Source organism: Hibiscus syriacus, unplaced genomic scaffold (genome assembly GCF_006381635.1).
Source record: "Hibiscus syriacus cultivar Baekdansim isolate YM2019G1 unplaced genomic scaffold, ASM638163v2 tig00110988_pilon, whole genome shotgun sequence".
Classification (NCBI taxonomy): Eukaryota; Viridiplantae; Streptophyta; class Magnoliopsida; order Malvales; family Malvaceae; genus Hibiscus; species Hibiscus syriacus.
The window spans coordinates 375,079-486,403 of NW_024062942.1; the positions used below are offsets into that span (position 1 = coordinate 375,079).

Genomic DNA, 111,325 nt, shown 5'->3' on the forward strand with positions numbered 1-111,325 from the left:
AGCGTTAGGTCCTACCGAAGAGAGTCGATTTTTCTCTGTTGCTTTCAATTTCAATTTTCATGATATCTGTTTGACTTACATGTAACCAAGTATACTACTTAATTGTTTGGGGAAAGTTGTTATTAGTTCGATAATAAGATACATTGAATCAGGCCAAAACTCTTGTTTTTATTCAAAGCCAGGTATTAACGAGTTAAACGGTTTTTGTTGAATACGAAATTATCCGTCCTCCCTTAGATTATGAATACGAAATTTTGTTGATTTGATTCATTTGGCCATTGTAATGGATTTGAGATGGTAACAAGTTTCTTTATGGAGCACTAAACAAAATAATATTTCTTACCTGTATAATCGGCTTATTTGTTAGAAGGAGCAGACGAATCCACTTTCCTCTTGTGGACCTCACCAGCACTTCAACCATGATTGTAAACGTGAAAGAATCGACAATGGTACAGCCGGCGGGGGAGACTCCACGGCGGAGCCTGTGGAACACCAACGTGGACTTGGTGGTACCCAGGTTCCACACCCCGAGCGTTTACTTCTACAGGCCGACGGGAGGGGCCAATTTCTTTGACCCGCAGGTGATGAAGGATGCACTGAGCAAGGCCCTGGTACCGTTTTACCCCATGGCGGGGCGGCTGAAGAGGGACGAGGATGGAAGGATCGAGATCGATTGCAACGCCGAAGGAGTGCTCTTTGTTGAGGCTGAAACTACCTCTGTTATCGACGATTTCGGTGATTTTGCACCCACCTTGGAGCTCAGGCAGCTCATCCCTACCGTTGGTTATTCCGGTGGCATCTCCACTTATCCACTCTTGGTTTTGCAGGTAATGATTTTTCACCTTATGTATCTTTTTTTGTTATTAATTAACTGAATATACGTAGCGTCACGTAAAGACGGTATCTTTTACGAAGATTAAGGAAAAGAATAATTTTATATACAAGATTAAGAGAATTAGGTAAATATGTATATCTTTAAAGATACTTTCTTTTCAGCTTTCTGAAATTAGATAAGTAAGATTTGATATATAAGCAATGTTAAAAATGAATAAAATAAAAATTTAATTATAAAATTGAAGTATGTAGTTAGGGATCGCAAACGAGTGGGGTGGGAGCGGATATTCTTTCTCCATCTTCATATCTACGTACTATTTTTGTATCTATCATCTACTCATCACCTACAACCAGGATGGGTGAAATTTTTAAATTCATGACACACTCACTATCCAATTGGATACCCACATTCCATCCCTTATTTGTTAGTACCCGTTTATATCCGTCCATATCCGCCTAACATCAACCTCACAAATTACATACCCAACAAAATATTTTAAAAAAAACACATTCATTACGAAGCATAATAAAATAAACCAAAGATTAATTAAATTTATGTCCTAACATTTGGTTAAATTATAAGTCATGTCCTATAAAATCTTAAGATTTATAGAATAGTCTCTGAAATTATATCTAAATTCATAATGTTCTAAAATTTATATGGTAGGTAATTAGTGGACGGGCGGATGCGGATCGGGTAAGGTCTTAAACCCTCATCTACCCACTACCCCGACGTGTATGACTTTTTACATTTCCACTACCCATTAAACTTATATCCATTCCCGTCCTAATTGAACGGATATGGTGTGAAATCCACGAAATTATATCCGTATTCCATCATGTACGTAGTTTTTTATATAAATATATTAGTTATTATTATTATTTTTAAGAATTGAATGTAACTGAAGAATTTTAATTATATTAAATTTAAAGGAATTTAAAAATAAAAGTAATTATTTAAATACTTCATTAATTATATAATTAATTTTAGATTAGAATATAAGATAAATTTTAAAATGTGTTCTTAGAATTTATATTTCAACTATAAATAAATTCATATATTCACAATCTATTAGAAACAAACCTATTAATCTATCTGAAAGAAAGCAGGAATTTGAGCCTCTTAAATGGATTTTTCAAATGGTGTGGTCACAACTCTCCAAAACTATTACTTCGGTTTGGTGATGCTTTTGTCGAGGTTTTTTTTTAAATAATTTATAGAAAGGATTAAAGTAAAAGGCAAATACCATAAGCAACGATTCTCCATTCCCGAATGAAATGATAAACAGTGTCAAATCAAGGGGGGAAATTGTAACCATTGAGTTGTTGCCTTTTCTTCTTAAATTCAATAAAGTAATGCATTTAATTAAAAAAAATTCTAAAATGGTAATTAAAAGAAATTTTTAGCCAGAATAGACATCTGCTGCATGGTGTTGCATTAAATTAAAAACAAAAAGAAAGGTTCTTATACCTGTCTGAACATATATGCCGGTATTGGCTGGATAAAAGTCATGTTAAGAGAAAGGAAAGCAGTCTATTGTGGAAGTTGTGAAACAGCAGCCTTCCATCCCACTCTATTGATGCATTTTGTAGTTTCAACATTTACAATTATTTGATTTGATTCACTACTCTACTCGAGTTGAGCCCTTTTATTTAAGATGTTTGCTGGCTGCCTTGCATAAGCCTCCAATGTCTATTTTGCTTCATCCTAATTCGGCGTCTGCTGGTTGCCTGCCTACCACCTAATCTATATTTAGTTAATATCCACCTACATAGATTGATTGTTATGCTTTGAACTTAAGCCATGACCTATGTCATACTTACAGATATTATCTTTGAAAGATCCTCTAAATTTTTAATCATTAATGATTACAGGTATATGTCATCCGTAGGGTCAAATCTATATTTGAAACATGGGTTTGGTTTTTGATTCTGTTCAGGTCACATATTTCAAATGTGGTGGAGCATCAATAGGTGTTGGCATGTAACACAATGCAGCAGATGGATTTTCTGGTCTCCACTTTATCAATACATGGTCTGATATGGCTCGTGGTCTCGACCTCACAATTCCGCCATTCATTGACCGGACCCTTCTCCGTGCTCGGGATCCTCCACAACCCGTGTTCCACCACATTGAGTATCAACCTCCTCCAGCATTGAACACTCCACCCCCGTCCACAGGTCCTGATAGCACGGCAGTCTCCATTTTCAAATTGACCTGGAAACAACTCAATGCACTCAAAGCCAAGTGCAAGGAAGATGGGAACAATGTCAGCTATAGCTCATATGAGATGTTGTCAGGGCACGTGTGGAGATCGGTCTGCAAGGCTCGTGGACTTACTGATGATCAAGGGACCAAATTGTACATTGCTACCGATGGAAGGTCTAGGTTGCGCCCCCACTTCCACCTGTTTACTTTGAAATGTGATCTTCACTGCTACCCCAATTGCAGAGGCTGGCGATCGGATGTCAAAGCCAACATGGTATGCTGCGAGCCGTATTCATGATGCATTGGTTCGGATGGACGATGACTATCTAAGGTCAGCCCTTGATTACCTAGAACTTCAGCCAGATTTATCAGCCCTAGTTCGAGGTGCGCATACTTTCAAGTGTCCAAACCTTGGGATTACTAGCTGGGTTAGGCTACCAATCCATGATGCAGATTTCGGTTGGGGCCGTCCCATATTTATGGGTCCTGGCGGGATTCCTTACGAGGGGTTATCTTTCGTATTACCAAGCCCCAACAATGACGGGAGCTTATCAGTTGCCATATCCCTGCAAACCGAACACATGAAAGTGTTCGAGAAGCTCTTTTATGGCATTTAAGCAAAAAAAAAACACCTACAGAAACTATATTCTGAACCTGGTCCATATCAGACTTGCCAAACTTTCCCTTTCCCATTTTTTTTCATACATGTTCATGTTTTACAGCCTCACATTTCACTTGAAATGTACCTCATATTCAAGCTTTACTGGTTTCAAGATATGTTTATGCATAGGGGGAAAAACTTTGGACACAAGTTGTATTACTGATTTTGGTTCAATATCGGTGTTGAATATTATTACAATGTTAGCTCACAAGAAAGAGAGGGAAAAAGGTCGAAAAAATATAGCATTTCCTATATGTTGGATCCTTGACTTACATCTGAACTTGTGGATTATTATTTGGTTCTGTAAATGCATGTCAAGTTAGTTAAATAGGACACAGGGTTTGGTTGTAAAGGTGCATTGCATACATGTCTTTTTTAGGTGTATCCTATTATATACATTTAGAGGACTGTATGTCCTAAAGCTTAGATACATGGGACATAATTGAAGGGAAGACATTGGTGACTCAAGAAATTATAGCCCATTTAGCCTACCATTTTTAGGGTTCTGCTCCTTAGACCCCCTCTTTCAAGAGGTAATTAACTAGGTACTTGATTTCTTTTTCCTTTTTCCCTGCATGAAATGATTCTTATTTGAGTGGCTTTGTTTAAATTACACAAACTGTAATTCTTTCTGCTTCTCAGTTTTGAAACAATGTCTGAAGTTCAAACTTCTCTGTTTTTCTTGTGTGGTTGTTTTCAAAGTCATCTTTTAAGTAAATCATCTTCCCAATTCTGAATATTTGTTCCGGGAAGGTGTAGATAATTATTCTAAAATTAAATTTAAAATAAAACTTGAGATTAAATTGTCAGTCTAATATAAACACGTTCGGCCTAACCGATGGAACAATCTGCAACAAAATACAGAGGATATGAACCGAGTCTGAGTTCTAATAACCATTTCTTTCTAAAATGACTTAAAATCTTTCATCAAAAAACTAAAAAAAAAAGACTTAAAATAAACATACTCAATCATCAAATTCAGCAGACTTTTGTATATATAAATCTATTAGAGGCTTGACGTATTCATTTACCTTCCCTTGGTAGGATTGGCCAATCTGTGCGAGTTATGAAGCAATGGCTGATTACGTGGTTGTGATAGTGGGATCTCTTGGTCTTGAACTAATGCATACTAGAGGAAAGCATCTCAAAGCAGAGTAAACGATATTCATTTTCCATTTTGATTTACCCTTTGCCGCTGGAGTTACGAAACTCTGCTTGGTTTAATTGGCTTGTCAGATTTTGCGGATTATATTTCTACCAAACTTGCTGGAAAATGTATACTAATTCATTCTACAGTTTATTGGTTAATATCAATTTGATCAAGTTACATGATAGTTAATACCAAAAGACATTGTGTAACATCCCAAACTATGGATTAGTGATTAAATTGTAAAATTTCAGAATTTGGTGATTTAAGTAGACTAGTTGAAAGGTTCAATGATATATTTGAAAGTATTTCCGGAAAGTTATTAGTAATTATAAAAGGAATTAAAGGGTAAAATGGCCATTTGACATTAAAGATATTTTTATCTCTTTTATAAGAGATAAAAACGTGGAAGATGAAAACATTTCATCATCTTCTTCATTTTTTCTTCCTTCTCGTGGAAGCTAAGCAAAGGTGAGTTCTGATTTCTTGATTATTTGTTGAATTAAAGGTTGGGTTTTGATCATTGGATGATAACTAAGCTTAAGGAAAGTTTAAGTTATCTTAAAATCAAAAGATAAAGGAGTTATGAAAGATTAAAGAAAATGAGTTTTTAAGTGAATCTTTGGAAAAAAGATAATAAGTTGAATTGGAAACTAAATTTGACTTGTCATCAACTTAATTAAGAGATATGAAGTGATAGAATTGGATTTAGAGCATCTTGAAAATTTGGTATGATTATTGATTTCCATATGAAAGATGAAATTTTGAGGTTAAAGATGAGATAAATTGATATAAATGAGTTTAAGCATGTGTATATGAGTTAAGGATATGAAAAGGGTTGAAATATGACACAATTAAATTATAAGAAGTAATTTACGTGCATAAATGGGAATTATGGGCAGGTGCATCGATGCACTATGAGTGTGTACCGATGCACTAAGACAAAATTTGAAGATGCATCGATGCATTAAGGGGTGCATCGATGCATGGATATTTCGAAGCTATTTTGTGTACCGATGCATCCATAGTGCATCGGTGCACTCCTAAAGGAAAAGCTGAAATTTGGTTCATTAAATTATCCTAAGTTATTAATACTGTTGAGTTAATCGATTTATGGAATCAGCCAAGAGAGAGGTGAATTGGCAATTAAAATTTTGGTGGAAGCTTTTGTAGAAAATTGAAAGTAATTGCACAACGATTTATAGTGGTTCGACTTTCTCAACAAAGTCTACGTCCACTACCTTAGCTATCCACACTAAGGATTTTCCAACAAATTCACTAATTTGTTCTTTCTTTTGAGGCCAAAGAGATAACCTTACAACTCTCTCAAGAATTATACCCCAATTCTTGAGAACACCCTTTCTCAAAGAGAAGATTACAAATTTCGTAAACTTACAAGAAAACCTCACAAGGTAAGATGTTTTCATAATTCTAGAACAAATAAAGAACACTCAAGAATAAATATAATTGAGCACAATAAGTGTTCTTGAAAGCAAAATGAATATTGAATGAAAAATAGGCTTGAAATGCTCAAACTTGAGGTTTGATGCTTTCTCTTTGATTCTCTCTTGATTCTAGTTGCTTGATATTTCTTGTTATTGATCAATGGCTTCTAAGCTTGTTTAAATACACAATGAATCACTTCTGAACGTTGGAGATTATTAATGAAGTTATTGGAGCCGTTTAAGTGTGAAAACAATTAATATTTCTTATTGGAGAGTGGGGGAATCGGTACCCCCTCATGGGGAATCGGTTCCCTAAGTGTAAAATTCAAATATTCGACCGTTGAATAGTGGGGGAATCGGTTCCCTCCGAGCATACTGGAATTTCTCGGAGCAAAACCATTCAGGGGGAATCGGTTCCCTCTGGACAAACTGTAATTTTTGGCTTTGAAACGGTTCGAAATACTTTGTAAAATTGTTTTGAAATTATTTTAAGATTAAAACTTAATTTTACACTTTAGTAAGGATTTAAAATGAACTTTGAAATACTTTGAGTAATATTTTGATATTCGATTTAATATATCGAATATTCTTAGAAAAATCATTTTCAAAATTAAAATTCTTTTAATTTAATTTGTTATATCGAAACATCAAAATGTTTTCAACAATCTCCCACTTTTTTATATAACAAAACATTTTAAGATTTTCTAATTTCAAAATGAATTTTGATTTTGAAAAATACTACTCCCCCTTACTTTAACACTTTCTCCCCTTTAAAAACACTTTAATATTTCTCCCCCTTTTTGTTAAATCAAAAAGACCTTTAAAAGATTTTAAACAAGTTTTTGAAAAACAATTAGCCAATTGATAACTAAATATAGCGTAAGCTGCTAAGATCATAATCAAGAGAAAGATTAGCCATTAGTTCCATAATTCAATATTCATAAACAATGTGAAATGGCAAAAAATTGGTCATAATGCAACTAATATGTAAATGATGCAAAAATAAACATTAAGCTCAAAATGAAAGTGAAAATCAAACCAAATATATAAGCATGTAAGTTCAAATATCCAATTATCCAACAAATTCAAACACCCAAAATAAAAACAATCCATGAACATCAAAATGTTTCACAATTAAAAGTTCTGAGTTCGGGACGATAAACTCATTGACCCATTGACCCTAAGACCAAGTTTGATAAACAAATTACTAAGGAGATAACCATAAACCAATGTTTCTATATTCGTGGAAGGAATAGTGTTTATGGAAACTCACTAAATATGATCTGTGGCAGATTAATTTTTTTTTTATGTTGGATACAATATATCCACCATATATATATGTTCCTAAAGGAGGAGTACCTACCTCCGGATGGTCTAAACTACCAAGAGATAAAATAATGAAGGAATCTATCACGATGAGTTCTTAGGGTACTCTCATTATCCTTAGACTTATATGGTGAATCCACAGTCTCGTTTTCATTAAACCTGAGTTATCTAGTCCAAAATGGGTAGCGATTGTGCCGGATTCAATAAAAATGAATTGTCCTAAAAGATAGGATCGAATTCTTATAGTTTCAGATCGACGCTCGTTTTGGACACATGCCACATTGGAATAGAAAAATGCAGACTAATTGATGATAAACCAAAGGTTTGAGTTTAAAGAGTTTATCAAACTTCTAGGATTTAAGAGTAGGAAGATATTGGAAGTCCATATCTTATATAGCTTGGATCGAAGGGATTTAAGAGTAGGATTTAAGAGTAGGATTTAAGAGTAGGAAGAGTTCATAATGGTCATATTTGGGTTATTTGGATTAGGTGGAGGAATAAGAGGTTGATTTTGACTTGAGCTACTAGACAATGTCCTAGGTCATTTAGAATTTGACATGGTTTAAGAATCAGAATAGAATATGTAACCTGCAAATTTAAACATATGTATGCAATATAATCAAACCCAAAACTCAAATGAGTCCTCAATATTTCAATGTTCTCTAAACCGAATCCTAAAGGGCAATGTTTTGAAAAACTATTTGGAAAATAATGTTTGAAAATCATAATACGTATAGTTTTTATGAAAACATAATTGAATCAAAAACATCAATTAAAACATCAATTTTCGATTTTTTTTTATTTCGAAATTTAAAAAAAAAGTTTTGAAAAATTGAGTGTTTTTGACGAAATTGGTTGTAAAATCATCATATAACCAATGCCCGATGTAATGTTAATCTTAGAACTAATCAAAATTAGTTCTAAGTTCAAAAATCAATGAAATAGAGGATTTTGAAATATTACCTTGAAAATTTGGATTTTATGAGAATGTGATGTTGTTTGCAAGGATTAGAAGTTGAAGAATGATCTAATTCCAACTTGTATTTGATGATTTTGGAAAAAATAGAGATTTAGAGAGAAAGAGAGGGATGAACAACGTTTAAAAAAGAAGAGAGGTTTTGAGAGAATGGGTTTTCTGGTCATGATATATCCAGAACCCGTGGGGGTATCGATTCCCTCAAGGAGGGAATCAATTTCCATTCAAAGGGGAATCGGTTCCCCTTCAAGGGGGGTATCGATTTCCTCTGTACTAAAATGCTAAAATCTGATTTTTAAACACTCAAAATGCTAAATTAATTTTCTCTAGTGGTATTGGCAACTCATATATTGAAAATTAATCATGTTCAATCCATCAAATTAATCTTTAAATTACATTTGAACATAAAGTTAATTTTCACCAATAATCATAAACTCCCCCTAACTAAAAGCAATGAATGCAATAAAAAATTACTATTATAAGCATTTTTCATTTATTCTTAAAAGTGCTAAATTTATTTTAAACACTAAGTGAAGATAGGTCAGTTAAACCTAATTCTCTCCTAAGTGTCCAAAAAACGTTCCTTGTCTAAAGGTTTTGTATAGATATCCGCTAATTGATGCAAAGTATCAACGAATTCTAGAACTATATCTTCCTTAGTGACATGGTCTCTAATGAAATGATTTCTTATTTCAATATGCTTAGTTCTAGAGTGTTGGATGGGATTTTTAGTGAGACAAATAGAATTAGTATTGTCACACTTGATAGGAATGGTACCTACTTCAATTCCATAATAAAAAAGTTGTTGTTTCATCCATAAAACTTGTGCACAACAACTAACAGCTGAAATGTATTCGACTTCAGTGGTAGATAATGCAACACAATTTTGTTTCTTTGAAAACCAAGAAATCATCATATTTCTAAGGAATTGGCAAGTACCGAAGGTGCTTTTCCTATCTAATTTGCATCCTCCATAATCCGCATCAGAAAAGGCATGCAAGATAAAGCTAGAGTCTCTAGGATACCAAAGTCCTAAACTAGGAGTGTCCTTAAGGTATCTAAAGATTCTCTTAAGTTAGTAAATGTGATTCCTTAGGGCATGATTGAAATCTAGCACATAAGCAAACACTAAACATAATGTTCGGTCTACTTGCAGTTAGATAAAGTAAAGATCCAATCATTGACCTATATAATTTAACATCTACACATTTACCTCCTTCATTTAAGTCAAGCTTTGTTGAAGAGCTCATTGGAGTGTCATGAGGCTTGTCATTTTCCAGTCCAAATTTCTTGAGCATATCTTTGACGTACTTAGCTTGATTGATGAAGATGTCATCTTTTCTTTGCTTGATTTGGAGTTCCAAGAAAAATGAGAGCTCCCCCATCATGCTCATTTCGAATTCTCTTTGCATTAACTTAAAAAATTCTTGGCAAAGAACATCATTAGTAGAACCAAATATTATATCATCAACATAAATTTGAACTACTAATAAATCTTTACCTTTATGTTTTAAAAACAATGTAGTGTCAACCTTCCCTTTTGAAAAACCTTTTTCAATTAAAAAGTTTGACAATATTTCATACCAAGCTCTAGGAGCTTGTTTTAAACCATAAAGTGCTTTTGTCAATTTAACAACATGATCTGGGAATTTTGAATCTTCAAAACCTGGAGGTTGTTCCACATACACTTCTTCTTTTATAAAACCATTTAAAAATGCACTTTTAACATCCATTTGATATAATTTAAATTCATGAAAACATGCAAATGCTAATAACATTCTAATTGCTTTCATCCTAGCTATGGGAGCGTATGTTTCATCATAGTCTATGCCCTCTTCTTGAGTATACCCTTGAGTAACAAGTCTAGCCTTGTTTCTCACTATATTACCACTCTCATCAAGCTTATTCCTAAATACCCATCTAGTACCTACAATAGATTTATTACTAGGCCTTTCAACTAATGTCCATACTTTACTTCTCTCAATTGATTTAACTCTTCTTGCATAGCCATAATCCAATGTTCTAATTTAATGCTTCTTTATATTCTTAGGCTCTATGCATGAGATAAATACATAATTACAAATATTTCTAAGAGAAGATCGAGTTGTTACCCCTTTGGATGGATCACCTATGATTTCACCATCCTTGACATAGTTGTACTCTCTTGGGTAAGATACTTCCCTTTCTTCAATGGTTGGATTCTCGAGAGGATCACGAGTTTCCTCATCTTTCGTTTCTTCCTTTGATGATGGTTCTCCAATGTCATGTCTAACGTCATTTGTATTTATAATACCTATATCATCATTCAAGCAAGAATCCTTCCTCGGAAGGAGATTATCATCGAAAATAACATGTATAGACTCTTCTACAACTAAAGTTCTTTTATTAAATACTCGATAAGCTTTAGAACTTAAGGAATAACCCAGAAAAATTCCTTCATCACTTTTAGCATCAAATTTGCCAAGATTGTCTTTACCGTTGTTTAAAACAAAACATTTACATCCAAAAAGATGAAAATAGCTAATGTTAGGCTTTTTATTTTTAAAAAGTTCATATGGAGTTTTCTTTAAAATAAGCCTAATCATTACTCGATTAATAACATAACAAGAGGTATTTGTGGCTTCCGCCCAAAAATATTTTGACAAATTATTTTCACAAAGCATGGTTCTAACCATTTCTTCTAAAGTTCGATTTTTCCTTCTCAACAACTCCATTTTGTTGAGGGGTTCTAGGTGCTGAAAAAAGTATGGCTAATACCATTAAAATTACAAAACTCAGTAAATCCAAGATTTTTAAATTCAATTCCATGATCACTCCTAACACTAGTTATAGAGTAACCTTTTTCGTTTTGGATTACTTTTGAAAACGTGATGAATTTTTCTAATGCTTCATCTTTAGTACTTAAGAATAGAACCCAAGTATATCTAGAATAGTCATCTACCAAGACAAATGCATATTGTTTTCCACCCAAGCTAGTAGTTCTAGATGGCCCAAGAAGATATAAATGGATCAATTGCAATAATCTACTAGTTGATACATCATTAATGGATTTAAAAGAAACTCGCTTTTGTTTTCCTTTAGCACAAGCATCACAGATTTTATCATTTTCAAATTTTAGTTTAGGCAGCCCTCGAACCAATTCTCATTGAACTAACCGTTGCAATACAATCATGCTAGCATGTCCTAGTCTACTATGCCATAACCAACTATCATGCTCATCCTTAGCAACTAAGGCACAAATTAGTCATATCAGTAGAATCTAAATGCACCATGTATATGTTTCCTATTCTATGACCAACAAGCATAATCCGATTAGATGCAATGTCAATGACTTTACAACCATTAATTTCAAACATGATATTGAATCCCTTATCGCATAATTGACTAATACTCAATAGATTATGCTTTAATCCATTCACATATAACACATTTTTAATTTGTATGGAAGAGGTATTACCTATAGTACCAAACCTTCAATGTGACCTTTGAATTATCACCAAAAGTCACTTCTCCTCCATTTTTGGCGTTAAGCTCTATGAACCAGCTTTTGTCTTCGGTCATGTGTCTCGAGCATCCACTATCAAGGTACCATGAATTTGGATTTGTTTCCCGTGCCTTGTAGCAATGCTCCTTTTTCCTACAAACATTGATTAATTTCTAATTTTTGGTACCCAAATTCTTTTGGGTCCATATTCATTAGTTTCTAAAATCCTTGTCCCCTTTGGTATCCATTTATGAAGGACATCCTTATTAGTAGTATCAATACCTTCAATGTGACCATTCAAGGTTTGTTGAGGACTTCTATGATTGTAGCTTTTAAAACTTTTCTTAACAAAGTTGGATTTTGAATTCTCACCTTTTTTAAAAAAAATTGTTCTAACCTTATTAAAAGAAGTTTTAAGATCATCAATCTTCTTTTGATGATCATCATGAAATTTTGAAAGTAAGTTATGCAAATCAGTATTTTTCTTTTCAAAATCATTAATTTTGATTTGCAATTCTTTGATCTTACTTTCAAGCTCATTGTTGGTCTTGGATATAAGACTATTTTCGTTTTTCAATTTTGAAATATCATTTTTGTATTTTGAAAATAGAGTCTTATAATCCGAAGCCAATCCATTATAATCCTCTAATAACCCATCATAAGATAATTCATCCAAATCTAATGAGTTAGAGGTTACCTTAGAATCTTCCCCGATAGCCATCAAGCACAAGTTTGCAACTTCTTGTTCCTCTTCATCGAAACCTTCTTCATCGCTCCATGTAGCTACATGAACCTTGTGCTTCTTTTTGGATTGACCATTTTTCTTCAATTGTGGGCAATCATATTTGACATGCCCCGGCTTTTTGCATTCATAGCAAATGATCGGGTCTTTCTCCTTCGATTCAGTTTTGAAGCCTTCATGACGTTTTAATTTTCTTCCTCGGTTGGACATCATCAACTTTCTGAATCGTTTGGCAAATAATGCCATTTCCTCATCGTCATCATCGTCATTCGAATCACTCTCATCTTTTGTGGATTTGAGAGCAACTCCAATGTTTTTCTTATTCTCCTTCTCCTTTGGTGTCTCGTCAATCTTATCGAGGTCCACTTCATCTTCAAGCATCATTTCATGAGTGATAAGGGAACCGATTAGTTCTTTAAGAGTTAAGGACGTTAGGTCCTTAAACTCGATGATTGCCGTCTTCTTTTATTGCCATAATTTTGGAAGGAAGTAGACTAACTTCCTCACAAGCTTTTCATTTGAAATGATCTCTCTGTATGATTTGAGACCATTGACAATCGTTGAAAATCTATCCGTCATAGCTTTGATATCTTCATTTGGTTTCATCCTGAAATTTTCATAGCTATGTATTAGAATACTAATTTTAGATTTCTTTACCTCATCTGTACCTTCATGAGTGACTTGAAGTTTGTCCAATATTTCTTTGGTGATTGTACAAGATGAAACTCTTACGTATTCATCTGGTCTAAGAGCACAAAATATGATATGGATGGCTTTGGAGTTGAGCTGGAACATTCTTGTCTCTCCTTCACTCCACAATCTTGGATGAGTGAGAGGCTTGATGTATCCTTCTTCTACGGCATTCCATGCTCCCATGTCACTTGCTTGAATGAAGTACATCATCCTATTTTTCCAAAAAGTATAGTTAGCCCCATTGAAGAAAGGAGGCTTGTTGACGGGCATCGAATCGAGACCGGAGTCGAAGTTTGAAGTAGAGGCCATTGATGACTTTGATTATCGATGTAACTCTTCCCGAATCGACTCAAGAGGCGATTAAACCTTCAAATGAGTTAGGCTCTGATGCCAATTGTTAAGTTAATCGATCGATGGAATCGGCCAAGAGGGGGCTGAATTGGCAATTAAAATTTTTGTGGAAGCTTTTGCAGAAAATTAAAAGTAATTGCACATCGATTTACAGTGGTTCGACTTTCTCAACAAAGTCTACGTCCACTACCTTAGCTATCCACACTAAGGATTTTCCAACAAATTCACTAATTTGTTCTTTCTTTTGAGGCCAAAGAGATAACCTTACAACTCCCTCAAGAATTATACCCCAATTCTTGAGAACACTCTTTCTCAAAGAGAATATTACAAATTTCGTAAACTTACAAGAAAACCTCACAAGGTAAGATGTTTGCACAATTCTAGAACAAAGAAAGAACACTAAAGAATAAATATAATTGAGCACAATAAGTGTTCTTGAAAGCAAAATGAATATTGAATGAAAAATAGGCTTGAAATGCTCAAACTTGAGGTTTGATGCTTTCTCTTTGATTCTCTCTTGATTCTAGTTGCTTGATATTTCTTGTTATTGATCAATGGCTTCTAAGCTTGTTTAAATACACCTTGAATCACTTCTGAACGTTGGGGATCATTAATGAAGTTATTGGAGCCGTTTAAGTGTGAAAACAATTAATATTTCTGCTTGGAGCGTGGGGGGAATCGGTACCCCCTCATGGGGAATCGGTTCCCTAAGTGTAAAATTCAAATATTCGACCGTTGAATAGTGGGGGGGAATCGGTTCCCTCCGAGCATACTGGAATTTCTCGGAGCAAAACCATTCAGGGGGGAATCTGTACCCCCTTGGGGGGGAATCAGTTCCCTCTGGACAAACTGTAATTTTTGGCTTTGAAACGGTTCGAAATACTTTGTAAAATTGTTTTGAAATTATTTTAAGATTAAAACTTAATTTTACACTGTAGTAAGGATTTAAAATGAACTTTGAAATACTTTGAGTAATATTTTGATATTCGATTTAACATATCGAATATTCTTAGAAAAATCATTTTCAAAATTAAAATTCTTTTAATTTAATTTGATATATCAAAACATCAAAATGTTTTCAACAAATACCAAGTTATAAGGTTTAGGCTTCTGAAAATCGTCTTGAAATTTATGTTTTGTAGATATCGAGCCTAAACGAGTTATGGAACAATCGAAGAGTTAGGAGTGAATCAAAGTAAGGCTAAGGTGAGTGCAATTTAATTGTACTTATACGATCGAAAAACATTGGCTTGCGATGAGCCAGTGACGGAGTTACTATGGTAAAAAGTGACTCCTAATTATATGATTGATATGATTCTCATGAGTGCATTTTAGTTTATATGATTATAAGGAATTGGAACTGTGATAAGTCTATTTTCAATAGTTATAGTATATGGAGTATTGATTATAAGGATGTGAATGACATGAAATGTATGTATACTTGATTATATGAATTGATATGTGCTATGTGATTGATGTGATATTCCATACGTGAAAATAAAATATGAACTATAGGAAAGGATTATATGATGTATTGATAGGTGAACAAAATATGACATGCATGTTTACTGAACATATGAGAAATAACATAAGTTATGTGGTACGATTTATATGATTATATGCACATGTGATATATGTTATATGATATGGATCTATGTGACTACGTGAGAAAGAATATATGTCTATGAAAAGACATAAGAACAATGTATACGCTATGTGACATGTGAATATGAAGCATCTGAAAATGTTCTACGTGTAAGTGAACTATGTGCCAATATGAATATGTAATAAATATGAAAGATAATGCCATATTATGTTTCATGAGATCTAGACGTATAGTTGGCATGCCAAGAGTCGAGGGGTCTACGCGGTCCTTCGGGACAAATTCTACGTGGTCCTTCGGGACGTATATGTATTCTTTGGAATATGTATGAGGTCTTTTGAGACACCTACTTGATCCTTGGTATATGTATATGATTCTTAAGGAATTTCTATGTGGTGCACTACGGTGCAATTCTACGTGGCACTTCGATGCATTTCTATGCGGTCCTTCGGGACAAATTCTACGTGGCACTACGGCGCAAATTTATACGAACTGTGGTGACAGCATAGTGCACAACCTCACAGTACTCACATACCTTAAGTTCTCAGAAATGTACATGGGCCTATAAAAGGCATCAAAAGTATTTACAAGATTCATATGTGATATTGTGTGTATTCTTAAGTGAAATGTATTTGTTATATGAGATTGGTAATTATTTATGCAATGGTGTGATCTAGAGTTACATTATATGTTGATATGGTATATAAAGAAATTAGTGATGATAAAATGAGAAATGATAAGCATGTAATAATGTTATGTTACATAATATGTGCATGTATGTATATATTACAGAAAAGAATATATGATTTGGTATGATAAGGTATTATCAATGTTCATGCATTATAGAAGTTACAATTAGCATATAATTATGTTTTATATGCCTCACTAAGTCAACGACTTAGCGCGTGATTGTTTCACGCGTAGGCTATGAGAAGAGGAAGATTGGAAAAAGTTATGCAAGACAGGTCAGTTCCTCCTTTCCAAAGATCAGATCAGAAAAGAAATGTATAGTATGTATTTTGTAATAAGGATAGTGGTTGGCATGTAAATAAATGATGAATTATGATATGTTCTAATTGGTTTGTAAAATCATATGAATGAGTTTTCTAATGTTTAAACGTATTTATGTAAATGTAAATGTACAGTAATGAACGGTTAAATTTTTATGAGTTTTATGTATGTCTTTCGAAAATCGTTGTAGCAGTGCATCGATGCATAAATTTGCTTCAAAATTTTGGTACATCGATGCACGGTAGCACTGTTCATTATTGTTCACGGTACTGTTCATACCGTATTTCATTGTTCATAATTACATTTTTAATCTCAAAATTTTATACCAAACACAATTGAACAATATATGATCGTATTTTCTTAATATAAGTTCAAATGTTCAGTTATTTTACAAGAATAAAGGTTTTGAAATATCAATGTGATATCTCGGACTCATATCCGGGTCGGATACAGGTTGGGGTGTTACACATTGTCTGGATGAAAGTCATGGAGAAATAAGAGTCTAAGCCTATTTGTATCGTTAATGCACCGACAGCCTTGCAATCTTTGATGGATGATGTGTTTTCATTGCAGGTAAGATAGCCTGTGGCAGGTTTTCTGATGACATCTTGATGTATGACTCTACCTAAGGGAATCAGAGTAAACGCTTGCAAACTGTTTTTCAAGTACTAGAAAACCTTACAAACCGGTTTAGCATGAACCCTGGAAACTATTGGGGAGCGGTGGAAAGCAGGTTGGGCCTTCAATTACTAGCCGTCATGTAAACTTCTCGTTTTTAAGGAAGTAAGAAAGTATGTCACGGACGATTGTCTAAAAAAATATGTAATGGACTCTTTTCATCATATCAATAATTAAATATCTCAAATTCTATGTATGAACATAATTGTTCGTTGCACAAAATGAACTACCTCAATGATCAAAGAGTTTTTAGAATATATATTAACACTTGTAATCACTCTATTTTAATAAAAAAATTGTTTGTTATATTTCTAGAATTTAAATAAATTAAATTATGGTAGCATAATATTTATATATTTTTAAATAAATTAAATTATAGTATAAGAATAATTTTAAGGAAACATTAAGGAAGAAAACATGCGTAGAATGGAGTTGAAGGTCTACTTGCTATATAATATAACTATTGGAGTTGCAGACAACAACAAATTAAAAAAAGGACCGGGGGTGGGGGGACTGCCTGTCCCATTTATGCTTTCACTCGTAGCTTTCCTCCACCATCAAGACGGAGTTCACTATTATGGAGACAGGCAGCTCCTCAACCTGCAACGCCACTTTCAATGGAACCACAATTGGGATACTCTTGCTTCAACTTGTGTCTCATAAATCAAGTAAGCTTTCTTTTCATTGTTGTTGTCAAACCAAATGAAGAACAAGACTCGTTTACATTACATTGCTGCCCAAACCGGCCTTCACCATTATTTCATTTTCCACTCTGGGGTGTATTCAGTATCTCTATGACTATCTTTGCTTTCTTTCTTTTTTCCTGCTAGGAATAGGGAAAGGATCCGTAACTGCTCTCATGGCTTCATGCCTTGTGGGAGACATCCATTATTGCCTTCTCTTTTTATTTACTCCAGAGTGGAAGACTATATGAACTTTACTTTTTGCTTATCTTGACTTTGCTTTTCATTAGACTATGCAATTATAATTGGCTTATAACTGCTTTTACTTTTCTTGTATAATATATATCACGTACTTTCAGTTTAGCTTAACTAATTGGCTTTACTGCTTTCGGTCAATGGATATAATTGCATAACATCGAATACATACATTCATAAACCTATACACACAGCACATATATAGTGAAGGAGACGTGTGAGAGCTTAAAAATTTCAAATTATCATATATTTTAATTTTTCTCATTGTATTTTTATTAATAATATATTTTTCATCTATAAAATTTTATAAATTCGTCACTGCTTAGATCTTAAAAAAATTCTGAGTTTGTTTCTACTTATATGTACCTTTTTCCCTCTGCATATCAACCATTTTTGTTAAATTGGCTTTGCTTCATTCTTTACATCGTTTATGCTTTGATCTTTGTTAATGCAAAATTATGTTTAAGGGTAGGCATTATTATATATAGTTTTACCCCTTTAATTTTGTATGTTTAGGGAAGGAGAAAGGTGCGACTATATTGGAAGTGAAGCACCGAGATCATTGTTATGGGGCAAGGGACAGAGACTGGAACAAGTTGCTTCAAAGACGCTTGATTTTGGATGAGCTAAGAGTTCAGTCATTGCAAGGCCGAATTAAAAACAAGGCTTCTGCCAAAGCACAAGATGTCTCTGATGCTTCTGGTGTCGGACTTGGGATGTTAAACTTCATTGTTACAGTTGAAATTGGTGGTCGAAAAATGACGGTAATTATCGATACCGGAAGTGATTTGACTTGGGTTCAATGCCAGCCCTGCAGATCATGTTATGACCAAAAAGAACCTCTTTTCAACCCTTCAGCATCTCCTTCCTACAGAGTAGTCTCATGTAATTCATCCGAGTGTCAGTCGCTTGCATTTGCAACTAGGAACACAGGAACCTGTGGGGAAAACCCACTGACCTGTAATTATGTAGTTAGCTATGGCGACGGGTCCTACACTAATGGTGATCTAGCTCATGATCACCTCAATCTAGGGAAGAGTCCAGTGGAAAAATCCGTATTTGGGTGTGGCCGGAACAATAAAGGTCTGTTCGGTGGAGCTTCTGGTCTGTTGGGACTGGGGAGGAGTACTATATCTCTGGTTTCTCAAACTTCTGCAATTTTTGGCTGGTTTTTCTCCTATTGTCTGCCATCAACAGAAACTGGGGCTTCTGGTTCATTAGTTTTGGGTGGCAATTCATCAGTTTACAATACTTCAAGCCCCTTTTCTTACACTAGAATGATCCCAAATCCAAAGCTATCAACTTTTTATTTCCTCAACCTTACTGGAGTCAGTGTTGGTGGAGTGACACTGAAAGATTCAAGCTTTGGAAAATCGCAATGCTTATTGATTCCGCGACCATTATCACAAGGCTTCCGCCAGCAATTTACAAGGTCTTGAAAGCAGAGTTTCAGAAACAGTTCTCCAGCTTCCCAACTGCACCGGCTTTCTCGATCTTGGATACCTGCTTTAACCTTAGTGCATACCAAGAAGTGGACGTTCCTACACTAAAATTGCATTTTGAGGGTAATGCATAGATGAATGTGGATACCACTGGGGTCTTTTACTTTGTAAAGACAGATGCATCTCAGGTGTGTTTGGCTTTTGCAAGCCTCTCATTCGAAGACAAAATCGGTATCATTGGAAATTATCAGCAAAGAAACCAAAGGGTTATATATGATACAAAAGAGTCAAAGTTGGGATTTGCGCAGGAAAGTTGCAGTTTCACATAAGTACAAACTGCAATGGTTGGCAGCTTTGGATATATATATAACTATCATCTTTTTTAAGCCAACTGATGTATTGGCAGTTAACAATATCTATACCCCACCATCTTTTTTTCTTAATTCAAATTATATACATATTGCTCAGGGAAAATTGAAGGTATAGAAATATCATAGCCGCTCAAGACTTCCAGAGTGTGCTCAGTAAATGGTACAAATTGGGGGGGGGGTTTGAGCTACTGCCTGAAATAACACTACTTCCACAGTAGATGCAAGAACTTAATTTCATGTAAAATTAAATATCATTGTACTATTTATTTATATGAAGAAATATTCCAAGTGTGTAAAATCAGTTATGTCTCTGATAAAGCATTGACTATGTAAATAATTTCATTGCTCTTTTAGCCTAAAAGCATATTGATACAACAAGCACGTCACGAAGCAGAGAATAAGAGAGAGAGAAAGAACCTGATGCATATCTTGGAACTGCCCCAGCGAAATTGATTGCCTTGTATGAAAATCTGTCTGAACGCTGAATTTTCATTGCTTCCTCAGTATTAAATGCTTCGGACAAAGAGGCATCTGAGAAAAGAAAGAAGTTCCTGATGATTTGAACCCTGAGTTATTGTCCTTGAGCATAGGTTTAGATTCTTCAGCAAATGATTCTAAGGCAACTATACCTCACGAAGCACAGTGATTAGGAACAAAAAAGAGTGTGTCCTTGCATATCTAAGACATTCTAAACGATAATTGCTACAACTTTCCAACTCGAAAATAGGATGTTTAGTTTTGGAATGGAGAGGTCCAACTAGATAATATGATAACCATATTCATTATTACTTGTTCTCCTGAAGTCTTAAATACCAGCCCAGGGTCTAGTCAGATGCTAAGACAAGGGTAGCCATTTCAATATTTTCTGGTTCAAGTACATCATTTACCCGTTTTCTCCTCAACGTCTCAGACGGAAGGATGGACAGGTTGGGATCACTTCTAGGTATCAAAAATAGGAACCCAATTGGGATAAGTCTTAACAGGCTCCGGATGATGATGGATATCCAAAGGTTGTCAAATTGTGTTCGTGTAACATTCAGCATATGGAGCACTAGGCCTCCTGACCAGGCTGATGAAAGTAGCCCTATATGATCGATTGACATGATTAGAGCGAAGAAAGTGCCTTCTATACCAGATGGGCAAAGCTTGGAGCTGAGTACAAGAAAAGGCATCCATTTAATACGCCCAATCATACGAGAGACAGCTTCATCAATCACCACGAAGAAATAATCTGACATACCAAGTTTCAAATTTATACGCAACACCAATACCAAATCGAGCAATCCAGATATACCATACAACAGCTGGGCCCAAAACAGTATATCACGAAAAGGATGATTTTTCAAAAAGTTCTGGTATAGAAGGACCCCAAAAAGAGAGCCCACAGCACCTACAGAGAATATGGATCCAACAATTTCCTGAAAAAAGCATACAACTAACAGATTTATCCTAGATAATAGGGGGGAAACAGTCAAAATGCTCATACCACACTCTTTAAGTTTTTCATGTTGACGATTTGAGGTTATTCCAGTGTTTAGACTACATGAATTAAATAAAAAAAGTTGAAAACATCACGAACACAATTGAGTGACTTAAAATGGAACAAAACGCAGGTAGAAAGGAGCAAATAAACACTAATAATCATTATATGTATGATCGTATCCATAAATGTGCCTAGAGAGGTGGCATAAGTAGATCCATCTCCATTAACTAGAATGAATTGGCCAACCAACCCAACCCAACCCAAATAACTTAAAAAGTGAGAAATTGACTACTTGAAATTGAAATAACCTAAAAGCAACCTGAAATCAAAATGACCAAACCAAGACCAATACCTAGTAGTATAGGTGGCAGCAAAGAATACCCTGACTTCACCCACAATGAAAGTGAATCATCTTTAAAAGTCGACTTGAAAATGATCTGAGCCTAAAATAACTTAAACTCCAGCTACCCAAAGGCCAAACAACTGAAATTAAGAGCAACACACAACCACTTGGAACTGGCTCACTGACCCAATTGTCAACCCCAAAGATACAATTTTATTACTGAATCGTATGTAATATAAAACATGGAACAGAACATTCTCCTTGTTGTGAGAAAGAAAAAAATGGTTCTACCTGTGAGAAAGATGGGCCGTCTTTTGCATCTGTGTACCAGTAGAACATCCCTTCATGGATATGCAAGCCTAGTGCAAGAGACAAGTACATGTATAAACATGGTCTCCAAACATCCCGGCATTTCAGAGTTGTCCACATAACCTTGCTAGCATCTAGAAACTTCTCCTTCACCTAATTTCAATTGAATATTTCAATATACACGGGGAAGAACCAAGAGATTAATGCAGAGCTTGCAAAGAAAGATTACTTACTCTTCCATAAGCAAAGTTGCGCACACTGGATTCTCTCAACAAGATTCCAACCAAAACAACAAGGCTAGCAGGGACAATAAGCAACCCAAATACACCCTGCAGGAAAAGTAACACCTTCAATTACTCGTGCAACAAAGATGGAACTTAGTGGCCAAATGATGGGAACACTGAATACCTGGTAAACCTTGAAATCATACAAGTGAAAGCATATCCTACGTCCTAATATGATTAATTGAAATCTATAACTCCAATGGTTACCAAAGAAAAATGCTTGTATCAAAATTTATATATTGTGTAAGATCTTCTATTATGGATATATTGTCAACGAACCTGTAATATTTACAAGAGATTCTGCATTCTTGTGTCAAAAGCGAGACACAAAAACAGAGAAAGACAGATTCTAAATTCTTATCAGGTGATGAAACTCTGGATTTCAACTAGGCTGTGAGATTGCATGCCTCAAATAAAGTAGCTGTCAAATCAGATTAAATAAGCCATGTTAAGGCAGATAGTTGTTGCTTTATACCTGTACAAAGTTTTGAAAATCAAAATTTTACCGATTTATTATTGGCTCCATCACAGACCATAACACCACTTAACATTATTCAGAATACCTTTCTACAATGCTCTGTTCTTGTCTGTTATATCAACTAGTATTAAATTTTATAAACGATTTTAGTAGTGTAACGATTAAGATAAATGGAATTTAATGGCAGGAAGAGCTTGGTTTCTTTTTACCAAAGAATTTAATTAAATCTACTTCTTAAATGCTAGGAATGAACCATAGTATTTACTACTTAGAACTAATAATTCAAATGAAATTGTTCAATCAAATGCCGAGTCGGTTTGAGTTGGCCATACTGAATTTCTAAAAATTATCAGATTGCAATCAATAGCTACTAAAATACTGGGAGGAAGTAAACCTTAGCTCCAGCTAGGTGAACAAAAAAGCCACTAAGCGAGAATCCTAACAATGCTCCGATAGAAGAGCTCAGCCCACACAAGCTCTGCATATCACCAGCAAGGGAAGGATGACTTATAGTATGCTGTGTGACACAGGCATCGATAGCCACATCTGCAATTGCAATACCAGCACTTCCTGCCACCAAAGATAACAAGGCGAATCCAAGATGCAGATTCTGGTGTAGTGACAGAATTAGCATGGAGATCACACCAAGAACCCCTGAAATAATTATAAGTAAATATGTCATAAAATTGCACTGAAGTCGTGAGCTGTCTATCTTCAGTCCTCTTCTTACTTATTACTATTCCTATCTTGTTTACATATCCAACTTTTCCTCTATCCCGTTTCTTTCCACCACTTTCCCTCCGGTCGAAGACAAGTCTAATTAAATTATAAACAAACCAGAGAACCAAAGGGAATTCTTTCCTCTCCGTTCTCACAATTAAAACATAGTAAAAATAAATTTCATTAATATCTGATATTTCTCGATTGCAATCATCTATAATATCATTTTTTTTTTTTGCCGAAAGCAATGAAGAAAGTAACAAAAGCACTCGAACAGACTTAAAAATCATTGACATCCTAAAAGTACTCTTTTTTTTTTTGGCAAATAGGGAAAAAAATCACCTATCAGAAGCTAAAATTCAGGTAAAATAACAAAATGACAATAATAAATAACCCAATACACACACAAAGTGGGTTGGGTAATTCATAATTTACCAGCAAAAACGAAATAAGGGCGTCTCCGGTAACCAAGAATGGGTACAACATCAGTAAGCAGGCCCCAAAGAGGCTTAACAATCCAAGGCAAATGGATTACCCCGATCAAGACCTGTGCTTTAGAGGGTTGCACCTTCTGCTCATCTTTCATGTAATACTGTGTGCTAACTCTACTCAATCCCACGCCAAAACCCTGACTGATTCCATACACTATTACCACTCCCAACACAAAGCTCCAATGCAACTCTTCACTCAACATTTTCAACCATTTTATCGGTTTTAACACCGTTTCCAGAAAACCCTTTTTGGGGTTATTCCTTCTCACATGGCTATCTGATGCATCCTGATGAAGTGGTTTTGTCTCTGTTGTTTCTTCTTGTTCTTCCATCATTGCTAAAAAATGATTTTTTTGAACTGGGTATTTGACTAGAGATAGTTCAAAACACGGAAATTTTGGGACCCTGGAGTTGGAGATATAGAATTAAAGGGAAGATCCAAAGAGACTCCCGATATTTAATGAGGAAATCGAACTTGAATTAGGGTTGCCCAGCTTTGAATGTTCCTTAACTTGAACAATACGGTAATGTGTGCTCTCAACGTTATTCCGACATAACATAATAATCTGTGTATTTTCTCCTTATAATTTATTTGAAATATTTGGGTAAAGTTTGACGCTTTTTTTGTGTTGCTGGCTAAATTTTCTAAAGTTTGGTTTTGTTACACGAGGTATATTTCAAACGATTAATTTGATCACGATCGAATAAAATTATTATTAATCAAAAAATTAATCGTTAATTGAATTTAATTTTTTTTAAATATTAACCGAATTGAATAAAGTTTAGTTAGTTAATCGAATTAATCGATTTTTTTAATAATTTTTTAATTAGATTAATTTGATTATAATATAGATGTTTTTATTTGGGTTAAAATTTAATTAGATATTTATAATTTAATGAATTTAGTATGGTTAAAAAATAATTTGATCTTAATTATTAATGGGTTTGAGCTTAAAATATGGATTTAATATATATAATACATTTAATATTTAATAATTTTGATTAATTCAATTAATTAACATATTTCGAGTCGAATTAATCGTTAATCGAATTTTAAAAAAATAATTATTTTTCGACCGAACTAATTCAGTGACTAACTAAATTAATCGAATTAGTTTGATTCGATAGATTAATTCGATTAAAATCGAATAGTGAATGCCCCTAAGATGATCATTGATCCTTTAATAAATATCATATTTTGTACACTAATGATGTAAATAAAGAAATATTTTAGTATAAACGTTTCATTCGATGAATGATTAAAAATAGAGTGATATATGATTCATATATAGATGTATTAATCTTATCTTCAATTATTAGGTTGTGATATTTAATTATTTTACTGAAAGATGAGATAAAATTATCAATAAAAATTTAATAACAAAAGAGTCTTAATTTTTACTCCTTTTTTAGTGTGTTTTTAATGTTATTATGTCACATTAATAAAACATTTATCACCAATTAAATATCTAACAAAAATTTATTTAAAAAATTAAAACTTTAATATTTATATTTCTAACCATTTCTCTGAAAAAAATTAAAAATTTTGATGAAATTAAAAAGAATTGCCAATTTTTAAGAGAGGGCAGGTAGTAAGATGGAGTTGTTCAATTTTTAGAAAATGTGAGAGACCAATATTTGATGGGGTTAGTTGAAAATTCAGGCATACGCCGCATGGTATGGCGCCTCGCTGTCAATAGAAAAGTGTTGACATCCAAAGCTAATGAGCATGAATCAACTTATTTCAATAGTTAAAAAAATCACCGTTATTCTTTAAAGCGATGGATTCGAACATTAGCAATTGTAGTAGGTTGATTGAGCGTTCATTGTCAAATGATTGAGAGTATTTAAAACAAATACTATTTTATAATCACTTTAGCTTAATAAAAAAATTTCTCTCAATACAATAAATAATTTATTTTGTGAAATAAAAAATTTGGATAATAAAAAAATAATATTATAAAATATAAATGAAAACAAATCGATGGCAATAAGTTGTAAAATAAACTATATTATCTGTAACATATTTAAATAAAATACTAGCTATATGTCTTTTATAAATCTAAAACAATTTAGGGATAAAATTTCAATTTATCCCTTTTTTTTAATATGTTTTTCATTCAACTGCCCCTCTGATTGTTGCAAATGAAAGGATGTTGCCATAAACTTAAGTCCACCTACCAACCTGAACAATATCACAAACACGACTTTCGAATACGAATACTTCTACATAGGAAAAAGTAAAGATTCGAAGCGATAACGATATCGATGAATATTTTTTGTTTGTTTGTTAATCTAAGAAATTATATGGGGAAAAAGGGAAAAAGAGTATCTCCCCCTCGGATTTAGGTTTCCTGAATAATTTCCTGTTAAAAATGGAAAAAGGAAGTTGAAGTTAGATAATCATTACTATGCATTTTTCCTTAGATTTGCACCTCTGTGTTAGTTGATGTGATGATGGAAGAAATGAAATATTGTTTCCATGTTCTAAAATAAGCTTAATTAGTTGCTTTGTAACACCCTAGACTTTGGAGTAATTTAAAATGTTTGAAAGTTTGGGTGCATGCTTGAAAACTTCTAAAATTTTGGAGACTATTAGGGCAATTTACTCGAAAATAATTTAGGACATTGAGATCCCAACTTTTCTTTTCATTCCTTATTTTCGTTCCCCACTTTTCTGAAAAACCTCCCAGTCGTTTCTTCTTTCTTTTACACCAATCCTATTGCTTTTTCAGTTTTGCTTCGATTCACCGTCGATTGTGTCTTCGTGACTCTCATTCTCGGTATCTCGTTGTTTGTCCCCTGTTCGTTCTTCATCCGATGGTTTCAGTGTGTCCAGCGTCGTCGGCGCTAGTTTTTTTTAAGGAAGAAAAGTTTCATGTTCCGTAAAAAACTTCATCTCTATTGATCCTTTTGGAAAAATGACGATTTTAAGAGACTCACGCAATCTAAAATAATCTTATGAATTTATTCATAATTTTTCAGCCACCGGAGGAGGCTCCACATGTCGTCATGCGTGAGTGGGACTGTTCCAGCGATTCAAGCCGGTCTTACATCCGCATCATCTGTACCACCCTAACATCCCCTCAAAAGTCCTCGGTCGAGAGGCTCCACCACTACAAAACTACTGACTTTTTGGGTTTCAATGACGATGATCCTATAGCCATTGACTAATGGCTTTGTGAAACCCTATGTACCTTGAGACTATTTTATCTTACCCTAAAAGGTTAGTTAGAGTGCATTACCGCCCTGAAGGGTGATGTGATAGACATGTAGGAAACTGTAGAGTTGACATTAGAGCTAAAACGACTGAGTTAGGAGTTTTTGTTGTCCGAGTTTAGAGCAAAGTACATCGATGTGACTCATACTTATGATTTGAGAAACTGATTTCTACATTTAACTCAGGGTGACTGCTCCGCGTTTAAGTACGAGAGTGAGTTCTTGCATTTGAGTTGTTATGATCCGAAGTTAGTGGCCACAAAAGAGCACCGTTGTAGGAGGTTCAGGAAGGGCCTCCATATAGATGTTCTTACTCATCTAACGTTCGATCCACCTAGAGTTTTCACTAAGTTGACACTTCAAGCCAAGGCTGTCAAGTGAGTCATGAGAAGGAGAGCCCTTTTTTCTAGTGACATTGAGGGACATAGTCGTATAGCCTCAAACACTACTAGATCATCTCAAACATCAGTGAAGATGACCATTGACTTCCGAGGGTTATGAAGATATTATTCTTCTCAGTCCTATAGATTGAGACAGGGATTCAAAGACCGCAAGAGACTGTTAGCTTCAGTTTCTTTGGTGAGCATTAGAGGATCAAGTAGGACTATACATCCCTGACTTATGGGCACTATGGTATGAGGCACCCGGGGGAGTGTGTTGAAAACATTTTGATATTTCAATATAACAAATTAAGATAAATGAATTTTAAGATTTTCCAAAAGATTTTCTAAATATATTCGATATAATTATTCGAATATTAAAATATTACTCCAAATCTTTCAAATGTCATTTTTAATCCTTACTCAAGTGTAAAATTAAGTTTTAAACTTAAAATAATTTCAAAATAATTTTACAAAATATTTCGAACCATTTCAAAGCCAAAAATTCCAGATTGCTCAGAGGGAACCGATTTCCCCCCCGAAAGGGGGTACCGATTCCCCCTAAATAGTTTGGCTCCGATTCCCCCCACGCTCCAAGCTATTTTTATTAATTGATTTCACACTAAAGCGGCTCTATTGACTCCACTAATCATCCCCAATGTTCAGAATCATTTGAAGGTGTATTTAAACAAGCATAGAAGCCATTGATCAAAAACAAGAAACAACAAGCAACTAGAATCAAGAGAGAATCAAAGAGAAAGTATCAAACCTCAAGTTTGAGTATTTCAAGCCTATTTCTCATTCAATATTCATTTTGCTTTCAAAAACACTACTTGTACTCAATTGTATTCATTTTTTAGTGTTATTTTCTTTGTTCTAGAATTGTGCAAACAATCTACCTTGTGAGGATTTCCTTGTAAGTTTGCAAATTTGTAATCTTCTCTTTGAGAAGTGTTCTCAAGAATTGGGGTATATTCTTGAGGGAGTTGTAAGGTTATCTCTTTGGCCTCAAAAGAAAGAACAAATTAGTGAATTTGTTGGAAAATCCTTAGTGTGGATAGCTAAGGTAGTGGACATAGACTTTGGTTGAGAAAGTCAAACCACTCTAAATCACTGTGCAATTTCTTTCAATTTTCTGCAAAAGCTTCCACTAAAATTTTAATTGCCAATTCACCCCCCTTTGGCCGATTCCATTGATCGATTAACTCAACAATTGGCATCAGAGCCTAACTCATTTGAAGGTATAATCGCCTCTTGAGCAGGGTTTCAAAAAACGGTCCGCGACCGTGATTTCGTCCGTGATATAGTGGTTTCACCGCTGTCCGAATTATCTACGACGACCATGATGACCGCAATAGCGCCCACGACGGCCGCAATCACGGTAAATCCGAAATAACCAAAAACGCGACCGTGACCGCGATTTGAAACCCTGCACTTAAGTCGATTCGAGAAGAGTTACATCGATTATCAAGTCATCAATGGCCTCCACTTCAAACTTCGACTCCGATCTCTATTCGATGCCCGTTAACAAGCCTCCATTCTTCAATTGTGCTAACTATACCTATTGGAAGAATAGGATGATGTATTTTATTCAAGCAAGTGACATGGGAGCATGGAATGTTGTAGAAGACAGATATATCAAGCCTCTCACTCATCCAAGATTGTGGAGCGAATGAGAGACGAAAATGTTCCAGCTCAACTCCAAAGCCATCCATATTATATTTTGTGCTCTTGGACCAGATGAATATGGAAGAGTTTCATCTTGTACAACCTCCAAAAAAATATGGAATAAACTACAAGTCACTTATGAAGGCACCGACGAGGTAAAAGAATCTAAAATTAGTCTTCTAACACATAGCTATAAAAATTTCAGGATGAAACCAAATGAAGATATCAAAGCTATGATGGATAGATTCTCAACGATTGTCAATGGTCTCAAATCATATGGAGAGATCATTTCAAACGAAAAGCTTGTGAGGAAGTTAGTTTACTCACTTCCAAAATCGTGGCAATCCAAGAAGAAGACAATCATCGAGGCTAAGAACCTGAAATCCTTAACTCTTGAAGAGCTAATCGGTTCTCTCCTCACTCATGAAATGATGCTTGAAGATGAGGTGGACCTCGATAAAATTGACGAGACACCAAAGGAGAAAGAGAAGAAGAAAAACATTGGAGTTGCTCTCAAATCCACAAAAAATGAGAGTGATTCGGATGAAGATGACGATGACGAGGAAATGGCATTGTTTGCCAAACGGTTAAGAAAAATGATGAGACCTTACCGAGGAAGAAAATTCAAACGAAATGAAGGTTTCAAAAAAGAACCAAAAGAGAAAGACCCGATCATTTGCTATGAATGCAAAAAGTCGGGTCATGTCAAATATGATTGCCCACAATTAAAGAGAAATGGTCAATCAAAGAATAAGCACAAGTCTCATGTGGCTACATGGAGCGATGAAGAAGGTTCCGATGAAGAGGAACAAGAAGTAGCAAACTTGTGCTTAATGGCATTTGGGGAAGATTCTAAGTTAACCTCTAACTCATCTGATTTTGATGATTTATCTTCTGATGAGATATTAGAGGAATATAATGGGTTGGCTTCGAATTATGAGAAATTGTTTTTAAAATATAAAAATGATATTTCAAAATTGAAAAAAGAAAATAAACTCATATCCAAAACCAACAATGATCTTGAAAGTAAAATCAAAGATTTGCAAATCAAACTAGAAGAGTTTGAAAAGAAAAATTCGGATTTGCAAAATTTACTTTCAAAAGTCAATGACGATCATCAAAAGAAAATTGATGATCTTAAAACTTCTTTTGATAAAGTTGGAACAAAACATTTTGAAAAAGGAGAAAATTCAAAATCCAACTTTGTTAGAAAAGGTTTTAAAAACTACAATCATAGAGGTCCCCAAATAACCTCTAATGGAAAAATCGTTATAAGTATATGTGTTCCTAAAGAGCTCATTACTACTAAAGCTAAGGATATCCTACACAAATGGATACCTAAGGGGACTAAGATTTTGGAAACTAATGAATATGGACCCAAAAGAATTTGGGTACCAAAAATTAGAAATTAATCTATGTTTGTAGGAAAAGGAGCATTGCTACAAGGCACGGGAAACAAATTCAAACTCATGGTACCTTGATAGTGGATGCTCAAGACACATGACCAGAGACAAAAGTTGGTTAATAGAGCTTAACGCCAAAAATGGAGGAGAAGTGACTTTTGGTGATAATTCAAAAGGTTACATCGAAGGTATAGGTACAATAGGTAATACCTCTTCCATACAAATTAGAAATGTTTTATATGTGAATGGATTAAAGCATAATCTTTTGAGCATTAGTCAATTTTGTGATAAAGGATTCAATGTCATATTTGAAACTAATGGTTGTAAAGTTATTGACATTGCATCTAATCGAATTATGCTTGTTGGTCATAGAATAGGAAACATATACATGGTGCATTTAGACTATATAGTTATGACTAATTTATGCCTAGTTGCTAAGGATGAGCATGATAGTTGGTTATGGCATAGGAGACTAGGACATGCTAGTATGAGTGTCTAGCAACGGTTAATTCAAGGAGATTTGGTTCGAGGGCTGCCTAAACTAAAATTTGATAATGATAAAATCTGTGATGCTTGTGCTAAAGGAAAACAAAAGCGAGTTTCATTTAAATCCATTAATGATGTATCAACTAGTAAAGTATTGCAATTGATCAATTTAGATCTTTTTGGGTCATCTAGAACTACTAGCTTGGGTGGAAAACAATATGCATTTGTCTTGGTAGATGATTATTCTAGATATACTTCTGTTCTATTCTTAAGTACTAAAGATGAAGCATTAGAAAAATTCATCACGTTTTCAAAAGTAATCCAAAACGAAAAAGGTTACTCTATAACTAGTGTTAGGAGTGATCGTGGAACTAAATTTGAAAATCTTGGATTTACTGAATTTTGTAATTCTAATGGTATTAGTCATAATTTTTCAGCACCTAGAACCCCTCAACAAAATGGAGTTGTTGAAAGGAAAAATCTAACTTTAGAAGAAATGGCTAGAACCATGCTTTGTGAAAACAATTTGCCAAAATATTTTGGGCAGAAGCCAAAAATACTACTTGTTATGTTATTAATTGAGTAATGATTAGACCTATTTTGAAGAAAACTCCATATGAACTTTTTAAAAATAAAAAGTCTAACATTAGCTATTTTCATCCTTTTGGATGTAAATGTTTTGTTTTAAACAACGGTAAAGACAATCTTGGCAAATTTGATGTTAAAAGTGATGAAGGAATTTTTCTGGGTTATTCCTTAAGTTCTAAAGCTTATCGAGTATTTAATAAAAGGACTTTAGTTGTAGAAGAGTCTATACATGTTGTTTTCGATGATAATCTCCTTTCGAGGAAGGATTCTTGCTTGAATGATGATGTAAGTATTATAAATACAAATGACGCTAGACATGACGTTGGAGAACCATCATCAAAGGAAGAAACGAAAGATGAGGAAACTCATGATCTTCTCGAGAATCCAACCATTGAAGAAAGGGAAGTATCTTACCCAAGAGAGTACAACTATGTCAAGGATGGTGAAATCATAGGTGATCCATTCAAAGGGGTAACAACTCGATCTTCTCTTAGAAATATTTGTAATTATGTTGCATTTATCTCATGCATAGAGCCTAAGAATATTAAAGAAGCATTAATTGATGAACATTGGATTATGGCTATGCAAGAAGAGTTAAATCAATTTGAGAGAAATAAAGTATGAACATTAATTGAAAGGCCTAATAATAAATCTACTGTAGGTACTAGATGGGTATTTATGAATAAGCTTGATGAGAATGGTAATATAGTGAGAAACAAGGCTAGACTTGTTGCTCAAGGGTATACTCAAGAAGAGGGCATAGACTATGATGAAACATACGCTCCCATAGCTAGGATGGAAGCAATTAGAATGTTATTAGCATTTGCATGTTTTCATGAATTTAAATTATATCAAATGGATGTTAAAAGTGCATTTTCAAATGGTTTTATTAAAGAAGAAGTGTATGTGGAACAACCTCCAGGTTTTGAAGATTCAAAATTTCCAGATCATGTTCTTAAATTGACAAAAGCACTTTATTGTTTAAAACAAGCTCCTAGAGCTTGGTATGAAAGATTGTCAAACTTTTTAATTGAAAAAGGTTTTTCAAAAGGGAAGGTTGACACTACATTGTTTTTAAAGCATAAAGGTAAAGATTTATTAGTAGTTCAAATTTATGTTGAGGATATAATATTTGGTTCTACTAATGATGTTCTTTGCCAAGAATTTTCTAAGCTAATGCAAAGCGAATTCGAGATGAGCATGATGGGGGAGCTCTCATTTTTCTTGGGACTCCAAATCAAGCAAAGAAAAGATGGCCTTCATCAATCAAGCTAAATACGTCAAAGATATGCTCAAAAAGTTTGGACTGGAAAATGGGAAACCTCATGACACTCCAATGATCTCTTCTACAAAGCTTAACTTGGATGAATGAGGTAAATGTGTGGATGTTAAATTATATAGGTCAATGATTGGTTCTTTGCTCTATCTAACTGCAAGTAGACCGGACATTATGTTCAGTTTTTGCTTATGTGTTATATTTCTATCATGCCCTAAGGAATCACATTTACTAGCTATTAAGAGAATCTTTAGATACCTTAAGGACACTCCTAGTTTAGGATTTTGGCATCCTAGAGACTCTAGCTTTAGCTTGCATGCATTTTCTGATGCAGATTATGGAGGATGCAAATTAGATAGGAAAAACACCTCCGGTACTTGCCAATTCCTTGGAAATATGTTGATTTATTGGTTTTCAAAGAAACAAAATTGTGTTGCATTATCTACCACTGAAGCCGAATACATTTCAACTGGTAGTTGTTGTGCACAAGTTTTATGGATGAAACACCAACTTTTTGATTATGAAATTGAAGTAGGTACCATTCCTATCAAGTGTGACAATACTAGTGCTATTTGTCTCACTAAAAATCCCATCCAACACTCTAGAACTAAGCACATTGAAATAAGACATCACTTCATTAGAGACCATGTCACTAAGGAAGATGTAGTTCTAGAATTTGTTGATACTTTGCATCAATTAGCGGATATTTTTACAAAGCCTTTTGACAAGGAAATATTTTGGACACTTATGAGAGAATTAGGTTTAACTAACCTATCTTCACTTAGTGCTTAAAATAATTTTAGCACTTTTAATAATAAATGAAAAATACTTATAATAGTAACTTTTTATTGTATTCATTGTTTTTAGTTATGGGGAGTTTATGATTCTTGGTGAAAATTAACTTTATGTTCAAATGTAATTTAAAGATTAATTTGATGGATTGAACATGATTAATTTTCAATATATGAGTTGCCAATACCATTAGAGAAAATTAATTTAGCATTTTGAGTGTTTAAAATCAGATTTTATCAGTTTTGGTGCAGAGGGAATCGATACCCCCTTGAAGGGGAACTGATTCCCTCTTTGAAGGGGAACCGATTTCCCCCTGTAGGGGAACCGATTTCCCCCTGTAGGGTAATTGATACCCCCCTGGGGTTCTGTTTTTAACACGGGCAGAATACCCATTAAACTCAAACCCTCTCTTCTTTTCTCTTCACGCCGTTCTCCTCTCTACTCTCTCTCTATCTCCATATTTCATCAAAACAACGTTTTTAATCGGAATTCTCTTCAAATATCATCTCCTAAACCTGTCGGAATCATCAAAATCGTGCAAAATTCATCTAATCTCACTTAAATCCAAAATTCTTCAAGGTATTTTTCTAAAACTTCTATTTCATCAATTTTTGATTTTAGAAGTAGTTTTAATTAGTTCTAGGTTGAACTTTAGATCGTACATTGATTGTTTAGTGATTAAAAACTAGATTTCACAACTAATTTCATCAAAAACACAAGAATTTTCCAAAATTCTTTCAAATTTTCGAAATAATTTTTTTTATATTTTTAAATTGTTGTGTTTTGATTTAATTATGAAAACTATATGTATATTGATTCTCAAAACCTTATTTTTCAATAGTTTTCGAAAACTTTACCCATTAGGATTGGTATAGAGAACCTTGAAATATTGAGGACTCAATTGAGTTTTGGGATTGATTATTTTGCATACATGTGTTTTAAAATTACAGGTTATTCTTTCCATTCTGATTATCTTAAATCATGTCTCATAAACGTTTTAGAGCTTCCTCTAGTTGTTGTAGCCAACCTCCAAACTCACATTCAAATCCTCCACCCATCCAACAAATTCCTAATCTTAATCTCGATGATCCAAACATGACCATTCTCAATTCTTATTTTAATGAACCCGGTCGAAAACAAAATCTCTACTTTAGGTTTTGTCAATACTTTGAGTCCTACAAAATCTGAGAAGAACGTATCATATCTCTTTAAGCCATGTTAGACATAAATTTTTGTCATCTTCCTACTATTCAAGAGTGGAAATTTGATAAACTCTTCGAGCTTGAACCAATTGTCTACCATTAACTTGTTTGTATCTTCTACTCTAATTCCGTTTGCATTAAAAACCGAGAGAAAACCTTAACCATAAGGATCCGATCATATCTTATATGACGATTCCTTCATCTTGACTCGGAATACATTGCCACCGCATTAGGATTAGATAATGACGGGTTAGATAATGAAAAACTAACGGTAGGATCTCAGTATAAACGAAGGGATAGTGCGAGTGTTTTATATCTTCACGACCGTTTTCTTCACCTTATGATCTCTTGGTGGTTTCGACCATCTGGAGGCCGTTGCTCTACTCTTTGAGCCTTAGATTTATTTTGGCTACATTGTGTCCAAAATAATCTCAAAATCAACCTTCCACAGATTATCTTTTCTGAACTTGTCGAAACCGTAAATCTTGTTCTCAATAAAAAATTATGTTCTTCTTTAGTTTACGGTTGTATTCTTAGTAATTTGTTTAAGAAGACTGGGCTTAGAGTTGGTCTTGATGCTTCTTTTCCCCTCAAAAACCAAATCAATCTATTCTCTTTAACTAAATTGGGATGGAAGATCAATGAAGAAACTGGTCTTTGGGTTCGTATCGGTGAACATCCTCCGAAAGAAGTCGACTCCGACGATGAACTGGAGTAGCACAAGGAACAAGTACAACAAGAAGATCAAGTGCCTCCATACTTCTGATCATTTATTGAGAACATTGATTTGAGGCTTGCATCCATCGATTCAAATCTGACCGCTACCACTGAAATGATAAATCGTCACTTCAATTCGTTGGACGAAAGGGTCGATGCACTTTCACGTGATGTGACCAATATTTGGACACATTTATCTCCTCCTGATGCACCAATGGACGATTAGGCCCTATTCTTGCTTAGCTTTATTTAGATCATAACTTCAAACTTATTATTTTCAACATTTTGAATGACTTTGGATTGTTTTACTTAGATTGTTGGATGTTTGAATTTGTTTGATGGATTATGGATGTTTGAACTTATATATATTTGGGTTGGTTAAATTTATTCATTATTGCATCATTTACATCATGTTAGATATATGACCAATTTTGCCATGTCACATTGTTTATGAATATTGATTATGAAACTAATGGCTAACGTTTCTCTTGATTGTGATCTTAGCAGCTTAAGCTATATATATTTATCATCAATTGGCTAAATGATTTCAAAACCTTGGTTAAAATCTTTTAAAAGTCTTTTTGATTTAACAAAAAGGGGGAGAAATGTTAAAGTGTTTTAAAGAGGAGAAGTGTTAGAGTAAGGGGGAGTAATTTCAATACTTGATTTCAAAATCTTAAAATTACTAAAATGTTTTGCTATATCAAAAAGGGGGAGATTGTTGAAAACATTTTGATATTTCGATATAACAAATTAAGATAAATGAATTTTAAGATTTTTCAAAAGATTTTCTAAGTATATTCGATATAATTATTCGAATATCAAAATATTACTCCAAATCTTTCAAATGTCATTTTTAATCCTTACTCAAGTGTAAAATTAAGTTTTAAACTTAAAATAATTTCAAAATAATTTAACAAAATATTTCAAACCATTTCAAAGCCAAAAATTCCAGATTGCTCAAAGGGAACTGATTCCCCCCTGAATGGTTTGGCTCCGAGAAAAAACAGAATGCTCGAAGGGAACCGATTCCCCCTATTCAACGGTCGAAATATTTGAATTTTACACTTAGAGAACCGATTCCCCATGAGGGGGTACCGATTCCTCCCACACTCCAATCTATTTTATTAATTGATTTCACACTAAAGCGGCTCTATTGACTCCACTAATCATCCCCAACGTTCAAAATCATTTGAAGGTGCATTTAAACAAGCTTAGAAGCCATTGATCAAAAACAAGAAACAACAAGCAACTAGAATCAAGAGAGAATCAAAGAGAAAGCATCAAACCTCAAGTTTGAGCATTTCAAGCCTATTTTTCATTCAATATTCATTTTGCTTTCAAGAACACTACTTGTACTCAATTGTATTTATTTTTTAGTGTTCTTTTCTTTGTTCTAGAATTGTGCAAACAATCTACCTTGTGAGGATTTCCTAGTAAGTTTGTAAATTTGTAATATTCTCTTTGAGAAAGAGTGTTCTCAAGAATTGGGGTATATTCTTGAGGGAGTTGTAAGGTTATCTCTTTGGCCTCAAAAGAAAGAACAAATTAGTGAATTTGTTTGAAAATCCTTAGTGTGGATAGCTAAGGTAGTGGACGTAGACTTTGGTTGAGAAAGTCGAACCACTCTAAATCAGTGTGAAATTTCTTTCAATTTTCTACAAAAGCTTCCACTAAAATTTTAATTGCCAATTCACCCCCTCTTGGTCGATTCCATCGATCGATTAACTCAACAGAGTGTCATAGAGTTTTCAGAGTATGTTATGGCTGTAGGTCCATTGATCACTTCATCATAGACTGCCTTGAGGTAGGGAGTATGACAACACCAGTTATGCAGAGAATAGCACAATCAACTTCGAGAGGTCGATGTTCCTTTTAGAAAGGAGGCAATTCGATTTTTTGACAGCAAAGTAGAGATACCACCAAATCTGCAACTGGTCATGAGACTAGACCTCCCGTCAGTACGTAGTCAAAGCTTGGGAGGGTTGTGAGGTTGTTGATGTCATCTCAGGTATCTTTATAGTTTTTGGTATGTCTATTATTGCTTTGGTAGACCTGGGGTCAATCCACTCCTATATTTGTTATGATATTATCCGAAAGAGTGGTATTCCAGCTAAGGAATTAGAAGTCAAGGTTCGAGTTTTGAGTCCTCTAACACTAGATGTGTTAGTAGACAAGGTCCAACATATGTATTTGGTAGAGATTCAAGAACAAGCATTCCCAGCCGACTTGATATAACTACCATTTTGGGAGTTTGATGTAATCCTTTGGATGGATTGGTTATCTGAGCATGATGCGAGCCTAAGGTGTAGGGCTAGACAACTTAAACTTTGTAAGTCAATTTTGATTATGAGTGAAAAGTTTAGTTAAACCTCGAGAATTATTTCCTTAGAGGCTAATAGGTTGTTAAGCATGGGTTGTGAGGCATTTTTAACTTACGTGGTCGACACTCATGTTCTAAGTCTAGTTTTAAAGGAGATTCGTGTAGTTAGGGACTTTTTCAATGTTTTTCCAAATGAATTATCGGGTTTTCCACACGATAGAGAACTATAGTTTGGCATTGAGGTTATGCTGGGTGTAGCTCTAGGTCCATTTCTCCCTACCGTATGGAACTTAAAGAGTTGAAGAAACTAAAGGCACAAATTCAAGAACTTCTAGAGTGGGGGTTCATCCGACCAAGCATCTCACCATGGGGAGCATCGGTGTTGTTCATAAGGAAGAAGGATGAGTCAATGAGGTTGTGCATTGACTATTGTCATAATAAACTAACTGTAAAGAATCGATATCCACTTCCGAGGATTGATGATTTGTTTGACCAACTTAAGGGAGCTAGGGTTTTCTCTAAGATCAATTTAAGGTTGGGGTATAATCAGTTGAAAGTTAAAGAGACCAACATAGCGAAGACCACGTTTAGAACCCGATACGGTCACTATGAGTTCCTAATGATGTCTTTTGGTCTCACCAATACTCCAACCACGTTCATAGACTTGATGAATAGGATCTTTCATCAGTAACTAGATCAATTCGTAGTGGTGTTCATCGATGACATCTTGGTGTACTCACGTTCTGAGGATGAACATGATCGTCACCTCCGTATTATGCTTCAAACTTTGAGGGAGCATCAACTATTCACCAAGTTCAGTAAGTGCGATTTTTGGTTATTAAAGGTTGTCATAATCGTTTTTAGGTTGAACAATTAAATATTGTTTTTAAAAACAGTTACGCCTTTTAATTTGAAAAATGGGTGATTTTGAATTAATTTGAATAGAGTCTCCATTAACCTTTGAGTTAGGTAGGTCGAATACCTAAAAATGTCTTTTTAAATAATTTTAAGAAAAATCGTTTTAAAAGACAAAAAATTGATATGTGTTTACCAAAGATTCAATTAAAACGAGTTCGGGAGTCGATTACGCATGGGAAATATTAACACCACCACAGCGCCCAAAATTGGTATTGTGTCGCTTACATGTTGTCGTATAGTGAAAATCCTGAATCAAATATAAAGTTAAAATATGATCCAATTATTGAACATTAATTTTCTTCGAATTAATTAATTTTAAAGGAGGAAATTCAAAAGACTGAAATAAAAACAAATAAATATTACGACCCTAAATACCAATAGCAAAAATAAATATTGAAATTTATAAAAACCAAAATAAAGAAAAAAACTTTAAAGATCAAAATAACAGGAATTGAAAGTTAAAGGACTAAAATGACATTTACTTAGGCTAAAACTTGAACCGTAAATTTCAAAAAGTAAATAAGAATTAATAGTTTCAATTAAAGTCAAATTACTTGTAAGTGCAATTCATTTACATGGATAAAAGATAACGTAAAATCAATAATGTGGGGTCATGTTGTAAAAGTTGAATATTAAAGAAAATGGAATGGTCACATGCAAGCAGAGTAACCCTTTTAAACCAAGTATCTACTCACGGATTAAACAGAGCACTACAAGTTAAAATTATCATCAATCATGCATGCTGCCCCAACAACAAGACCATAGTCAAACATTAACAAAATATTAAAACATATAAATGGTGACTTAAATTCAGAAGTTGAAAAATAAAAGCCCAAAACATAATATTACAATACTTAAATTATTGGCTAAAATGAAATAATTGAAAATATTGTAACCAAAATCAAATATTCACAATAATAACATATCATGTAATAATAGGACTAAAACATAATAACTGAAAAATAAAGTGCTCGAAACTAAATAAAATAAAACTCAATTTAATGATTGAAGCATAAAATTACAAAGGAAAATGGCTCAAAAGAGAATTTACCTACGCGCAAAATTATCGAACAGGTCCCCCACAAAACTACGTCGTTTTGTTGGGGATATTTAAGCCTACTAACCGAGGCCTCTCATCCATTTACCCTCATTTGTTCATTTTTCAAAAAACGAGCAAAAGAGAGAGAGTTTAAGCTCTCTCAAAGTTTCTTGATCGGAGAAGGGAAGGTTGCCCTACACTGACGGTGGCCACGGCAGAGCCGTTGTGGTCGGAGAGACAAACTCCCCTCAAATGACACGTCTCTCTTCCTACAACTCAAAACCCAAACCCGTTTCACCAAAACAAACCCCTATCACACTAGATCTAAGGTTTTTACCTTCGAAGACTGAAAAAAAAACGATCGTTGTGTTCCCGATCAGCTTTGGACTTTCACTGTAAGTCTCTCTTCCTCCTTTTGTTTTTTCTTTTTTTGGTATTTCTCTGCTCGAATATCGCCTCCTTTTTTTTCATTCGAGACTCCCTTTTAAAGGTGGTTGCATGTGGGTTTGAATATATGAAATAAAATCCAGATTTTTCAGGATTTAGATTATTTTATTCTTTTTTGACTTTAGGGATGATTCAGTAGATATTGAGTGATTTGGTTGCTGTCTATTGTTGATTTCGTGCAGATCGGCTTGACGATGCTTGATGATGTTGATCGGTGATGGCTCGGCTCGGTTGATGTCTCGGCTTGGCCATGGTAGCTCATCGGTGGCTCGACATTAGGTGGTTGTTGTTGCTTTAGTTTAGGGTTTCAAAAACCCTAATTTCATATGGGTCATCATATTAGGATAGTTCGGGCCCTTTATGAGTCGGATCCAGCTTGAACGGGGTATCGGGTTAAGCTTGTTAGGTTCCGCGTTTGATCTGTGTTTGTAATTTGGGTTGTGACAATGGCCTACACAAAATGTAATAATAATAATAATAATTATTAGTATTATAATTATAATTATAATATTTTTTAAACTTTGTCAAAAATGGGTGTTTACAAATGTGTCATTTTTGGGTCATGTAGTGTCTGTCGAGGGTATCCGAGTTGACCCTCAAAAGATCCGAGCCATGGTTAAGTGAGATCCACTGAGGAATGTGTCTGTGGTGCACAATTTTCTAGGACTTGTTGGTTACTACTGGTGTTTCGTGAAATGATTTTCTATGATTTTCATTTCGATGACAAAGCTACTGCAAAAAGGGGTACCGTTTGTATGGGATGATAAAAGTCAGTAGAGCTTCGAGAGATTAAAAGAGATTTTGACTCGAGCACTAATGTTGACTCAATCGAAGTCGAGTAAGGATTGCACCGTGTTTAGTGACACTTCGCTAAATGGGTTGGGTTGCATGTTGATGTAGGAAGGTAAAGTAGTGGTGTATGTGTCCTGATAATTTGATCCGCATGAACGCAACTACCCAACTCATGATCTATAGCTAGCAACCGCAATCTTTGTTTTGAAGATTTTAGGCACTATCTCTTCAGAGAGAAGTATTATATCTTCACTAGCCACAAGAGTCTGAAATATTTACTCATGTAAATGGAGTTAAACTTGAGACAACGATGTTGGGTGGAGTTTCTTAAGGATTATAACTACATGATCGACTATTACCCGAGTAAAACGAACGTAGTGACATATGCCTTGAGTCTAAATACAGTGTCTAATCTTTGATAATTGCTTGTACGTTTGAGTTTGACCGATGATAGTGGGTTGTTAGTTGACTAGCAAGTTGAACCCGAGTTGGTTAAGGAAGTGAGGGAAATTCAACGGACTGATGATCTCTTGTTAGCTAACATTGAACATACTCGTCGTGACAAAGGGCCTAGTTTTGAGCTAAAGAACAACGATGTGTTATTCATTCGATGATGCTTGTGTGTTCCATCGAGCAAGGAGTTACGATCTAAGATTCTTAGTAAGGTGCATTGTAGTATATTTTCAGTCCATCCTAGAGGAAGCAAGATGTACCAATCCATTCGTCAATTATATTGGTGACCAGGAATAAAAAGGAAATAACTGAGTTTGTGTCTATGTGCTTGGATTGTCAACATGTTAAAGCGAAACATCAAGTTCCACTTAGGTAGCTTCAGCCTATCCAAATTCCGCATTGGAAATGAGATGGAGTGACTTTGGATTTTGTGAGTGGGTTACCAATGACATGAAAGAAGCACGACACAATCTGGTTAGTGGTCAACCGATGAACCAAGTATGTTCATTTTTTATTCGTTCTCATGGTTTTTACCCTGGAGAGATTGGCTAGGCTATATATTCAGGAGATAGTGAGGCTGCATGGAGTACCAATATCTATTTTATGTGATCGAGATCCATATTTCACTTTGAGGTTTTAGAAAGCACTTCACGAGGCCTTTGGCACCCGGTTGTATTTCAATACCACTTTCTATCCACAGAAGAACAACCAGTCTGAGCGTGTGATTCAAATATTTGAAGACATGCTTAGATGTTACGTGATAGGCCTCGAGTGTAGTTGGTAGGATCACCTACCATTAGTCGAGTTTGCATACAACAACAACTACTAGTTGAGTATTCAGATGGCTCCCTACGAAGCCTTGTATGGAAAGAAATGTAGGACACATTTGTGTTGGACAAAGCTTATAGAAAGAAGAATAGTGGGTCTTGATCTAATCAGATAAGCTAAAGATAAAGTTCGATTGATTTAGAGTCGACTAAAGAAAGATTTTGACGACAAAGATCATATGCAAACTTGAAGCGCAAGGAATAGAGTTCAAAGTGGGCGACAAGGTTTTCTTAAATATGTCACCTTGGAAAATGTGCTTCAGTTTGGGCACAAAGGGAAGTTAACTCTATGCTTTATTGGACCCTATGAAATTCTTGGGAGGGTCGGACCTGTAGCTTACCGATTAGCATTGTCACCAGAAATGGTATAGTTACTTATGCCTTGCTTGATACTTGGGAAACATTGAGGACAACCTAGTTACTTGTGTATGACAATGGTATTGTTGAGTTAAGAATTATCCAGATATATCCAATCCAGTGTTTGTGCACTTTAAACTTCTAGTTAGATGTTGTGCTGACGCTAAGTGACTCGGGCACATCCCGAGTACTCTAGAGGAGTAGATTAGCTGAGCAGGGTATCGATGCTATGTGACTCGAACCTAGCTCAAGGTATATGGAGACGCTGATGCTTTATGATCCAGGTCTTGCCTAAGATTCTTAGTAAGTACATAGGGGTGTTAGTCTCGTGATGCCAACTGACCTCGGGCTACGCCACGATGCTTACTTGGTTGTTGTGTTAGCGTATGCAAATGTTCATATCTATATTTGTAACATGCTTATATGTTGGATGCATGTAGTGTAGTTTGGTTACTTTTGTAACACTGAGCTTGTGAGCTCAGCGTATGGAAATGTGTTTCCGTATGCAGGTTCTTATGTGTCAGTTGAGGAGTTCATCACCGGATTTAGGACTTTTAGACTCGATCTTTTATCAGACTAGAATATTGTAGAGGACATGTACTGTCATAGACCCTAAATATTTATTTATTTGAGTAAACTCTATTTTATACTAATGTATTTTGGAGACTGTTGTCGGGAGCTCCCCGTATGTACGTTTAGTACTCATACTATCATTTTGGGCATTTATATTGAGTTCGATTGTTGAAATGGTCAGATGTTTTTTAAAAAAATGATTAGCCACTTAGGTGGTTCCTTGTGACATTCTAATCATTCGGACTTCAGGTCAGATTCAATTAGGGTGCTACAACACTCACACTGAAATAGAATGTCGTTGGTAATGAGGTCTCCGTCGATCCCCTCAATACCACCAAGTGCTAATGTCTTTGTGCATCATGATAGCAGTCAACGGATGAATAAGAGGCATGTCATGAATTTGTATAAATCTGTAGTCACTTATATTAACAATTCTAGTTCAGCCGATGACAACAAGTATCTAAAATGTATTGACAAACCTCAACAAGCTAACAATTGTGATTTTGGCTTATATGTAACATGCTAATGACTACCGCAAGAACTATATGCTCATGGTATGAAAGTAGTGAAAGCAAAAATGATAAGGATTTCTGGTTTTTTGTTGTAAAGGAGTAGGTTACTCCATTGATGAATAGTGAGATGAGAAAAGAGATACCGATGATGAGCAAAGATTTAATGGACAAGAAATGAGAGTTTTTGAATCACAAGTTAAAATTGAAGGATGGGTTCAGATTGAATGAAGTGTGCAAGGAAATGAAGTTCTTCTATTTCATGAATCTTATATGATTTTTTGGTCTTTCTTTTAAAGTTTGAGACTTGATATGTTTTCTGGATAGCAACTTATGTTATAACCAAAATATAATAAATATGAAATCAAACGAATATTTAATTATGTCAAATTATTAAGAATAAAACCTACATGTATTAATAAATAGTAAAAATGCAGGGATTCTTCAATTACATGGTGCAACAAAACTTTGAATCAATCTAAGCGAAGCAAATACAAAATGTTTGGTATCCTGTTAATGGATACCTGAAATCCGTAACATAGTTGTATCCATCCACTCTTCCAAGCTCTAGTATTGTTTGCCTTCCATTGTCCTACAAAGCCAATTCCAGTATAAGCCTAGATAAAATTATTTTAATTTTTTGAGTTTATTTATTCATGTTTTTTTATATAATAAATAATTAAATATAAGGATGCTCGAATAAATTTGGACTGGCCTGACTTCAAAATCTCTTTGTCCGAGATCAGTTTTTCTGGGCCATACAGATAGCCCGACAGGTGTAGCTCCAAGGCTTTTTGTTTTGTCTGGCGATAAACACTAGAGCTGGGGATTCTTTCTCACCGTATTTCGTCTCCTCTGTGATTTTACATCTGGATAGAATTCACAAACTGATAAGGTCACCCCAAGAATTGAGTGGCTGGTGTCGCTTACCACTCAATAAACAAAAAACACGAATCAACCATGACTCCAACGCCCACCACCAAACTAACCCATCCTCATGGCCATACTCTCTAGCTCTTCTCTCCTTTGGACCCATTCTCTTTTCACCGCTACACGCTTTTCTAGACCAAACAAGCGGACCTCCATTCTCATGACTGTTCCTCCCACGGCTACTGCTGCAAAAGTGGCGCCGGCAGTTATTGTCGGCGGTGGAAGAGTGGGAAAGGCGTTGCAAGTTATGGGAAAGGGAGATGATTTGCTGGTGAAGAGAGTTGAACCTGTGCCGCTTGATTTTGATGGTCCCATCTTGGTTTGTACTAGGAATCATGATCTCGAGGCTGTGCTTGAGGCCACTCCTAAACCTCGTTGGAACGGTACCTTTACCTGATCATATTCTCTCTTTGCTCATTTTGTTTTATTAAACAAAAAGGGTTGATCTTTTATTATGCTTTTGGTTTAATTTGTCTATGGATATTTATAAAGAAAGCTCTTGTTTTTATTCCTTATAAAACATTTGAATGGTTCAATTGAGTATCATTACATAGCTGAATTACATTTTGATTCCTACTTTATTTGATGAATATGATGCATTATTCTGGGGAAAGTTTCTTTTATCATTTCCTCCCTAGTTTGTGCATCAATGCAATGTACTTCAGTCTACGGATTTATTTATTTATCTGCAACCTTGTTGATTCAATTCAAAATGATTTGATCATCCATTGGGTGTTGATGATGTAGCAGATTTGGTTTTTTTCCAGAATGGCATGCTGGAGCCATGGCTTCAAAGCAAAGGTCTTAGTGATGCAGACCAGGTGCTGGAATATTTTGCAGTTTCAAAGCTTGGAGAACCTCCTACGGATGGCAAGACTGACACAAATCCTGAAGGTCTAACTGCAGCTTATGGGAAATGGGCATCTGCCATAGCTACCAGATTGCTTGCTGGTGACCTCTCTTGCAAGGTACAACATACATTTTTACTATTGTCTTATGTTACTTGGACATGGAGTTCCTGGTGATTTAGATTGTTCATGGTGCCTTCATGTGATCATGTTTAATTAATCCCGGTGGATGGTTTTAATAATTAGTCGATTGAAGTGGTATAAATTTGTAGGTTTAGTGACCACATTGGATCTCTAAATTTTATCAGGTATTTTCTTCGGTTGTTTATTGAAACAAATATTGTTCTGATCAGGTTCTAGACAAAGAAGCATTTCAGAAGCAGATGCTGGAGAAACTCATTTGGATTTGCGCATTCATGCTTGTTGGAGCTCGTCATCCCGGGGCAACTGTAGGCGTTGTCGAGAAGGAATACCGCTCTGAGGTGCAGTTTCCTTATCAATAGTATATTACTTGGTCCATTAGTTTTGTTATGCACCTCTAAGTGGATCGTATGAACTGAAAATCCAAGTTTTCAGGTATCAAGCGTCATCACAGAGCTTGCATCAGCTGCTGCCGCAGAGAATGGTATAACATTTGAAGAAGCTATGGAGGACAGATTATGTGCTTATGCTCGAGCCGTTGCTCATTTCCCGACAGCGGTTAAAGAGGTAAAGGATTGCAGTTTATGGCATCGAAAATTCTTTGAAGATCATAATTTGTTTCTTTGATTCTTTCTTTCTAAGTCTGTTGTATTCATATTGATACAGTTCAAGTGGAGGAATGGATGGTTCTACAAAATCTCCGAGAAGGCAATTGCTGACGGAAAACCGGATCCATGCCCCCTACATACAGCATGGCTTAAAGAGCTAAAAGTTGTGTAGGATGATGAAATCGTAGACTTGTAAGCGTAATCGGCAGTCGGGTTTATGCTTGTTCGAGTGTGATGTAATCGGAACTTGTTTTGCTTGCCGTGAAAACTTTCATGCGTATTACATGCAAATCTATAGAACTTTCAACCAAAATTTTCTTCAAACGCTTCACTCAAACACCTTTTTAATGTAAAATATAGTAACATAAGTGATTAATTTTTTATTTTTTAAACTGAATCAAATTAAAAAAAATTGTTAATTCACTCAGGAAGGCATTAAAGTAAATTCCCATGTGGCAGCCCTAGCTTCTAATTTTGTGGGAGTAAAAAGCTATAGTGTCTTAATATTGTTAGCTCTCTTTTCAGTCCCGCCTCTATTTATTTGCAACTATCATTATTAACCTTCGTTATCGAATTTTAAAAATTATTATTGCTGTTCAAATTAAATATATTTTGTATAAAAAAATTATTATTATTTTTTAAGATTTGAGTTTGAAATAAATAATTCTACATTAAAAGGTTGAAAGTGATAAACAATACTGTATGGTTACCCAAATTAATAAAAAAAATTACTATTACCATTGCCAAAAAGAATAAAAAAAAAAACTGTAGCAATCATCAAATTCAAATAAATTATAGATACGTAAACCTACTTAAAATTTATATTTACCCAGCTTGAAAGAGGGAAAAAAGAAAGGATAATTAATTCTCCAATGCAATTTTTTTAATTTCAGACCTAATCCCAGAAAAATTAAATCCATTCGCTCCGTACTTTCGCTTTTCGATATTTTGTTTGTTTGTTTGTTGTTTTTCTCATCTGTCACTCGCGGTATTCAACGGTGGTGGTGAATTTCTCTTCGTACGTGCGATTCAGGCGGTGTTCTGTCCCCTTTTTGTTTTCCATCGACGTCATCATCCTCGCGATTCTGATTATTGCCATCGGAATTCTCGAATCTCCGATCGCATCTGTTCTTGCTTTTGCTTTCAATTTGCACTCCCCCTCAGGTTTTTTAGGGTTTGCATGTTCTACTTGATTGCTTTAGGAAACTAATATTCATTTTCATTTATTAACCTAGGGCCTGTTATTTCGTTGTGCTTAATTGTCTAATTAGTATCATTTTTATGTAGGAATTCCCGAATTGGGGATTTTCTTGCTTCATTGATCGATGTTTCCCTAATTTCCATTATTAGCGAATTTCAGTTGCAATGTTGTTAAACAGTATGATATTTTTTTTTAAATTGAGATTGAATCAGTGAAATTTGGGTGAACTTATTCTATTTTCTTTTATATTTACAGGCAGGGTACATAAGGTACTGATATACTGTAAAACTTTTGCAGGTGAAATGATAAATAGAGAAGGGGAAAACGAAGGAAGCATGAGTGGTGGTCACTGGTGCGATTTTACACTGAGATTGTGGAATAAGTTATGTGGTTTTTTCTAGTAGTGGTAGTTACTAAGACAAGGTGAAAACGAACAAGGAATATATATAGAAATGAATGTGCAGGCACATATGTCAGGACAGGTACCTAATCAAGGTGGATTACCCCAGCAAAATGGGAGTATGCTCCAGCCGTCCCAGATGCAGAATTTAGGGGTTGCTGGAGGTGCGAGTGCTGGTGGTGTTCTTGGCACTGGGGATCCTCATAATATGACGAATATGGATCCTGATCTCATGAGAACACGTGATTATATGCGGGGAGAAATGTAAGATCTTGTATAACAATAGTTCTGTTTTCTTTGTTATATTAACTGCTTGTATCTGCTAGCCGGTTCATTTTGGAGAAATTTCAAATAAATTATGCCTTAGGCTTTGAACTAGTGCTGTCTGAGTGCTGTTTAGTATCGATAATTATAATATACGCGTTTCATCGCTTTCCTTTTGCCCTTGTGCATGTACATGTTTGCGGTGTGCATTTGCTGCTGGATTCTCGGTTGCATGTTATTAGTATTCTTCTTTTATAGATGGTGGCTTTTTTTGGTTAGTTCTATACCAGTGTAAATTACACCCTTAGGTTGGGATATTTGTTTGAATTTGTTTTTCTACAGCTGCTACTAAATATGCATAAAAGTTGGCATACAAAAGATGTTTTCTTTGAAATTATTGTCTATTTGTTTGTGTAGGATTTAGATGCCATAATTTACCGAAACTCATAGGGAGGCTTCTCGTGTGAAGAAAGACTGAAAAGATATTTCCTTTGAAATAGTTGTCTATTTGTTTGTGTAGGATTTAGATGTCGTATTTTATTTAAACTCATAGGGAGGCTTCTCGTGTGAAGAAAGTATGAAAAGATCTTTTCTTTGAAATAGTTGTCTATTTGTTTATGTAGAATTTTTTGAGCTTGTAGATAATGTTTGATTTTTTCTGGGTTATACATTGATGTGTGCAACATTCATTAGTTGTTTCAACAAACTTAAGGTGTTACTGTCTAGCTCAACACGGAACCCTACTAGTTCGATTTGAAGTTGTATAGCTCTCTCACTCTCTCTATACACACTTGCACGCATGCAGACATGTAGGAATATGTACTCAAAGAAAATAACAGAGGTGAAAAGAAACCTTGTTTTTCAATTCTTCTTAAGGCTTCAGTTAGGTGGGAGAATATGTATGTTATGATCCCATCTTTTGTAATGTACATTGATCCATGTGAATAATTAAATCTTACGCAATGGTATATCATTTTCTTGTCATTAATATAACATAACCATTATTGATGTTTGGCTTCTATGTCTGATCAATCTATATATCAAGATAGGCATTTCCATTATATTCATTTGTAGTGTTCGTTTTGGTAAACTAATGCAAGTCATGATCTCTTGTTTGCCAGCATTAAGTTTTTAAAATCACGTCAACAACATCCCATTACTGAGGCATCAATGATCAAGTTTCAGGATTTTGCAAGACGTTTGGAAGAAGGTTTATTTAAGATTGCTCGTACAAAGGTTAATTTCCCCCTTCAAATTACTATGTTTTAAGTAAATCTGTTTCTTGACTGATGTTTTCAGCCATTCCACTTGTGTGTGTGATGAACTATTATTTGGTACACTGCTAGTGGGAAAAAAACCCTTCTACAAGGAGGGTTAGAATGATGAAACTTGTCATTTTAGGTATATTTAAAAATCTAAAAAGTAAACAAATGGGTCAATTGTCAATGTTCTACCTCTGCTTGTGGAATTTTTTATCTTTCGATTTTCAAAATTCCCTCAAAGATAAATCAGAAGTTGAATTCTTTGATGGCTAAATTTCTTTGGGGGATGGTCCTATGAAGAAACGGATTCATTGGGTAAATTGGAAAATGGTGTGTTAACCGCATGAGGAGGGTGGCTTGGGTGTTTTGGACTTGTCTTTGACCAATAGAGTGCTACTTGGGAAGTGGGTTTGGAAGTTTGCGAATGAGAAAGAGTCACAGTGGAAGAAGATGATCTGTTGCAAGCACATATTAGTAACTTATCTCTATCAATTAATAAGGCTGCAAATCCTCATGATTCATGGATATGGAGAGGAATTTGGAATAATTATGAGAAGAAGGATGATATCGGAAATTGTTTGAGGTCAAACTCAAGGATTCAAGTGGGGAATGGTAGATCAATTGAATTCTGGAATGATGTTTGGGTGAATAATTTTACTTTAAAAGAACAATTCCCTAGGATTTATGCCTTATCGATTAATAAAAGGGGATTAGTTGCGGACTTTGGCTGTCATGAAAACAATTGTTGGGTTTGGAATATCCGATTAAGGAGGAATTTATGCGACTGGGAATTGGAGCAATGGATTTCGCTAATGACTTTGATTGATAATATTGTTTTGATTGATTCAGTTGATGATTTTCTATCTTGGTCTGGGAGTGGAGATGGTTTGTTCTCAGTGAAGGCGTGCAGATCAGCACTTGCACATAGTTCTGGTGGGATTTTTCAGTGGAACAAATGGGTTTGGACGGGATTGGCTCCTCCGAAAGTAGAAACATTTTTATGGCAACTATCTCATCAAAAATTAGCTGTTCGAGTGGAGTTGCAGAAAAGATGTGTTATTATGGAAGATTTATTATGTCCTTTATGCAAAAAGGAGGAAGAAACAATTCAACATCTATTCATTCGATGTCCTGTTGCCTGGGAGTTATGGAATAGGTTCATCATGATATGGGATGCGTCTACTGTTTTGCCCAAAGATCCTATGTCTTTACTCTGTTACTGGTCTGTGTTAAAGGATTCTTCTTCTATTTGAAAATTTATCTCGGGTGTTGGTTTTGTGGTTATTATGGAAGGCTAGGAATTTAGTGGTTTTTGAAAACTGGAGTTTTGAGAGCTCTACACTGTTCTTCATATGTAGATTCAGGCTGACAAAATGGTTTTTAGCCAAATTTCCTAAGGCTAATATCCAGGTTGATTTATTAGTAGGGGACCCTCGGCTTGTAGATAGACTAGCAGTTATATCTCGCAAGAGGAAGAACGATCAGTGCTGGCTTCCACCTCCACCTGATTTTTATAAATTCAATGTGGATGGGGTGGTTAAAGGCGATGGCTTGCAGGGTGGTATTGGAGGTGTACTGAAAGATTCGAATAACTCTATCTTGATTTCTTTTTCTAAGGCTGTGGGATCAGGTCCTCCTTTGCTTGTTGAGTTGAAAGCTATTAAGGAAGGCATGGATTTGTTTCTTAATTCGGGTTGGGTGTTGACGGGTAGACTTATTCTAGAGAGATTGTAAAACAGCAGTGGATTGGATTTTGAGGCCTTTTGATGCCCCATCGTTTTGTTGTTCTTTGGTTGGGGAAATAGGGGATTTAATTTCGGCGACATTTTGGTTAGACTGGTCCATAGGGCTTGTAATTGGGAGGCTGATAAGTTAGCTAAGGAGGGGATTGGTTGAACGTTCTTTTAGTGTTTTTATGGTTAGGTTTAGTTTCGGGTGATGTTGTAATTAAAGTCTTATGTAATTATGTAATTTTGGGTTATTAATATATTGAGGTACTCTTTTCCTCCTTCCGCTAATTGCCTCTTCTTAAGAGGCAACTATGAGGGAGGTTTTTAATGAGACCTCCTATTCCTATAAAAAAAAATAATCCATATATATACATTTTTTATTTCTTGGTTTCTTCCATACTGTAGAAGCACATCAATTTGCATTCGTCTGTTCACATTTATTTCTACATTCTACAACTTTCTTAACCCCCACCCTTGAGTTTTAACACTTGAACTTTGTTTTCTAGGAGGACTATACAAATTTGAGTACTTTAGAGCAACGTTTACAGATTCTAATTAGGGGTAGTAGAAATGTGCACAGCCAAAGACTCAATTGCAGCAACACTTCGATCAACATCAGCGAACCCTGATGCAAGGTGATCTCATGAACCTTTTTTCTGTCTATTTCTTTTTGATTTAGTAACAATGAATCTGAAAATGCAATTTATTTTATTATTGAAACATATGTGTTTCTCAAAGAAAGCTAATATTATTTTTGGTGTGTGTCAGCTGATGGATATGGAATGAACAATACTGATTCTTTTGGGTCTGGAAACTCCTATGGCTCTACAACATCTGTTGGAACTATGACAAACTCTCAGAATTCAGATCCTGTTAATTTGCAGTCTATGTCCAGAACAAATTCTTCTCTGATAAGTAATCCATCGAATTTACATGGTGTTCAATTGGCTGCCCATATGAAGCCCCAGTCCATGGATCAGTTTGAAAATATGAATTTACAACCTCCAGTTTCTTCGAGAGACAATATCCTTCAAGCTAATCAGCTGCAACAGTTTCAGCAGCAGCCCCTTCAGTTCCAACAACAGTTTCAGCAACAGCAACCCCGCCATCAGCAAAATCTGCAGCGTCAAAATTTGCCGAGTAATAGTGGTTGTAGTCAGTCCCAGATGGCATCTGATACAAGTAGTCAAGTGAAGCATGAACCTGGAGTGGAACACCACGATGAGGTTCTACATCAACAAGCCCCTCAACAATATCAGCTACCTGAATTGCAGAGTCAATTCCAGGGGAACCATGCTGGAGAGATCTCTAGTCTGCAGAATATGCATTCATCGCTACCACAAAATTCTCAACAAATGCAACAGATGTTGCACCAACAGCAATTGGTTCCAGAATCTCAAAATGATTATAAACATTCAGTTGGTGCACCGTCAGAATCAGCTGTGCAGACCCAATGGCATCGTCACTCACAAGAGCAGGTTCAAATGCCAGTGAACATTTCATTTGAGCAGCATGTCCAAGAGGATTTCCAGCAGAGGATATTGAGGCAGGATGAAGCTCAATGTGACAATTTATCTGTGGATGCATCTACTATCAGTCCATTGGTTGTTCCTAAAAGCTCATCAGATCTTTCAAGTTCAAAGGGTGCTATCTCTAAATTTGGAAATGGGAGTCATGATAGGCAATTCCGAAATCAAGTGAGGTGGCTTTTGTTACTTCGCCATGCTCGTAGATGTAATGCCTCTGAGGGTAAGTGTGATGGCTATTGCTTTACTGTACGAAAGTTGTTGTCTCATATGGATATGTGTGCATCCTCTCCATGTTCATACCCTCGTTGTCATCACTCCAAGATACTGATTCGTCATCACAAGACTTGTAGATATCCAGCATGCCCTGTTTGTGTTCCTGTTAACAATTATGTACAGGCTCAGAAGGCACGTGCCTCTCTTAACTCTACTTACGCTTTGCCTTCTTCGGATGGTATATCTACTAAAACATATAATGCTGGAGACATTTCAAGTAGATTGACTACTACATCTGCAGCAATCGATACTTCTGTAGACATACAGCCTTCACTAAAACGCATGAAGAGAGAGCAATCTTCACAATCTGTTATTACTAAAAGTGAAGGTCCTTTAGTATCAAGTTCTGTTGCTGAAACTCACAGATCTCAGGATATCCATCGCCAAGATCACATACATGTTGACAGGCGAATGCTAGTTAAATCTGAGCCTATGGAAGTGAAGACTGAAGTCCCCAAGATTTCTGCTGAAGGTGGTCCTGTTATTACCGAGATGAATGTTGTTTTAGAAGACATTAGCAAGAAGAAGACTGACTGTGAGCCCACTACATGTGATGAATTTGGTGGTCTTCATAAGCAAGAAAATGCTAAGATTGAGAAGGAACCTGGCTCAGTTAAACTAGAAAATGTTAAACAGTCTTCCGAAGGTGCAGCTGAAATCAAGTCTGGGAAACCAAATATAAAGGGGGTGTCACTGACTGAACTTTTCACCCCCGAGCAAGTTCGGGAGCATATTAGAGGTCTCAGACAATGGGTTGGCCAGGTATACTATATTGTAATGATGTGATTTGTTTCAGACACTGATCATAGCGTTATTTAGATCATTGATAAGCTGTAGGAACTAGGAGGTGAACGCATATTTTAGCTTACTACTTGTTAGACCAGATTTGGACTTGGTGACTGAACATGGTATATTGATGATGGTCAATTTTCTTTAATTTCTTTTACAGAATAAGGCAAAGGCTGAAAAACATCAAGCAATGGAGCACTCAATGAGTGAAAACTCCTGTCAGTTATGTGCAGTTGAAAGACTCACTTTTGAACCACCGCCTATTTATTGTAGTCATTGTGGTGGTCGCATTAAGCGAAATGCAGCATATTACACAGTGGGTGCCACTGATACACGACATTTCTTTTGTATTCCTTGCCATAATGATGCACTTGGAGATAGCATTGTGGTTGATGGAACTGCCATTCCTAAGGCAAGGCTTGAGAAGAAGAAAAATGATGAAGAGACCGAAGAATGGGTATGTACATAGTAACAATCCAATACTTTTTGGTTATTATTACGTTTCAAGGTCATCCCTAGCAATCACTCTTATATTTTGTTTTCAATAAAATTTTGCAGTGGGTTCAATGTGACAAGTGTGAGGCTTGGCAACATCAAATTTGTGCTCTATTTAATGGTAGAAGGAATGATGGCGGGCAAGCTGAATATACGTGTCCCAACTGCTATATTGCTGAGGTTGAAAGAGGAGAGCGGGAGCCTTTACCACAGAGTGCTGTTCTGGGGGCCAAAGATTTGCCAAGAACAATCCTCAGCGACCACATAGAGCAGCGATTATTTAAGCGACTGAAACAGGAAAGAAAAGAGAGGGCAAAGGTTCAAGGAAAAAGTTACGATGAGGTGATTAATATTCTAACTGTTGAGTATGTGTTGTATATGCATGTAGTTGAAAGATGTTCCGTGTTGCTGAAATTCACATAAATACAAAAATGGGGAAAAAACTAGTACACAAGAAAGATGGCCATGATCAAACAAGTGCTTGATTGTAATTACATGCTGAAGAAACAAAAGCTGTAGAAGCGATATAAGTTGAATCATATTTTTTGTTGGTGATTGAGCTTTTGGCATGGAGTTTTTTTTGCATGATTAGGTGAATTTTGAAAACTGGGTATTGGATCTTTCCAGCTTTTGCCATATATAGCCAGTTATAGGTCAGATAGCCACAAAGTTTTTCATCTATAGGGGAGAATTTAAACTTACTGATTCCTTCAACATAGACCCATTAACTTTCTTCTATATATGGGATTTGTTATTGTTATTATTGTTGATTTAATTTCTGGTGTTTAAAAGTACATTCCGGTGACTTCTCATAGACTTTTAGTGCCCGAGGAAATAAGCTTATATCTTTTTTCAATGATTGTTTACAGGTTCCTGGTGCTGAGGCACTTGTAGTTAGAGTTGTTTCATCGGTTGACAAAAAGCTGGACGTAAAGCCACGATTTCTTGAAATCTTTCAAGAAGACAATTATCCACTAGAATTTCCATATAAATCAAAGGTATGCGAGATTTAGATTAACTAGTTATAGAACCTTTTTTTTTCATTTTTGGATAGATTGTGTAATGTGCTTGTATGCTGAAAATGGCTGTTCAGTTGTAATTATCAAATGCTTATGAGTTATGTTTTTCTCTTTTAGGTAGTTTTATTGTTTCAGAAGATAGAAGGGGTAGAAGTATGCTTGTTTGGCATGTATGTTCAAGAATTTGGGTCAGAATGTGCATTTCCAAATCAGCGCCGTGTTTATCTTTCATATCTAGACTCAGTCAAGTATTTCCGGCCTGAGGTTACTGGAAGCTTACTGATAATTGTTGTCACAATTTTCATTTTACACATTGTATCAATATCTATTTAGTGGAGATCATTGTCGAAAATATTGGATCCAAACCTTAATTTTTCAGATCGGATACCTTGAATATTGCAAGAAACGTGGTTTTACAAGTTGCTATATATGGGCCTGCCCTCCACTGAAGGGTGAAGATTATATCATATATTGTCATCCAGAAATTCAGAAAACACCAAAATCAGATAAACTGAGAGAATGGTGAGGCAAATTGTTGAGATATATTTTTTAAACAATTTGCATCACATGTTATATTTATTTTATGAATTCATTATTACTAATGCCCTGGTATGTGTGATGCTGTTTCAGGTATTTAGCAATGTTAAGGAAAGCTTCCAAGGAAAACATTGTAGTTGATCTTACTAATTTATATGATCATTTCTTTGTAATTGTGAGTGAACGTAAGGCAAAGGTAACAGCAGCTAGGCTTCCATATTTTGATGGTGATTACTGGCCTGGGGCTGCTGAAGATCTTATAAATCAACTTTGTCAAGAAGATGGCAGAAAGATGAATAAAAAAGGAACAATAAAAAAGACCATAACTAAAAGGGCTTTGAAAGCATCTGGTCAGTCTGACTTCTCTTCTAATGCATCAAAGGATCTGTTACTGATGCACAAAGTAATTTCTTTTCTTTCAAATGTTTCTGTTTTTCTTTATTTTTTTTATGTAAAGCACTAGGCCAGTAGATGTGGAAGTTACAATCTTGCTATCTTACTATTGACATTTTTCATATCATGACCCAAGAGATTCTAACTGGTTATGTTACTTTTCCCCTTAATTTTCTCCACTTCAGCTTGGTGAGACCATTTCTCCAATGAAGGAGGATTTTATCATGGTTCATTTGCAGCATTGTTGCACTCATTGCTGTGTTCTTATGGTAGCCGGAAACCGCTGGGTCTGCAATCAGTGCAAGAACTTTCAGATCTGTGATAGGTATGGCTGTTACTTTATTAGCTGTGTATTATAATCTTGTATGGTTGACTTGTCTGTCTGTGTGTTGACCGTAGAATTATATTTATATAATACTCTAGCAGGCAATGATTTTATCAGTTAGTTTTGATGAATAGTATATGCTTCTGTAGCACGAACAACTCATTTTTCAATCAGATTTATGTATGAGGAAGGAGTATGCTCTCTTTTATTAACATGGTTAAACGTCTCTGTTATAGTGTTTCTATTTTTTATTTTGCAAGTTTGAATCTATGCTAGGGTTCAATCTTTTCTGCATTCTAAAAATGTGTCATATCTGATTCTCAGTTATAAGCCCAACCCAGTTATATGCAGATCATATATTATTACTAATTCCATTTGTATGCTAGATAGATATATAGCTCTTGGCATTATTTAGACTCAGAATTTGGCTTTACATTCTAGATATAATCATGAATTACATTGCTCGGTTCATAAGCATTAGAAAGCATGTAAAGCTTTCAATTCTTGGTGCCATGGTGCCACTATTTTAGTGTTGAAAGAAGTCACTGTTGGTTGCTCATGTTGAAAGATGGGCTCTCTTGTTAAGTTATTACTAGGAATTTATTGTTGAATTAACCTCTGGTGGGGGCTGATGTTTTTGGCAGAAGAGTATTCATAACATTGACATGTAGATGGTATAAAATTTTCTACCTGGTAGGTAGTTTCTATTACCTGACTGTCTTTTTTCCCGGACGAGATGTTTTAGAGTGGGTTTGTTCTCCACATTTTGGGGAAAAGGAAAATGATCCTTGTGCTCTTAGAAACTGGTTATATTTCAAGTTTCAAGACTCTAGTCCCTAATATTAAAAGCCTAATCATAGTTACATAAATCGCTCAATAGCCCACGATCTACGTACTGAACGTTGCGATCCAAAATGCAGTACGAACGCGTTCGTATCGTTTCAAAATCGCGATCGTAGTTTTGCAGCAGGGATAAGAGGAGATGCAATCAGAAAAATAAAGGGATTGGGGGTTTGAGAGAGAAAATCAGAGGAGAAGAAGAGGGAGAGCGGAAACCATTCGGGGAAACCAGAAAAAAAACAGTGAGTTGAAGAGCCTTTACTTAGGTGTTGTCATCGTGGCCTCACCAGAGCTGGAAGAGCCCATCATCGTTGTAGTAGACATTGATTCTCTCGAGTTGAAGATCTTGGTCTCCTTGGTAACGACCGGTTGGATCTATACCGTGCTCGGCACAAACAACCTCCCAAAACTTGGCTCCGATTTGGTTGTCGCACTGGCCACCTTGAGTGTGAAAGATCTCACGCATCTTCGATTATGGAGAGAAGAAACCAGAAAGGATAAATGAAGGGATTTAGAGAAAGAGAGAGACGGTAAAATAAGAGATGTAAAATTGAAAATGGAAGTGGAAAGAGCCTGGTTTTTATATAAAATATATTTCATTTAGTTTTGGTCTAATTTTGAGTTTAGATCCTCTATTCTACTCAAATTTAGAGATTAATCCTTTTACTTTTTGAGATAAGAATGCTCAGTCCAGTTCCTAACTACAAACAAAATTGAGCAGTTCAGTTGATAAACCTCAAATCTAAATAAAATAAAATAAGGCAAACAAAACATGCATTTCTAAATTTCTTCTATAATTGATCTCTATCTAAGAAACTGGTACATCGTACCAATTTATATGGTACATCGTACCGGAGCGATCCGAAATAAGTCTACCCCCCTCGTACCGAATTTTAGGGACCTAGCGAATTGCGATCCCGTTCCACGTTCCCGTACCGGAGCGTACCACTATCCATGTGACTATGAGCCTAAGGATGCAATGCATATTTCTATTCTTATTTCAGTCTGCTTCTGTCTACCATGAGAAAATGTCCTAGATAAATGGATCTGATGTTTGCTTCTTTATCCCTTACAGGTGCTTTGAAACAGAGCAGAGGCGTGATGAAAGAGAGAGGCATCCCATCAACCAGAGGGAGAAACATGCTCTCTATCCAGTAAGTTTGTGAGATTATGATAGTAATTTACTTCCAGTATTCATGCCCAATGCTGCATCTGTATGCAAACTTTCTTTTCTTTCCTAATAGAATTTTGCGGAAAATTGTTTTGGTGCAGGTTGAAATTACTGATGTACCTACTGATACAAAGGATAAAGATGATATTCTTGAGAGTGAATTCTTTGATACTAGGCAAGCATTTTTGAGTCTTTGTCAAGGGAATCATTATCAGTATGATACCCTAAGGCGGGCTAAACATTCCTCAATGATGGTTCTTTACCATCTACACAATCCCACTGCCCCTGCATTTGTCACAACCTGTAACGTATGTCATCTGGACATTGAAACTGGTCAAGGCTGGCGCTGTGAAGTTTGTCCTGATTATGATGTGTGCAACTCCTGTTATCACAAAGATGGGGGCATTAATCATCCTCATAAGTTAACAAATCATCCATCCATGGCTGAACGCGATGCACAGAATAAGGAGGCCAGGCAACTACGGGTTCTTCAGGTAAGTTGTTAATAAATTTGTTGAACCCTTTTATAATAAAAATATGGACTCTCTGATTAGTTTTTTTTTTTTTTGAGAAATAACTCTTTGATCAGTTGAGTGTGGTTAATCGGGAAACCCCATCTAAACATATATGCATCTATCTTTCTCTTTCTTGCTGCTCAAAGTGTATATATTTAGATATATAAACATTAAATCAAAAACCACCAGTGGTGTTCATCTGAAAGTGGCTTTATAACATAGGAACGTGTGACTAAAGAACTGTCTAAGTGGATGTTTCAGAGATGCTATTGGCACTTTGTGCTTGACTATTTTTTTTTGATAGAAGATTAGGTCTCATTAAAAACCCCCCTTTTCAACCTCCATGTTATAAAAGTAACATGAAGGACAAGGAAAGGAGGAAAAGAGTGCCTAGAATTTATTAGATGAAACCATAGAACAACAAAGGCAGACCCTAAACATCTGCAAACACCACCAGAAATTACATAAAACTTAAACACAACAGCTAAACATAGGAAATAAAATTTTCTACTCCTCAATACAAGCAAGCAGAAACCATTACATCACCCTATCCCATCCTTAGCTAATTTGTCAGCTTCCCAATTTGCAGCCCTCAAAATATGCTTGATAATGATATCCTTCCCTACCATAAGAGAGACTATCTCCTTCACCAATACTTGAAACATAGGAGTGCATAAATCCGGATTCTTGATCCACTTTAGGGCAGTGCTTGAATGTGATTCAAGAATAAACCTCCGATTAGCAACAAAACTTAAATCTTCCAGAAGACATAACCCCCTCTTAATCGCCAATAATTCTGCCAAGATAGGAGGACCACCCCCAACTCTTTCTGAAAACCATTGAAGCAACACACCTTTACTGTCCCGAATCAAACCACCAATACCTCCCTTATCCCAACCCTTAACCATCGCTCCATCAACATTTAGCTTTAAGAACCCATCCGGAGGAGGAACCCAGCAAATTGGTTGAGTTGCCATTTCCTTGTCTACCCACCAAATCCGCAAGTTTTAAATCTCCCACAAGAGAGTCTAAAGGTATATTCACATCCTTGAACTTTGCAACAAACCAGGAAGCTATTCTAAAACGGACAATAAAGAACAGTCTCACCACATCCAGCTTAACTATTTGAAAAATAACCTCGTTTCTGCATTTCCACACTGACCACATCAACGCCCTTGGAATAAATTTCCATATCAAAGAATTCGGAAGTAAATCATCCCACAAATTGAAAAAGTCCATGATATTCTTTGGAATCACAAAGGACAAATTCCAAATATTCAATAATCTGGCCCACAGACCCCATACTACCTCGCAATGCAAAAAAAGATGCGAAATTGATTCCATTTCCCTACCACACAAAGAGCATAAAGGATCATCAATCCCTACCACACCTCGCTTCAGTAATTCCTCCACTGCCACTCTCTGGTGAGCAACTTGCCAGACAAATGTCTCCACCCGTGGAGGAGAAATCCCTGCCCAAATATGTCTCTCCCAGGTCTCCATCTTCTGCTGAATACCATCTTGATCAAGGAAAATGTTGATACAAGATTTAGCTGAAAAACAGCCCTCACCATTCCCTGACCAAATCCAACAGTCTTCCTCACATGGCGATATTGAGATATTGTTCAACATAGAAATCAAGTGCAACAGTTGTTCAACCTCCCAATCTGCCAAATTTCGCCTCATTTGAATGTCCCACACCCAACCAGCGCCATTATTCACCCTGAACTCCATCACCTTACCCGATTTATTCCTCGAAAGAACATAGAGTCTAGGAAACTGTATTTTCAAAGGTACTTCACCCAACCATACATCGTTCCAGAACTGCACATAATTCCCCTTCCCTGTCTTCAAACGCATATTCCTCCTAATGCAATCCCCAAAACCATCATCGGAAAAGAAATTTTTAACCACACCTCTCCAAATCCATGATGCACGGCCTGGCCACGAATTCCCCATCATTATGCATTTCGGATCCATCTCATAAACACCACATACCACCCTCTTCCACCAAGACTCTTTCTCTGATGCAAACTTCCAAACCCACTTCCCCAATAATGCTCTGTTCAAGAGTAATAAATTTGGGACCCCTAGACCCCCCAATCTTTTTGGTTTAGTAACCGAACTCCAATTTAACCAGTGGATATTTTTTTTATCCGCTGCACCCCCCACAAAAATGAAGCCATGATAGAATTTAGTTTCTTTAGCACAGAAACTGGAATCTTGAAAATGGAAAGAAAATACACAGGGAGCGAGCACAACACTGACTTAACCAACACCACCCTTCCTGCAAGCGACAGGGAATTAGACATCCAACCGCTCAACTTAGCATGAAATCTCTCCACTATTGGCTCCCACATGACAGCCGAATTTCTCTTATAGCCCAAGGGTAAACCTAGATACTCTGATGGGAAACTTCCTACCGAACAACCAATATCATTCGCCCAAGTAGCTAACACCCCATCCTCAACATTGATACCATAAATTCTGCCCTTAACTTGATTAATCTTCAACCCCACCAGTAACTCATATATTAATAACACTCTTCTAACATTCCTCAAATCACGAATAGAGCCTTTACTGAAAATTATAAGGTCATCCGCAAATTGCAAATGCGAAAGCTTAAATGCCCTATCATGAACACCTACATCGAAACCTGAAAACAGTCCTATGTCAACTGCTTTAGTAAGCAACAAATGTAGTAGCTCACCGGCCATATTGAACAGCAAAGGCGATAATGAACAACCCTGTCTCAATCCCCTCGCTGTGTGAAATTTCTCTGTAGCTGACCCGTTTACTAGAACCGAAATGGATGCTGAAGACATACATTGATACATCCATGACCTCCACTTGTCACCAAACCCCATTTTGCTCATAATTTTCATCAAAATATCCCAATCAACCGAATCATAGGCTCTCTTGAAATCCACTTTGAAGACTGCTCCCTTCAACCCTTTCTTCCTACAAAAGTTAATGCATTCATTTGCAATAAACGAGCAATCCAATATGTTCCTTCCCGGAATGAAAGCAAATTGAGACGGACTCATTATATCGTTAATGCACAAACTCAATCTTCTAGCTAAAACCTTTGATAAAATTTTATATAGCCCTCCGACTAGACTAATTGGCCTAAAATCTTGCAACCCCTCCGGATTGGCCTTCTTAGGAATGAGAGAAATAAAGGAATGATTTACCTCCGAGTCCCACTCCTTCCCCACATAGAACTCTTTAAAAAACAACATCACATCGTCCTTCATAATGGTCCAAAATTTCTTGAAGAAGCCTAAATTTAGACCGTCCAGTCCTGGAGCTTTATTACTATCCGAATGAACGATAACATCCCATACTTCCTCTTCCGAAAATGGCTTCTCCAATGCTAGACACTGCCCTTCCGATAGTCTATGAAAATCCAGATTTAAATCCTCAACCTTCAAAGTATTCCTTTGATTAAACAACCCCTTGAAGAACTTCACCACAGAAGCTTTGATAACACGGGGATCTACCGTGACTACATTGTCAACTTTAAGAGATTTGATACAATTTATTCTCCCTCTTACTGCCGCACTATGATGGAAAAAACTAGTGTTCTTATCTCCCTCCAATCTCCACTTTATTCTAGACTTTTGCATCCAAATCGATTCTTCTTTTTTTTGTAGCTCTCATAATTCTCTCTTTGCTTCGACAATAGATTGCATAGACACCATGGGAAGTCCTTTTTGCAAGTCCATTTCCATATCATGAATTCCTCTCTCCAACGTTCTGATTTTTCATGGCAGCTGAAGATAATCCCTCCTCGACCACCTCTTTGCCACATCCTTCACCCGATTAAGAACTTTGGATATGGACATCGGGTTCTCCCCTTTGCAGTATTTAAACAACTTTGTTTTCATCATCTCATTAAACCCCTCTTCCTCCAACACATAATTAAACAACCGAAACGGTTTCGGCCCCCAATTACGTTCCTTATTCTCCAACAAAATGATATTGTGATCAGAGACGGACCTTGGAAGCAAGGTTTGGCTTAATTTTGGAAAAGCCTAAAAATATGAATGATCAACCAAAAACCGATCCAACCTCTCAAAAGTTGGAACTTCCCTATTGTTACACCACGTAAAACGACCTCCAAATAACGGCAAATCAATCAAATTCGCCTGACTAACAAAATCTCTGAAGCTGTTCATAGATACCGGATTCACTGCTCCTCCATCTTTCTCTTCCTGAGTCAATACTGCATTGAAATCTCCTCCTAAACACACTGGGCAATCAAGCTGTTCCAGAAAGGATGATAACTCCCTAAAAAACTGCTCCTTGTCTACATCAACACTCGAACCATAGACATTTAAAACAACAAATTCCTGGATCTCCTTCCATTAACCCTTTTAATGCCACAAATCTGTTGTGGATGACTTCTTCCTTCAGCACAAAATCCTTTTGATTCCACAAAGTAATTAAACCACCAGCAGAACCCACAGCAGGAACTACTGCTGCACCAGTGAGTATTTTACCCCCCATTTTCCTTACTAACAAAGGACTTACAACTTCCAGTTTAGATTCTTGTAAAAATAAAATTGTAGGCTTTTTCTCCTCAACAAACCTCCTAATTGCTCGAGCTTTCACCCTTCTACCCAAACCCCTAACATTCCAACACATTATGAACCACTCTACCATCAAAGTCATACCATAACCGTAAATCCCTGTTCCTACTACCAACCATCAATCATCTCTCTCCTTTACCATAGGACCTACTTTAGTCAAGAAATCTATCTCCCCTCCTTTAAATTTAACCCCCAACAATTTAGAGACATTCCAACATTCCAAAGCTTATGTCCTCCCCTGGTTATTCTTATCTGAAACATAATCCGACCCCTTACCACTGCAACTTTTAATTTCCCACCTCCTAGCATACACATTCTTATAAAAACCTCTTTCAGCTTTACTAACTGAAGCACTCCTCCCAATAGGGCACCTCTGGGCCAATGAAACAGACCCATTCTGCATACCAGAATCATCTTGTATACCATTTGTAAAATCTGCAGACTTAACCCCATTTCGATTTGGTCTTGGACTTCTCTGCTCAGGCCCAAACACTTTTCTCCTCCCTATGCTGGAAAGCCCATCGTCTTTGACCACTTTATCTTGTCCCGAGGTAACATCTCCCAAGCTTTGCACCCTTTTCATTCTTGCAGGAAAAACCCTTGACACTTGCTGTTGACTATGAACCTCACCTAGTACTGTCCCCTCAGAACAAAAGTCATCTCCTAGGATATTATTGACTTCTACCTTTTCATTCAAATTACCATCGGTAAGCGTGACACCTCCATTTGTAGCTTTCCTAACCCATGCTTCAACACTGTTCTGAGTGTCTGTCAACATTTTGAAATTCAACTGCTCCTGCAGACCCTCCCGGTCATCCCCTTGATTCCCTTTCGAGAGGTCTCCTCCCATGGATCAATTGTTCCCTCCGCAGAACCCTCTTCATCCACTCCTTCTATCACAGGAAAGAAATCCTCACTGCCTTCCACTTTAATCTTAATAATAAAAGGCCTTCCATAAGTGTTAATGGTGACCTGGGACGGGATATCAAACGGGCTCTCAACCCTTAACAACATATGAGCAACCATGCAATCCAGTTTTTGAGTTGTATGCTCCTGGATCTTCACTAATTTACCTCATCTCGATGCCAAACTTGTAAAGAAAGAACCTGTCCAGCAATTTAACGGTACACCTATCATGGAAACTGCACAATAAGGTAATGGGACACACTTCTCTTCCATAACAGGCTCCAGCCTTTCAAACCAAAAGGACAAAGCCTCCCACTTGATTTCCACCGCTGCATCTTTCTCCTCCACTGACCGGAAGACTATCAAACAAGCATTTTTTGCATAGCCCCACCTTACCACCTTGACATTGATTCCCTCACTCCTTAAAGCCCTCTGAACAAACTCAACTTCAAAAATCGCTTTACAAATACCTGTTAAAAACGATCTCAACCATATTCTTTCCTCCATAGGAATAAAGACTTCCAAAGGCTTCTTCACCTCCCTCTTATCTCCAGATCTGATTACATGCTGACCCTCAACATTTCTTACTCCCACTACCGTCTCCTTATATGTTCTGCCATCACGAAACTTGTTCAACAGCTCCTTCCCAACATCAACATCTTGACATATTGGACTTTTCCTTTTGGCAACCTCCACACATGCATCTCCAGGCCCCGCTACACTATTGCACTTAAGGTTCCCTGGAAACCTGCTCTTCTGATATTTTGCAGTCGAAACCACTATTCTCCTCCCATCTACCATGACATTGTTCATCTTACTCATTGCATTAAGCAAATCCTCCTTGCTTGCAAAGTGCACAAAGGTAAACGTTTTATCTTTATAGTTAGGTCTCCTATTAACGAAAGGAATGAACACCTTAACCACCTTGCCATGAAGACTAAAACGATCCCATAAAACACTTCTATGCACTCTTCTACTAAGATTGTCTATGAATGCTACCCACAATCCTCCACCAGGCACTGTTCTACCTCTGCCAGGAGAACCATTGCCTCTCGGCTCCACACACTCTCTCTCACTAACTTTCTCACTCATGACTTTCTTGAACTTTTTGTGCTTGACTATTGAAATGCTTAATGTAAAGTATTTATTGTCGAGAATATCTAAATTAATTAGGATTGTTAACTAGATATTTTATTTTGTTAGTTATTAGATAGGATCAGTTTTAATTAGATAAAATCAGTTTTTATTCTATTAGTTATTAGATAGGATCAGTTTTAATTAGATAGAATCAATTTTATTCTGTTGCTAATTTTATGCATCTTTTTATGTAAAGTTGTTACATTGTAAACTCTATTTAAGTCGGCTATATTCGGCATAAATAAACACGATTTATTCGGAACAAGTTTTTCCGACTTTATGGTATCAAGAGCCAAAAATGGTCAGTTTCAAGCAAATATTCAAGTTCTAAGAACATATAATGGCCGAGAATATTTTAATGCAATCTTAGGTGATTTTTTGAAACAAAAAGAAATTATTCATCACAGTTCTTGCGTTGATACTCCCCAACAAAATGGAGTTGTTGAAAGAAAAAATAGGCATTTATTAGTGGTGGCTAGGGCTTTACTGTTTGCTATGAATGTTCCTAATCGTTTTTGGAATGAAGCACTCTTAACAGCGTCTTATTTGATAAATCGAATGCCTACAAGAATTCTTAATTATATCACTCCTTTGCAAGCTCTAAAGAATATGTTTCCTAAAAATAGATCTTTCACTGATTTAACACCTAAAATTTTTGGTTGCATTGCTTTTGTTCATATACACAGCCAAAATAGAGGAAAACTTGATCCCCGAGCACATAAATGCATATTTCTAGGTTTTTCACCAACACAAAAAGGGTATAAATGCTTTGATCCTAAATCTGGGAAGTATTATGTGAGTATGGATGTCACGGTTTTTGAAAAACCACCTTTTTTTTGGACAAACTCTCTTCCGGGGGAGAATGATTCTGAAATGAGTTTTTGGGAACAAACATCCTTGCCAAAAACGGTTGTAAATAGCTCAGTGGAACCAATTCATATTTCTGTAACTAATCCTAGGATTTCACAACTTATAAATTCACAATCTCGTGAGACTCAGGTAGAAACCAAATTGGAACCACCTACTGAACTTCGTGTTTATTCTAGAAGGATGACTCGACCAAGTAATGTTCCACCGGCCCCCAAGGTATGCCAACCATCGGACTCGACTATAGTCCAAGGTACGACTTCTCTTTCTTCTCCAAATTTAGAGCCTTCTACAAAATTCTTTGAACCCATAGCCTTGCGCAAAGGTGTCAGATCATGTACCACAAAACATCCAATATCCAATTTCGTGTCTTATCATAAACTCTCTCCAGATTTCAAAGCTTTTTCCACCAAGATTATGGATGATGAACTACCTAAGCCGATACGTGAAGCTCTAGAGGTTCCGAGATGGAGAGAGGCCGTTTTTGAGGAGTTAAAGGCCCTGAAGAAGAATGACACGTGGGATCTAACTCCTTTACCTGAGGGGAAATGATATGTAGGCAGCAAGTGGGTGTTCACCATTAAATACCATGCAGATGGCTCGGTTAAGAGATACAAAGCAAGACTCGTAGCACGAGGCTTCACTTAGACATACGGCCTTGACTACGAGGAAACCTTCGCTCCTGTAGCCAAACTAAACACCGTACGTATCTTACTCTCACTAGCCGCCAATCTGGATTGGACTCTCAGACAGTTTGATGTGAAGAATGCGTTCCTAAACGGTGAGCTAGAGGAAGAGGTGTTTATGGAAGTTCCTCCAGGCTTTGATGACTTGAAGAAGGATGGCAGGGTCTGCAAGCTAAAGAAATCCATTTATGGATTGAAACAATCTCCGAGAGCCTGGTTCGAGAGATTCACGAGAGCTGTGAAACAACATGGTTACACTCAGGCCCAGTCCGATCATACTATGTTCTACAAACACAATAATGATAAAATTGCTATTTTAATTGTGTATGTAGATGACATTGTTATGACAGGAGATGACACAGTAGAGTTGGAGTCGCTGAAGAACTTCTTATCCAACCAGTTTGAAGTCAAGGATCTAGGACAACTCAAATATTTCCTTGGAATGGAGGTGGCTAGATCCTCAAAAGGTATAATTATCTCGCAAAGGAAATATGTCCTCGATATCTTGAAAGAGACCGGATTACTCATATGTAAACCAGTGGCGACTCCTATTGATCCGAATAAAAAACTCGAAAAAGAAGATGGTGCTGAGCCTGTGGACAAGAATCGGTATCAGAAGTTGGTGGGGAAACTGATTTATTTGGCTCATACGAGACCAGATATTGCATTTGCTGTGAGTTTGGTTAGTCAGTTTATGCATTGTCCCTCAGAAAAACACTCCAAGGTTGTTTACCGGATTCTTCATTACTTGAAAGGGAGTCCGGGTAAAGGAATCATGTTTTCGAAGAATGGAAGTCGAAGAGTGGAGATCTTCACTGATGCTGATTGGGGTGGAAGTTCTACAGACAGAAGATCTACCACCGGATATTGCTCCTTTGTCTGGGGCAACTTAGTTACTTGGAGGAGCAAGAAACAACCAGTTGTCTCTAGAAGCAGTGCGGAGGGCGAGTTCAGAGCCATGACGCAAGGAGTATGTGAGCTGTTATGGCTTAGGAGAATCTTGGAGGAGCTGAAGGTTGAAGGAGATAAACCGATGAAGTTGTATTGCGACAACAAATCGGCAATCAGTATTGCTCAGAATCCTGTACAGCATGACAAGACTAAACATGTCGAAATAGATCGATATTTCATCAAGGAGAGGCTGGATAATGGCGATATCTGCATACCGTTTGTTCCATCATCAGAGCAGCTCGTCGATGTTCTCACCAAGGGACTGTTTACTACGATGTTCGAAGGATTTTTGTCCAAGCTGGGAATGATCGATATCTATTATCCAACTTGAGGGGGGGGGGGTGTCGAGAATATCTAAATTAATTAGGATTGTTAACTAGATATTTTATACTGTTAGTTATTAGATAGGATCAGTTTTAATTAGATAGAATCAGTTTTTATTCTGTTAGTTATTAGATAGGATCAGTTTTAATTAGATAGAATTAGTTTTATTCTGTTGCTAATTTTATGCATCTTTTTATGTAAAGTTGTTACATTGTAAACTCTATTTAAGTCAGCCGTATTCGGCAGAAATAAACACGATTTATTCGGAACAAGTTTTTCCGACTTTATTTATGTTTGCCAAATATATTATTTTCCTCCTGATTTAGCAACTAGATGCTTGGAAAAATGAGTTTATGACCATAACGTGGCATATTTTAGATGCATTCTTCTAACAGGTTTGGTTCTTGAAATTTGCAGCTGAGGAAAATGCTTGATCTTTTGGTGCATGCATCACAATGTCGTTCTGCACATTGCCAATACCCAAACTGTCGGAAAGTGAAGGGGCTTTTTCGCCGTGGAATACAATGTAAAAGACGTGCCTCTGGTGGTTGTGTACTTTGTAAGAAAATGTGGTATCTACTGCAACTTCATGCTCGAGCATGCAAAGAATCTGAATGCAATGTACCACGTTGCAGGTATCATGTGCCTCTTGCCCTCCTGAGCTGCCACATGTTATTCTTCTTTCTCTGTTTGTGCTAATTGATTTAATCTAAAACTAACATTTTATTTTTTTAAAAATATTAATGCAGAGATCTTAAGGAACATTTGAGAAGGCTTCAACAGCAGTCTGATTCACGGCGAAGAGCTGCTGTGATGGAGATGATGAGACAGAGAGCTGCAGAGGTTGCTGGTAATTCTGGGTAGAATCAAATTGTAAATATAAATTTGGAGGTTTTGATGGAAAATGCTCCCTCCAAGAGGCATGTAGAAAATAGCTTTTGTGCTGCTCCACTGGTTCACTTGGCGCAGATGGGGAAAACCAGTGGATTTGTTGTAGGTCAGAAGGGTATAGGCATACAAATTGATTATTGATGGCTTGGTAGGGCACAATTTTTTCATTCATAGAACCCGTGATCTCCTAAAATGAAGGTTTATAAGATCCGATCAGCCTGCAACAGTTGCCTTGGAGGAATGTTGGAGTATAGATGTGTGCCATTGCCCTGATTAGGTTATTGTTTTTGTGTTTTTGTGTATTCATTGTTATCCCTTTGGTGGCTAATCTGTAGAAATTTATTCTTACATAGGAATGTCGGAGTGAGGGAGCTTAGTTTCAATTTTATTTTTTTGGTATTGTCTAAGTTTTCCCCTTGGAACGTTGACACCCCTTTTTTGTAGAACGGCTTCTTCATGTTTGAAGATGGAAAAATAAGGAGAACCGCATCAGTTCTGTGAAATTATGTTTATATTAGTTCAATATCTGTACCGAATTATTAATGCTGTTGGCTTTCCTAAGAGATTTTAAAAACTTTGTTCAATGTGATGGAGAGAGACCAACAATTTACAGGTATGATCAATCTGGATAAACGAGTTGAAATATTTTTGTTTCAGCCCAAATTAACTTGTGATCCATCTCGTTTCACATAATTTGAAGCTTCTCCTATCCACGGATAGAAATGAGAGGAAGCAAGTGGCTCAACGTGGCGCGCTTATTGGTTCTAACATATTTATTGTTATGTGGTTTTCATATATTCCCTTGGTTTTCTTGGATTTACTCCTTAGATTTTGATCGCTCAAGCCTCGACCACACACTGCTCTTTTTCGTTCATTTTCGATTATAGGAAATTAAGAGAAATATCATCTTTTCATAATTATCCACTCCGCAATAATACATAAAATTTATCGAATATAAGAATTCAAAGCTTTTTTTTTTTTTTTTTTTTGAAGTAAAATTCAGCAATGAGCGCTGCAACTGCGATGAATCCTTCAACCAGTTTCGGCAACAGTCTTAACGGCTGGATCAAATGGCAATCTCCACCTTGTCAACGTACCACCTTCTTTATCCCTCGCGCTGCTGCCTCTCCCGACAATGGAAAAGGCAACAAAAGGAAAACCAAAGCTAAAAAGTCTTCTTCTCCAACTCCCGTTACTACAACAACCGAGTCTGTGTCAGAAGAGCAACAGACACCGCAGCAGCAGCAGCAAGTTTCATTGAGTTTGGACGACGTGAACCCGGTGGGGTTGGGACGTAAATCCAGACAGATATTTGACGATGTTTGGAGGAAGTTTTCTGGGTTGGGGCAGATATCAAGGACAAGTCGTGCAGATGAAAGGGAAGCTTTGGATGCTTTGCTTATTAGAGAAGGACCCATGTGTGAGTTTGCAATTCCTGGTGCTCAAAACACTACTGTCCTTGTTGTTGGTGCCACCAGCCGCATTGGACGCATTGTTGTCCGCAAGCTCATGCTCAGAGGATACACTGTCAAGGTTCCTTTGCTTTTACCACTTTCTTCGCTTTCCTTCCTTTAATCTTTTCCTTCCTTTAATCTCTCTTTTCTACATGTTCTATTTTCGTTTTCGAATACTAGTTTTCCAAGTAAAATGTATCAATTTCAGACTGCTAACTGACGTTTGTTTCTCTATTTGACCGTTTTGGGTAGTGCAAAAGCATTTTCAATGCCTAAAAGAGGTCGAAAACTATAATGTGATAGATTATGTATTCGGGTTTCTTTAAGTTTTGTAACTTTATTTTGATTACTGTGTTTTGTTTACTTCCGTGATTGAAGGCTTTGGTGAGGAAGGCAGACCAAGAGGTGTTGGACATGCTTCCTAGGTCAGTTGAGATAGTGATTGGGGATGTGGGTGACCCTTCCTCCCTTCAAGCTGCAGTGGAAGGTTGCAGCAAGATTATCTACTGTGCCACTGCTCGGTCCACTATCACTGGCGATCTCTTTAGAGTTGACCATCAAGGGGTTTCAAACCTTACCAAAGCACTTCAGGTTTTCTTCCCCACTTTTCTTGTCCTTCTTTAATATTAGATGCATATTTGAGTGCAAGGGATTCTTCTAAGGCTTTTTGTTTGCGAGTTTTTGGATGTTCCATTCCTTATAATGCTCAAAACTGATCATCACTGCTCTAGAGGCAGTAAATTGCCCTTTTTTATTTTCATTAAATTTTAATTCTCTGCTGGTCCAACATTGAATTTCACGAGTGAACTTGTTGTAACATTATCTGTATATACGCATTACCATGTTTTATGCTAGCATTCTGTTAAAATTTGCAATTCTGGTGGATTATTTCATGGACAATCTATGTTTATTCCTAAAATATAGCTTTGGTGAACTGGCATCTAACATTATCTGCAGGACCACAATAATAAACTGGCGCAACTTAGGGCGGGGAAAAGCAGCAAAAGCAAGCTTCTGATTGCAAAGTTCAAATCTGAAGATTCATTGGATGGATGGGAAGTACGTCAAGGAACTTACTTCCAGGATGTAATTGCTTCAAAGTATGATGGTGGAATGGATGCTAAATTTGAGTTCACTGAGACTGGACAAGCTGTTTTCTCAGGTCAACTTCAGTTTCATATCAGTATGCCTAGCTTGAAGCAATTAATATTAACACCCTTCATGTGTGGCTATTACCTTTGACAAATACTGATTATTCTATCTTTAATTCTTTTTATTATTATTATTACTATTCTCAACTGTAGGCTATGTTTTCACCAGAGGTGGATATGTTGAGCTCTCCAAAATGCTTTCGCTTCCTTTAGGTAGCACTCTTGATAGGTATATGATACTTCCATTATCTATATACCTTCTTTCTTAGCAGAAGCTGGATGTTATTTGATATGTTATTGACAGATACATAGACTCCACCTTAAAGTGCATCTTAGTGAATTCTTTGGTGTGCAGGTATGAAGGTCTTGTCTTCTCTCTTGGTGGTAACGGAAGAACATATGTTGTAATTCTTGAAGCCGGTCCTTCTGCAGATACAACTCAAAGCAAATTATATTTTACCCGAATAAATACAAAAGTTGGATTTTGTCGGGTAATGATCTCCTATCCTTAGAAAGCTATGGGCTTTCTATTATTACCATTGTATGCACCACTTCTTCTAATTCTTATGAATTTTGGCGAGGCTTGTCCATTAAATCATGTATTTTCCTCTTTACTTTGATTGACAGGTCAGAGTGCCATTTTCATCTTTCCGTCCTGTGAAACCAGATGATCCACCATTGGATCCATTCCTTGTACATACATTAACCATCCGATTTGAGCCACGAAGACAGGTTTGTGTATTTTGAAACTTTCACCAACTCACCTAGTTTATAAACTTGTTGAAGTATCAGGAATCCTTGCCTGCATTTATTCTTAAAGGTTTTTGGTATAACTCTTTGAATGGTAAATGGATTTGTGTTTTTTTTAAGATCGGTTTTCAAGGTTGTATTTTGTTACTATTATCAAGTGCGTTGATAGTTCATAATTGGCATATTAAATTCCACAACCTGCCTAAGGAAATGTTGTTAATTGAGGTCTTGTTGTGTGCATTCTCATTTTTTCCCTTCTGTTTTTGGCTGAGCACAAGGGTTAAAACTGTAAAAGTTATTAACTAATAGTAATAATGCTTTGGTGATTTGAGTGCTAGCTTGGTATTATGTTGTGTAAATGATTTTTGAACCAAGGAGACATGGCATCTTAATCATCTATCTAGTCTCACTGCTTTTGGTTACTTCTTGAAAAATTATATGGTTATCCATTGTGGAGTCAAATGAACTTTTTCAGCAGTGCTGTTTGATATAAATACAAATCTATCAAAAAAGGATTTCTTTTCCTATGTTCGTATGATTTCCCACTACTATGGAGTAAAGTTGGTGCATACTGAATGCTGCCTTTCCTGGGACAGTTATTTTCACTACTGCGAAGCTTACTTGTTCATTTCTTATATTGAAACTTGTGGATGGTGATTAAGAGATTTCATCTGTTTGCACAGAAGAGTTTATCACATATATGAGCCATTGATGTAGGCATTTGAGTTTCTAATACACTTGAATGATGGTTTCTGCTTGTGTATCACCATGTGAATGAGCTACTAGTATTTAGATATCGTAGACTTGCATGTCTGAACTTTGGTCACAAATGCACTCAAAAGGTGATACTCTGAAATCTGTCTTATTCACGTTACAGTTGTATGCAGAAATTTTGCTTTCTCCTACAAGGGGAAAACTCGGTATGTTTTTGGTACATTATCGTTGTTAACTATTCTTGTTTAGCATTTGTAATACATTTTTTCTAATGATACCTTCTATAGTCTATTCTGAATTTCTTTTTCTCAGGTTTTATGATCTCTAGGAAAAGTAATACATTTTTAATGACTCATGCCGTCACTTTCTTTTTGTTGATGAGATCTTATAAGTTTTTTGTTTCCTGTATTTTCTACCACTCTTCTAAAATGGGAGCTAGCAATTGTTTCCATTTATTCTGTAAACATCTCCTAATTGAGCAAGATGTGGTGTGATCAAGTCCATAAGTTGATTAACAATAAAAGGTCTAAACATCTCTTAATTGAATGGGTGGTGGCTTTCGTCTTTGTGTGTGCTGTGTTTTTCTTTGTAATGTTGATAATGCAGTTTTTCTATTGTACGAAAGATTCCTGTACAGGGTTCTGTCAGGGGACCTTATGTTTCCTTGTCATCATTTGCTGCAATAAAATTCTAACATCAGCACTGCCACTGAAATTAGAATTCATACTGTTGTGACACTGATTTCTGAGGATTTACCAACTTCCTGTTCCTCTTGATCAAATAATCACTATTCTCCTTTTAAAGCTTCTGAATTCTTATTGTATTGATTCTTGCTGCAGAGGCCTGTTGAAGGATCAGCAGGAATGAAGCAAGACCCCCGGAGTTTCAAGCTTATATTAGAATATATAAAAGCTTTGCCTGTAAGTGTTTTGCATATATATTCGTTCTTTGTTGACAGAAGGACCTTCAGTGATACTTTATATTTTATACTATCACTTTATGTTATACTTTATGCTATAACATAAATTTAACCTGATTGGTCATGCAATATTTTGAAGATCAGTCGTTTTCCCCAATTCTAAATAAATTAAACCTGATATTCTGCAGACGGGACAGGAAACAGATTTTATTTTAGTCTCATGCACAGGATTGGGAGTTGAGCCAAACCGAAGAGAGCAAGTTTTGAAAGCCAAGAGGGTCAGTCTTATCTTCTGCTTCTGTTTCTATTAATGTGGGAATGGTTCCTTCTCTGGTATCCTTTCTTACTTGCATTATGTTGTCATGATTGAGTAATCTTCAGGCTGGTGAGGATTCATTGAGAAGATCAGGTCTTGGGTACACAATAATTCGCCCTGGTCCCCTAATGGTAATTATGTTTTATCATTCTTGGCAACCTGTTGATAATTTATACGTACCTGGTGTAAACCCAAGTTTTATTTTTGCTGACTTTGTTTTTGCTGGGGGCGTTGAAGGTGGTCTTCATCGTGGCTAACCCTTTACATATGTGATTATAAACTCTCTTGAATCATTGAACCTGCTTATATACTGTTAAAGCTCGGTGTTCCAATGTATGTGTGATTCTTGAAAAGAAAAAGGATAAGGCAGTAAAAACGTTGCAATGAAACAGAATCTCCCTAATGTGTTTCGTGGCATTTCCAATTGCATCTGCCTAATTTGGAACATTTTTAAAATCAGTGTTTTCCATTGGTTTATGCCAGCTAAAGTGGTCCAATCTCTTCATTATGGTTAAAGGGCTGTATGTTAGCTTTACAAAAGAGACGCTGTGATCCTCTTCCTGTATGTTACAATGGAAAATAGGAGTTTACCAAATGTTTTCAAACTTTTCTTCATATCCAACCTTGACTTATGGCCAAAATATGTTCTGAATAAAAGATTCATTCTTACAGGAAGAACCCGGCGGCCAACGTGCTCTTATATTCGATCAAGGAAACAGGATTTCTCAGGTGAGAATGAACCACAATCATAGACTGCAATAAGGGACTACTGAGTTTGCATCTCGTCTTACAACTCTCTTCATTCAATCAGGGAATTAGTTGTGCTGATGTGGCTGATATCTGCGTGAAAGCATTGCATGATTCAACAGCAAGAAATAAGAGCTTTGATGTGGGTAACATTGTAACACAAAATTTTATTTCAAGTACGGCAACAGTAACAGAAACTTGATTGATTGTGTGCAGGTCTGTCATGAATATGTTCCTGAGCAAGGGAGGGAACTTTATGAGCTGGTGAGGACAAAACTAAACCTTAATAACTTTTAATTGATTGTTAACCGAGAATGAGTTGAACTGAAGTAGCATACGCATTGTCTTTCTACAGGTCGCTCATCTGCCCGACAAAGCAAACAATTATTTAACTCCGGCATTGTCTGTATTGGAAAAGAACACATGATTATAGTGCAACTATAACATGTCATCATCACCCTCTGAGAAACATCATCCAGTTGGAACTGCATAAACGGGAAGATGGAAGTCTCATGATTTAATATCTATGGATGTCTGCAACAAAGCATTAATGTTCTCTTCTGCCCGTACGATGTTTGTCCTATAGGTTATGCATAGTTTTTCTTTCCTGTAAATCCATATGTCGTCTGATATAGAAAATGTGCATGTATGTATGGTGGATAGCATATAGAAAACGTCGATTTTTTGAATCTATGGTTCCCTGTGATGTAAAACATCAAGAATGTCGCATAATCCAAACTGAACAGCGTTGACATGTTTTTGTGAATGACATGTGCATTTAAGAGCCAGTGAATTCATTCAGATGTTATGTTTAGAACATGATAAGTGAATTACAATGACAAGATCTCATTAATCCAAATTGATAGAGGAAATAAGGGCTGAACAAGGAAATAAATTTTTTTTTGAAAAATCGATCCGAACAACACTTTGTGGTCCAATTTGATCTGAGTTTTTTTATTTTGTTGTTTGGTTTCCGTTCGGTTTAGATATTTAATTTTACAATTTGGTCCGTTTTTGGTTTTTCATATAAAACTTGTTTGTTTCAAATCAAACTGAATTAGAAAATAAAAAATAATTATTCAAATCAAATCCATTTTTATTTTTTTTATAAAACAAACTTAAATAAATAAATTCTTAAAACTAATAATATTTTTTTATGAATTTAAACTTGTGTGTTTGCGCTCGATATAAACTTTAAGTTTTTTTTAGATATTGAATTTGAAAAATGGAGAATAGTTATAAAATTGAACCAAAAGTTATAATTTTTATGCCATTTGATTTCGATTTCACTTTCGGAGAAACCGTATAGTATGGTTCGGTTAATCTTTTATTATAAAATCGAACCAAATACACCCGTGGAGGAAATTGGCAATGGAAATGATGAAGGAATATATTTGTTTATTTTAATTTTTTCAGGTGCTACTGAATGAACAAGATGCTTGAAGAATGATGATGCTGTTGTTTTGCTCATGCTCACGTGCGATTCATGTGACTTGGTGCAAATTTTAAACTGTAATGGATGGATGGATTCTGAGGTAACCTCGATCTTGTTATGGTGATTACAGGCCAGCCACAAAAATGAAAAGGTCAACACGTGGATAACAAAGTGACACCAGCAAGGACCACCAACAACACGGAAAGTATAGCTCAAGAGATAAGGTAAATGGGACATCTCTTTGTTTTCTTTAACCCTGCTAAAATGAAAAAACATAGTAATTGATAAGCAAGAAAAGAGCTACACATTATAAACCATAATGATAATTTATGGCCCTGCGGCAGGTTTTTGTGTCAAAACTTCTTCGTACTGTGTCAGCAGCAACATTTCCAGCAAAAGTAGGAGCAACCTCACCAGATTCCGCCGCCGATGCATTCTTGCAGGTAGCTTCCTCGCGGCTGCCGCTGTTTTAGTCCCTGCAGCTGGGCCTGCTGAGGGACTGCTGATGGTTCTCCTGGAGATCGTCCTTTTAACATAAGAGGGTACTTGAATTCTTTCCAATGATCCATCGCATTTTGCTTAAACTGCTTGTAGTCTGGAATCTGGATTAAAATTATTACTTTTGAGAGAATTTGATTGTCTGTTTCCTTCTCTGCAGACCTTCAGTGGTTTTTAAGGAAGGGTTTCGGAGTCGAAATTACTGGTACAATTTCTTTTTTTCTCATATTGGAATTGCATATATACTATCATCAGAATCAGCATTCAGTTTATTCAATAAACTATACCAGTTATAAGAATGAATGAATAGTTTGAAAATCAATGCCGATGAAAGCTTAGCAGGCGAATTGACTATACTCAACAACTGTTGGCAGAGTATAATTGCATCATAGTTCAAATTGACCTTTGGTTGTTCATTTTCTAAAAGCTCTGGTCCAATGAATTCACTCTACTTACGAAGACTAATTTTTTCATGTGTAGCTTGGTGGAGTGTTCAGATATTTGTAATTTGATTGGCGATGGAGAAGATGGAACTTGAATTGTAAATGACTCTCTTACAGCAACCTGAAAGGATTTTCCATTCATTCATTCCTTCTTGATTCCATTTTATGTTAATTGCCATTGCTGACTAAAATAATCATCGGTCAGAGGGTAATAGTCAAATCTATAACACGGAACTGAATCTACATTCATGTACTGATACATGCTAGAAAACTTGAAATTGATTGAATATAAGAGGATGGTTTTGAAATTGGTTAATGCTCACTCTGCGTTATTGTATCAACAATCTGCAATTAATCAAAGACAGTTTGACACCGTTTCGAGCTTCGAGAAGCCGGCCTATAAGAGGATGGGAAGGGTGAAGGCTCGCTTTTTTTTTCATCAAACTTTGCCTAGCCGCTATCTTTGGACCATTATTAGCTTATGCAAGAAGTGCTCATTGATTTCCAAATGATTGAAATGGTAGAGGGAAGCCTTTGCCAATTGTGTTGGAGCCTTGCTTCTCCAGTTGATATGAGCTTTACTTGCCTGAACATGATAATATCTCATAGCACAATCAAATTCTACATCTGAATCCTTAAAATGCGATAACTCGACTGGTATTCCATTTTAGCCTCCATCATCATTACCTAATATGCAAAGCAAAAGAAAGAACATTCCACGACAGCAATTGTTAAAGAAACTATAGAATCTTCATCTTTCTTTACATCAAGTGATTTTCCATTATTATTCAACTAGAGATTTGACTGCATACGCTCTCTAAACTTTATTTTCCCCGAAGCAAAATGTAGACAAAAAAAAAGTATGTTGGGAGTTTCCTATATAATCTTCAAAGCCTGGATAATGGTTTGATTAAAGCAAACAGAGAAGATGCAGGCGAAACAAATGAGGACTTCCCGCTGAGTTGATGATCATCATGCCTTGGCTCTTCTCCTTCTTCTCTTTCGCGTTCTTCATTAGCCGCCTTCTCGACATCATCCACCATCTGCTCAAGTTACTGAATATAAGCAGAGGCTAAAACTAACCAATCTCAAAGGAAGAGAAAAGAAATAATCTTATATGCATCAGAAAGGACTGAGAACGATATTAGCGTTACCTTGGTAGTAAATGCAGGAGAAAGAGAAGGAAGAATATGGAGAAGACAGTCTTGATACGGAGCAAAGCATCCTTGGTAAGACCATGAGCAGCAACCGTGACATCCCTCACCACGCTCTCCGATATTAGCGTTACCTTGGTAGTAAATGCAGGAGAAAGAGAAGGAAGAATATGGAGAAGACAGTCTTGATACGGAGCAAAGCATCCTTGGTAAGACCATGAGCAGCAACCGTGACATCCCTCACCACGCTCTCCAAAGCATCGGCCAGGACCGCAGCCGCCGCCAGTTTCTCCAACACCCTTTCCTTAACCACCCCGAGATTTCGCTTTATATCGGCTGCCAATGCTGCTCCCTTCATCATCATCACTCACTCTCCCCTTGAATGATTCTCTTTTCTTTTCTATTCTTTTCTAGAGTTGTCTAGTGATAACTTGTGGTCTCTTCTTGTTGGCAGCATGAGTAGCTTTTGGAAGTAAGTGTCTATGGCTTCATTTTGTTTGGTTTTGACAATGATTTGTTTGTTTGTTTCCTTAATTAACAGTGAAGAATCAATGTGAAGATGTGGTTTTGGGAGGAGGGCAGCTTGTAGCTTTGCTCCTCCCACCATTAGTTTTTTAGTGTCGTTATTCGCACAATTTCAGATACGTGTGTGATTCTTAATGCCTTCGGAATTTCATACATAACACCCACAATTATCCTTTAAGCTACTATTTTTTGCAAATCTAAATTCGTTATAAATCATTATTAAAAATATATTTTTTCATTCAGAAATTGAATTCTATTTGTTATAAATAATGATTAAAAATATATAAATTAATTAAGATTTACTATAGCTATATATTTAATAGATAAAAATATGGATTAAAAAATAAAAAAATATTTAAAGAAATTTTGAATCCAACATTAAATAAGATGGCTATGTTTATATTACGATCTTGAATCGTATAAATCTGATATCAAAAACTCAAGCTATGCTCATTTTAGTGAAGACAACACGTCCAGAAATCCATATACGAGATTTTGTAAATATTACGGATTTTTCAATATTTTTATTGATTATGTGTAATATAATTTAAGCTAAAATGATACATTATCTTTTAGGATTAGATTTATTATTTTATTAGGAGTTAAGATCGAGTTAAAACATTATTATTATTATTATTATTATTATTATTTTATTAACAATTAGAATTAAAACATGTTTAGTTTATTACTATTTTATTCATTAGTTATTTAGGACTTTTAGAATTCCTCTCTTATATAAAGGGGACTTCTTTCAACTTTGTAAAATAAATTTCCTTGATTAATAATACAACGATTGTTCGTTTTTGCAAGTGTTGATTATCTTGTGCCTTCGAAGTATTCTTTATCATTAAGTTCTTTCAAGTTCTTAACGAGGGAGATCTTAACGCTTTGGTTTACATTCTCTTTGCAATTATGAGAGTTGGTTAGAACTGATTATCGAGTTTGCCTAATCAATTATGATTAAGAGGGTTCGTAGGACATTTATCTTTTTCTTTATTATCATCCTACGACAACTACATCACCACATCCATCTTATCACCAAAGATTATACATAAAAGGAAGAAATTTTCAATTCAACTTCTTTCATCATTTATTTATCTTTTTATAATTCTTTTACATATCAATTATACATTATTCATTATATTTTTAACCATCATTTTTTGTTTGATTTCCAGCAACCTTTTTCTTCATTCAAAACCCTAGCTTGCAACAAAATCATATTCTTCTTCCATCTCGTTCTTTGATTAAGTCTAGACCCCTAGGCTTGATTCCTCAATTCCGAGCAACATTAATCACCTCGTTGTTATCCCCTATCAATTGTTATCGGATTTGGAATGATTCTTGGAGAGAATCAAGCAATTTTACTTGTTCTTTGCTGCAAAATTGACAAGGTAGCCCCACACACCCGATCAAAACGTTCGTTTGTGACTCCTCCACTCCCAAGGACTGCGGTCGCCGCCAGATTTTTCACCGATCGCTCCTGAGAGAGAAAAGAAGCCTTGGGTTAAATTTTTACCCCTTCCTTTGCTCACATCACCGCCACTTTCTTAGGGCATTGTCCCTGAAAATGTTCCCTCCTTGATCAGACTGCAAATTCAAAAAGAAGGGGAAAAAACAACGACAACGATAGCAAATTAGAAACTTTTAACATGCAAAAAAAATGATAAAGAAAGGAGGCCTTTTTTCAATTTAAAATGAGAGATGATTGAAGCAAAGAGAGAGAGATCGAAGGTACAAAGAAAACAAAAACTCAAAACCGAAAAAAGAAAGAAATCCTTACCGTTTAGTGTGTTCGACCTCTCTCATCGAAGCAAAGAAGTCCCCTTTGTGGAAGGTAAGGTCTTGCATGCTTATATGTGTGTAGATCAAGAAAGATAGGGTAGGAGTTTCACAAAATGAAAGACTTTTTGGCCTTAGTTTTGGGTTTTATATACCCATAGTCAAACGAAGCCGTTTTGGGGGCGGATTTGTGCATTTTAGCGCATGGGTGAATCTCATGTTCATTCATTCACACTTTGTAACTTTTCAATTTAGTCACTGAATGAATGTTTTATTTATTTTACTTCGAAATTCAAGTTTTAATAATTTCACGTTTTAATCACTATTTAGTGTTTGATTGTTAAAAATGTTTTGGGTTTTTTTAGTTTATTAATGTTTTGATAGTTTTGATTTAGTCCTTAAAGCTATTACATGTGAAAAAATGGCTAATTTATGTTCGGGATTCCTCTTATTTTGCTGATAACAATTCTGCCAAATGGTTGACATGCTTACCGTAATAATAAATAAATTTAATGCCAATAGGTCCCTTTAGTTTTAGCTTTGTTTTAATTTAGTCTAGTAGTTTCATTTACTTAGTATCCATGTTCATTTTAACTTATTGAGTATTAATATAACTCATATGCTCTAAATATTTTAAAAAAAAATGATAAAATACCCCTTAGATTAAGCAATAATGATCACTAATTTTTATATATATGCTCGTATCAATTTTCAAGAACATATTACGTAGAATGGGTGTGAAAAGTGTAACCTATCGAGGTAGTACAATTCAATACGACGTTCAAACGAAATCGAACTTAAAAGTAATTGAGCATGCACAAATATGCTTGAATAAAATGAAATAATAATTATCTTATTTTAATAATAACCATGTATTTGTTTATTTTTTATATGTTGTTTTAATTTTTAATTTTTATTTTATTCATGCTTAATGTCAGATCCTAAATAAATAGTAAAGGAATATTCTCGTATAGGGAAGAGATAAATGGGATAGTCTCCTTCCCATTGGAGGACGTGTAAATCTCGTGATCTCTTCTAAAAAATAGAGACTATTTTTTTAGTTCGAAACGAATTTATTGATAAGCAATAAAATAAATCCCTAGATAATTTTTTATTTTAGTATTTTTAATTTCTATTACCATAATGAAGTATGAGCGATTAGGTACTAACTTTGGATGTTGTGGGGGTGATTACCCTTCCCCATGTGTTCACGACTTTTGATCCCTAAAATTTAATTTCTAATAAACATGGATCAAGTTGTTTTAAAAAATGATTTTTTTATTTAAATTATTTTTTAAGACTTTTTTTAGGTACTCGACTTACCTAACCCAAAGGTTGATGGCGACTCTGATTTAAAATTTATTCGACTCTCAAAATATATGAATTTTTACACTTATAAATAAAAATCATTTTTGTTTTGAAAAGAAACATTACGACATTAAGGATGACTCCATTTGGGTTCGATGGGTGGACGAGTATGTAATGAAGGGCAGGCCGTTTATGAAGTTTGTGCCTCCTGCTGCTTGCAGTTGGTACTAGAAGAAGCTAATGAAATTAAGGGAAGAAGCCTCCCAGTTTATGGATGCCATGTCAGGTTGTTGGATTGGATCTGGGATGACAAATGAGGCTTGGAGGGGGATTCGTGTGAAGTACGATAAGGTTGGTTGGCCAAGGCTAGTTTGGTTTTACTATGCATATTCCTAGGTTTGCGAAGCTTGCATGGTTTGCGATTCAAGATCGGTTGCCAACTAAGAGTCGTCTGTTGAAATGGGGGATGATGGATGCTACCTCTGCTCTAATGGGTGGACTCAAGGGAGAATATTTTCTTTTCTTGTGGGTACATTAGTTGGTGTGGAAGGGGGTCCTAGTGCTTTACCGATGGTATAAGCTTGTCTGGAGATAGAGTCAGGAGTTGCCTTGGTTGCCTGTTAAGGGTAGGGGAGTGCTCCTTTTTCAGTTCTGCTTAAGCTAGCCTGGAGTGCCTATATCTATAGGTTATAGAGAGAGCGTAATTCTAGAGTTTTTGGAATGAGAAATGAGATCTTGATTAGGGAAATCCCGGAGGATGTTCGCCTAAGGCTTATGGGGACACCAATGGTGGGTAGGCTGGATCCTAAGTCTGTGCAAGGTGGGGGGTAAGTTAGGGGTTTTGTGCTTGTTTGTTAATTTCTTGGTTGCCTAGTTGTGGGGCAGGTCTTTGGTTGTTTGTAAGGATTGATAGCTAGGTGTTGGTCTTTATATTTGATTGTTTAGTTATAGTAGATCTCTACTTTCATTGGATAATGAAGCAATTCATCTAAAAGAAATAACAAGTATAAATGCATTCAATTCAAGAGTGAAAAATAGAGTATGTGAGAGGCTTCTCTCCCATGGCTTCGTTTTTCTAAAAAAATAAGGAATATATTCATAGTCACTCCGAAATTGTTTAAAATATATCCAACAATCATTATATAAGTTGCAAAAACAAGAGGTTGATTTCACATAGGGAAAACAAAAGTATATTGTGGTGAGAATCATATATATTGTTGAAAATGGCAAATACATTGGGAATTGAAGAGGTCCATCCAATTAATTTATCCTAACTTAATTGAACCGGAACCTATGGAACAATCGCAATTGACTGGACCACAAATGGTGACTGTTTGGTGTACAATTTCCACAGTCCACCAATCAGTCAAATCTCCAAATCCTATGCGAAAGAGACAGAAATATTTCCATTTTCACACCTTCAATATTTATTTATCCGCACTACTAAAATTATCAAGTCAAATCAATTAATACATTAAAAATAAAAAAAAATTAGTCAAACATATTAAAAACAACAATTAGTCAAATATGTTGTAAACAACAATTTTTTTTTGTCAGATCTTTTTACTGTCAATATGTTAAAAATTACAAACTTTCTTTTTAAAAATTACAAAATTTAACTAAATACATTTAATTACAAACCCACTAATTTTGATTTTTAAGTATACTTTACTTTCTTCTCAACACTACAAGGTAATTTTGATTTTTAAGTACATTTCACTTTCTTCTCAACAGTGCATAATCCTGACCCGACCCGCCATCTCTATTCTTGTTTCAATCTCTAAACTAGGGTCTGATTTTTTATTTTATTTTATATAATTTTATTTTATAATTGTATTTTATTCTATCTTTTTATTTTGTTGCATGAATCTTGTTCTCATTTGACATATAAATATGTCATTTTTTTCTGAAAACAACTCAAATGGTGCTGAATTTTCTACAGCGACGTCGCATTTTTTCTCTAATCAGGTAAAACAATCACATATTATAAATTTTTTTATTTTATTTACTACTATATATATTTTGCAAGAGAATATTGTCATAAATGAAAATAAATTGAATTTTAAGTGTTTCGCTCTCATGAAGATTTAAAGAATTGGGCACAAGCAAGGGGCGCTCTCTTGGTTACGTCATAATAACTCAAAGATCATACACGGATACAAGTGGCTTTTTGTATGAAGTCACGCTTATGTGTGATCTTGGTGGTGAATATAAACCAAAGGAAGCAAGTAAAAATTCTGCTATCCGAAAAATTAATTGTCCATTCCAATTGGTAGGAAAGTATTCAAGTATATATAATGGTTGGTTGATAAGTGTAATATGTGATGAACATAATCATCTTCATGCACAACATATGGAGGGGCATTCATATGCGAGATGATTGTCTAAATATGAATATTGATTGGTTGAAGATATGACAAAGAAGAATTTGCCGCCACATTACATTCTATCGATATTAAAGTCACAAAATGAAAATAAGGTGTCAACACTTAAAGACATATATAATGCACAATATATAAAATTCGCAAGTCCTTACAAGTTGGGAAAAGTACGATGCAGGTAAAACATTACACATCTTTTTATGTTCCTTTATATTTTAACTTTTTTATTTTTCAAATAATCAAAGTGTAATTTAATTATGAAAATTTGAATGCATGTTCTTATGTCTCTTTTGCACTCCAATGGTTATATTCACGACTTTTCTACAAATGATGTTAAGAACGAGCTGGAAGCTTTATTTTTTGTTCATCCGACATCTTTTAAGATATGGTGTGCATTCCCACATATGTTGATGATAGATGCTACGTACAAGACAAACAAGTATAATATGCCTTTTGTTGAGATTGTTGGCGTAACTTCTACAAGAAATACATTTTGCATAGCTTTTGCCTTTATAAGTGAAGAAAAGATTGACAACTATAAGTGGGTGTTAGAGTGTTTAAAGTTGACACTAGATGAGTGCATGCTACCACGTGTTATAATTACCGACAGAGAGTTGGCTCTCATGAAAGTATGCGAAAAAGTTTTTCCGAATGCTACTAGATTACTTTATAGATGACACATTAGCCAAAATATTTTGAAGAATTGTAGGCCAACAATCAAGACGAAACGTGATTAGGACTCTTTTCTTTCGGCGTGGAAGTTACTAGAAGATTCTCCGACGTAGATATCGTACATGGAGAATTACAAGGAACTTCAATTAGTATTGAGGAAATATCCACGTAATTTTTTATATTTGACATTTTTATTTTTTTAATATTATTTTTTAATATTTCATATCAAATAATTATAATTTAATTTTATTTAACTTTTCAGGTGTTTTAAGTTATTTGGATGAACAATGGCTGAATAATTATAAAGAAAGGTTTGTGTCTGCATGGAGTGACTAATCTCTCTCAACTTTGGTAATCGTACAACCAATAGAGTTGAAAGCCAACGCACCAAGTTAAAAAAGTACTTGAAATCCAAAAAAATATTCATTAGATCAATTTATGGGCTATATCAATCAAATCGTGCAGTCCCAGGTTACAGCAATAAATGAAAGCTTTGAAAGAAGTAGAATTTATCGTTATCATCAACATAACCAGCCATGTTTCAACTTATTACGGGGTTTTGTTTCAAATGAGCCTCTTAATATGATTTTAGGAGAACTACATCAATTGACTGATCTTGAGTTTAACTACTCAACATGTGTTTGTCAACTTCGTAAGAGTTGTGGGCTACCTTGTGCTTGCGTACTTTCAGCATACTTAAATTCGGGTCAGTTTATTTAACTAAAATCATTTGATTATTTGGAGGTCTTGGATTTTTAGAAACTAAAACTTGGTTTTTCAGGTGAGGATATACCTTTGGATTCAATTGATATTTTTTGGAGGAACCCTTGGAAAATGAAGATATTCAATGTGACGATGAATTGTACATTTTCAAAGAAGAATTCAAAAAGTAATCCAACGCTGGAAATAAGAGTTTCTTAAGAAATCTAGGCGATATGTTGAAAACATTTTGATGTTTCGATATAACAAATTAAGTTTAAATGAATTTTAAGCTTCTACAAATGATTTTCTAAGTATATTCGATTCAATTATCGAATATCAAATTATTATCTAAATCTTTCAAGATCAATTTTAAACTTACTAAATGTAAAATTGTGTTTATACTTAATATTTTTGAAACAACTTTCACAAAGTATTTTGAACCAAAATCAAGCCTTAAATTCAATTATTCAAAGGCATGCACCGATGTATCAAACTATGCATCGATGCACCGATGCTTTAATTGAACATCGAATGCATTTGATGCATCGATGCACATACCATGCATCAATGCACTCAGGCTTTTTCAAAACATCGAATGCATTTTATGCATCGATGCACTCTTAGTGCACCGATGCACTGAGAGTCCAACGGTCAAAATATTTGAATTTTACACTTGATGCACCTAGGGTGTGCATCGATGCATGAGACACTCCCAACTAATTTTATTAATTGTTTTCATACTTAAACGGCTCTATTGACTCCACTAATCATCCCCAACGTTCAGAAGTGATTCAAGGTGTATTTAAGCAAGCTTAGAAGCCATTGATCAATAACAAGAAACATCAAGCACTAGAATCAAGAGAGAATCAAAGAGAAAGCATCAAACCTCAAGTTTGAGCATTTTAAGCCTATCTTTCATTCAATATTTTGCTTTCAAGAACACTTATTGTGCTCATTGTATTATCTTGAGTGTTCTTTTCTTGTTCTAGAATTGTGCAAACAATCTACATTGTGAGGATTTCCTTGTAAGTTTGCAAATTTGTATTGTTCTCTTGGGAGAGTGTTCTCAAGAATTTGGGTATAATTCTTGAGGGTTGTAGGTTACTCTTTGTCCTCAAAAGAAAGACAATTAGTGAATTTGTGGAAATCCTTAGTGTGGATAGCTAAGTAGGGAAGTAGACTTTGGTTGAGAAAGTCGAACCACTCTAAATCGTTGTGCAAATTTCTTTCAATTTTCTGCAAAAGTTTCCACCAAAATTTTAATTGCCAATTCACCCCCCTCTTGGCCGATTCCGTCAATCAATTAACTCAACAATTGGTATCAGAGCCTAACTTATTTGAATGTTTAATCACCTCTTGAGTCGATTCGGGAAGAGTTATATCGATAATCAAAGTCATCAATGGCCTCTGCTTCAAACTTCGACTCCGGTCTCGATTCGATGCCCGTCAACAAGCATCCTTTCTTCAATTGGGCTAATATGCCTATTAGAAAAATAGGATGATGTACTTCATTCAAGCAAGTGATATGGGAGCATGGAATGTCATAGAAGAAGGATACTTCAAGCCTCTCACTCATCCAAGATTTGGAGTGAAAGAGAGACAAAAATGTTCCAGCTCAACTCCAAAGCCATCCATATCATATTTTGTGCTCTTGGACCAGATGAATACGGAAAAGTTTCATCTTGTACAACCGCCAAAGAAATATGGGACAAACTTCAAGTCACTCATGAAGGTACCGATGAGGTAAAGAATCCAAATTAGTATTCTAACGCATAGCTATGAAAATTTCAGATGAACCAATGAAGAATCAAAGCTATGACGGATAGATTCTCAATGATTGTCAATGGTCTCAAATCATATGGAGAGATCATTTCAAATGAAAAGCTTGTGAGGAAGTTAGTTTACTCCCTTCCAAAATCATGGCAATCAAAGAAGACGGTAATCATCGATTCTAAGGACCTAACGTCCTTAACTCTTGAAGAGCGAATCGATTCACTCCTCACTCATGAAATGATGCTTGAAGATGAGGTGGACCTCGATAAGATTAAAGAGACACCAAAGGAGAAGGAGAAGAAGAAAATATTGGAGTTGCTCTCAAATCCACAAAAGATGAAGTGATTTGGATGAAGATGATTACGAGGAATGGATTGTTGCCAAACGGTTCAGAAAATGATGAGACCTTACCGAGGAAGAAAATTCAAACGAAATGAAGGCCTCAAAAATAAACCAAAAGAGAAGGACCCAATCATTTGCTATGAATGCAAAAAGCCTGGGCATGTCAACTATGATTGCCCACAATTGAAGAGAAAGTGTCAATCAAAGAATAATCACAAGGCTCATGTGGCTACATGGAGCGATGAAGAAGGTTCTGATGAAGAGGAACAAGAAGTAGCAAACTTGTGCTTGATGGTATTCGGGGAAGATTCTAAGGTAACCTCTAACTCATCTAATTTTGATGATTTATCCTATAATGAGCTATTAGAGGAATATAATGGGTTGGCTTCGGATTATGAGAAATTATTTTTAAAATATAAAAAATATGTTTCAAAATTAAAAATGAAAATAACTCATCCAAAACCACAACGATCTTGAAAGTAAAATCAAAAATTTGCAAATCAAACTAGAAGAGTTTGAAAAGAGAAATTTGGATTTGCAAAATTTACTTTCAAAGTCATGATGATCATCAAAAGAAAATTGATGATCTTAAAGCTTCTTTGATAAAGTTGGAACAAACGTTTGAAAATGGAGAAAATCAAAATCCAACTTTGTTAGAAAAAGTTTTAAAAACTACAATCATAGAGTCCCCAAGAACCTCCAATGGAAAATCATTAGAAGTATATGGGTTCCTAAAGAGCTCATTACTACTAAAGATAAGGATATCCTACACAAATGGATACCTAAGGGGACTAGATTTAGAAACTAATGAATATGGACCCAAAAGAATTTGGGTACCAAAAATTGGAAATTAATATGTTTGTAGGAAAAGGAGCATTGCTACAAGGCACGTGAAACAAATCCAAATTCATGGTACCTTGATGCTCAAGACACATGACCGGAGACAAAAGCTCCATTGAACTTAACGCTAAAATGAAGGAGAAGTGACTTTTGGTGATGATTCAAAAGGTCACATTGAAGGTATTGGTACTATTGGAATACCTCTTCCATACAAATTAAGATGTTTTATAGTAATGGATTAATCATAATCTATGAGTATTAGTCAATTTTGTGATAAGGGATTCAATGTCATATTTGATTTAATGGTTGTAAAGTCATTGACATTGCATCTAATCGGGTTATGCTTGTTGATCATAGAATAGGAAATATACATGATGCATTTAGATTTATTAATATAACTAATTTGTGCCTAGTTGCTAAGGATGAGCGGATAGTTGGTTATGGCATAGGAGACTAGGACATGCTAGCATGAGTGTTTTGCAACGGTTAGTTCAAGGAGAATTGGTTCGAGGGCTGCCTAAACTAAAATTGATAATGATAAAATTTGTGATGCTTGTGCTAAAGGAAAACAAAAGATAGTTCTTTTAAATCCATTAATGACATATCACTAGTAGAGTATTGCAATTGATCCATATGATCTTTTTGGGCCAACTAGAACTACTAGCTTGGGTAGAAAACAATATGCATTGTCTTGGTATGACTATTCTAGATATAATTGGGATCTATTTTTAAGTAATAAAGATGAAGCATTAGAACATTTCATCACATTTTCAAAATAATCCAAAATGAAAAAGGTTACTCTACTATGTTAGGAGTGATCATGGCACTGATTGAAAATCTGGATTTATTGATTTTTATAATTCTAATGGTATTAGCCATAATTTTTCAGCACCTAGAACCCTCAACAAAATGGAGTTGTTGAGAAAAATTGAACTTTAGAAGAAATGGCTAGAACCATGCTTGTGAAATAATTGCCAAAATATTTTTGGGCAGAAGCCCAAATATCGCTTGTTATGTTATAAAGAGTAATGATTAGGCCAATTTTAAAGAAAACTCCATATGAAATTTTCAAAATAAAAGCCTAACATTAGTTATTTTCATCCTTTGGATGTAAATGTTTTGTTTTGAACAATGATAAGAAAACCTTGACAAATTTGATGCTAAAGTGATGAAGGAATTTTTCTGGGTTATTCTTTAAATTCTAAAGCTTATCGAGTATTTAATAAAAGAACTTTAGTTGTAGAAGAGTCTATACATGTTTTTTGATGATAATCCCCTTCCGAGGAAGGATTTGTTAATGATGATGTAGGTTATAAATACAAATGACGTTGGAGAATCATCATCAAAGAAGAAACGAAAGATGCGGAAATTCATGATCCTCTCGAGAATCCAAACATTGAAGAAAGGGAAGTATCTATCCAAGAGAGTACAACTATGTCAATGGTGAGATTATTGGTGACCATCCAAAGGGGTAACAACTCGATCTTCTCTTAGAAATATTTGTAATTATTTGCATTTATTTCATGCATAGAGCCTAAGAATATTAAGAAGCATTAAATGATGAACATTGGATTATGGCTATGCAAGAAGCATTAAATCAATTTGAGAGAAGTAAAGTATGGACATTAGTTGAAAGACCTAGTAATAATCTATTGTTGGTACTAGATGGGTATTTAGGAATAAGCTTGATGAGGTGGTATATAGTGAGAAACAAGGCTAGACTGTTGCTCAAGGGTATACTCAAGAAGAGGCATAGACTAGATGAAACACGCTCCCGTAGCTAGGATGGAAGCAATTAGAATGTTTTAGCATTTGCATGTTTTCATGCATTTAAACTATATCAAATGGATGTTAAAAGTGCATTTTTAAATGGTTTTATAAAAGAATAAGTGTATGTGGAACAACCTCAGGTTTTGAAGATTCAAATTTTTGGATCATGTTCTTAAATTGACAAAAGCGCTTTATGTTTAAAACAAGCTCCTAGAGCTTGGTATAAAGATTGTCAAACTTTTTAATTGAAAAAGGTTTTTCAAAGGGAATGTTGACACTACATTTTTTTAAAGCATAAAGGTAAGATTTATTAGTAGTTCAAATTTATGTGATGATAAATATTGGTTCTACTAATGATGTTCTTTGCCAAGAATTTTCTAAGCTAATGCAAAGTGAGTTTGAGATGAGCATGATGGGGGAGATCTAATTTTTCTTGGGACTCCAAATCAAGCAAAGAAAGATGGCATCTTCATCAATCAGCTAAGTACGTCAAAGATATGCTCAAGAAGTTTGGACTGGAAAATGGCAAACCTCATGACACTTCAATGAGCTCTTCAACAAAGCTTGACTTAGATGAAGGAGGTAAATGTGTAGATGTTAAATTATATAGGTCAATGATTGGATCTCTACTTTATCTAACTGCAAGTAGACCTGACATTATGTTTAGTGTTTGCTTATGTGCTAGATTTCAATCATGCCCTAAGGAATCACATTTACTAGTGTTAAGAGAATCTTAGATAGCTTAAGGACACTCCTAGTTTAGGACTTTGGTATCCTAGAGACTCTAGTTTTAGCTTACATGCCTTTCTGATGCGGATTATGGAAGATGCAAATTAGATAGGAAAAGCACCTCTGGTACTTGTCGATTCCTTGGAAATATGCTAATTTCTTGGTTTTCAAAGAAAGAAAATTGTGTTGCATTATCTACCACTGAAGCCGAATACATTTCAGCTGGTAGTTGTTGTGCACAAGTTTTATGGATGAAACAACAACTTTTTGATTATGGAATTGAAGTAGGTACCATTCCTATAAGTGACAATACTGCTATTGTCTCACTAAAATCCCATCCAACACTCTAGAACTAAGTACATTGAAATAAGACATCACTTCATTAGAGACCATGTCACTAAGGAAGATGTAGTTCTAGAATTTGTTGATACTTTGCATCAATTAGCGGATATCTTTACAAAACCTTTAGACAAGGAACGTTTTTGGACACTTAGGAGAGAATTAGGTTTAACTGACTTATCTTTACTTAGTGTTTAAAATAATTTTAGCACTTTTAAGATTAAATGAAAAAATTGCTTATAATAGTAATTTCTGATTACATTCATTACTATTAGTTAGGGAGAGTTTATAATTCTTGATGAAAATTAATTTTATGTTCAAATAAATATTAATTGATTGATTGAACATGATTAATTTTTTAATATATGAGTTACCAATACCACTAGAGCTAATTAATTTAGCATTTTAAGTTTTTAAAATGGATTTTGACTTTTGCTTCATGCATCGATGCACTTAACAATGCATCGATGCATCCCTTTGAATGTGCATCGATTCATCATGTTGATGCACCGATGCACGCCTTGAATGTGCATCGATGCACAAGGTCATGCATCGATGCATCCGTCGGGTTTTGGGTTAAAATGCCTCATTTTCTTCATTTTCTCAAAACCTAAAACTAAAACTCTCTCGTCGTTCATCTCTCTCTCTCTCTCTAAATCCTCCTCTTGCTCAAAAATCAACGATTTTTCATCGGAATCTTCAAGCTTTTCAACTTGCAAACCTACTTCAATCATTAAATCGTGCAAAACAACTACTCATCTCCCTCAATCCAAATTTTCAAGGTATTTTTCTAAAAACTTCTATTTTACAAATTTTTGATGTTAGAACTGGTTTTAATTAGTTCTAGAATGTACATTATGTCGGGCATTGATTGTTTGTTGGTTTTAACTAGATTTTACTACCAATTTTGTCAAAAACAAACAATTTTTCAAGATTTTTCTTTAAATTTCGAAATTAAAAAAAATTATTATGATTTCAAAAATTAGTAATATTTTTGATTTAATTTTTTTGTTTTCATGAAAACTATATTATGATTATCAAATATTATTTTTAAATAGTTTTCAAAACATGCCCATTAGGATATGGTTTAGAGAACCTTGAATTATTGAGGACTCATTTGAGTTTTGGGATTGATTATGCATACATGTGTTTCAAATTGCAGGTGATATTCCTTATTTCGATTTCCTTGAATCATGTCTAATCCCAAACGCCCTAGAACTTCATCCAGTCGATCTCGTTCAAACCAACCGCCAAATCCCGTTCCTCCTCCACCCAACTAGTCTATTAGGATCTTGTTTTAACATGCCTGAGCGTCGCAGAGACGAACTGTACTCTAGGTACAAAAATTCTTTCCAATGTTATAGAATTCGGGAAGAACGTATTCCTTCACTTCAAGCCATGATAGGTATTGATTTTGAATACCTTTCAATTCTTCAATCTTGGAAGTTTGATAATTTGTTTCGTCTTCAACCTGTCGTTTTCCATCAATTAGTCCGCATTTTCTATTCTAATGCGGTCTGTATTCAAAATGAAACTCAATGTGGAACTATAGGAATTAGATCATATATTCTAGGACAATATATTCTTGTTGATTCCACAACTATAGCTTCAAAATTTGGGTTAGATGACGATGGTGTTTATGACGAAAAAGAAACTGTGGAATATCCATATCTCCCAAATGCTAGTGTTAGTACCCTCCGATCTCTTCACGATCGTTTTCTTCACTTAATGATCTCGTGGTGGTTTCGACCATCCGCGGGTAGGTACTCAACTCTTCGGGCTAGGTATTTATGGTGGATGTATTGTATTAAGAATAAGATCAAAATAAATCTTCCACAGATTATCTTTAGTGTGCTAGTCGATACCGTAAACATTATCCCATCCAAACACGTTGAAATACTAGTTTATGGTTGTCTTCTTAGCAATCTTTTTATCAAACTCAGTTTGGATGTCTCTCTTGACAATCCTATTCCTCTCCAAAACCCAATCAATCTCATATCTTTGAAGAAAGCGGATTGGAAACAAGACGCGATAACCGGTCAATGGGTTTTTAGACCCTGCAAGAAAACTCCGGGAGCTAGTTCCTCACGAACTGCTCTTAGCTCCTCTCGTGCTCCTTCTCCTCCGGCTCCAGCTGATGACGATGATCCTGAATTTCAACAGTTTATGCAAGACATCGATGATCACGTACCCGATGACGAGCCTGCACCAGAACCAGCTCCACAAGAGGATCAAATGCCTCCATATTTTCTATCGTTCTTGGAGACATTTGATCTACGATATGCTTCCATCGAATCACACTTGACTGCTACTCACGAAGCAGTAAATCAACACTTAGATACTTTAGAAGCTCGACAGATGGAGTTTCAAAGGGAGATGCTTGCACGCATGGATACTCTCTCGCCTGAGATGCAAGCCCGTTTTCCTCCGCCTCCTCTCGATCCTTCTATGGACGAGTAGATTTTGTTTTGGTTTAGGATCATCTTTGAACTTTAATTTTAATTGTTAAAACATTTTGGATTGTCTTTCTTTGATTGTTGGATGTTTGTTTGATGGATATTTGAAATTTTATTTCATATATTTTTGGTTGTTTCAATATATGCATCATTTACTTTTTAATTGAAATATGACCAATTTACAATTTCACATTTTATTATGAATATTGATTATGAAACTAATGCATAATCTCTCTTTTGATTGTGATCTTAGTAGCTTAAGCTATATATATACATAGATTTTTAATCAATTGGCTATATTTTTAATATGAAGCTTTTTGATTTAACAAAAAGGGGGAGAAATGTTAAGTGTTGAAATGTTTTTAAAGGGGAGAAGTGTTATAGTAAGGATGAGTAATTTTTCAAAATTGATTTCAAATTTTAGAAAATCTTAAAATACAAATTTTTTTATATCAAAAAGGGGGAGATTGTTGAAAACATTTTGATGTTTCGATATAACAAATTAAGTTTAAATGAATTTTAAGCTTTTACAAATGATTTTCTAAGTATATTCGATTCAATTAATCGAATATCAAATTATTACTCCAAATCTTTCAAGATCAATTTTAAACCTTACTAAATGTGTAAAATTGTGTTTTATATTAATATTTTTGAAACAACTTTCACAAAGTATTTTGAACCAAAATCAAGCCTTAAATTCAATTATTCAAAGGCATGCACTGATGCATCAAACTATGCATCGATGCACCGATGATTTAATTGAACATCGAATGCATTTGATGCATCGATGCACATACCATGCATCGATGCACTCAGGCTTTTTCAAAAATATCGAATGCATTTTATACATCGATGCACTCTTAGGGCACCGATGCACTGAGAGTCCAACGGTCAAAATATTTGAATTTTACACTTGATGCACCTAGGGTATGCATCAATGCATAAGAAGCTCCCAACTAATTTTATTAATTGTTTTCACACTTAAACGGCTCTATTGACTCCACTAATCATCCCCAACGTTCAGAAGTGATTCAAGGTGTATTTAAGCAAGCGTAGAAGCCATTGACCAATAACAAGAAACATCAAGCAACTAGAATCAAGAGAGAATCAAAGAGAAAACATCAAACCTCAAGTTTGAGCAATTCAAGCCTATATTTCATTCAATATTCATTTTGCTTTCAAGAACACTTATTGTGCTCAATTGTATTCATTCTTGAGTGTTCTTTTCTTTGTTCTAGAATTGTGCAGACAATCTACCTTGTGAGGATTTCCTTGTAAGTTTACAAATTTGTATTGTTCTCTTTGGGAGAGAGTGTTCTCAAGAATTTGGGGTATAATTTGGCAAAAGAATTATAAAATAGGATGAAACTATTAAAAGATCACCTAAAGTTCGCAAATCAGAGTCAAACGACATGAGTAAACTATCTAAGAATGCAAAACACGTATCCAAATCAATCCGAGAATTCAAAGTAGGAAAGATTAGCATGATATCAAATAAGCACTATCTTGATCAATCGTGGCAATATCAAATTCAACCCTAAAAAAAATAAACGAAAACGGCCAAACGATCAAAAACTATCAAAATGTGGAGAAAAATGTGTCATAAAGACAAATAAATATGTCACAAAGAAATAATTATTTTTATTAAAAACTAGAAATACAAAAAGAACATACAACCGATGATCGACAACCAGTATCAAAACTGATGTCGTCACCTGCTAAACAAAATCTAAGAAGAAAAAGTTGACTTGATCTATAAAAATTAACATAAATTGTAAAGAGAAAGAAGAGAGGAGAGAGGGAGAGGAGAAAACTGCTAGGAGACAAAACACAACGATATTGGAGTGTTACATGAATAATAATGAAAAATAACTATCGAGGTTCCATCAAAGAAACCGTGACGCTATTCACCGAGAACGTTGCACGCTGATTTGAATCATGGGTCGTACTTGTCACGTTAGAGAAAGCAGGCTTTTTGGGAGAAACTAAAACCCTGAGCTCATTGGTAAGCATGGAGACAACTTGGGACATTGTCGGTCTATCAGCCGCCATTTCTTGAACACAAAGAAGAGCCACATGAATGTACCTCAGCAGCATGGGATATGAAACCTGGTCCTTCATTTTAGGATCCACCAACTCACCTCCTCTATCTCCTTCCCACAATGCCCATGCCTTGAGTAAAACCAACGTGTTTTAATATCTCACATGTCCGACAAAAGACATAAATAAAACCTGGGGGGGGAAAGTGGAGAGATTTTGTCACTCACATGTCCAATTAGATTCAGAGAACCGCTATGGTAAAAGCCAGTGTTCTTCTTGCCACTTAGTATCTCTAATAGCAAGACACCGAAGCTGAACACGTCCGACTTAACGGATAAGAGGCCTTCCATGGCGTTTTCCGGCGACATGTAGCCACTGTGTTTACATCCTTTTCATAGAAAAAAGTAGATTAGATTCTTCAATGAAGGATTATTAAAGCTAGCATGATAATACTGTACTCCACTTACTATGTTCCTACAATCCTATTAGTATTTGCTTGTAACCTGTCACCACCAAACATTCTTGCCAACCCGAAATCCGATTAGAATTTGGGATATAATTCTTGAGAGTTTGTAAGGTTACTCTTTGTCCTCAAAAGAAAGACAAATTAGTGAATTTGTGGAAAATCCTTAGTATGGATAGCTAAGGTAGTGGACGTAGACTTTGGTTGAGAAAGTCGAACCACTCTAAATCGCTGTACAAATTTCTTTCAATTTTCTGCAAAAGCTTCCACCAAAATTTTAATTGCCAATTCACCCCCCTCTTGGCCGATTCCGTCAATCAATTAACTCAACACGATATATTCAATCCAAGTACAAATCTTATTAGAGAACCCGCGGTTAAAAAAAATACTCGCGGGCGGCCAATCTTGAAGAAACAAAAAAAGAAGAAGTATGTTGATCCAAAAAATAAGATCCTGGTAAAAGTAGTTATTCCACCAAATTTTTTGATATAGACTTGAATTTGGAACCGACAAATATTGAAACGGCGAGACACAGTTCATATGTAACAAGCGCACGCGACTTGTTCCCGGATTTAAACGAAGAACCCACAAGACACAGTTCATATGTAAGCCAGTCGTTTGCCAGACCTGGTTCGTAAAGATTTTTGAAACAACTTCCACAAATTTTTTGTCCTTATCTTACAGGTTTACAAGATTTAATAGGTGACGGAAATTGCGGATTTCGATCAGTCGTTGTCGCTCATGGTCTATCTAAGGATCAATGGCCTCGAATTCGGTCAGACTTGGTGCGGGAGTTAGATGTTAACCAACAAAAATCTATAAAACCGTACAATTAGCTGGAAAATGGATGGAAATGTCAAACACGGGATTGATTATTGCTTCTGCATACAATAGAATTGTTATAAGTTTAGCTAATGAAGGAAACATAGGAGGTTGTACTACGATTTTCCCGATTTGGTCCAGTCCACCACAATCAGAGCCACGTGGGACAATCGTCATTGCACATGTGAATGATAACCATTATATTAAAGCGGCATTACGCGAAGGTTGTCCTTTGTCGATGACTCATCCACTTTAGATCACATATAAAAGTGACATTGCATCTGCATGGGAAAACGCATATGTTAGTCGTCAGGAAGAGTTTCGTGAATATTATTTCCGTATTCCTGAAACTTTTGACCTATCGAAGTAATTATGTAACGTTCAATTTATTGTAATTCTAGTTTATTTATCAATGAATGTTTTAATATTTATTTTTTTATACATGTATGTATAATTAAATAAGTAAAAAGATAAAAAAAATTAAAAATAAATAATTATTATCATATTGAAGAAATAAATGAAAAATACTTTAATAGAAAACTTTAATAATAAAAAAGACCTTAATAGAAAACTATAATAAAAAATAAAAAGACATCATTATTACATAATAATAAAAAGTTTTAATAACAAAACAGAAAAAACATAATTATTACATTAATATTTTGATGTTTTAATAAAACAATTTATAAAAACACAATCATTACAATAATCTGTAAATTTAGTAAAATAATTTGTATATTTAGACTAACTCTTTATTTAAACTAATTAAAAGCGCAATTGATGATTGACGCAGTTTACTTTTAGCTTCATAAATTTCCACTAAGGCCTCCTATTCTTGAAAATATTTAAATCGATTCAGTAAAACCAAAATAAATAAATTGTTGGCGCTAGAAAATTAATAGTTAAATTATAATATTTATTTAAGGTAAAATGTAAATTTTGAATTATTTGGAAATAATTATTTAAATTTAATCATCCAACTGATTTTTTACTCCTATTTTAATCATTGATATTTAAAGATTTCAATTTATACTAAATTTTTTATCCTATGTTGTTAACCCAATCATTCAGGGACGGATGTAGAATTTCATATTTCGGGTGACTAATTTATAAAAATTTTAAGAGGAGACAAATTTGAGCAACTGTCCCACCCGCCTCCATTGAAGTCCATCCTTACCACTATTTAAATTCTAAAATTTGTGATGACACGAATTAATTTATTATTTTTATTATGATATTTTAATTAATATTTAATGTCAAATAATTTAAAATAAAAATAAATACATTAAACCCTAATTACAATAACAATCCCTCATCGAGCACTCATATTACCCCAATTCTAAACCCTCACTATCAACCGCCACATTATACTGACCCTAAACCTTGGTGAACTACCTCAAATCCTCACCATCTCACCCTCATTATCTCAATCTTAGAACCCTCACAAATCATCTCAAATCTTAAACCTTAAAACTCTCGTCAATTTTACCATCATAATCCTAAAATCCTTATTAAAATATCTTAAACCCTTAATTTCTTACTTTCTAGTATATCCAAGTGCTTGATCATAAATTCAAATATCAAAGCATGACATATAATGGAGAGTAACATATCAGAATCAGATAACAATCAGACAGTAAGAGAAACAAAAATCGAGATTATTTAGTTCTAGTCTTAATTTAATTTTTATGACTTTCAAGATTTCATAGATATCTAAACTAAATGATTGAAAAAGAGAGAAAATACTTTCATTTGGTACCAGTATCATTGCAAGTGGTGATTGGAGGATGAAGACATACGACGTTGATGGTATCAATACTAAATTTGTGGAGTTTGAGTTTTTCTTCTTCTTTTTACTAAATGAACATTAGATTCGTGTTCAGAAGGGTGTGACTAATTTGATGGAATATTTTGAGACTCATCAGTCTTTGACGAATGTGATTGGTGGTGGCATGATTGGCGGCTAACACGATTGTAGATTTTGGATTGATTTAGGTCGAGATAGAAAACGAGAGGAGGAAAATAAAAGAGGAACAAATGAGGGAAAACGAGAAGATAATAAGTTTTTATAAGGAACTAAATGATATTATTTTGGACCAAATTTGTTTTATGTAGGGATCCAAAACAATGTGTTTAATGTAAGTTATCATGCCATAATATCATTAATCATCTTAAGATATAGTAATCAAAAATAATTCAAAAATTTAGTAGCTAAATTAAAAATTTTAAAACTTTTAAGAAAATTCAAATATCTGAATCAACGGCTTTTTTCGTGTGTGTACTATAGTCTACTGATTCGAATATTATTTTAATTTAATACAATATTACTAGTTTATTTTCAATTACAAGTTGTCAGACAACAACGTAGGAAACTTATTCTAATTTTAATATAATTAATAATGTACAAAATGAATATAAAAATAGAAACAACTTTTTCATTAATAAAAATTAAGAAAACACAATAATATCGTTTGTTATGTATGATAAATACACCTAATGAATGAATATCGTAACATTCTCTCTCTCAAATAACTTTATGTTTTGTACATGAGAACACATGCAACAAATATAATAAAGTATATAGACCAATGGGTAGGTGTAGGACAGTTGGGGGCATTATATATATAAGACGGGGTGGCTGCACGTGAGAAAAGAAGATGGCTTTAATTGATAAAAAGACTGAATTTGCCAAACGTGTTTATAGTTAAACCTGTAATGGGGGTTAATAATTGATGATGAAAACCTAATTTCAATGCAATGTATGCGATTTCAAACATACTTGGTCATATATGAAATGCCTTACTGATGAGGAAAGTTGTGGAATAATATCTGAAAATTGAATGATATTTTAATGAGAATAAAAAAATAAATAATTCTCCTATAAGATTTTAAAAAGTTAAATTAAATTATTACTAAAAAATATAAAAACATATTTAAATTATATAAAAATTCCAAATTTATAGATGTGATCTTGTGATTGAACCCTAGAAATTAAAGATTAAAGACCGGATTAGTAATAGAAAACAAAGTCAGACCCAAGATCCAACATGGAATTGTTAAAGAAAGTAATACGTCACAATTAGTACAAACCAAACAATATACTCACAGGCTACTCAAATTACTCTCCGGTAATTTGATCCTTTATCTAAAATTAGCCCCAAAGACGTTTTTATTCTAACCTTGTTGGATAAAGACGATACAATGGCCATGCATGACGAAAATGTACACTACACAAAGGGGAAAACACCAAAACTGTAAATGAACCTCGCCTTTCTCAAGGATCTGCTAATGATTCACTTTCAACTTAATTCTCTGTAGCTTAGTCTGTATGATTCGGGTTAATATAGACATCATTGGATTGAAATTTTGTCAGGCAAGAATAAGTAACGGAAGCGCGAATCCAAGGGGAGAATGCCACAGTTCCGGGAACCAAGAAGGCTTTGCCTCCTTTGTGATATGCATTGCTCCACAAAGGCAGCTTGATCTGGTGGCAGGTAATGAGATATCCATACTGCCAAATTGGAATCATCCACAAAGCCCTTGGCAAAGCAGTGCAGTAATAACGGAACTAATAGCTTCCCTTTGCTACTAACCCCGACCGAAGCTCGTATGAAATCGCGTTGAGCTTCTTCAAGCTCCTCTCTAACATTATTAGCAGTGTAGATTCTCACCTGGCATTTTCAATTTACTCGTTACAAAATCTGTAACTCACAAGAACCAAAACAAATGTGTGTGCGCGCATGTGCATAAAGAGTGAACTTAAGATGGAGATTACCGCAGGTGATGAGTACATCCCCGAACTGAGTGCAAAAGTTACAAGTGGTTCATATGCATCAATTGCGGACTTGCGTTGCTCATCCGACACCTTCAGTTTGTGAAGGGCAAGAAGCAAAGCCTAACAAGAAGTTTTAACATTTGTTGGTTAGTGAAGAAGGAGAAGCAAGTAAAGAAAACATGAGCAACAACATCACCGAAAAATCCATACGATTTGTGGTCTGTGCAACGGTGGTTTCATCTTCAGAATGGTGTATTCAATTGCAGCTGCGCTGAAGGAGTAGCCTCCAACTGTATATGCTGCCTGGCAGAGTAAAAACCTTTCATCAGAAATAACTGTACCAATCTAAAACTTAATTGAATGGATAATTATCTTGCATTTCTCCATTTTTAAGTCATCCTCTGATGGTATACCCGATACTGAGATACAGAGATTAGATATATAGAAGCTCAGAAAATCTAGAAGGAATGAGATCTCTAATTAAGTTCTACAAAGTACTAAACTGAACATTGGAGAACCGACATATATCAAGGGCTTAATCTTTATTCTTCGCTTTAGTTAGTGTTGCTTGTTTTAGGATAAAAACCTTCTTTACCGATGATCATACTAGCTGCAATCTGTACACTAAGAATACTCAATACAAAAAGAAATGGTACAGGAAATAATTTAAACACAGAGTGCAGCTGCCACAACACCATAAAAATAGGAAAATAAGAATTGGATTGTTCATTCAACAACCTTTCGCATCAAGGAGAAGAGCTTCAAGTCGCTTCTTGGAACTCCATATGCTAAATAAGCCTGTTATAATGCAGACAACACACAGAAAAAATATTGTCAAAAGCTGACCTTGTCATCCATATTTAACTCCGCATCTGTCAGGATGTAATCGTAAAAATTGAACTTGCAAAAGAAATAAAGAAACCCACATGCATGATTAGAGCGTTATACAAGTTGATCCAAAAGGCAAGCTTCTCGTTGCAACTCAAGTGAATAGGATTCACTTTCACCAGTTGCTCCACAAGTGTTCTGCTCTCAAACCAATTAGAAACAAAACAGCCATACAATAGTTATACTCTATGAATGTTATTAAGATTTTCATTTATTTTATTTATTCATTTTTAAAAAGAAAACGACAAAATGTGTAGACAATCTACTCGCGCTCTAATCACTATATTCACAACTCTACCAGGCTATTACTCTATTCGGATGAATCTGGCCCCATGAAAGTAAAACTCTTGGTTTTCAAAATCCTCATTTGATAATCAGTAGCCAAGTGAAAAAACCATACAAAATGTCTGACAAGCTTAATACCTGAACTTCCTTAAGGCCCCAGATGCATATTCCAGCTGCTGCTTCCCAACTGACATCCAAGATACTTCGGTTGATAAACCATAGTTTCCAATTTCAGCCCAGCTTAACTTTCCTCGTACTCTATAGGGATCAAAGGAATTCTCTGAAGCCAAAACTTCGGAGTTGCTTTGGATATCAACTTGAGGGCTCTGCACCCAAGACGGAATCATGGAACGTTCAGATGATGACCACCATGATGAATTTGATAGATGTCCCCGAGGTGATAGAGTTGAGCTGTGGCTTTTAGACGCATATGATTTGGAAGGAACAGCTGAATCCGCAAGAGATATGAATATATTTCTCATGCATCTAACCATCTCTTCTGACAGCCGGTTAGGGTGATCCCATAGGCCTTTAGGTGTTATCTCTTGTGAAATCTCCTCAAACTGTAGACGTTGAAGAGATTTTTCACCTGTCTTTGAAGATATTTTCTTCCCAACATGATGCAAAAACATGTCCACTGCAATCTTCTGAGAATCATAATCACTAAAATCTCAGTCAAAACCTTTGGCCGTTTTCAGTATTAATCATTATTAAATAAATATCCCTATCTTTTATGCTTCGTAATAGAGAGAGATTATAAAAAAAGATGTGAAATGGCCTTAAGCTTTTGGAGTAGGTGTGTAGCCAAATCCAGTACATAGACAAAAGCAAGAACACAAACAAGCAGCATAGAGATTGTATGTCTACTAATAAGAAATGTTGCAAAACAAAATTTGCAGCGAACACCATGATATTTAAGATGTAGTTTTCAGATGTTCTCCTCAATCCTGAACTCAAAATTTGGTTAAAATGTAGATAGATGAAACACCTGAACTCGGAATTTGGTTGTAAAAATCTAGATAGACGAAACACTATTGAAGTTTCCGGTTGGTGAATTTCAAATAATCTGGCTTTAAAGGTGGAACCAATTTTTATCAAGTAGGATCCACTATAGCTGTCGAAATACTCATGAAGTTGAAAACTCTATTCAGAGAATGCACAACGGAAGCTAGACATTTACCTCTCTTACTGACTCTGCTGAAGATGATTCACCAGAAGATTGGTCAGTAGGCTCTTGGTATGAATTATTTTCTGAGGAATGATGCAACACAGAATTTGAATGCTTCAAACACCTTGATGACGGTGAAATCTGGATAACAAAAGAAAATTTCATAATGTACAAGTAACTACACGCAATACTTTTTGTGATCTCACTTTCATATCACCTATTGTTATATTTATATTTATAGTTAACATAATATTGACCAATATAGAATAGAAACTGTAGGCAAAGTCCAATTAAATGAGTTATGACATTCAGCTCGTCTTCACAGCATTAGAAGAAGATTTTTAAAGGAAAATATATGTTCAACACTTGGAGCACAATTAAGGCTTTATAAACAACATGAATTTCTTTGCATGTCTATCTCTTGATTCATATCGGGTTTATTTTCCACTGAGTTTATTTGTTGTCATAATGACTTATTCCTATCGGTTTATTATAAGTACTATAAGATCAAATTCATCGCAACTAACCACAACAAAGATATTTTAACTGGCTACGAACAACTATAACCTTAATCACTGGTTTCAACAATGTTATCAAACATTGCAGTTATAACTAGGAAGGATTTAAGTTTTTCAATGTGACTCTAGTCAGCAGCAATTCGGTAATAGAGGAAGATACATACCGATGGAGAAACTGAATGCCTCAATCTATATTCAGCAAGCCTACGTTCATTTCTTTCTTGACTAAGTTGGAAATGCAAAGAGACCATCTCTTGTTCAAGTTTTGAGATGGTACCCTCTAATACAGCGATATGGGATAGAAGCTCCTGAGCCTGTAAAAGAATACGAACAAGGGGAAGTTTATAACAATCTTTATTAAAGAAACCAGTTCACAATTTGATAGGTATGCCTCAACTGAATGCATGGGTTTTGGAGTTCATAAACAACTCAGTGAATTTAATTAGTTGAAAAGAAGCCTATAATATAAAGTTCGGATGGCTACTTAATATGAACCAATGAAATAATATTGGAGGTATTCAAAGCATACTAGCATTTTCATAAGACTAAAATAAAATGTATTTAATACAATGAATCAGCTTGAGCTTGCAATGTGTGGAATGGGATATTGGCTTTAACAAAAACTTTAACACCAACTAAATCATCTAGACAAATGCTACATGCTATATGTGTGGATAAGGATATGAACAACCGCTTCATTGGAAAAAAGTTGTAATTTTTTTTTTCCCGAAAGTTGTCACATAAAGGAGTAAGGTAATCTTAATTAATAAGAATAAAAGGTTGAAACATCTATTTGTTTACTAAAAAAGTAGAGGACAAAAGCTGGTCGTTGATGGTAAAACCAACAGTTCAGATGTTTTACGACCTTGTATAACATATTGCTTTGAACTTCCACAGAATTTTTGGCTTACTAACTATCACCATGACATATGACAACAGGTGGCAGCGATGTACAACTAGAAGTAGAACATCTAGACAAGACCATAAGGTAAAAAAACCAACAGTGAGCAAAGATTAAATATAACTGACATACATTGTGTGGAAGGCATGAAGGACTAGACAATTCTGATGCATTTTTCTCTATAGCCCTTTCCAGAACAGAATGCAAGTCCATCTCTTTTTGCAGCTTTTGTTGCAATTTATGTACCTGTCAAAATTTTAAGATAGTTACCGGAATCGAATATACATTTAAGGAGCCATGATAGGAACTAAAGGAAATACATTTTCCCTAACAATCAGCGTATTTATAATCAAAAGCAACTGAAAATATAAGACTACTCTTAGAAGGCCATCAAACACCAGAAATACACCTTAGGGCACTGCAGGTAACTTTCCATGCCCAGTATTAAAGTTAACACAGATTAATCCATTTCCTACTAAAAGTAACAAATTTCTTTAAAGACAATTGTAAACGCAACCACACAACTCTTTAAGCTGCCTTAAATAACTGGTATAATGCAAAATGTTACCACAGTTGAGAGATGCTTACATCCTGCTCAAGCTGGAACCTATAAGGATAAAAATCGCTGCTTTTAGAACTAGATTCAGCACTTCCAGTCTCTTCATTATAACTCGTTTCCTGAACAAATAACCAATTTCACTGTGAATATCAAATATAAGCCAAATGGCCATTTTTTCCTAAAATTTAAGCCAAATTCACTATGAATATCAAATCTAAATTAATAGAAACATTTAGAAAGAAACAGGTACTGCAATAAAAGTCTTATTATAACCCTTGGAAAAGAACAAAGGAAAATTCATAGTACTTCTAATTCGAGTCAACCAACTAACAACATGAAAGGAACTGCTTGTTCGTCTCTTCTGCAAGGGGTATAATATTTGATATTTCATCAAAACAGAAAACTTGAACAACCAGTAGGCTAAAATCGTGAAAAATCACATGAAGAATGACTTCAAGTCTTCAACAGCATTCACGTAGTCAAAATGAGGGAAAAAAGAAAATTGTTATGGCCAATTCCATGGATATTTCATTCAGTCTTAATCAACAATCATCACAAGCGCAGAACCCCATCACTTACCTCTAACCATGAGTTATTATCTTGAAGTTCACTAACAGTATCTAGCTGGCTTTCATTTCTGTAGACAAGGCTATTCAAAGGAAAGAAAAAAAATCAGAAGAAAGAAACTAAAAACGCCATTTGTAAGCCAGTAAGAGCGTAAGCAGATTGTAGTCCTTACTGGCTTAAAGCAGATTGCACGAGCGAAGAGTCACACATCTTGTAATCATGGGGTTTGGCTTTTACCAAATAAAGAAGACCCTGGAAGTCCCAAAGTAGCTTAGCTTCTATATCACCCAAATATGCAAACAAGCTTCATAAATTCTGCAGATCCAATTTGAAACATCAAAAGTCTGTTTTTTTCAATGATTTCAAATTTGGGTAACTTGAGATAGATTTTGTCATCGATAATCTGATGGAAGAATGAGCTGTTTTTGTACAGAGTACTGTGTGGCTTGTGAAAAAGTAAAGGACAAATGAAGTCGATGAATGCACAGCTACCAGTCATTTTCAACACAACCATACAAATCTAAATAAACTCACCCTGATACCTTTGTTATTAAATCACATACAACCAACACATATACAAGTAGAAATTATTTCAGAAAGGGGATTTGTAGAAAACAAAATATCTTCGAAATCACTTGAGAAAAATGATTTACTTTTTCATTTCATGGAAATCAGAGCTAAAGCAAAAGCTGCGAATATTATGAGGATATAATTAACAAAAAGGAAAGTGAATGAGCAGATGCACAGGATAAACAATTATAAGAACAAAAAGAAGAAAGTGGGGTTATCCCACTGCTAATTATGGAACACAAAAGTAGCTTCAATGGTGACAAAAAAACAAAGGTGGAAACTTGGCTACCCTTCAAGAGTTAATCAACGTTTATTTAAAAGCAGAGAAGATGGTTGCTTTTCTGCCCCTTTCATACCCATTGAAAATGAAGAAAAAAGTGTAATGGTGAAAGTGGATTGATTGATGGAATTAAAAGTGAGATCATAGTTGAGATTTCAAAAGTAGTTAGGCAAACAGTAAATCAAAAAGGGAAAAGGATTTCAAGGGTTTTCCAGTTTCCACTAGGTAAAAAGATTCCAAGTTGAGTCAAAGAAATTAAAATGTAAAAGAAGAACAATCCAAGGGACAGATCTTAATGGTCCCCCTTTGAGCTCCAAATGCCACACCAATACAACTCAGAGGCTGACCCCATTAACCATAATAGTTCCCTTTCACTGCATGCATCTTTCTAAACCTCACAAAATTAAAACAGATGAAAGAAAACAACAGCAACCCAATTTCATACTTTCAAATAGAAAAAAAGAATAATGATAAAAAAATCATTAAAAAAGAGACCTTTGACAAACCTGAAAGATCCCTGCTTTCTTGAATCTTGACACTTCAACAAAAAGAAATAACACCCAATTCCAACTTGGAACTGATTCCCGGTTTCCTCTTCTTCTTCAGTTCTGTTTCTCAAACAAAGAAAAATGCATTGGTTTGTCAACTGGGTGCTTATGTTGCCTCAATTTTAAGCTTTTAACTTGAAATTCAAATGAAGGAGAAGTGGGGAAGGACAAATGAAATGACAAAGATACGGTTGAGGTAACCCCAAGACTTGGGTAAGCGAGATTTCAAACAGAGTAAAACAAAAGTAAAACGAATCTTTAGAACGGCTTCCAAAACATATACTGTAGAAAATATTTTATTATTTGTCTTTTGAGTTTTGACCAACTCAATATTATCGGGATTGTATCATGAAAGACAAATTAATATATGGTTAATATACGACGTTATCGGATACAATAAAAGATATTTAATAAATTCGGTTTAGCGTTATCGGAAATGTTAACTAATAATAATGTAGTATGTCTAAGTCATGAAGAATAAAAAATTGTGCAACCGGCAAACTTAACTTGTCGGTTCGTGTCGATCCAAATTAAAAATGAGTCGATCCAAAACGATAACAGGTAAACTATGACAAAACCGGTATGAAATGATAAACCGGTAAAGCGCTACTGGATACATTTAAAGTGTCGGTACTTTAATATAAGGATCGACACTTCGTGAATTTAAAAGAGAAACAGTTTTAAATCCTATAAAGTGTCGATACTTTTAAAAAATGTATCGATCCAAAACGATATACCATGTAAAAATATGATAAAACCGGTAACAAAATTATAAAACCGGTAAACGTTACCAGATATTGAAAGTGATACTTTATATAAGGATCGACACTTGTGAATTTAAAAGAGAAGAGTTTTAGCGCCTAATGTGTCGATACTTTAAAAAAATATCGATCCACAACGATTAACAGGTAAAAATATGATAAAACCGGTATCAAAATGATAAAACCGGTAAATGATACCGGATATATTGAAAGTGTCGATACTTTCGTAAGTACGTGTAATAAATTATCGACACTTTCAAAGAAATAGGTAATATCCTTTCGAAAGTATCGACACCTGACATAAAGTATCGACACTTTTGTATTTGTATCGATTAATAAATACATATCCGATGAAATATAAAGGCCATATCTAAATATCATCTGAAAATCGATAGAACGGACGAGTTTTTGAAATCGAAGCGTAATTGTTGCTGCATTTCAGAAGGCGTTTCTAAAGCGAAGTTTTTTTGTTGATGCAGTCGAATCGAAAAGTATGTTGTCGAAACCCTAGTTTTTTATTATTACAGTAATCGCGAATAGGGTTTTTATGTGTTGTTTGGGGTTTTGGAGTAAAAAAGCATTTGGGACCGATTGCAGGTAGAAATGATATGAAGGAAAATATAATGTTGATACTTTTAAATATTATAGGTAGAAAATGATATTATAGGTTGTATAAATGTGCCGACATTTTGGTGTGGTCATTCAAATTCTTTTGAAGAAAACCGTTTTACCACAAGAGTATTTCTATATTGTATATTGATAAGTGTATGTAACAAAATAATTTGATTTGCGTAAACTGATATGAAGGAAAATGGAGTCAATGGGTTGGAAATTGTTGGTGGCGCATATGACTTTGAATTGAGGCCGAGACTCGAAAGCAACCAAAGGGTGGATATGTACTTCTAGTAAGTATCAATGTCTTTTGTTATTATTGTTGAAATGGTAATTGGATTAAAGTATCGATAAACTTTAAATTGATTACAAATTTTAAATGTTGACAGTATGGCCGAATGCAAAAGGATGAAGGAAGATGGCACACAGAGCGGTTCGGTATGTAAAATGAAATTGACATTGAGTAGTATTTAGTGTTAATGTATTGATTAAGAAACGTTTATTTTAATATTAGGTGACAAAAGATGTGAGGTCCAAATGGAATTCAATGAGTGATGCTGAAAAGGAACCTTACATCACACAGCCAAGGAATGATAGTAAAGAATACAAAAACGGAGGAAAGCACATGAAAAAGGTATTCATTAAACTTGTAAATACGTTGATACAAAATATAAGAACTATAACATTATATTGTTAAAAAATGTAGGAAGTGTCGACAAGATGCAGCATTAAAAGGGTGAATTCATTAAACACCTTAAGGAGAAGGGTCAGTTGAATGTGCTGGAGAAATAAGTTTTGGATCGTTGGTAGGAGTAAGGATCGACTATTCGGAGGGAATTGTGTCGATCCTTGATGGCGCAATTTGATGTCAGACAATGTATTGCTAAGTATGGTGATTTTTCATTTCCTCTCGGATCCCATGTGTTGCAGCCGTATTGGGGTAGAAAATGAAGGCAAAGTGTTGTAGAAGTCTGTAAGAGTAAGGACTGGAAAGCACTTGCCTCCAATATGATTTGAAGCAGAAGGTGACATATGCTGAAATTGAAGAGGAAATAAAAAGTGGATCTTACGTGGGGATGAGAGAGTTCTATTATACCTTGTCGGTATCTTTCTTTGTCCAACGGGTTTACGTCAACGAACAAGGAACATATGAAGCTCATTTGCGATGAAGGCTTGAAGGGTGAATTCAATTGGGGAATATCCATTCGAGATTGATTGAATCAATAATCACCTTTAAAAAGGCAGCCAGAGATACTCAAATGGTGCATAGAAATCTTAGAGGTAATGAGTTGAAGAACTTTTTGTGTTTTTATATAAAAATATAAATTTATTATAAATGCAGGTTGCACTGTTCGATTTTTGATCGGGCTGTGAGGCAGTGCCGGTATGAAAGAACCGGAGTGGCACGCATCTTTGCATGGGGGAAGGAAGAGGTGGTTAGAGTGATGGTGAAGTTGAAGTTGGATAGAGCGAAGAAGCAGAAAGGGTAATAAATGTAATTAAATATAAAGAATATAATCAATGTCTTAATATTGTAATTTTTTGAAGGTTATTGGCAATGATATAGAGGAGGCATGGAGGCAGAGGAGAAGAAAGGAGAGATGGTTGTATTGGGGGATGACGGTGAGTGGGACGACGGTGAGGGAAAACATAATAACTTCGACATTTTGATGTCTAAATTGGCTGATATCAAAAAAATCCATTGATATCATGCAAGACAATCAAGAGTTGAAGAGAAACTTGATAGAGTCAAAGA

At 35.3% G+C, this 111,325-nt stretch overlaps 7 protein-coding genes, 1 long non-coding RNA gene and 2 pseudogenes across 12 annotated transcripts; 6 read left to right on the forward strand and 4 right to left on the reverse strand.

The window, feature by feature from the left end:
• The first annotated feature begins 374 nt into the window (after window positions 1–374).
• Window positions 375–3,836, forward strand: LOC120149020 (annotated as a pseudogene).
• Window positions 3,837–17,737: 13,901 nt separating this feature from the next.
• On the forward strand, window positions 17,738–20,212 carry LOC120149041 (annotated as a pseudogene).
• A 20-nt stretch (window positions 20,213–20,232) lies between these two features.
• LOC120149032 (probable folate-biopterin transporter 3) lies at window positions 20,233–24,495 on the reverse strand. Its single transcript, XM_039161963.1, has 5 exons — window positions 23,964–24,495; window positions 23,203–23,462; window positions 22,280–22,375; window positions 22,029–22,199; window positions 20,233–21,329 (listed from the first exon to the last, which is right to left on the reverse strand). The coding sequence occupies exons 1-5, from the start codon at window positions 24,352–24,354 to the stop codon at window positions 20,736–20,738; spliced, it is 1,512 nt and encodes a 503-aa protein (XP_039017894.1). The 5' UTR covers window positions 24,355–24,495; the 3' UTR covers window positions 20,233–20,735.
• A 20,326-nt stretch (window positions 24,496–44,821) lies between these two features.
• Window positions 44,822–46,784, forward strand: LOC120149114. Its single transcript, XM_039162012.1, has 5 exons — window positions 44,822–45,301; window positions 45,669–45,886; window positions 46,120–46,248; window positions 46,343–46,474; window positions 46,574–46,784. Exons 1-5 carry the CDS (start codon window positions 44,986–44,988, stop codon window positions 46,685–46,687), a joined length of 909 nt encoding a protein of 302 aa, XP_039017943.1. The 5' UTR covers window positions 44,822–44,985; the 3' UTR covers window positions 46,688–46,784.
• A 5,133-nt stretch (window positions 46,785–51,917) lies between these two features.
• Window positions 51,918–70,113, forward strand: LOC120149116 (histone acetyltransferase HAC1-like). The gene is made up of 13 exons (XM_039162014.1): window positions 51,918–52,007; window positions 52,141–53,936; window positions 54,124–54,420; window positions 54,522–54,800; window positions 55,328–55,456; window positions 55,595–55,792; window positions 55,857–55,999; window positions 56,108–56,417; window positions 56,593–56,732; window positions 58,648–58,726; window positions 58,845–59,237; window positions 69,142–69,359; window positions 69,474–70,113. Exons 1-13 carry the CDS (start codon window positions 52,001–52,003, stop codon window positions 69,586–69,588), a joined length of 4,104 nt encoding a protein of 1,367 aa, XP_039017945.1. The 5' UTR covers window positions 51,918–52,000; the 3' UTR covers window positions 69,589–70,113.
• Window positions 70,114–70,605: 492 nt separating this feature from the next.
• Window positions 70,606–76,459, forward strand: LOC120149112 (protein HIGH CHLOROPHYLL FLUORESCENCE PHENOTYPE 173, chloroplastic-like). The gene is made up of 13 exons (XM_039162011.1): window positions 70,606–71,148; window positions 71,448–71,660; window positions 72,027–72,231; window positions 72,374–72,449; window positions 72,576–72,711; window positions 72,848–72,952; window positions 74,524–74,604; window positions 74,792–74,881; window positions 74,985–75,050; window positions 75,592–75,648; window positions 75,731–75,808; window positions 75,883–75,930; window positions 76,022–76,459. Exons 1-13 carry the CDS (start codon window positions 70,621–70,623, stop codon window positions 76,091–76,093), a joined length of 1,755 nt encoding a protein of 584 aa, XP_039017942.1. The 5' UTR covers window positions 70,606–70,620; the 3' UTR covers window positions 76,094–76,459.
• Window positions 76,460–77,597: 1,138 nt separating this feature from the next.
• LOC120149117 lies at window positions 77,598–78,186 on the forward strand. Its single transcript, XR_005518429.1, has 3 exons — window positions 77,598–77,643; window positions 77,760–77,804; window positions 78,080–78,186. It is a non-coding gene; the product is annotated as an uncharacterized LOC120149117 (long non-coding RNA).
• Window positions 78,187–78,770: 584 nt separating this feature from the next.
• LOC120149115 lies at window positions 78,771–84,735 on the reverse strand. The gene is made up of 5 exons (XM_039162013.1): window positions 84,726–84,735; window positions 84,529–84,534; window positions 79,441–79,584; window positions 79,197–79,306; window positions 78,771–79,085 (listed from the first exon to the last, which is right to left on the reverse strand). Exons 3-5 carry the CDS (start codon window positions 79,558–79,560, stop codon window positions 78,953–78,955), a joined length of 363 nt encoding a protein of 120 aa, XP_039017944.1. The 5' UTR covers window positions 79,561–79,584; window positions 84,529–84,534; window positions 84,726–84,735; the 3' UTR covers window positions 78,771–78,952.
• An 11,949-nt stretch (window positions 84,736–96,684) lies between these two features.
• Window positions 96,685–97,220, reverse strand: LOC120149042 (G-type lectin S-receptor-like serine/threonine-protein kinase B120). The gene is made up of 2 exons (XM_039161966.1): window positions 97,080–97,220; window positions 96,685–96,984 (listed from the first exon to the last, which is right to left on the reverse strand). Exons 1-2 carry the CDS (start codon window positions 97,218–97,220, stop codon window positions 96,685–96,687), a joined length of 441 nt encoding a protein of 146 aa, XP_039017897.1.
• Window positions 97,221–101,201: 3,981 nt separating this feature from the next.
• Window positions 101,202–107,928, reverse strand: LOC120148927. Of its 5 annotated transcripts, none has more exons than XM_039161882.1 (13): window positions 107,658–107,928; window positions 106,971–107,113; window positions 106,811–106,880; window positions 106,261–106,350; window positions 105,805–105,918; window positions 104,936–105,085; window positions 104,266–104,394; window positions 103,224–103,732; window positions 102,839–102,938; window positions 102,651–102,710; window positions 102,123–102,215; window positions 101,913–102,032; window positions 101,202–101,808 (listed from the first exon to the last, which is right to left on the reverse strand). In XM_039161882.1, the coding sequence occupies exons 2-13, from the start codon at window positions 107,006–107,008 to the stop codon at window positions 101,488–101,490; spliced, it is 1,794 nt and encodes a 597-aa protein (XP_039017813.1). In that variant the 5' UTR covers window positions 107,009–107,113; window positions 107,658–107,928; the 3' UTR covers window positions 101,202–101,487. The 5 variants fall into 5 exon arrangements, with proteins under 5 accessions (XP_039017813.1, XP_039017815.1, XP_039017816.1 ...); XM_039161884.1 differs by lacking the exon at window positions 107,658–107,928 and adding an exon at window positions 107,333–107,594; XM_039161885.1 differs by having other exon boundaries at window positions 101,203–101,808; window positions 106,811–106,868; window positions 107,658–107,927.
• Between the last annotated feature and the right edge of the window lie 3,397 nt (window positions 107,929–111,325).

Excerpts from the sequence above, each read along its gene's own strand:
- LOC120149032 (XM_039161963.1), bottom strand. The coding sequence starts at position 24,354 with ATGATGGAAGAACAAGAAGAAACAACAGAGACAAAACCACTTCATCAG. Across the intron at positions 23,463-23,963 it reads CCCTTATTTCGTTTTTGCTG|GGGTTCTTGGTGTGATCTCC; the intron begins GTAAATTATGAA and ends TAATTATTTCAG. Across the intron at positions 21,330-22,028 it reads ACGGCCCATCTTTCTCACAG|GAAATTGTTGGATCCATATT; the intron begins GTAGAACCATTT and ends TGCTTTTTTCAG.
- LOC120149114 (XM_039162012.1), top strand. The coding sequence starts at position 44,986 with ATGGCCATACTCTCTAGCTCTTCTCTCCTTTGGACCCATTCTCTTTTC. Across the intron at positions 46,249-46,342 it reads AGAAGGAATACCGCTCTGAG|GTATCAAGCGTCATCACAGA; the intron begins GTGCAGTTTCCT and ends CCAAGTTTTCAG. Across the intron at positions 46,475-46,573 it reads TCCCGACAGCGGTTAAAGAG|TTCAAGTGGAGGAATGGATG; the intron begins GTAAAGGATTGC and ends ATATTGATACAG.
- LOC120149116 (XM_039162014.1), top strand. Across the intron at positions 54,421-54,521 it reads ATGAAGAGACCGAAGAATGG|TGGGTTCAATGTGACAAGTG; the intron begins GTATGTACATAG and ends AAAATTTTGCAG. Across the intron at positions 59,238-69,141 it reads GGCAACTACGGGTTCTTCAG|CTGAGGAAAATGCTTGATCT; the intron begins GTAAGTTGTTAA and ends TGAAATTTGCAG.
- LOC120149112 (XM_039162011.1), top strand. The coding sequence starts at position 70,621 with ATGAGCGCTGCAACTGCGATGAATCCTTCAACCAGTTTCGGCAACAGT. Across the intron at positions 74,605-74,791 it reads AATATATAAAAGCTTTGCCT|ACGGGACAGGAAACAGATTT; the intron begins GTAAGTGTTTTG and ends GATATTCTGCAG. Across the intron at positions 75,051-75,591 it reads TTCGCCCTGGTCCCCTAATG|GAAGAACCCGGCGGCCAACG; the intron begins GTAATTATGTTT and ends TCATTCTTACAG.
- LOC120149115 (XM_039162013.1), bottom strand. The coding sequence starts at position 79,560 with ATGATGATGAAGGGAGCAGCATTGGCAGCCGATATAAAGCGAAATCTC. Across the intron at positions 79,307-79,440 it reads CCGATGCTTTGGAGAGCGTG|GTGAGGGATGTCACGGTTGC; the intron begins GTGAGGGATGTC and ends TCGGAGAGCGTG. Across the intron at positions 79,086-79,196 it reads CTCCTGCATTTACTACCAAG|ATGGTGGATGATGTCGAGAA; the intron begins GTAACGCTAATA and ends TAACTTGAGCAG.
- LOC120149042 (XM_039161966.1), bottom strand. The coding sequence starts at position 97,220 with ATGTCGCCGGAAAACGCCATGGAAGGCCTCTTATCCGTTAAGTCGGAC. Across the intron at positions 96,985-97,079 it reads CTCTGAATCTAATTGGACAT|GCATGGGCATTGTGGGAAGG; the intron begins GTGAGTGACAAA and ends GTTTTACTCAAG.
- LOC120148927 (XM_039161882.1), bottom strand. The coding sequence starts at position 107,008 with ATGTGTGACTCTTCGCTCGTGCAATCTGCTTTAAGCCA. Across the intron at positions 105,086-105,804 it reads CTTCATGCCTTCCACACAAT|GCTCAGGAGCTTCTATCCCA; the intron begins GTATGTCAGTTA and ends ATTCTTTTACAG. Across the intron at positions 104,395-104,935 it reads GGCATTCAGTTTCTCCATCG|ATTTCACCGTCATCAAGGTG; the intron begins GTATGTATCTTC and ends TTTGTTATCCAG.